Source organism: Schistocerca gregaria, unplaced genomic scaffold, assembly GCF_023897955.1.
Source record: "Schistocerca gregaria isolate iqSchGreg1 unplaced genomic scaffold, iqSchGreg1.2 ptg000361l, whole genome shotgun sequence".
Taxonomy (NCBI): domain Eukaryota; kingdom Metazoa; phylum Arthropoda; class Insecta; order Orthoptera; family Acrididae; genus Schistocerca; species Schistocerca gregaria.
Window position 1 is genome coordinate 163,438 of NW_026061818.1, and position 144,179 is coordinate 307,616.

Below are 144,179 nucleotides of genomic sequence, written 5' to 3' on the forward strand. Positions count from 1 at the left end.
GTGGTTTCGAGAGCACATCGGTTACGTGTCAGATGTGTAGCCAAGCAGTAATTTGTCGCCATAGCTGCAAATATTAGCCGATAATATGAATTGTTGTCAGCTAAAGTCTGATGATGCAGACGACCGTAAGGACGAAGTACCCAAGAGTACCGCTAGGCCGCGCCTCTTTAGCTCAGTGGTAGAGCACTGGTCTAATAAACCAGGGGTCGTAAGTTCCATCCTCACAGGAGAAAGATGAGTTTTGGAAATCAGTTGCGCGTCGTGGCCGTATAGCAAACAGTACCTGTGATGACGAACAATTAGCGACAGGCGTTTTTTTAAGATTTACTCTCAGATGTGATTAAGGCGAATGGCGCAGATAAAGCATTTGCCAAAGCGGTACAGCATAAGGTGGGACGAGGCAGTCTGAATTACATTTTATAGATGTATTTCTCACATATCTCAGAGCCTCTCGCGATCTTCGTCGTCGTCGTCGTCGTCGTCGTCGTCGTCGTCGCCGCCGCTTCTGCAGAAGTAGCAAATGGCCATCGTAGCAAATGCGGCGAGGGACGGCCTGCCTTCGATTCCGAATGCACAAAGTGTGTGGTCTTGTTTCTCAGTCTATATTTGGTCGGTCTCGTCAGAGGTTGAATGTAACGAATAAGTGGGAAAGAGCAAGGGGCAGCGGCTGTGTAGAACGAAAACACAAATCCTCAGGGGTGTGAGCGTTTCGAGATGAGTCGTATACATGTAAATGTTGGTCGTCAGTGACCGTGTGGCCTAATGGATAAGGCGTCGGACTTCGGCTCTGAAGATTACAGGTTCGAATGCTGTCACGCTTGTGTTTTTCCAGTTCTGAAAAAGAAACATACCGTTTTAATGTAGCAATTGAGCAGTACGAAACCGTCTGAATGTTGCTGTTGACCATTTTTTGCTTGGAGATGCTCTTGAGCTTGAAACACACACAGCAAGACCGGTGTTAACTAGCGAAATGTTCGGCAGAGTGCCGACACCGCGAGTTTTGACTGGCACTTGCACATCTAAAACAACGTCGGAAAGTAACTCGTTCGGCTTTTGAGTCACATAAAGTATGTGTGTTAATTTTGACGCCACTAGTTCTGCTTGTTGTCATGCAATTTCTTTGCCTCTCAGAAATGATTATGACATAAAAGTGAAGTGCGTGACGAGTGTGACGTTAGGAAAACATTAGGCAGCATGGAGAGATGCTGTATGGGACCACCCAACCCAAACGAGTACTGTGTGACGTGCTACCCGGCAAATATTCACCGAGGTAGCCGGCTATCTCAGTCGGTAGAGCGTCAGACACTTAATCCCAGGGTCGTGGGTTCGAGCCAGACGCTGGGCGAAACGGAATTTTGTTCCGCTGCAGGTGTAAATTACCGTTTTTCTGATTAACGAGATTTAATGGAAATAGCAACTTTAAACTTTGCCTACGTCTCTGTCAGTCGCAAGGAAACTGTATTTGAAGGTGAAGGTGATTTTGTAGACATGTGTAAAAGACATGTTCTGAAATGCAAGTGTTGTGGTTTCGAGAGCACATCGGTTACGTGTCAGATGTGTAGCCAAGCAGTAATTTGTCGCCATAGCTGCAAATATTAGCCGATAATATGAATTGTTGTCAGCTAAAGTCTGATGATGCAGACGACCGTAAGGACGAAGTACCCAAGAGTACCGCTAGGCCGCGCCTCTTTAGCTCAGTGGTAGAGCACTGGTCTAATAAACCAGGGGTCGTAAGTTCCATCCTCACAGGAGAAAGATGAGTTTTGGAAATCAGTTGCGCGTCGTGGCCCTATAGCAAACAGTACCTGTGATGACGAACAATTAGCGACAGGCGTTTTTTTAAGATTTACTCTCAGATGTGATTAAGGCGAATGGCGCAGATAAAGCATTTGCCAAAGCGGTACAGCATAAGGTGGGACGAGGCAGTCTGAATTACATTTTATAGATGTATTTCTCACATATCTCAGAGCCTCTCGCGATCTTCGTCGTCGTCGTCGTCGTCGTCGTCGTCGTCGTCGTCGTCGCCGCCGCCGCTTCTGCAGAAGTAGCAAATGGCCATCGTAGCAAATGCGGCGAGGGACGGCCTGCCTTCGATTCCGAATGCACAAAGTGTGTGGTCTTGTTTCTCAGTCTATATTTGGTCGGTCTCGTCAGAGGTTGAATGTAACGAATAAGTGGGAAAGAGCAAGGGGCAGCGGCTGTGTAGAACGAAAACACAAATCCTCAGGGGTGTGAGCGTTTCGAGATGAGTCGTATACATGTAAATGTTGGTCGTCAGTGACCGTGTGGCCTAATGGATAAGGCGTCGGACTTCGGCTCTGAAGATTACAGGTTCGAATGCTGTCACGCTTGTGTTTTTCCAGTTCTGAAAAAGAAACATACCGTTTTAATGTAGCAATTGAGCAGTACGAAACCGTCTGAATGTTGCTGTTGACCATTTTTTGCTTGGAGATGCTCTTGAGCTTGAAACACACACAGCAAGACCGGTGTTAACTAGCGAAATGGTCGGCAGAGTGCCGACACCGCGAGTTTTGACTGGCACTTGCACATCTAAAACAACGTCGGAAAGTAACTCGTTCGGCTTTTGAGTCACATAAAGTATGTGTGTTAATTTTGACGCCACTAGTTCTGCTTGTTGTCATGCAATTTCTTTGCCTCTCAGAAATGATTATGACATATAAGTGAAGTGCGTGACGAGTGTGACGTTAGGAAAACATTAGGCAGCATGGAGAGATGCTGTATGGGACCACCCAACCCAAACGAGTACTGTGTGACGTGCTACCCGGCAAATATTCACCGAGGTAGCCGGCTATCTCAGTCGGTAGAGCGTCAGACACTTAATCCCAGGGTCGTGGGTTCGAGCCAGACGCTGGGCGAAACGGAATTTTGTTCCGCTGCAGGTGTAAATTACCGTTTTTCTGATTAACGAGATTTAATGGAAATAGCAACTTTAAACTTTGCCTACGTCTCTGTCAGTCGCAAGGAAACTGTATTTGAAGGTGAAGGTGATTTTGTAGACATGTGTAAAAGACATGTTCTGAAATGCAAGTGTTGTGGTTTCGAGAGCACATCGGTTACGTGTCAGATGTGTAGCCAAGCAGTAATTTGTCGCCATAGCTGCAAATATTAGCCGATAATATGAATTGTTGTCAGCTAAAGTCTGATGATGCAGACGACCGTAAGGACGAAGTACCCAAGAGTACCGCTAGGCCGCGCCTCTTTAGCTCAGTGGTAGAGCACTGGTCTAATAAACCAGGGGTCGTAAGTTCCATCCTCACAGGAGAAAGATGAGTTTTGGAAATCAGTTGCGCGTCGTGGCCGTATAGCAAACAGTACCTGTGATGACGAACAATTAGCGACAGGCGTTTTTTTAAGATTTACTCTCAGATGTGATTAAGGCGAATGGCGCAGATAAAGCATTTGCCAAAGCGGTACAGCATAAGGTGGGACGAGGCAGTCTGAATTACATTTTATAGATGTATTTCTCACATATCTCAGAGCCTCTCGCGATCTTCGTCGTCGTCGTCGTCGTCGTCGTCGTCGCCGCCGCTTCTGCAGAAGTAGCAAATGGCCATCGTAGCAAATGCGGCGAGGGACGGCCTGCCTTCGATTCCGAATGCACAAAGTGTGTGGTCTTGTTTCTCAGTCTATATTTGGTCGGTCTCGTCAGAGGTTGAATGTAACGAATAAGTGGGAAAGAGCAAGGGGCAGCGGCTGTGTAGAACGAAAACACAAATCCTCAGGGGTGTGAGCGTTTCGAGATGAGTCGTATACATGTAAATGTTGGTCGTCAGTGACCGTGTGGCCTAATGGATAAGGCGTCGGACTTCGGCTCTGAAGATTACAGGTTCGAATGCTGTCACGCTTGTGTTTTTCCAGTTCTGAAAAAGAAACATACCGTTTTAATGTAGCAATTGAGCAGTACGAAACCGTCTGAATGTTGCTGTTGACCATTTTTTGCTTGGAGATGCTCTTGAGCTTGAAACACACACAGCAAGACCGGTGTTAACTAGCGAAATGTTCGGCAGAGTGCCGACACCGCGAGTTTTGACTGGCACTTGCACATCTAAAACAACGTCGGAAAGTAACTCGTTCGGCTTTTGAGTCACATAAAGTATGTGTGTTAATTTTGACGCCACTAGTTCTGCTTGTTGTCATGCAATTTCTTTGCCTCTCAGAAATGATTATGACATAAAAGTGAAGTGCGTGACGAGTGTGACGTTAGGAAAACATTAGGCAGCATGGAGAGATGCTGTATGGGACCACCCAACCCAAACGAGTACTGTGTGACGTGCTACCCGGCAAATATTCACCGAGGTAGCCGGCTATCTCAGTCGGTAGAGCGTCAGACACTTAATCCCAGGGTCGTGGGTTCGAGCCAGACGCTGGGCGAAACGGAATTTTGTTCCGCTGCAGGTGTAAATTACCGTTTTTCTGATTAACGAGATTTAATGGAAATAGCAACTTTAAACTTTGCCTACGTCTCTGTCAGTCGCAAGGAAACTGTATTTGAAGGTGAAGGTGATTTTGTAGACATGTGTAAAAGACATGTTCTGAAATGCAAGTGTTGTGGTTTCGAGAGCACATCGGTTACGTGTCAGATGTGTAGCCAAGCAGTAATTTGTCGCCATAGCTGCAAATATTAGCCGATAATATGAATTGTTGTCAGCTAAAGTCTGATGATGCAGACGACCGTAAGGACGAAGTACCCAAGAGTACCGCTAGGCCGCGCCTCTTTAGCTCAGTGGTAGAGCACTGGTCTAATAAACCAGGGGTCGTAAGTTCCATCCTCACAGGAGAAAGATGAGTTTTGGAAATCAGTTGCGCGTCGTGGCCCTATAGCAAACAGTACCTGTGATGACGAACAATTAGCGACAGGCGTTTTTTTAAGATTTACTCTCAGATGTGATTAAGGCGAATGGCGCAGATAAAGCATTTGCCAAAGCGGTACAGCATAAGGTGGGACGAGGCAGTCTGAATTACATTTTATAGATGTATTTCTCACATATCTCAGAGCCTCTCGCGATCTTCGTCGTCGTCGTCGTCGTCGTCGTCGTCGTCGTCGTCGTCGTCGTCGTCGTCGCTTCTGCAGAAGTAGCAAATGGCCATCGTAGCAAATGCGGCGAGGGACGGCCTGCCTTCGATTCCGAATGCACAAAGTGTGTGGTCTTGTTTCTCAGTCTATATTTGGTCGGTCTCGTCAGAGGTTGAATGTAACGAATAAGTGGGAAAGAGCAAGGGGCAGCGGCTGTGTAGAACGAAAACACAAATCCTCAGGGGTGTGAGCGTTTCGAGATGAGTCGTATACATGTAAATGTTGGTCGTCAGTGACCGTGTGGCCTAATGGATAAGGCGTCGGACTTCGGCTCTGAAGATTACAGGTTCGAATGCTGTCACGCTTGTGTTTTTCCAGTTCTGAAAAAGAAACATACCGTTTTAATGTAGCAATTGAGCAGTACGAAACCGTCTGAATGTTGCTGTTGACCATTTTTTGCTTGGAGATGCTCTTGAGCTTGAAACACACACAGCAAGACCGGTGTTAACTAGCGAAATGGTCGGCAGAGTGCCGACACCGCGAGTTTTGAGTGGCACTTGCACATCTAAAACAACGTCGGAAAGTAACTCGTTCGGCTTTTGAGTCACATAAAGTATGTGTGTTAATTTTGACGCCACTAGCTCTGCTTGTTGTCATGCAATTTCTTTGCCTCTCAGAAATGATTATGACATAAAAGTGAAGTGCGTGACGAGTGTGACGTTAGGAAAACATTAGGCAGCATGGAGAGATGCTGTATGGGACCACCCAACCCAAACGAGTACTGTGTGACGTGCTACCCGGCAAATATTCACCGAGGTAGCCGGCTATCTCAGTCGGTAGAGCGTCAGACACTTAATCCCAGGGTCGTGGGTTCGAGCCAGACGCTGGGCGAAACGGAATTTTGTTCCGCTGCAGGTGTAAATTACCGTTTTTCTGATTAACGAGATTTAATGGAAATAGCAACTTTAAACTTTGCCTACGTCTCTGTCAGTCGCAAGGAAACTGTATTTGAAGGCGAAGGTGATTTTGTAGATATGTGTAAAAGACATGTTCTGAAATGCAAGTGTTGTGGTTTCGAGAGCACATCGGTTACGTGTCAGATGTGTAGCCAAGCAGTAATTTGTCGCCATAGCTGCAAATATTAGCCGATAATATGAATTGTTGTCAGCTAAAGTCTGATGATGCAGACGACCGTAAGGACGAAGTAAGCAAGAGTACCGCTAGGCCGCGCCTCTTTAGCTCAGTGGTAGAGCACTGGTCTAATAAACCAGGGGTCGTAAGTTCCATTCTCACAGGAAAAAGATGAATTTTGGAAATCAGTTGCGCGTCGTGGCCGTATAGCAAACAGTACCTGTGATGACGAACAATTAGCGACAGGCGTTTTTTTAAGATTTACTCTCAGATGTGATTAAGGCGAATGGCGCAGATAAAGCATTTGCCAAAGCGGTACAGCATAAGGTGGGACGAGGCAGTCTGAATTACATTTTATAGATGTATTTCTCACATATCTCAGAGCCTCTCGCGATCTTCGTCGTCGTCGTCGTCGTCGTCGTCGTCGCCGCCGCCGCTTCTGCAGAAGTAGCAAATGGCCATCGTAGCAAATGCGGCGAGGGACGGCCTGCCTTCGATTCCGAATGCACAAAGTGTGTGGTCTTGTTTCTCAGTCTATATTTGGTCGGTCTCGTCAGAGGTTGAATGTAACGAATAAGTGGGAAAGAGCAAGGGGCAGCGGCTGTGTAGAACGAAAACACAAATCCTCAGGGGTGTGAGCGTTTCGAGATGAGTCGTATACATGTAAATGTTGGTCGTCAGTGACCGTGTGGCCTAATGGATAAGGCGTCGGACTTCGGCTCTGAAGATTACAGGTTCGAATGCTGTCACGCTTGTGTTTTTCCAGTTCTGAAAAAGAAACATACCGTTTTAATGTAGCAATTGAGCAGTACGAAACCGTCTGAATGTTGCTGTTGACCATTTTTTGCTTGGAGATGCTCTTGAGCTTGAAACACACACAGCAAGACCGGTGTTAACTAGCGAAATGGTCGGCAGAGTGCCGACACCGCGAGTTTTGACTGGCACTTGCACATCTAAAACAACGTCGGAAAGTAACTCGTTCGGCTTTTGAGTCACATAAAGTATGTGTGTTAATTTTGACGCCACTAGCTCTGCTTGTTGTCATGCAATTTCTTTGCCTCTCAGAAATGATTATGACATAAAAGTGAAGTGCGTGACGAGTGTGACGTTAGGAAAACATTAGGCAGCATGGAGAGATGCTGTATGGGACCACCCAACCCAAACGAGTACTGTGTGACGTGCTACCCGGCAAATATTCACCGAGGTAGCCGGCTATCTCAGTCGGTAGAGCGTCAGACACTTAATCCCAGGGTCGTGGGTTCGAGCCAGACGCTGGGCGAAACGGAATTTTGTTCCGCTGCAGGTGTAAATTACCGTTTTTCTGATTAACGAGATTTAATGGAAATAGCAACTTTAAACTTTGCCTACGTCTCTGTCAGTCGCAAGGAAACTGTATTTGAAGGTGAAGGTGATTTTGTAGACATGTGTAAAAGACATGTTCTGAAATGCAAGTGTTGTGGTTTCGAGAGCACATCGGTTACGTGTCAGATGTGTAGCCAAGCAGTAATTTGTCGCCATAGCTGCAAATATTAGCCGATAATATGAATTGTTGTCAGCTAAAGTCTGATGATGCAGACGACCGTAAGGACGAAGTACCCAAGAGTACCGCTAGGCCGCGCCTCTTTAGCTCAGTGGTAGAGCACTGGTCTAATAAACCAGGGGTCGTAAGTTCCATCCTCACAGGAGAAAGATGAGTTTTGGAAATCAGTTGCGCGTCGTGGCCCTATAGCAAACAGTACCTGTGATGACGAACAATTAGCGACAGGCGTTTTTTTAAGATTTACTCTCAGATGTGATTAAGGCGAATGGCGCAGATAAAGCATTTGCCAAAGCGGTACAGCATAAGGTGGGACGAGGCAGTCTGAATTACATTTTATAGATGTATTTCTCACATATCTCAGAGCCTCTCGCGATCTTCGTCGTCGTCGTCGTCGTCGTCGTCGTCGTCGTCGTCGTCGTCGTCGTCGTCGTCGTCGCCGCCGCTTCTGCAGAAGTAGCAAATGGCCATCGTAGCAAATGCGGCGAGGGACGGCCTGCCTTCGATTCCGAATGCACAAAGTGTGTGGTCTTGTTTCTCAGTCTATATTTGGTCGGTCTCGTCAGAGGTTGAATGTAACGAATAAGTGGGAAAGGGCAAGGGGCAGCGGCTGTGTAGAACGAAAACACAAATCCTCAGGGGTGTGAGCGTTTCGAGATGAGTCGTATACATGTAAATGTTGGTCGTCAGTGACCGTGTGGCCTAATGGATAAGGCGTCGGACTTCGGCTCTGAAGATTACAGGTTCGAATGCTGTCACGCTTGTGTTTTTCCAGTTCTGAAAAAGAAACATACCGTTTTAATGTAGCAATTGAGCAGTACGAAACCGTCTGAATGTTGCTGTTGACCATTTTTTGCTTGGAGATGCTCTTGAGCTTGAAACACACACAGCAAGACCGGTGTTAACTAGCGAAATGGTCGGCAGAGTGCCGACACCGCGAGTTTTGACTGGCACTTGCACATCTAAAACAACGTCGGAAAGTAACTCGTTCGGCTTTTGAGTCACATAAAGTATGTGTGTTAATTTTGACGCCACTAGTTCTGCTTGTTGTCATGCAATTTCTTTGCCTCTCAGAAATGATTATGACATATAAGTGAAGTGCGTGACGAGTGTGACGTTAGGAAAACATTAGGCAGCATGGAGAGATGCTGTATGGGACCACCCAACCCAAACGAGTACTGTGTGACGTGCTACCCGGCAAATATTCACCGAGGTAGCCGGCTATCTCAGTCGGTAGAGCGTCAGACACTTAATCCCAGGGTCGTGGGTTCGAGCCAGACGCTGGGCGAAACGGAATTTTGTTCCGCTGCAGGTGTAAATTACCGTTTTTCTGATTAACGAGATTTAATGGAAATAGCAACTTTAAACTTTGCCTACGTCTCTGTCAGTCGCAAGGAAACTGTATTTGAAGGTGAAGGTGATTTTGTAGACATGTGTAAAAGACATGTTCTGAAATGCAAGTGTTGTGGTTTCGAGAGCACATCGGTTACGTGTCAGATGTGTAGCCAAGCAGTAATTTGTCGCCATAGCTGCAAATATTAGCCGATAATATGAATTGTTGTCAGCTAAAGTCTGATGATGCAGACGACCGTAAGGACGAAGTACCCAAGAGTACCGCTAGGCCGCGCCTCTTTAGCTCAGTGGTAGAGCACTGGTCTAATAAACCAGGGGTCGTAAGTTCCATCCTCACAGGAGAAAGATGAGTTTTGGAAATCAGTTGCGCGTCGTGGCCGTATAGCAAACAGTACCTGTGATGACGAACAATTAGCGACAGGCGTTTTTTTAAGATTTACTCTCAGATGTGATTAAGGCGAATGGCGCAGATAAAGCATTTGCCAAAGCGGTACAGCATAAGGTGGGACGAGGCAGTCTGAATTACATTTTATAGATGTATTTCTCACATATCTCAGAGCCTCTCGCGATCTTCGTCGTCGTCGTCGTCGTCGTCGTCGTCGTCGCCGCCGCTTCTGCAGAAGTAGCAAATGGCCATCGTAGCAAATGCGGCGAGGGACGGCCTGCCTTCGATTCCGAATGCACAAAGTGTGTGGTCTTGTTTCTCAGTCTATATTTGGTCGGTCTCGTCAGAGGTTGAATGTAACGAATAAGTGGGAAAGAGCAAGGGGCAGCGGCTGTGTAGAACGAAAACACAAATCCTCAGGGGTGTGAGCGTTTCGAGATGAGTCGTATACATGTAAATGTTGGTCGTCAGTGACCGTGTGGCCTAATGGATAAGGCGTCGGACTTCGGCTCTGAAGATTACAGGTTCGAATGCTGTCACGCTTGTGTTTTTCCAGTTCTGAAAAAGAAACATACCGTTTTAATGTAGCAATTGAGCAGTACGAAACCGTCTGAATGTTGCTGTTGACCATTTTTTGCTTGGAGATGCTCTTGAGCTTGAAACACACACAGCAAGACCGGTGTTAACTAGCGAAATGGTCGGCAGAGTGCCGACACCGCGAGTTTTGACTGGCACTTGCACATCTAAAACAACGTCGGAAAGTAACTCGTTCGGCTTTTGAGTCACATAAAGTATGTGTGTTAATTTTGACGCCACTAGTTCTGCTTGTTGTCATGCAATTTCTTTGCCTCTCAGAAATGATTATGACATAAAAGTGAAGTGCGTGACGAGTGTGACGTTAGGAAAACATTAGGCAGCATGGAGAGATGCTGTATGGGACCACCCAACCCAAACGAGTACTGTGTGACGTGCTACCCGGCAAATATTCACCGAGGTAGCCGGCTATCTCAGTCGGTAGAGCGTCAGACACTTAATCCCAGGGTCGTGGGTTCGAGCCAGACGCTGGGCGAAACGGAATTTTGTTCCGCTGCAGGTGTAAATTACCGTTTTTCTGATTAACGAGATTTAATGGAAATAGCAACTTTAAACTTTGCCTACGTCTCTGTCAGTCGCAAGGAAACTGTATTTGAAGGTGAAGGTGATTTTGTAGACATGTGTAAAAGACATGTTCTGAAATGCAAGTGTTGTGGTTTCGAGAGCACATCGGTTACGTGTCAGATGTGTAGCCAAGCAGTAATTTGTCGCCATAGCTGCAAATATTAGCCGATAATATGAATTGTTGTCAGCTAAAGTCTGATGATGCAGACGACCGTAAGGACGAAGTACCCAAGAGTACCGCTAGGCCGCGCCTCTTTAGCTCAGTGGTAGAGCACTGGTCTAATAAACCAGGGGTCGTAAGTTCCATCCTCACAGGAGAAAGATGAGTTTTGGAAATCAGTTGCGCGTCGTGGCCCTATAGCAAACAGTACCTGTGATGACGAACAATTAGCGACAGGCGTTTTTTTAAGATTTACTCTCAGATGTGATTAAGGCGAATGGCGCAGATAAAGCATTTGCCAAAGCGGTACAGCATAAGGTGGGACGAGGCAGTCTGAATTACATTTTATAGATGTATTTCTCACATATCTCAGAGCCTCTCGCGATCTTCGTCGTCGTCGTCGTCGTCGTCGTCGTCGTCGTCGTCGTCGTCGTCGTCGTCGTCGTCGTCGTCGTCGTCGCCGCCGCCGCTTCTGCAGAAGTAGCAAATGGCCATCGTAGCAAATGCGGCGAGGGACGGCCTGCCTTCGATTCCGAATGCACAAAGTGTGTGGTCTTGTTTCTCAGTCTATATTTGGTCGGTCTCGTCAGAGGTTGAATGTAACGAATAAGTGGGAAAGAGCAAGGGGCAGCGGCTGTGTAGAACGAAAACACAAATCCTCAGGGGTGTGAGCGTTTCGAGATGAGTCGTATACATGTAAATGTTGGTCGTCAGTGACCGTGTGGCCTAATGGATAAGGCGTCGGACTTCGGCTCTGAAGATTACAGGTTCGAATGCTGTCACGCTTGTGTTTTTCCAGTTCTGAAAAAGAAACATACCGTTTTAATGTAGCAATTGAGCAGTACGAAACCGTCTGAATGTTGCTGTTGACCATTTTTTGCTTGGAGATGCTCTTGAGCTTGAAACACACACAGCAAGACCGGTGTTAACTAGCGAAATGGTCGGCAGAGTGCCGACACCGCGAGTTTTGACTGGCACTGACACATCTAAAACAACGTCGGAAAGTAACTCGTTCGGCTTTTGAGTCACATAAAGTATGTGTGTTAATTTTGACGCCACTAGTTCTGCTTGTTGTCATGCAATTTCTTTGCCTCTCAGAAATGATTATGACATAAAAGTGAAGTGCGTGACGAGTGTGACGTTAGGAAAACATTAGGCAGCATGGAGAGATGCTGTATGGGACCACCCAACCCAAACGAGTACTGTGTGACGTGCTACCCGGCAAATATTCACCGAGGTAGCCGGCTATCTCAGTCGGTAGAGCGTCAGACACTTAATCCCAGGGTCGTGGGTTCGAGCCAGACGCTGGGCGAAACGGAATTTTGTTCCGCTGCAGGTGTAAATTACCGTTTTTCTGATTAACGAGATTTAATGGAAATAGCAACTTTAAACTTTGCCTACGTCTCTGTCAGTCGCAAGGAAACTGTATTTGAAGGTGAAGGTGATTTTGTAGACATGTGTAAAAGACATGTTCTGAAATGCAAGTGTTGTGGTTTCGAGAGCACATCGGTTACGTGTCAGATGTGTAGCCAAGCAGTAATTTGTCGCCATAGCTGCAAATATTAGCCGATAATATGAATTGTTGTCAGCTAAAGTCTGATGATGCAGACGACCGTAAGGACGAAGTACCCAAGAGTACCGCTAGGCCGCGCCTCTTTAGCTCAGTGGTAGAGCACTGGTCTAATAAACCAGGGGTCGTAAGTTCCATCCTCACACGAGAAAGATGAGTTTTGGAAATCAGTTGCGCGTCGTGGCCCTATAGCAAACAGTACCTGTGATGACGAACAATTAGCGACAGGCGTTTTTTTAAGATTTACTCTCAGATGTGATTAAGGCGAATGGCGCAGATAAAGCATTTGCCAAAGCAGTACAGCATAAGGTGGGACGAGGCAGTCTGAATTACATTTTATAGATGTATTTCTCACATATCTCAGAGCCTCTCGCGATCTTCGTCGTCGTCGTCGTCGTCGTCGTCGTCGTCGTCGTCGTCGTCGTCGTCGTCGTCGTCGCCGCCGCCGCTTCTGCAGAAGTAGCAAATGGCCATCGTAGCAAATGCGGCGAGGGACGGCCTGCCTTCGATTCCGAATGCACAAAGTGTGTGGTCTTGTTTCTCAGTCTATATTTGGTCGGTCTCGTCAGAGGTTGAATGTAACGAATAAGTGGGAAAGAGCAAGGGGCAGCGGCTGTGTAGAACGAAAACACAAATCCTCAGGGGTGTGAGCGTTTCGAGATGAGTCGTATACATGTAAATGTTGGTCGTCAGTGACCGTGTGGCCTAATGGATAAGGCGTCGGACTTCGGCTCTGAAGATTACAGGTTCGAATGCTGTCACGCTTGTGTTTTTCCAGTTCTGAAAAAGAAACATACCGTTTTAATGTAGCAATTGAGCAGTACGAAACCGTCTGAATGTTGCTGTTGACCATTTTTTGCTTGGAGATGCTCTTGAGCTTGAAACACACACAGCAAGACCGGTGTTAACTAGCGAAGTGGTCGGCAGAGTGCCGACACCGCGAGTTTTGAGTGGCACTTGCACATCTAAAACAACGTCGGAAAGTAACTCGTTCGGCTTTTGAGTCACATAAAGTATGTGTGTTAATTTTGACGCCACTAGCTCTGCTTGTTGTCATGCAATTTCTTTGCCTCTCAGAAATGATTATGACATAAAAGTGAAGTGCGTGACGAGTGTGACGTTAGGAAAACATTAGGCAGCATGGAGAGATGCTGTATGGGACCACCCAACCCAAACGAGTACTGTGTGACGTGCTACCCGGCAAATATTCACCGAGGTAGCCGGCTATCTCAGTCGGTAGAGCGTCAGACACTTAATCCCAGGGTCGTGGGTTCGAGCCAGACGCTGGGCGAAACGGAATTTTGTTCCGCTGCAGGTGTAAATTACCGTTTTTCTGATTAACGAGATTTAATGGAAATAGCAACTTTAAACTTTGCCTACGTCTCTGTCAGTCGCAAGGAAACTGTATTTGAAGGCGAAGGTGATTTTGTAGATATGTGTAAAAGACATGTTCTGAAATGCAAGTGTTGTGGTTTCGAGAGCACATCGGTTACGTGTCAGATGTGTAGCCAAGCAGTAATTTGTCGCCATAGCTGCAAATATTAGCCGATAATATGAATTGTTGTCAGCTAAAGTCTGATGATGCAGACGACCGTAAGGACGAAGTAAGCAAGAGTACCGCTAGGCCGCGCCTCTTTAGCTCAGTGGTAGAGCACTGGTCTAATAAACCAGGGGTCGTAAGTTCCATTCTCACAGGAAAAAGATGAATTTTGGAAATCAGTTGCGCGTCGTGGCCGTATAGCAAACAGTACCTGTGATGACGAACAATTAGCGACAGGCGTTTTTTTAAGATTTACTCTCAGATGTGATTAAGGCGAATGGCGCAGATAAAGCATTTGCCAAAGCGGTACAGCATAAGGTGGGACGAGGCAGTCTGAATTACATTTTATAGATGTATTTCTCACATATCTCAGAGCCTCTCGCGATCTTCGTCGTCGTCGTCGTCGTCGTCGTCGTCGCCGCCGCCGCTTCTGCAGAAGTAGCAAATGGCCATCGTAGCAAATGCGGCGAGGGACGGCCTGCCTTCGATTCCGAATGCACAAAGTGTGTGGTCTTGTTTCTCAGTCTATATTTGGTCGGTCTCGTCAGAGGTTGAATGTAACGAATAAGTGGGAAAGAGCAAGGGGCAGCGGCTGTGTAGAACGAAAACACAAATCCTCAGGGGTGTGAGCGTTTCGAGATGAGTCGTATACATGTAAATGTTGGTCGTCAGTGACCGTGTGGCCTAATGGATAAGGCGTCGGACTTCGGCTCTGAAGATTACAGGTTCGAATGCTGTCACGCTTGTGTTTTTCCAGTTCTGAAAAAGAAACATACCGTTTTAATGTAGCAATTGAGCAGTACGAAACCGTCTGAATGTTGCTGTTGACCATTTTTTGCTTGGAGATGCTCTTGAGCTTGAAACACACACAGCAAGACCGGTGTTAACTAGCGAAATGGTCGGCAGAGTGCCGACACCGCGAGTTTTGACTGGCACTTGCACATCTAAAACAACGTCGGAAAGTAACTCGTTCGGCTTTTGAGTCACATAAAGTATGTGTGTTAATTTTGACGCCACTAGTTCTGCTTGTTGTCATGCAATTTCTTTGCCTCTCAGAAATGATTATGACATAAAAGTGAAGTGCGTGACGAGTGTGACGTTAGGAAAACATTAGGCAGCATGGAGAGATGCTGTATGGGACCACCCAACCCAAACGAGTACTGTGTGACGTGCTACCCGGCAAATATTCACCGAGGTAGCCGGCTATCTCAGTCGGTAGAGCGTCAGACACTTAATCCCAGGGTCGTGGGTTCGAGCCAGACGCTGGGCGAAACGGAATTTTGTTCCGCTGCAGGTGTAAATTACCGTTTTTCTGATTAACGAGATTTAATGGAAATAGCAACTTTAAACTTTGCCTACGTCTCTGTCAGTCGCAAGGAAACTGTATTTGAAGGTGAAGGTGATTTTGTAGACATGTGTAAAAGACATGTTCTGAAATGCAAGTGTTGTGGTTTCGAGAGCACATCGGTTACGTGTCAGATGTGTAGCCAAGCAGTAATTTGTCGCCATAGCTGCAAATATTAGCCGATAATATGAATTGTTGTCAGCTAAAGTCTGATGATGCAGACGACCGTAAGGACGAAGTACCCAAGAGTACCGCTAGGCCGCGCCTCTTTAGCTCAGTGGTAGAGCACTGGTCTAATAAACCAGGGGTCGTAAGTTCCATCCTCACAGGAGAAAGATGAGTTTTGGAAATCAGTTGCGCGTCGTGGCCGTATAGCAAACAGTACCTGTGATGACGAACAATTAGCGACAGGCGTTTTTTTAAGATTTACTCTCAGGTGTGATTAAGGCGAATGGCGCAGATAAAGCATTTGCCAAAGCGGTACAGCATAAGGTGGGACGAGGCAGTCTGAATTACATTTTATAGATGTATTTCTCACATATCTCAGAGCCTCTCGCGATCTTCGTCGTCGTCGTCGTCGTCGTCGTCGTCGCCGCCGCCGCTTCTGCAGAAGTAGCAAATGGCCATCGTAGCAAATGCGGCGAGGGACGGCCTGCCTTCGATTCCGAATGCACAAAGTGTGTGGTCTTGTTTCTCAGTCTATATTTGGTCGGTCTCGTCAGAGGTTGAATGTAACGAATAAGTGGGAAAGAGCAAGGGGCAGCGGCTGTGTAGAACGAAAACACAAATCCTCAGGGGTGTGAGCGTTTCGAGATGAGTCGTATACATGTAAATGTTGGTCGTCAGTGACCGTGTGGCCTAATGGATAAGGCGTCGGACTTCGGCTCTGAAGATTACAGGTTCGAATGCTGTCACGCTTGTGTTTTTCCAGTTCTGAAAAAGAAACATACCGTTTTAATGTAGCAATTGAGCAGTACGAAACCGTCTGAATGTTGCTGTTGACCATTTTTTGCTTGGAGATGCTCTTGAGCTTGAAACACACACAGCAAGACCGGTGTTAACTAGCGAAATGGTCGGCAGAGTGCCGACACCGCGAGTTTTGACTGGCACTTGCACATCTAAAACAACGTCGGAAAGTAACTCGTTCGGCTTTTGAGTCACATAAAGTATGTGTGTTAATTTTGACGCCACTAGTTCTGCTTGTTGTCATGCAATTTCTTTGCCTCTCAGAAATGATTATGACATAAAAGTGAAGTGCGTGACGAGTGTGACGTTAGGAAAACATTAGGCAGCATGGAGAGATGCTGTATGGGACCACCCAACCCAAACGAGTACTGTGTGACGTGCTACCCGGCAAATATTCACCGAGGTAGCCGGCTATCTCAGTCGGTAGAGCGTCAGACACTTAATCCCAGGGTCGTGGGTTCGAGCCAGACGCTGGGCGAAACGGAATTTTGTTCCGCTGCAGGTGTAAATTACCGTTTTTCTGATTAACGAGATTTAATGGAAATAGCAACTTTAAACTTTGCCTACGTCTCTGTCAGTCGCAAGGAAACTGTATTTGAAGGTGAAGGTGATTTTGTAGACATGTGTAAAAGACATGTTCTGAAATGCAAGTGTTGTGGTTTCGAGAGCACATCGGTTACGTGTCAGATGTGTAGCCAAGCAGTAATTTGTCGCCATAGCTGCAAATATTAGCCGATAATATGAATTGTTGTCAGCTAAAGTCTGATGATGCAGACGACCGTAAGGACGAAGTACCCAAGAGTACCGCTAGGCCGCGCCTCTTTAGCTCAGTGGTAGAGCACTGGTCTAATAAACCAGGGGTCGTAAGTTCCATCCTCACAGGAGAAAGATGAGTTTTGGAAATCAGTTGCGCGTCGTGGCCCTATAGCAAACAGTACCTGTGATGACGAACAATTAGCGACAGGCGTTTTTTTAAGATTTACTCTCAGATGTGATTAAGGCGAATGGCGCAGATAAAGCATTTGCCAAAGCGGTACAGCATAAGGTGGGACGAGGCAGTCTGAATTACATTTTATAGATGTATTTCTCACATATCTCAGAGCCTCTCGCGATCTTCGTCGTCGTCGTCGTCGTCGTCGTCGTCGTCGTCGTCGTCGTCGTCGTCGTCGTCGCCGCCGCCGCTTCTGCAGAAGTAGCAAATGGCCATCGTAGCAAATGCGGCGAGGGACGGCCTGCCTTCGATTCCGAATGCACAAAGTGTGTGGTCTTGTTTCTCAGTCTATATTTGGTCGGTCTCGTCAGAGGTTGAATGTAACGAATAAGTGGGAAAGAGCAAGGGGCAGCGGCTGTGTAGAACGAAAACACAAATCCTCAGGGGTGTGAGCGTTTCGAGATGAGTCGTATACATGTAAATGTTGGTCGTCAGTGACCGTGTGGCCTAATGGATAAGGCGTCGGACTTCGGCTCTGAAGATTACAGGTTCGAATGCTGTCACGCTTGTGTTTTTCCAGTTCTGAAAAAGAAACATACCGTTTTAATGTAGCAATTGAGCAGTACGAAACCGTCTGAATGTTGCTGTTGACCATTTTTTGCTTGGAGATGCTCTTGAGCTTGAAACACACACAGCAAGACCGGTGTTAACTAGCGAAATGGTCGGCAGAGTGCCGACACCGCGAGTTTTGACTGGCACTTGCACATCTAAAACAACGTCGGAAAGTAACTCGTTCGGCTTTTGAGTCACATAAAGTATGTGTGTTAATTTTGACGCCACTAGTTCTGCTTGTTGTCATGCAATTTCTTTGCCTCTCAGAAATGATTATGACATAAAAGTGAAGTGCGTGACGAGTGTGACGTTAGGAAAACATTAGGCAGCATGGAGAGATGCTGTATGGGACCACCCAACCCAAACGAGTACTGTGTGACGTGCTACCCGGCAAATATTCACCGAGGTAGCCGGCTATCTCAGTCGGTAGAGCGTCAGACACTTAATCCCAGGGTCGTGGGTTCGAGCCAGACGCTGGGCGAAACGGAATTTTGTTCCGCTGCAGGTGTAAATTACCGTTTTTCTGATTAACGAGATTTAATGGAAATAGCAACTTTAAACTTTGCCTACGTCTCTGTCAGTCGCAAGGAAACTGTATTTGAAGGTGAAGGTGATTTTGTAGACATGTGTAAAAGACATGTTCTGAAATGCAAGTGTTGTGGTTTCGAGAGCACATCGGTTACGTGTCAGATGTGTAGCCAAGCAGTAATTTGTCGCCATAGCTGCAAATATTAGCCGATAATATGAATTGTTGTCAGCTAAAGTCTGATGATGCAGACGACCGTAAGGACGAAGTACCCAAGAGTACCGCTAGGCCGCGCCTCTTTAGCTCAGTGGTAGAGCACTGGTCTAATAAACCAGGGGTCGTAAGTTCCATCCTCACAGGAGAAAGATGAGTTTTGGAAATCAGTTGCGCGTCGTGGCCGTATAGCAAACAGTACCTGTGATGACGAACAATTAGCGACAGGCGTTTTTTTAAGATTTACTCTCAGGTGTGATTAAGGCGAATGGCGCAGATAAAGCATTTGCCAAAGCAGTACAGCATAAGGTGGGACGAGGCAGTCTGAATTACATTTTATAGATGTATTTCTCACATATCTCAGAGCCTCTCGCGATCTTCGTCGTCGTCGTCGTCGTCGTCGTCGTCGTCGTCGTCGTCGTCGTCGTCGCCGCCGCCGCTTCTGCAGAAGTAGCAAATGGCCATCGTAGCAAATGCGGCGAGGGACGGCCTGCCTTCGATTCCGAATGCACAAAGTGTGTGGTCTTGTTTCTCAGTCTATATTTGGTCGGTCTCGTCAGAGGTTGAATGTAACGAATAAGTGGGAAAGAGCAAGGGGCAGCGGCTGTGTAGAACGAAAACACAAATCCTCAGGGGTGTGAGCGTTTCGAGATGAGTCGTATACATGTAAATGTTGGTCGTCAGTGACCGTGTGGCCTAATGGATAAGGCGTCGGACTTCGGCTCTGAAGATTACAGGTTCGAATGCTGTCACGCTTGTGTTTTTCCAGTTCTGAAAAAGAAACATACCGTTTTAATGTAGCAATTGAGCAGTACGAAACCGTCTGAATGTTGCTGTTGACCATTTTTTGCTTGGAGATGCTCTTGAGCTTGAAACACACACAGCAAGACCGGTGTTAACTAGCGAAGTGGTCGGCAGAGTGCCGACACCGCGAGTTTTGAGTGGCACTTGCACATCTAAAACAACGTCGGAAAGTAACTCGTTCGGCTTTTGAGTCACATAAAGTATGTGTGTTAATTTTGACGCCACTAGCTCTGCTTGTTGTCATGCAATTTCTTTGCCTCTCAGAAATGATTATGACATAAAAGTGAAGTGCGTGACGAGTGTGACGTTAGGAAAACATTAGGCAGCATGGAGAGATGCTGTATGGGACCACCCAACCCAAACGAGTACTGTGTGACGTGCTACCCGGCAAATATTCACCGAGGTAGCCGGCTATCTCAGTCGGTAGAGCGTCAGACACTTAATCCCAGGGTCGTGGGTTCGAGCCAGACGCTGGGCGAAACGGAATTTTGTTCCGCTGCAGGTGTAAATTACCGTTTTTCTGATTAACGAGATTTAATGGAAATAGCAACTTTAAACTTTGCCTACGTCTCTGTCAGTCGCAAGGAAACTGTATTTGAAGGCGAAGGTGATTTTGTAGATATGTGTAAAAGACATGTTCTGAAATGCAAGTGTTGTGGTTTCGAGAGCACATCGGTTACGTGTCAGATGTGTAGCCAAGCAGTAATTTGTCGCCATAGCTGCAAATATTAGCCGATAATATGAATTGTTGTCAGCTAAAGTCTGATGATGCAGACGACCGTAAGGACGAAGTAAGCAAGAGTACCGCTAGGCCGCGCCTCTTTAGCTCAGTGGTAGAGCACTGGTCTAATAAACCAGGGGTCGTAAGTTCCATTCTCACAGGAAAAAGATGAATTTTGGAAATCAGTTGCGCGTCGTGGCCGTATAGCAAACAGTACCTGTGATGACGAACAATTAGCGACAGGCGTTTTTTTAAGATTTACTCTCAGATGTGATTAAGGCGAATGGCGCAGATAAAGCATTTGCCAAAGCGGTACAGCATAAGGTGGGACGAGGCAGTCTGAATTACATTTTATAGATGTATTTCTCACATATCTCAGAGCCTCTCGCGATCTTCGTCGTCGTCGTCGTCGTCGTCGTCGCCGCCGCCGCTTCTGCAGAAGTAGCAAATGGCCATCGTAGCAAATGCGGCGAGGGACGGCCTGCCTTCGATTCCGAATGCACAAAGTGTGTGGTCTTGTTTCTCAGTCTATATTTGGTCGGTCTCGTCAGAGGTTGAATGTAACGAATAAGTGGGAAAGAGCAAGGGGCAGCGGCTGTGTAGAACGAAAACACAAATCCTCAGGGGTGTGAGCGTTTCGAGATGAGTCGTATACATGTAAATGTTGGTCGTCAGTGACCGTGTGGCCTAATGGATAAGGCGTCGGACTTCGGCTCTGAAGATTACAGGTTCGAATGCTGTCACGCTTGTGTTTTTCCAGTTCTGAAAAAGAAACATACCGTTTTAATGTAGCAATTGAGCAGTACGAAACCGTCTGAATGTTGCTGTTGACCATTTTTTGCTTGGAGATGCTCTTGAGCTTGAAACACACACAGCAAGACCGGTGTTAACTAGCGAAATGGTCGGCAGAGTGCCGACACCGCGAGTTTTGAGTGGCACTTGCACATCTAAAACAACGTCGAAAAGTAACTCGTTCGGCTTTTGAGTCACATAAAGTATGTGTGTTAATTTTGACGCCACTAGCTCTGCTTGTTGTCATGCAATTTCTTTGCCTCTCAGAAATGATTATGACATAAAAGTGAAGTGCGTGACGAGTGTGACGTTAGGAAAACATTAGGCAGCATGGAGAGATGCTGTATGGGACCACCCAACCCAAACGAGTACTGTGTGACGTGCTACCCGGCAAATATTCACCGAGGTAGCCGGCTATCTCAGTCGGTAGAGCGTCAGACACTTAATCCCAGGGTCGTGGGTTCGAGCCAGACGCTGGGCGAAACGGAATTTTGTTCCGCTGCAGGTGTAAATTACCGTTTTTCTGATTAACGAGATTTAATGGAAATAGCAACTTTAAACTTTGCCTACGTCTCTGTCAGTCGCAAGGAAACTGTATTTGAAGGCGAAGGTGATTTTGTAGATATGTGTAAAAGACATGTTCTGAAATGCAAGTGTTGTGGTTTCGAGAGCACATCGGTTACGTGTCAGATGTGTAGCCAAGCAGTAATTTGTCGCCATAGCTGCAAATATTAGCCGATAATATGAATTGTTGTCAGCTAAAGTCTGATGATGCAGACGACCGTAAGGACGAAGTAAGCAAGAGTACCGCTAGGCCGCGCCTCTTTAGCTCAGTGGTAGAGCACTGGTCTAATAAACCAGGGGTCGTAAGTTCCATTCTCACAGGAAAAAGATGAATTTTGGAAATCAGTTGCGCGTCGTGGCCGTATAGCAAACAGTACCTGTGATGACGAACAATTAGCGACAGGCGTTTTTTTAAGATTTACTCTCAGATGTGATTAAGGCGAATGGCGCAGATAAAGCATTTGCCAAAGCGGTACAGCATAAGGTGGGACGAGGCAGTCTGAATTACATTTTATAGATGTATTTCTCACATATCTCAGAGCCTCTCGCGATCTTCGTCGTCGTCGTCGTCGTCGTCGTCGTCGCCGCCGCCGCTTCTGCAGAAGTAGCAAATGGCCATCGTAGCAAATGCGGCGAGGGACGGCCTGCCTTCGATTCCGAATGCACAAAGTGTGTGGTCTTGTTTCTCAGTCTATATTTGGTCGGTCTCGTCAGAGGTTGAATGTAACGAATAAGTGGGAAAGAGCAAGGGGCAGCGGCTGTGTAGAACGAAAACACAAATCCTCAGGGGTGTGAGCGTTTCGAGATGAGTCGTATACATGTAAATGTTGGTCGTCAGTGACCGTGTGGCCTAATGGATAAGGCGTCGGACTTCGGCTCTGAAGATTACAGGTTCGAATGCTGTCACGCTTGTGTTTTTCCAGTTCTGAAAAAGAAACATACCGTTTTAATGTAGCAATTGAGCAGTACGAAACCGTCTGAATGTTGCTGTTGACCATTTTTTGCTTGGAGATGCTCTTGAGCTTGAAACACACACAGCAAGACCGGTGTTAACTAGCGAAATGGTCGGCAGAGTGCCGACACCGCGAGTTTTGACTGGCACTTGCACATCTAAAACAACGTCGGAAAGTAACTCGTTCGGCTTTTGAGTCACATAAAGTATGTGTGTTAATTTTGACGCCACTAGCTCTGCTTGTTGTCATGCAATTTCTTTGCCTCTCAGAAATGATTATGACATAAAAGTGAAGTGCGTGACGAGTGTGACGTTAGGAAAACATTAGGCAGCATGGAGAGATGCTGTATGGGACCACAAAACCCAAACGAGTACTGTGTGACGTGCTACCCCGCAAATATTCATCGAGGTAGCCGGCTATCTCAGTCGGTAGAGCGTCAGACACTTAATCCCAGGGTCGTGGGTTCGAGCCAGACGCTGGGCGAAACGGAATTTTGTTCCGCTGCAGGTGTAAATTACCGTTTTTCTGATTAACGAGATTTAATGGAAATAGCAACTTTAAACTTTGCCTACGTCTCTGTCAGTCGCAAGGAAACTGTATTTGAAGGTGAAGGTGATTTTGTAGACATGTGTAAAAGACATGTTCTGAAATGCAAGTGTTGTGGTTTGGAGAGCACATCGGTTACGTGTCAGATGTGTAGCCAAGCAGTAATTTGTCGCCATAGCTGCAAATATTAGCCGATAATATGAATTGTTGTCAGCTAAAGTCTGATGATGCAGACGACCGTAAGGACGAAGTACCCAAGAGTACCGCTAGGCCGCGCCTCTTTAGCTCAGTGGTAGAGCACTGGTCTAATAAACCAGGGGTCGTAAGTTCCATCCTCACAGGAGAAAGATGAATTTTGGAAATCAGTTGCGCGTCGTGGCCGTATAGCAAACAGTACCTGTGATGACGAACAATTAGCGACAGGCGTTTTTTTAAGATTTACTCTCAGATGTGATTAAGGCGAATGGCGCAGATAAAGCATTTGCCAAAGCGGTACAGCATAAGGTGGGACGAGGCAGTCTGAATTACATTTTATAGATGTATTTCTCACATATCTCAGAGCCTCTCGCGATCTTCGTCGTCGTCGTCGTCGTCGTCGTCGTCGCCGCCGCCGCTTCTGCAGAAGTAGCAAATGGCCATCGTAGCAAACGCGGCGAGGGACGGCCTGCCTTCGATTCCGAATGCACAAAGTGTGTGGTCTTGTTTCTCAGTCTATATTTGGTCGGTCTCGTCAGAGGTTGAATGTAACGAATAAGTGGGAAAGAGCAAGGGGCAGCGGCTGTGTAGAACGAAAACACAAATCCTCAGGGGTGTGAGCGTTTCGAGATGAGTCGTATACATGTAAATGTTGGTCGTCAGTGACCGTGTGGCCTAATGGATAAGGCGTCGGACTTCGGCTCTGAAGATTACAGGTTCGAATGCTGTCACGCTTGTGTTTTTCCAGTTCTGAAAAAGAAACATACCGTTTTAATGTAGCAATTGAGCAGTACGAAACCGTCTGAATGTTGCTGTTGACCATTTTTTGCTTGGAGATGCTCTTGAGCTTGAAACACACACAGCAAGACCGGTGTTAACTAGCGAAATGGTCGGCAGAGTGCCGACACCGCGAGTTTTGACTGGCACTTGCACATCTAAAACAACGTCGGAAAGTAACTCGTTCGGCTTTTGAGTCACATAAAGTATGTGTGTTAATTTTGACGCCACTAGTTCTGCTTGTTGTCATGCAATTTCTTTGCCTCTCAGAAATGATTATGACATAAAAGTGAAGTGCGTGACGAGTGTGACGTTAGGAAAACATTAGGCAGCATGGAGAGATGCTGTATGGGACCACCCAACCCAAACGAGTACTGTGTGACGTGCTACCCGGCAAATATTCACCGAGGTAGCCGGCTATCTCAGTCGGTAGAGCGTCAGACACTTAATCCCAGGGTCGTGGGTTCGAGCCAGACGCTGGGCGAAACGGAATTTTGTTCCGCTGCAGGTGTAAATTACCGTTTTTCTGATTAACGAGATTTAATGGAAATAGCAACTTTAAACTTTGCCTACGTCTCTGTCAGTCGCAAGGAAACTGTATTTGAAGGCGAAGGTGATTTTGTAGATATGTGTAAAAGACATGTTCTGAAATGCAAGTGTTGTGGTTTCGAGAGCACATCGGTTACGTGTCAGATGTGTAGCCAAGCAGTAATTTGTCGCCATAGCTGCAAATATTAGCCGATAATATGAATTGTTGTCAGCTAAAGTCTGATGATGCAGACGACCGTAAGGACGAAGTAAGCAAGAGTACCGCTAGGCCGCGCCTCTTTAGCTCAGTGGTAGAGCACTGGTCTAATAAACCAGGGGTCGTAAGTTCCATTCTCACAGGAAAAAGATGAATTTTGGAAATCAGTTGCGCGTCGTGGCCGTATAGCAAACAGTACCTGTGATGACGAACAATTAGCGACAGGCGTTTTTTTAAGATTTACTCTCAGATGTGATTAAGGCGAATGGCGCAGATAAAGCATTTGCCAAAGCGGTACAGCATAAGGTGGGACGAGGCAGTCTGAATTACATTTTATAGATGTATTTCTCACATATCTCAGAGCCTCTCGCGATCTTCGTCGTCGTCGTCGTCGTCGTCGTCGTCGCCGCCGCCGCTTCTGCAGAAGTAGCAAATGGCCATCGTAGCAAATGCGGCGAGGGACGGCCTGCCTTCGATTCCGAATGCACAAAGTGTGTGGTCTTGTTTCTCAGTCTATATTTGGTCGGTCTCGTCAGAGGTTGAATGTAACGAATAAGTGGGAAAGAGCAAGGGGCAGCGGCTGTGTAGAACGAAAACACAAATCCTCAGGGGTGTGAGCGTTTCGAGATGAGTCGTATACATGTAAATGTTGGTCGTCAGTGACCGTGTGGCCTAATGGATAAGGCGTCGGACTTCGGCTCTGAAGATTACAGGTTCGAATGCTGTCACGCTTGTGTTTTTCCAGTTCTGAAAAAGAAACATACCGTTTTAATGTAGCAATTGAGCAGTACGAAACCGTCTGAATGTTGCTGTTGACCATTTTTTGCTTGGAGATGCTCTTGAGCTTGAAACACACACAGCAAGACCGGTGTTAACTAGCGAAATGGTCGGCAGAGTGCCGACACCGCGAGTTTTGACTGGCACTTGCACATCTAAAACAACGTCGGAAAGTAACTCGTTCGGCTTTTGAGTCACATAAAGTATGTGTGTTAATTTTGACGCCACTAGCTCTGCTTGTTGTCATGCAATTTCTTTGCCTCTCAGAAATGATTATGACATAAAAGTGAAGTGCGTGACGAGTGTGACGTTAGGAAAACATTAGGCAGCATGGAGAGATGCTGTATGGGACCACAAAACCCAAACGAGTACTGTGTGACGTGCTACCCCGCAAATATTCATCGAGGTAGCCGGCTATCTCAGTCGGTAGAGCGTCAGACACTTAATCCCAGGGTCGTGGGTTCGAGCCAGACGCTGGGCGAAACGGAATTTTGTTCCGCTGCAGGTGTAAATTACCGTTTTTCTGATTAACGAGATTTAATGGAAATAGCAACTTTAAACTTTGCCTACGTCTCTGTCAGTCGCAAGGAAACTGTATTTGAAGGTGAAGGTGATTTTGTAGACATGTGTAAAAGACATGTTCTGAAATGCAAGTGTTGTGGTTTGGAGAGCACATCGGTTACGTGTCAGATGTGTAGCCAAGCAGTAATTTGTCGCCATAGCTGCAAATATTAGCCGATAATATGAATTGTTGTCAGCTAAAGTCTGATGATGCAGACGACCGTAAGGACGAAGTACCCAAGAGTACCGCTAGGCCGCGCCTCTTTAGCTCAGTGGTAGAGCACTGGTCTAATAAACCAGGGGTCGTAAGTTCCATCCTCACAGGAGAAAGATGAATTTTGGAAATCAGTTGCGCGTCGTGGCCGTATAGCAAACAGTACCTGTGATGACGAACAATTAGCGACAGGCGTTTTTTTAAGATTTACTCTCAGATGTGATTAAGGCGAATGGCGCAGATAAAGCATTTGCCAAAGCGGTACAGCATAAGGTGGGACGAGGCAGTCTGAATTACATTTTATAGATGTATTTCTCACATATCTCAGAGCCTCTCGCGATCTTCGTCGTCGTCGTCGTCGTCGTCGTCGTCGTCGCCGCCGCCGCTTCTGCAGAAGTAGCAAATGGCCATCGTAGCAAACGCGGCGAGGGACGGCCTGCCTTCGATTCCGAATGCACAAAGTGTGTGGTCTTGTTTCTCAGTCTATATTTGGTCGGTCTCGTCAGAGGTTGAATGTAACGAATAAGTGGGAAAGAGCAAGGGGCAGCGGCTGTGTAGAACGAAAACACAAATCCTCAGGGGTGTGAGCGTTTCGAGATGAGTCGTATACATGTAAATGTTGGTCGTCAGTGACCGTGTGGCCTAATGGATAAGGCGTCGGACTTCGGCTCTGAAGATTACAGGTTCGAATGCTGTCACGCTTGTGTTTTTCCAGTTCTGAAAAAGAAACATACCGTTTTAATGTAGCAATTGAGCAGTACGAAACCGTCTGAATGTTGCTGTTGACCATTTTTTGCTTGGAGATGCTCTTGAGCTTGAAACACACACAGCAAGACCGGTGTTAACTAGCGAAATGGTCGGCAGAGTGCCGACACCGCGAGTTTTGACTGGCACTTGCACATCTAAAACAACGTCGGAAAGTAACTCGTTCGGCTTTTGAGTCACATAAAGTATGTGTGTTAATTTTGACGCCACTAGTTCTGCTTGTTGTCATGCAATTTCTTTGCCTCTCAGAAATGATTATGACATAAAAGTGAAGTGCGTGACGAGTGTGACGTTAGGAAAACATTAGGCAGCATGGAGAGATGCTGTATGGGACCACCCAACCCAAACGAGTACTGTGTGACGTGCTACCCGGCAAATATTCACCGAGGTAGCCGGCTATCTCAGTCGGTAGAGCGTCAGACACTTAATCCCAGGGTCGTGGGTTCGAGCCAGACGCTGGGCGAAACGGAATTTTGTTCCGCTGCAGGTGTAAATTACCGTTTTTCTGATTAACGAGATTTAATGGAAATAGCAACTTTAAACTTTGCCTACGTCTCTGTCAGTCGCAAGGAAACTGTATTTGAAGGTGAAGGTGATTTTGTAGACATGTGTAAAAGACATGTTCTGAAATGCAAGTGTTGTGGTTTCGAGAGCACATCGGTTACGTGTCAGATGTGTAGCCAAGCAGTAATTTGTCGCCATAGCTGCAAATATTAGCCGATAATATGAATTGTTGTCAGCTAAAGTCTGATGATGCAGACGACCGTAAGGACGAAGTACCCAAGAGTACCGCTAGGCCGCGCCTCTTTAGCTCAGTGGTAGAGCACTGGTCTAATAAACCAGGGGTCGTAAGTTCCATCCTCACAGGAGAAAGATGAGTTTTGGAAATCAGTTGCGCGTCGTGGCCGTATAGCAAACAGTACCTGTGATGACGAACAATTAGCGACAGGCGTTTTTTTAAGATTTACTCTCAGATGTGATTAAGGCGAATGGCGCAGATAAAGCATTTGCCAAAGCAGTACAGCATAAGGTGGGACGAGGCAGTCTGAATTACATTTTATAGATGTATTTCTCACATATCTCAGAGCCTCTCGCGATCTTCGTCGTCGTCGTCGTCGTCGTCGTCGTCGTCGTCGTCGTCGTCGCCGCCGCCGCTTCTGCAGAAGTAGCAAATGGCCATCGTAGCAAATGCGGCGAGGGACGGCCTGCCTTCGATTCCGAATGCACAAAGTGTGTGGTCTTGTTTCTCAGTCTATATTTGGTCGGTCTCGTCAGAGGTTGAATGTAACGAATAAGTGGGAAAGAGCAAGGGGCAGCGGCTGTGTAGAACGAAAACACAAATCCTCAGGGGTGTGAGCGTTTCGAGATGAGTCGTATACATGTAAATGTTGGTCGTCAGTGACCGTGTGGCCTAATGGATAAGGCGTCGGACTTCGGCTCTGAAGATTACAGGTTCGAATGCTGTCACGCTTGTGTTTTTCCAGTTCTGAAAAAGAAACATACCGTTTTAATGTAGCAATTGAGCAGTACGAAACCGTCTGAATGTTGCTGTTGACCATTTTTTGCTTGGAGATGCTCTTGAGCTTGAAACACACACAGCAAGACCGGTGTTAACTAGCGAAGTGGTCGGCAGAGTGCCGACACCGCGAGTTTTGAGTGGCACTTGCACATCTAAAACAACGTCGGAAAGTAACTCGTTCGGCTTTTGAGTCACATAAAGTATGTGTGTTAATTTTGACGCCACTAGCTCTGCTTGTTGTCATGCAATTTCTTTGCCTCTCAGAAATGATTATGACATAAAAGTGAAGTGCGTGACGAGTGTGACGTTAGGAAAACATTAGGCAGCATGGAGAGATGCTGTATGGGACCACCCAACCCAAACGAGTACTGTGTGACGTGCTACCCGGCAAATATTCACCGAGGTAGCCGGCTATCTCAGTCGGTAGAGCGTCAGACACTTAATCCCAGGGTCGTGGGTTCGAGCCAGACGCTGGGCGAAACGGAATTTTGTTCCGCTGCAGGTGTAAATTACCGTTTTTCTGATTAACGAGATTTAATGGAAATAGCAACTTTAAACTTTGCCTACGTCTCTGTCAGTCGCAAGGAAACTGTATTTGAAGGCGAAGGTGATTTTGTAGATATGTGTAAAAGACATGTTCTGAAATGCAAGTGTTGTGGTTTCGAGAGCACATCGGTTACGTGTCAGATGTGTAGCCAAGCAGTAATTTGTCGCCATAGCTGCAAATATTAGCCGATAATATGAATTGTTGTCAGCTAAAGTCTGATGATGCAGACGACCGTAAGGACGAAGTAAGCAAGAGTACCGCTAGGCCGCGCCTCTTTAGCTCAGTGGTAGAGCACTGGTCTAATAAACCAGGGGTCGTAAGTTCCATTCTCACAGGAAAAAGATGAATTTTGGAAATCAGTTGCGCGTCGTGGCCGTATAGCAAACAGTACCTGTGATGACGAACAATTAGCGACAGGCGTTTTTTTAAGATTTACTCTCAGATGTGATTAAGGCGAATGGCGCAGATAAAGCATTTGCCAAAGCGGTACAGCATAAGGTGGGACGAGGCAGTCTGAATTACATTTTATAGATGTATTTCTCACATATCTCAGAGCCTCTCGCGATCTTCGTCGTCGTCGTCGTCGTCGTCGTCGCCGCCGCCGCTTCTGCAGAAGTAGCAAATGGCCATCGTAGCAAATGCGGCGAGGGACGGCCTGCCTTCGATTCCGAATGCACAAAGTGTGTGGTCTTGTTTCTCAGTCTATATTTGGTCGGTCTCGTCAGAGGTTGAATGTAACGAATAAGTGGGAAAGAGCAAGGGGCAGCGGCTGTGTAGAACGAAAACACAAATCCTCAGGGGTGTGAGCGTTTCGAGATGAGTCGTATACATGTAAATGTTGGTCGTCAGTGACCGTGTGGCCTAATGGATAAGGCGTCGGACTTCGGCTCTGAAGATTACAGGTTCGAATGCTGTCACGCTTGTGTTTTTCCAGTTCTGAAAAAGAAACATACCGTTTTAATGTAGCAATTGAGCAGTACGAAACCGTCTGAATGTTGCTGTTGACCATTTTTTGCTTGGAGATGCTCTTGAGCTTGAAACACACACAGCAAGACCGGTGTTAACTAGCGAAATGGTCGGCAGAGTGCCGACACCGCGAGTTTTGAGTGGCACTTGCACATCTAAAACAACGTCGGAAAGTAACTCGTTCGGCTTTTGAGTCACATAAAGTATGTGTGTTAATTTTGACGCCACTAGCTCTGCTTGTTGTCATGCAATTTCTTTGCCTCTCAGAAATGATTATGACATAAAAGTGAAGTGCGTGACGAGTGTGACGTTAGGAAAACATTAGGCAGCATGGAGAGATGCTGTATGGGACCACCCAACCCAAACGAGTACTGTGTGACGTGCTACCCGGCAAATATTCACCGAGGTAGCCGGCTATCTCAGTCGGTAGAGCGTCAGACACTTAATCCCAGGGTCGTGGGTTCGAGCCAGACGCTGGGCGAAACGGAATTTTGTTCCGCTGCAGGTGTAAATTACCGTTTTTCTGATTAACGAGATTTAATGGAAATAGCAACTTTAAACTTTGCCTACGTCTCTGTCAGTCGCAAGGAAACTGTATTTGAAGGCGAAGGTGATTTTGTAGATATGTGTAAAAGACATGTTCTGAAATGCAAGTGTTGTGGTTTCGAGAGCACATCGGTTACGTGTCAGATGTGTAGCCAAGCAGTAATTTGTCGCCATAGCTGCAAATATTAGCCGATAATATGAATTGTTGTCAGCTAAAGTCTGATGATGCAGACGACCGTAAGGACGAAGTAAGCAAGAGTACCGCTAGGCCGCGCCTCTTTAGCTCAGTGGTAGAGCACTGGTCTAATAAACCAGGGGTCGTAAGTTCCATTCTCACAGGAAAAAGATGAATTTTGGAAATCAGTTGCGCGTCGTGGCCGTATAGCAAACAGTACCTGTGATGACGAACAATTAGCGACAGGCGTTTTTTTAAGATTTACTCTCAGATGTGATTAAGGCGAATGGCGCAGATAAAGCATTTGCCAAAGCGGTACAGCATAAGGTGGGACGAGGCAGTCTGAATTACATTTTATAGATGTATTTCTCACATATCTCAGAGCCTCTCGCGATCTTCGTCGTCGTCGTCGTCGTCGTCGTCGTCGCCGCCGCCGCTTCTGCAGAAGTAGCAAATGGCCATCGTAGCAAATGCGGCGAGGGACGGCCTGCCTTCGATTCCGAATGCACAAAGTGTGTGGTCTTGTTTCTCAGTCTATATTTGGTCGGTCTCGTCAGAGGTTGAATGTAACGAATAAGTGGGAAAGAGCAAGGGGCAGCGGCTGTGTAGAACGAAAACACAAATCCTCAGGGGTGTGAGCGTTTCGAGATGAGTCGTATACATGTAAATGTTGGTCGTCAGTGACCGTGTGGCCTAATGGATAAGGCGTCGGACTTCGGCTCTGAAGATTACAGGTTCGAATGCTGTCACGCTTGTGTTTTTCCAGTTCTGAAAAAGAAACATACCGTTTTAATGTAGCAATTGAGCAGTACGAAACCGTCTGAATGTTGCTGTTGACCATTTTTTGCTTGGAGATGCTCTTGAGCTTGAAACACACACAGCAAGACCGGTGTTAACTAGCGAAATGGTCGGCAGAGTGCCGACACCGCGAGTTTTGACTGGCACTTGCACATCTAAAACAACGTCGGAAAGTAACTCGTTCGGCTTTTGAGTCACATAAAGTATGTGTGTTAATTTTGACGCCACTAGCTCTGCTTGTTGTCATGCAATTTCTTTGCCTCTCAGAAATGATTATGACATAAAAGTGAAGTGCGTGACGAGTGTGACGTTAGGAAAACATTAGGCAGCATGGAGAGATGCTGTATGGGACCACAAAACCCAAACGAGTACTGTGTGACGTGCTACCCCGCAAATATTCATCGAGGTAGCCGGCTATCTCAGTCGGTAGAGCGTCAGACACTTAATCCCAGGGTCGTGGGTTCGAGCCAGACGCTGGGCGAAACGGAATTTTGTTCCGCTGCAGGTGTAAATTACCGTTTTTCTGATTAACGAGATTTAATGGAAATAGCAACTTTAAACTTTGCCTACGTCTCTGTCAGTCGCAAGGAAACTGTATTTGAAGGTGAAGGTGATTTTGTAGACATGTGTAAAAGACATGTTCTGAAATGCAAGTGTTGTGGTTTGGAGAGCACATCGGTTACGTGTCAGATGTGTAGCCAAGCAGTAATTTGTCGCCATAGCTGCAAATATTAGCCGATAATATGAATTGTTGTCAGCTAAAGTCTGATGATGCAGACGACCGTAAGGACGAAGTACCCAAGAGTACCGCTAGGCCGCGCCTCTTTAGCTCAGTGGTAGAGCACTGGTCTAATAAACCAGGGGTCGTAAGTTCCATCCTCACAGGAGAAAGATGAATTTTGGAAATCAGTTGCGCGTCGTGGCCGTATAGCAAACAGTACCTGTGATGACGAACAATTAGCGACAGGCGTTTTTTTAAGATTTACTCTCAGATGTGATTAAGGCGAATGGCGCAGATAAAGCATTTGCCAAAGCGGTACAGCATAAGGTGGGACGAGGCAGTCTGAATTACATTTTATAGATGTATTTCTCACATATCTCAGAGCCTCTCGCGATCTTCGTCGTCGTCGTCGTCGTCGTCGCCGCCGCCGCTTCTGCAGAAGTAGCAAATGGCCATCGTAGCAAATGCGGCGAGGGACGGCCTGCCTTCGATTCCGAATGCACAAAGTGTGTGGTCTTGTTTCTCAGTCTATATTTGGTCGGTCTCGTCAGAGGTTGAATGTAACGAATAAGTGGGAAAGAGCAAGGGGCAGCGGCTGTGTAGAACGAAAACACAAATCCTCAGGGGTGTGAGCGTTTCGAGATGAGTCGTATACATGTAAATGTTGGTCGTCAGTGACCGTGTGGCCTAATGGATAAGGCGTCGGACTTCGGCTCTGAAGATTACAGGTTCGAATGCTGTCACGCTTGTGTTTTTCCAGTTCTGAAAAAGAAACATACCGTTTTAATGTAGCAATTGAGCAGTACGAAACCGTCTGAATGTTGCTGTTGACCATTTTTTGCTTGGAGATGCTCTTGAGCTTGAAACACACACAGCAAGACCGGTGTTAACTAGCGAAATGGTCGGCAGAGTGCCGACACCGCGAGTTTTGACTGGCACTTGCACATCTAAAACAACGTCGGAAAGTAACTCGTTCGGCTTTTGAGTCACATAAAGTATGTGTGTTAATTTTGACGCCACTAGTTCTGCTTGTTGTCATGCAATTTCTTTGCCTCTCAGAAATGATTATGACATAAAAGTGAAGTGCGTGACGAGTGTGACGTTAGGAAAACATTAGGCAGCATGGAGAGATGCTGTATGGGACCACCCAACCCAAACGAGTACTGTGTGACGTGCTACCCGGCAAATATTCACCGAGGTAGCCGGCTATCTCAGTCGGTAGAGCGTCAGACACTTAATCCCAGGGTCGTGGGTTCGAGCCAGACGCTGGGCGAAACGGAATTTTGTTCCGCTGCAGGTGTAAATTACCGTTTTTCTGATTAACGAGATTTAATGGAAATAGCAACTTTAAACTTTGCCTACGTCTCTGTCAGTCGCAAGGAAACTGTATTTGAAGGTGAAGGTGATTTTGTAGACATGTGTAAAAGACATGTTCTGAAATGCAAGTGTTGTGGTTTGGAGAGCACATCGGTTACGTGTCAGATGTGTAGCCAAGCAGTTATTTGTCGCCATAGCTGCAAATATTAGCCGATAATATGAATTGTTGTCAGCTAAAGTCTGATGATGCAGACGACCGTAAGGACGAAGTACCCAAGAGTACCGCTAGGCCGCGCCTCTTTAGCTCAGTGGTAGAGCACTGGTCTAATAAACCAGGGGTCGTAAGTTCCATCCTCACAGGAGAAAGATGAGTTTTGGAAATCAGTTGCGCGTCGTGGCCGTATAGCAAACAGTACCTGTGATGACGAACAATTAGCGACAGGCGTTTTTTTAAGATTTACTCTCAGATGTGATTAAGGCGAATGGCGCAGATAAAGCATTTGCCAAAGCGGTACAGCATAAGGTGGGACGAGGCAGTCTGAATTACATTTTATAGATGTATTTCTCACATATCTCAGAGCCTCTCGCGATCTTCGTCGTCGTCGTCGTCGTCGCCGCCGCCGCTTCTGCAGAAGTAGCAAATGGCCATCGTAGCAAATGCGGCGAGGGACGGCCTGCCTTCGATTCCGAATGCACAAAGTGTGTGGTCTTGTTTCTCAGTCTATATTTGGTCGGTCTCGTCAGAGGTTGAATGTAACGAATAAGTGGGAAAGAGCAAGGGGCAGCGGCTGTGTAGAACGAAAACACAAATCCTCAGGGGTGTGAGCGTTTCGAGATGAGTCGTATACATGTAAATGTTGGTCGTCAGTGACCGTGTGGCCTAATGGATAAGGCGTCGGACTTCGGCTCTGAAGATTACAGGTTCGAATGCTGTCACGCTTGTGTTTTTCCAGTTCTGAAAAAGAAACATACCGTTTTAATGTAGCAATTGAGCAGTACGAAACCGTCTGAATGTTGCTGTTGACCATTTTTTGCTTGGAGATGCTCTTGAGCTTGAAACACACACAGCAAGACCGGTGTTAACTAGCGAAATGGTCGGCAGAGTGCCGACACCGCGAGTTTTGACTGGCACTTGCACATCTAAAACAACGTCGGAAAGTAACTCGTTCGGCTTTTGAGTCACATAAAGTATGTGTGTTAATTTTGACGCCACTAGTTCTGCTTGTTGTCATGCAATTTCTTTGCCTCTCAGAAATGATTATGACATAAAAGTGAAGTGCGTGACGAGTGTGACGTTAGGAAAACATTAGGCAGCATGGAGAGATGCTGTATGGGACCACCCAACCCAAACGAGTACTGTGTGACGTGCTACCCGGCAAATATTCACCGAGGTAGCCGGCTATCTCAGTCGGTAGAGCGTCAGACACTTAATCCCAGGGTCGTGGGTTCGAGCCAGACGCTGGGCGAAACGGAATTTTGTTCCGCTGCAGGTGTAAATTACCGTTTTTCTGATTAACGAGATTTAATGGAAATAGCAACTTTAAACTTTGCCTACGTCTCTGTCAGTCGCAAGGAAACTGTATTTGAAGGTGAAGGTGATTTTGTAGACATGTGTAAAAGACATGTTCTGAAATGCAAGTGTTGTGGTTTCGAGAGCACATCGGTTACGTGTCAGATGTGTAGCCAAGCAGTAATTTGTCGCCATAGCTGCAAATATTAGCCGATAATATGAATTGTTGTCAGCTAAAGTCTGATGATGCAGACGACCGTAAGGACGAAGTACCCAAGAGTACCGCTAGGCCGCGCCTCTTTAGCTCAGTGGTAGAGCACTGGTCTAATAAACCAGGGGTCGTAAGTTCCATCCTCACAGGAGAAAGATGAGTTTTGGAAATCAGTTGCGCGTCGTGGCCGTATAGCAAACAGTACCTGTGATGACGAACAATTAGCGACAGGCGTTTTTTTAAGATTTACTCTCAGGTGTGATTAAGGCGAATGGCGCAGATAAAGCATTTGCCAAAGCGGTACAGCATAAGGTGGGACGAGGCAGTCTGAATTACATTTTATAGATGTATTTCTCACATATCTCAGAGCCTCTCGCGATCTTCGTCGTCGTCGTCGTCGTCGTCGTCGCCGCCGCCGCTTCTGCAGAAGTAGCAAATGGCCATCGTAGCAAATGCGGCGAGTGACGGCCTGCCTTCGATTCCGAATGCACAAAGTGTGTGGTCTTGTTTCTCAGTCTATATTTGGTCGGTCTCGTCAGAGGTTGAATGTAACGAATAAGTGGGAAAGAGCAAGGGGCAGCGGCTGTGTAGAACGAAAACACAAATCCTCAGGGGTGTGAGCGTTTCGAGATGAGTCGTATACATGTAAATGTTGGTCGTCAGTGACCGTGTGGCCTAATGGATAAGGCGTCGGACTTCGGCTCTGAAGATTACAGGTTCGAATGCTGTCACGCTTGTGTTTTTCCAGTTCTGAAAAAGAAACATACCGTTTTAATGTAGCAATTGAGCAGTACGAAACCGTCTGAATGTTGCTGTTGACCATTTTTTGCTTGGAGATGCTCTTGAGCTTGAAACACACACAGCAAGACCGGTGTTAACTAGCGAAATGGTCGGCAGAGTGCCGACACCGCGAGTTTTGACTGGCACTTGCACATCTAAAACAACGTCGGAAAGTAACTCGTTCGGCTTTTGAGTCACATAAAGTATGTGTGTTAATTTTGACGCCACTAGTTCTGCTTGTTGTCATGCAATTTCTTTGCCTCTCAGAAATGATTATGACATAAAAGTGAAGTGCGTGACGAGTGTGACGTTAGGAAAACATTAGGCAGCATGGAGAGATGCTGTATGGGACCACCCAACCCAAACGAGTACTGTGTGACGTGCTACCCGGCAAATATTCACCGAGGTAGCCGGCTATCTCAGTCGGTAGAGCGTCAGACACTTAATCCCAGGGTCGTGGGTTCGAGCCAGACGCTGGGCGAAACGGAATTTTGTTCCGCTGCAGGTGTAAATTACCGTTTTTCTGATTAACGAGATTTAATGGAAATAGCAACTTTAAACTTTGCCTACGTCTCTGTCAGTCGCAAGGAAACTGTATTTGAAGGTGAAGGTGATTTTGTAGACATGTGTAAAAGACATGTTCTGAAATGCAAGTGTTGTGGTTTCGAGAGCACATCGGTTACGTGTCAGATGTGTAGCCAAGCAGTAATTTGTCGCCATAGCTGCAAATATTAGCCGATAATATGAATTGTTGTCAGCTAAAGTCTGATGATGCAGACGACCGTAAGGACGAAGTACCCAAGAGTACCGCTAGGCCGCGCCTCTTTAGCTCAGTGGTAGAGCACTGGTCTAATAAACCAGGGGTCGTAAGTTCCATCCTCACAGGAGAAAGATGAGTTTTGGAAATCAGTTGCGCGTCGTGGCCCTATAGCAAACAGTACCTGTGATGACGAACAATTAGCGACAGGCGTTTTTTTAAGATTTACTCTCAGATGTGATTAAGGCGAATGGCGCAGATAAAGCATTTGCCAAAGCGGTACAGCATAAGGTGGGACGAGGCAGTCTGAATTACATTTTATAGATGTATTTCTCACATATCTCAGAGCCTCTCGCGATCTTCGTCGTCGTCGTCGTCGTCGTCGTCGTCGCCGCCGCTTCTGCAGAAGTAGCAAATGGCCATCGTAGCAAATGCGGCGAGGGACGGCCTGCCTTCGATTCCGAATGCACAAAGTGTGTGGTCTTGTTTCTCAGTCTATATTTGGTCGGTCTCGTCAGAGGTTGAATGTAACGAATAAGTGGGAAAGAGCAAGGGGCAGCGGCTGTGTAGAACGAAAACACAAATCCTCAGGGGTGTGAGCGTTTCGAGATGAGTCGTATACATGTAAATGTTGGTCGTCAGTGACCGTGTGGCCTAATGGATAAGGCGTCGAACTTCGGCTCTGAAGATTACAGGTTCGAATGCTGTCACGCTTGTGTTTTTCCAGTTCTGAAAAAGAAACATACCGTTTTAATGTAGCAATTGAGCAGTACGAAACCGTCTGAATGTTGCTGTTGACCATTTTTTGCTTGGAGATGCTCTTGAGCTTGAAACACACACAGCAAGACCGGTGTTAACTAGCGAAATGGTCGGCAGAGTGCCGACACCGCGAGTTTTGACTGGCACTTGCACATCTAAAACAACGTCGGAAAGTAACTCGTTCGGCTTTTGAGTCACATAAAGTATGTGTGTTAATTTTGACGCCACTAGCTCTGCTTGTTGTCATGCAATTTCTTTGCCTCTCAGAAATGATTATGACATAAAAGTGAAGTGCGTGACGAGTGTGACGTTAGGAAAACATTAGGCAGCATGGAGAGATGCTGTATGGGACCACCCAACCCAAACGAGTACTGTGTGACGTGCTACCCGGCAAATATTCACCGAGGTAGCCGGCTATCTCAGTCGGTAGAGCGTCAGACACTTAATCCCAGGGTCGTGGGTTCGAGCCAGACGCTGGGCGAAACGGAATTTTGTTCCGCTGCAGGTGTAAATTACCGTTTTTCTGATTAACGAGATTTAATGGAAATAGCAACTTTAAACTTTGCCTACGTCTCTGTCAGTCGCAAGGAAACTGTATTTGAAGGCGAAGGTGATTTTGTAGATATGTGTAAAAGACATGTTCTGAAATGCAAGTGTTGTGGTTTCGAGAGCACATCGGTTACGTGTCAGATGTGTAGCCAAGCAGTAATTTGTCGCCATAGCTGCAAATATTAGCCGATAATATGAATTGTTGTCAGCTAAAGTCTGATGATGCAGACGACCGTAAGGACGAAGTAAGCAAGAGTACCGCTAGGCCGCGCCTCTTTAGCTCAGTGGTAGAGCACTGGTCTAATAAACCAGGGGTCGTAAGTTCCATTCTCACAGGAAAAAGATGAATTTTGGAAATCAGTTGCGCGTCGTGGCCGTATAGCAAACAGTACCTGTGATGACGAACAATTAGCGACAGGCGTTTTTTTAAGATTTACTCTCAGATGTGATTAAGGCGAATGGCGCAGATAAAGCATTTGCCAAAGCGGTACAGCATAAGGTGGGACGAGGCAGTCTGAATTACATTTTATAGATGTATTTCTCACATATCTCAGAGCCTCTCGCGATCTTCGTCGTCGTCGTCGTCGTCGTCGTCGTCGTCGTCGTCGTCGTCGTCGTCGTCGTCGTCGTCGTCGTCGCCGCCGCCGCTTCTGCAGAAGTAGCAAATGGCCATCGTAGCAAATGCGGCGAGGGACGCCCTGCCTTCGATTCCGAATGCACAAAGTGTGTGGTCTTGTTTCTCAGTCTATATTTGGTCGGTCTCGTCAGAGGTTGAATGTAACGAATAAGTGGGAAAGAGCAAGGGGCAGCGGCTGTGTAGAACGAAAACACAAATCCTCAGGGGTGTGAGCGTTTCGAGATGAGTCGTATACATGTAAATCTTGGTCGTCAGTGACCGTGTGGCCTAATGGATAAGGCGTCGGACTTCGGCTCTGAAGATTACAGGTTCGAATGCTGTCACGCTTGTGTTTTTCCAGTTCTGAAAAAGAAACATACCGTTTTAATGTAGCAATTGAGCAGTACGAAACCGTCTGAATGTTGCTGTTGACCATTTTTTGCTTGGAGATGCTCTTGAGCTTGAAACACACACAGCAAGACCGGTGTTAACTAGCGAAATGGTCGGCAGAGTGCCGACACCGCGAGTTTTGACTGGCACTTGCACATCTAAAACAACGTCGGAAAGTAACTCGTTCGGCTTTTGAGTCACATAAAGTATGTGTGTTAATTTTGACGCCACTAGCTCTGCTTGTTGTCATGCAATTTCTTTGCCTCTCAGAAATGATTATGACATAAAAGTGAAGTGCGTGACGAGTGTGACGTTAGGAAAACATTAGGCAGCATGGAGAGATGCTGTATGGGACCACAAAACCCAAACGAGTACTGTGTGACGTGCTACCCCGCAAATATTCATCGAGGTAGCCGGCTATCTCAGTCGGTAGAGCGTCAGACACTTAATCCCAGGGTCGTGGGTTCGAGCCAGACGCTGGGCGAAACGGAATTTTGTTCCGCTGCAGGTGTAAATTACCGTTTTTCTGATTAACGAGATTTAATGGAAATAGCAACTTTAAACTTTGCCTACGTGTCTGTCAGTCGCAAGGAAACTGTATTTGAAGGTGAAGGTGATTTTGTAGACATGTGTAAAAGACATGTTCTGAAATGCAAGTGTTGTGGTTTCGAGAGCACATCGGTTACGTGTCAGATGTGTAGCCCAGCAGTAATTTGTCGCCATAGCTGCAAATATTAGCCGATAATATGAATTGTTGTCAGCTAAAGTCTGATGATGCAGACGACCGTAAGGACGAAGTACCCAAGAGTACCGCTAGGCCGCGCCTCTTTAGCTCAGTGGTAGAGCACTGGTGTAATAATCCAGGGGTCGTAAGTTCCATCCTCACAGGAGAAAGATGAATTTTGGAAATCAGTTGCGCGTCGTGGCCGTATAGCAAACAGTACCTGTGATGACGAACAATTAGCGACAGGCGTTTTTTTAAGATTTACTCTCAGATGTGATTAAGGCGAATGGCGCAGATAAAGCATTTGCCAAAGCGGTACAGCATAAGGTGGGACGAGGCAGTCTGAATTACATTTTATAGATGAATTTCTCACATATCTCAGAGTCTCTCGCGATCTTCGTCGTCGTCGTCGTCGTCGTCGTCGTCGTCGTCGTCGTCGCCGCCGCTTCTGCAGAAGTAGCAAATGGCCATCGTAGCAAATGCGGCGAGGGACGCCCTGCCTTCGATTCCGAATGCACAAAGTGTGTGGTCTTGTTTCTCATTCTATATTTGGTCGGTCTCGTCAGAGGTTGAATGTAACGAATAAGTGGGAAAGAGCAAGGGGCAGCGGCTGTGTAGAACGAAGACACAAATCCTCAGGGGTGTGAGCGTTTCGAGATGAGTCGTATACATGTAAATGTTGGTCGTCAGTGACCGTGTGGCCTAATGGATAAGGCGTCGGACTTCGGCTCTGGAGATTACAGGTTCGAATGCTGTCACGCTTGTGTTTTTCCAGTTCTGAAAAAGAAACATACCGTTTTAATGTAGCAATTGAGCAGTACGAAACCGTCTGAATGTTGCTGTTGACCATTTTTTGCTTGGAGATGCTCTTGAGCTTGAAACACACACAGCAAGACCGGTGTTAACTAGCGAAATGGTCGGCAGAGTGCCGACACCGCGAGTTTTGACTGGCACTTGCACATCTAAAACAACGTCGGAAAGTAACTCGTTCGGCTTTTGAGTCACATAAAGTATGTGTGTTAATTTTGACGCCACTAGCTCTGCTTGTTGTCATGCAATTTCTTTGCCTCTCAGAAATGATTATGACATAAAAGTGAAGTGCGTGACGAGTGTGACGTTAGGAAAACATTAGGCAGCATGGAGAGATGCTGTATGGGTCCACAAAACCCAAACGAGTACTGTGTGACGTGCTACCCGGCAAATATTCACCGAGGTAGCCGGCTATCTCAGTCGGTAGAGCGTCAGACACTTAATCCCAGGGTCGTGGGTTCGAGCCAGACGCTGGGCGAAACGGAATTTTGTTCCGCTGCAGGTGTAAATTACCGTTTTTCTGATTAACGAGATTTAATGGAAATAGCAACTTTAAATTTTGCCTACGTCTCTGTCAGTCGCAAGGAAACTGTATTTGAAGGTGAAGGTGATTTTGTAGACATGTGTAAAAGACATGTTCTGAAATGCAAGTGTTGTGGTTTGGAGAGCACATCGGTTACGTGTCAGATGTGTAGCCCAGCAGTAATTTGTCGCCATAGCTGCAAATATTAGACGATAATATGAATTGTTGTCAGCTAAAGTCTGATGATGCAGACGACCGTAAGGACGAAGTACCCAAGAGTACCGCTAGGCCGCGCCTCTTTAGCTCAGTGGTAGAGCACTGGTCTAATAAACCAGGGGTCGTAAGTTCCATCCTCACAGGAGAAAGATGAATTTTGGAAATCAGTTGCGCGTCGTGGCCGTATAGCAAACAGTACCTGTGATGACGAACAATTAGCGACAGGCGTTTTTTTAAGATTTACTCTCAGATGTGATTAAGGCGAATGGCGCAGATAAAGCATTTGCCAAAGCGGTACAGCATAAGGTGGGACGAGGCAGTCTGAATTACATTTTATAGATGTATTTCTCACATATCTCAGAGTCTCTCGCGATCTTCGTCGTCGTCGTCGTCGTCGTCGTCGTCGTCGCCGCCGCTTCTGCAGAAGTAGCAAATGGCCATCGTAGCAAATGCGGCGAGGGACGCCCTGCCTTCGATTCCGAATGCACAAAGTGTGTGGTCTTGTTTCTCAGTCCATATTTGGTCGGTCTCGTCAGAGGTTGAATGTAACGAATGGGTGGGAAAGAGCAAGGGGCAGCGGCTGTGTAGAACGAAAACACAAATCCTCAGGGGTGTGAGCGTTTCGAGATGAGTCGTATACATGTAAATGTTGGTCGTCAGTGACCGTGTGGCCTAATGGATAAGGCGTCGGACTTCGGCTCTGAAGATTACAGGTTCGAATGCTGTCACGCTTGTGTTTTTCCAGTTCTGAAAAAGAAACATACCGTTTTAATGTAGCAATTGAGCAGTACGAAACCGTCTGAATGTTGCTGTTGACCATTTTTTGCTTGGAGATGCTCTTGAGCTTGAAACACACACAGCAAGACCGGTGTTAACTAACGAAATGGTCGGCAGAGTGCCGACACCGCGAGTTTTGACTGGCACTTGCACATCTAAAACAACGTCGGAAAGTAACTCGTTCGGCTTTTGAGTCACATAAAGTATGTGTGTTAATTTTGACGCCACTAGCTCTGCTTGTTGTCATGCAATTTCTTTGCCTCTCAGAAATGATTATGACATAAAAGTGAAGTGCGTGACGAGTGTGACGTTAGGAAAACATTAGGCAGCATGGAGAGATGCTGTATGGGACCACCCAACCCAAACGAGTACTGTGTGACGTGCTACCCGGCAAATATTCACCGAGGTAGCCGGCTATCTCAGTCGGTAGAGCGTCAGACACTTAATCCCAGGGTCGTGGGTTCGAGCCAGACGCTGGGCGAAACGGAATTTTGTTCCGCTGCAGGTGTAAATTACCGTTTTTCTGATTAACGAGATTTAATGGAAATAGCAACTTTAAACTTTGCCTACGTCTCTGTCAGTCGCAAGGAAACTGTATTTGAAGGTGAAGGTGATTTTGTAGACATGTGTAAAAGACATGTTCTGAAATGCAAGTGTTGTGGTTTGGAGAGCACATCGGTTACGTGTCAGATGTGTAGCCCAGCAGTAATTTGTCGCCATAGCTGCAAATATTAGACGATAATATGAATTGTTGTCAGCTAAAGTCTGATGATGCAGACGACCGTAAGGACGAAGTACCCAAGAGTACCGCTAGGCCGCGCCTCTTTAGCTCAGTGGTAGAGCACTGGTCTAATAAACCAGGGGTCGTAAGTTCCATCCTCACAGGAGAAAGATGAATTTTGGAAATCAGTTGCGCGTCGTGGCCGTATAGCAAACAGTACCTGTGATGACGAACAATTAGCGACAGGCGTTTTTTTAAGATTTACTCTCAGATGTGATTAAGGCGAATGGCGCAGATAAAGCATTTGCCAAAGCGGTACAGCATAAGGTGGGACGAGGCAGTCTGAATTACATTTTATAGATGTATTTCTCACATATCTCAGAGTCTCTCGCGATCTTCGTCGTCGTCGTCGTCGTCGTCGTCGCCGTCGCCGCCGCTTCTGCAGAAGTAGCAAATGGCCATCGTAGCAAATGCGGCGAGGGACGCCCTGCCTTCGATTCCGAATGCACAAAGTGTGTGGTCTTGTTTCTCAGTCCATATTTGGTCGGTCTCGTCAGAGGTTGAATGTAACGAATGGGTGGGAAAGAGCATGGGGCAGCGGCTGTGTAGAACGAAAACACAAATCCTCAGGGGTGTGAGCGTTTCGAGATGAGTCGTATACATGTAAATGTTGGTCGTCAGTGACCGTGTGGCCTAATGGATAAGGCGTCGGACTTCGGCTCTGAAGATTACAGGTTCGAATGCTGTCACGCTTGTGTTTTTCCAGTTCTGAAAAAGAAACATACCGTTTTAATGTAGCAATTGAGCAGTACGAAACCGTCTGAATGTTGCTGTTGACCATTTTTTGCTTGGAGATGCTCTTGAGCTTGAAACACACACAGCAAGACCGGTGTTAACTAGCGAAATGGTCGGCAGAGTGCCGACACCGCGAGTTTTGACTGGCACTTGCACATCTAAAACAACGTCGGAAAGTAACTCGTTCGGCTTTTGAGTCACATAAAGTATGTGTGTTAATTTTGACGCCACTAGCTCTGCTTGTTGTCATGCAATTTCTTTGCCTCTCAGAAATGATTATGACATAAAAGTGAAGTGCGTGACGAGTGTGACGTTAGGAAAACATTAGGCAGCATGGAGAGATGCTGTATGGGACCACCCAACCCAAACGAGTACTGTGTGACGTGCTACCCGGCAAATATTCACCGAGGTAGCCGGCTATCTCAGTCGGTAGAGCGTCAGACACTTAATCCCAGGGTCGTGGGTTCGATCCAGACGCTGGGCGAAATGGAATTTTGTTCCGCTGCAGGTGTAAATTACCGTTTTTCTGATTAACGAGATTTAATGGAAATAGCAACTTTAAACTTTGCCTACGTCTCTGTCAGTCGCAAGGAAACTGTATTTGAAGGTGAAGGTGATTTTGTAGACATGTGTAAAAGACATGTTCTGAAATGCAAGTGTTGTGGTTTCGAGAGCACATCGGTTACGTGTCAGATGTGTAGCCAAGCAGTAATTTGTCGCCATAGCTGCAAATATTAGCCGATAATATGAATTGTTGTCAGCTAAAGTCTGATGATGCAGACGACCGTAAGGACGAAGTACCCAAGAGTACCGCTAGGCCGCGCCTCTTTAGCTCAGTGGTAGAGCACTGGTCTAATAAGCCAGGAGTCGTAAGTTCCGTCCTCACAGGAGAAAGATGAATTTTGGAAATCAGTTGCGCGTCGTGGCCGTATAGCAAACAGTACCTGTGATGACGGACAATTAGCGACAGGCGTTTTTTTAAGATTTACTCTCAGATGTGATTAAGGCGAATGGCGCAGATAAAGCATTTGCCAAAGCGGTACAGCATAAGGTGGGACGAGGCAGTCTGAATTACATTTTATAGATGAATTTCTCACATATCTCAGAGTCTCTCGCGATCTTCGTCGTCGTCGTCGTCGTCGTCGTCGTCGTCGTCGTCGCCGCCGCCGCTTCTGCAGAAGTAGCAAATGGCCATCGTAGCAAATGCGGCGAGGGACGCCCAGCCTTCGATTCCGAATGCACAAAGTGTGTGGTCTTGTTTCTCAGTCTATATTTGGTCGGTCTCGTCAGAGGTTGAATGTAACGAATAAGTGGGAAAGAGCAAGGGGCAGCGGCTGTGTAGAACGAAGACACAAATCCTCAGGGGTGTGAGCGTTTCGAGATGAGTCGTATACATGTAAATGTTGGTCGTCAGTGACCGTGTGGCCTAATGGATAAGGCGTCGGACTTCGGCTCTGGAGATTACAGGTTCGAATGCTGTCACGCTTGTGTTTTTCCAGTTCTGAAAAAGAAACATACCGTTTTAATGTAGCAATTGAGCAGTACGAAACCGTCTGAATGTTGCTGTTGACCATTTTTTGCTTGGAGATGCTCTTGAGCTTGAAACACACACAGCAAGACCGGTGTTAACTAGCGAAATGGTCGGCAGAGTGCCGACACCGCGAGTTTTGACTGGCACTTGCACATCTAAAACAACGTCGGAAAGTAACTCGTTCGGCTTTTGAGTCACATAAAGTATGTGTGTTAATTTTGACGCCACTAGCTCTGCTTGTTGTCATGCAATTTCTTTGCCTCTCAGAAATGATTATGACATAAAAGTGAAGTGCGTGACGAGTGTGACGTTAGGAAAACATTAGGCAGCATGGAGAGATGCTGTATGGGACCACAAAACCCAAACGAGTACTGTGTGACGTGCTACCCGGCAAATATTCACCGAGGTAGCCGGCTATCTCAGTCGGTAGAGCGTCAGACACTTAATCCCAGGGTCGTGGGTTCGAGCCAGACGCTGGGCGAAACGGAATTTTGTTCCGCTGCAGGTGTAAATTACCGTTTTTCTGATTAACGAGATTTAATGGAAATAGCAACTTTAAACTTTGCCTACGTCTCTGTCAGTCGCAAGGAAACTGTATTTGAAGGTGAAGGTGATTTTGTAGACATGTGTAAAAGACATGTTCTGAAATGCAAGTGTTGTGGTTTGGAGAGCACATCGGTTACGTGTCAGATGTGTAGCCCAGCAGTAATTTGTCGCCATAGCTGCAAATATTAGACGATAATATGAATTGTTGTCAGCTAAAGTCTGATGATGCAGACGACCGTAAGGACGAAGTACCCAAGAGTACCGCTAGGCCGCGCCTCTTTAGCTCAGTGGTAGAGCACTGGTCTAATAAACCAGGGGTCGTAAGTTCCATCCTCACAGGAGAAAGATGAATTTTGGAAATCAGTTGCGCGTCGTGGCCGTATAGCAAACAGTACCTGTGATGACGAACAATTAGCGACAGGCGTTTTTTTAAGATTTACTCTCAGATGTGATTAAGGCGAATGGCGCAGATAAAGCATTTGCCAAAGCGGTACAGCATAAGGTGGACGAGGCAGTCTGAATTACATTTTATAGATGTATTTCTCACATATCTCAGAGTCTCTCGCGATCTTCGTCGTCGTCGTCGTCGTCGTCGTCGTCGCCGCTTCTGCAGAAGTAGCAAATGGCCATCGTAGCAAATTCGGCGAGGGACGCCCTGCCTTCGATTCCGAATGCACAAAGTGTGTGGTCTTGTTTCTCAGTCCATATTTGGTCGGTCTCGTCAGAGGTTGAATGTAACGAATGGGTGGGAAAGAGCAAGGGGCAGCGGCTGTGTAGAACGAAAACACAAATCCTCAGGGGTGTGAGCGTTTCGAGATGAGTCGTATACATGTAAATGTTGGTCGTCAGTGACCGTGTGGCCTAATGGATAAGGCGTCGGACTTCGGCTCTGAAGATTACAGGTTCGAATGCTGTCACGCTTGTGTTTTTCCAGTTCTGAAAAAGAAACATACCGTTTTAATGTAGCAATTGAGCAGTACGAAACCGTCTGAATGTTGCTGTTGACCATTTTTTGCTTGGAGATGCTCTTGAGCTTGAAACACACACAGCAGGACCGGTGTTAACTAGCGAAATGGTCGGCAGAGTGCCGACACCGCGAGTTTTGACTGGCACTTGCACATCTAAAACAACGTCGGAAAGTAACTCGTTCGGCTTTTGAGTCACATAAAGTATGTGTGTTAATTTTGACGCCACTAGCTCTGCTTGTTGTCATGCAATTTCTTTGCCTCTCAGAAATGATTATGACATAAAAGTGAAGTGCGTGACGAGTGTGACGTTAGGAAAACATTAGGCAGCATGGAGAGATGCTGTATGGGACCACCCAACCCAAACGAGTACTGTGTGACGTGCTACCCGGCAAATATTCACCGAGGTAGCCGGCTATCTCAGTCGGTAGAGCGTCAGACACTTAATCCCAGGGTCGTGGGTTCGAGCCAGACGCTGGGCGAAACGGAATTTTGTTCCGCTGCAGGTGTAAATTACCGTTTTTCTGATTAACGAGATTTAATGGAAATAGCAACTTTAAACTTTGCCTACGTCTCTGTCAGTCGCAAGGAAACTGTATTTGAAGGTGAAGGTGATTTTGTAGACATGTGTAAAAGACATGTTCTGAAATGCAAGTGTTGTGGTTTCGAGAGCACATCGGTTACGTGTCAGATGTGTAGCCAAGCAGTAATTTGTCGCCATAGCTGCAAATATTAGCCGATAATATGAATTGTTGTCAGCTAAAGTCTGATGATGCAGACGACCGTAAGGACGAAGTACCCAAGAGTACCGCTAGGCCGCGCCTCTTTAGCTCAGTGGTAGAGCACTGGTCTAATAAACCAGGGGTCGTAAGTTCCATCCTCACAGAAGAAAGATGAATTTTGGAAATCAGTTGCGCGTCGTGGCCGTATAGCAAACAGTACCTGTGATGACGAACAATTAGCGACAGGCGTTTTTTTAAGATTTACTCTCAGATGTGATTAAGGCGAATGGCGCAGATAAAGCATTTGCCAAAGCGGTACAGCATAAGGTGGGACGAGGCAGTCTGAATTACATTTTATAGATGTATTTCTCACATATCTCAGAGTCTCTCGCGATCTTCGTCGTCGTCGTCGTCGTCGTCGTCGTCGTCGTCGCCGCCGCTTCTGCAGAAGTAGCAAATGGCCATCGTAGCAAATGCGGCGAGGGACGCCCTGCCTTCGATTCCGAATGCACAAAGTGTGTGGTCTTGTTTCTCAGTCCATATTTGGTCGGTCTCGTCAGAGGTTGAATGTAACGAATGGGTGGGAAAGAGCAAGGGGCAGCGGCTGTGTAGAACGAAAACACAAATCCTCAGGGGTGTGAGCGTTTCGAGATGAGTCGTATACATGTAAATGTTGGTCGTCAGTGACCGTGTGGCCTAATGGATAAGGCGTCGGACTTCGGCTCTGAAGATTACAGGTTCGAATGCTGTCACGCTTGTGTTTTTCCAGATCTGAAAAAGAAACATACCGTTTTAATGTAGCAATTGAGCAGTACGAAACCGTCTGAATGTTGCTGTTGACCATTTTTTGCTTGGAGATGCTCTTGAGCTTGAAACACACACAGCAAGACCGGTGTTAACTAGCGAAATGGTCGGCAGAGTGCCGACACCGCGAGTTTTGACTGGCACTTGCACATCTAAAACAACGTCGGAAAGTAACTCGTTCGGCTTTTGAGTCACATAAAGTATGTGTGTTAATTTTGACGCCACTAGCTCTGCTTGTTGTCATGCAATTTCTTTGCCTCTCAGAAATGATTATGACATAAAAGTGAAGTGCGTGACGAGTGTGACGTTAGGAAAACATTAGGCAGCATGGAGAGATGCTGTATGGGACCACCCAACCCAAACGAGTACTGTGTGACGTGCTACCCGGCAAATATTCACCGAGGTAGCCGGCTATCTCAGTCGGTAGAGCGTCAGACACTTAATCCCAGGGTCGTGGGTTCGAGCCAGACGCTGGGCGAAACGGAATTTTGTTCCGCTGCAGGTGTAAATTACCGTTTTTCTGATTAACGAGATTTAATGGAAATAGCAACTTTAAACTTTGCCTACGTCTCTGTCAGTCGCAAGGAAACTGTATTTGAAGGTGAAGGTGATTTTGTAGACATGTGTAAAAGACATGTTCTGAAATGCAAGTGTTGTGGTTTCGAGAGCACATCGGTTACGTGTCAGATGTGTAGCCAAGCAGTAATTTGTCGCCATAGCTGCAAATATTAGCCGATAATATGAATTGTTGTCAGCTAAAGTCTGATGATGCAGACGACCGTAAGGACGAAGTAAGCAAGAGTACCGCTAGGCCGCGCCTCTTTAGCTCAGTGGTAGAGCACTGGTCTAATAAACCAGGGGTCGAAAGTTCCGTCCTCACAGGAGAAAGATGAATTTTGGAAATCAGTTGCGCGTCGTGGCCGTATAGCAAACAGTACCTGTGATGACGAACAATTAGCGACAGGCGTTTTTTTAAGATTTACTCTCAGATGTGATTAAGGCGAATGGCGCAGATAAAGCATTTGCCAAAGCGGTACAGCATAAGGTGGGACGAGGCAGTCTGAATTACATTTTATAGATGAATTTCTCACATATCTCAGAGTCTCTCGCGATCTTCGTCGTCGTCGTCGTCGTCGTCGTCGTCGTCGCCGCCGCCGCTTCTGCAGAAGTAGCAAATGGCCATCGTAGCAAATGCGGCGAGGGACGCCCTGCCTTCGATTCCGAATGCACAAAGTGTGTGGTCTTGTTTCTCAGTCTATATTTGGTCGGTCTCGTCAGAGGTTGAATGTAACGAATAAGTGGGAAAGAGCAAGGGGCAGCGGCTGTGTAGAACGAAGACACAAATCCTCAGGGGTGTGAGCGTTTCGAGATGAGTCGTATACATGTAACTGTTGGTCGTCAGTGACCGTGTGGCCTAATGGATAAGGCGTCGGACTTCGGCTCTGAAGATTACAGGTTCGAATGCTGTCACGCTTGTGTTTTTCCAGTTCTGAAAAAGAAACATACCGTTTTAATGTAGCAATTGAGCAGTACGAAACCGTCTGAATGTTGCTGTTGACCATTTTTTGCTTGGAGATGCTCTTGAGCTTGAAACACAGACAGCAAGACCGGTGTTAACTAGCGAAATGGTCGGCAGAGTGCCGACACCGCGAGTTTTGACTGGCACTTGCACATCTAAAACAACGTCGGAAAGTAACTCGTTCGGCTTTTGAGTCACATAAAGTATGTGTGTTAATTTTGACGCCACTAGCTCTGCTTGTTGTCATGCAATTTCTTTGCCTCTCAGAAATGATTATGACATAAAAGTGAAGTGCGTGACGAGAGTGACGTTAGGAAAACATTAGGCAGCATGGAGAGATGCTGTATGGGACCACCCAACCCAAACGAGTACTGTGTGACGTGCTACCCGGCAAATATTCACCGAGGTAACCGGCTATCTCAGTCGGTAGAGCGTCAAACACTTAATCCCAGGGTCGTGGGTTCGAGCCAGACGCTGGGCGAAACGGAATTTTGTTCCGCTGCAGGTGTAAATTACCGTTTTTCTGATTAACGAGATTTAATGGAAATAGCAACTTTAAACTTTGCCTACGTCTCTGTCAGTCGCAAGGAAACTGTATTTGAAGGTGAAGGTGATTTTGTAGACATGTGTAAAAGACATGTTCTGAAATGCAAGTGTTGTGGTTTCGAGAGCACATCGGTTACGTGTCAGATGTGTAGCCAAGCAGTAATTTGTCGCCATAGCTGCAAATATTAGCCGATAATATGAATTGTTGTCAGCTAAAGTCTGATGATGCAGACGACCGTAAGGACGAAGTAAGCAAGAGTACCGCTAGGCCGCGCCTCTTTAGCTCAGTGGTAGAGCACTGGTCTAATAAACCAGGGGTCGTAAGTTCCATTCTCACAGGAGAAAGATGAATTTGGGAAATCAGTTGCGCGTCGTGGCCGTAAAGCAAACAGTACCTGTGATGACGAACAATTAGCGACAGGCGTTTTTTTAAGATTTACTCTCAGATGTGATTAAGGCGAATGGCGCAGATAAAGCATTTGCCAAAGCGGTACAGCATAAGGTGGGACGAGGCAGTCTGAATTACATTTTATAGATGAATTTCTCACATATCTCAGAGTCTCTCGCGATCTTCGTCGTCGTCGTCGTCGTCGTCGTCGTCGTCGTCGCCGCCGCCGCCGCTTCTGCAGAAGTAGCAAATGGCCATCGTAGCAAATGCGGCGAGGGACGCCCTGCCTTCGATTCCGAATGCACAAAGTGTGTGGTCTTGTTTCTCAGTCTATATTTGGTCGGTCTCGTCAGAGGTTGAATGTAACGAATAAGTGGGAAAGAGCAAGGGGCAGCGGCTGTGTAGAACGAAGACACAAATCCTCAGGGGTGTGAGCGTTTCGAGATGAGTCGTATACATGTAACTGTTGGTCGTCAGTGACCGTGTGGCCTAATGGATAAGGCGTCGGAAATTCGGCTCTGAAGATTACAGGTTCGAATGCTGTCACGCTTGTGTTTTTCCAGTTCTGAAAAAGAAACATACCGTTTTAATGTAGCAATTGAGCAGTACGAAACCGTCTGAATGTTGCTGTTGACCATTTTTTGCTTGGAGATGCTCTTGAGCTTGAAACACAGACAGCAAGACCGGTGTTAACTAGCGAAATGGTCGGCAGAGTGCCGACACCGCGAGTTTTGACTGGCACTTGCACATCTAAAACAACGTCGGAAAGTAACTCGTTCGGCTTTTGAGTCACATAAAGTATGTGTGTTAATTTTGACGCCACTAGCTCTGCTTGTTGTCATGCAATTTCTTTGCCTCTCAGAAATGATTATGACATAAAAGTGAAGTGCGTGACGAGAGTGACGTTAGGAAAACATTAGGCAGCATGGAGAGATGCTGTATGGGACCACCCAACCCAAACGAGTACTGTGTGACGTGCTACCCGGCAAATATTCACCGAGGTAACCGGCTATCTCAGTCGGTAGAGCGTCAAACACTTAATCCCAGGGTCGTGGGTTCGAGCCAGACGCTGGGCGAAACGGAATTTTGTTCCGCTGCAGGTGTAAATTACCGTTTTTCTGATTAACGAGATTTAATGGAAATAGCAACTTTAAACTTTGCCTACGTCTCTGTCAGTCGCAAGGAAACTGTATTTGAAGGTGAAGGTGATTTTGTAGACATGTGTAAAAGACATGTTCTGAAATGCAAGTGTTGTGGTTTCGAGAGCACATCGGTTACGTGTCAGATGTGTAGCCAAGCAGTAATTTGTCGCCATAGCTGCAAATATTAGCCGATAATATGAATTGTTGTCAGCTAAAGTCTGATGATGCAGACGACCGTAAGGACGAAGTAAGCAAGAGTACCGCTAGGCCGCGCCTCTTTAGCTCAGTGGTAGAGCACTGGTCTAATAAACCAGGGGTCGTAAGTTCCATTCTCACAGGAGAAAGATGAATTTGGGAAATCAGTTGCGCGTCGTGGCCGTATAGCAAACAGTACCTGTGATGACGAACAATTAGCGACAGGCGTTTTTTTAAGATTTACTCTCAGATGTGATTAAGGCGAATGGCGCAGATAAAGCATTTGCCAAAGCGGTACAGCATAAGGTGGGACGAGGCAGTCTGAATTACATTTTATAGATGTATTTCTCACATATCTCAGAGCCTCTCGCGATCTTCGTCGTCGTCGTCGTCGTCGTCGTCGTCGTCGTCGTCGTCGTCGTCGTCGCCGCCGCCGCCGCTTCTGCAGAAGTAGCAAATGGCCATCGTAGCAAATGCGGCGAGGGACGGCCTGCCTTCGATTCCGAATGCACAAAGTGTGTGGTCTTGTTTCTCAGTCCATATTTGGTCGGTCTCGTCAGAGGTTGAATGTAACGAATGGGTGGGAAAGAGCAAGGGGCAGCGGCTGTGTAGAACGAAAACACAAATCCTCAGGGGTGTGAGCGTTTCGAGATGAGTCGTATACATGTAAATGTTGGTCGTCAGTGACCGTGTGGCCTAATGGATTTCTGGCTTTAGCCGTCGCCGCGGTCGGACGTGCTTGTTGTTTACTCCGCGTACGTTAGCGCTATCGCCGGTGTTTGGTGTTTACGTGAAGTTCGCTGTACATTTTCGCTGTTATTTTTTGAGTGGTGTCTCTGATAAGTGTTTTTATAGTGCTTTCGTCCGTTCCACGTCTCGTGCTTCGCCGCAATTTCGGTTGTTGCCGGAATTTCGTCGGAACCGACGACCATGTCTGACACCGTCAGGAAGAATACTTTAGTCTTCTCGTTCGAGAAAGAAACACGGCCGGTCCAACCCACTGCGCTGGAAATCCACGATTGGCTGACTGAGGTAATCGGTATAAATTCTGACTCTGTTCATACCACGCAATTAGATGCTGAAAAATACTGTGTTTTTGTTAAATTTCTGAACTCAGTGACAGTCGATAAGTTGCTTGCAAAATGGGGTAATTCCGTCGAATTTGTTCATCGAGACGGTTCAAAAAGTAATGTCTCTGTACGAAAAGCTGATATCATGTACACCAATGTCAGGATTTTGAATGTTCCAATTGAAATTGATAATCAGTTGATCAAGGACGCTCTATCTAAATATGGCGAAGTTAAATCTATCTATAACGAAAGATGGTCGAAGCTATACAAGATACAGTGTTTTAATGGCATTAGATCCGTTGAAATGGAGGTGATAGCCAACATTCCGTCCCATATATCCGTTGCAGGCCATAAAGCACATGTTGTGTATTCTGGTCAGGAGCGCACGTGCAATATTTGCAATGAGACAGGTCATTTCCGACAAGATTGTCCGCGCCGTGTTTTTGTTCTTCGGAACAATCTAACACAGCGTCGAAAACTGACCCTCAGCGATGTCTTACCAAATAGCACTTCCCTTCTTTCGGTTAACGACAGTGGTGCATGTACTTCTGCAGTGCCCGCCATAACTACTACGGAGTTCCCTCCCCTGAGCGTCATTACATCACACCCTTCTGTTCCCGATTGCGATCTCCAGAATAAGAAGCGACCGTTGGAAATGACCGATGACGGCTCGGACGGCGAGTCCGCCCGTAATTCGCCTTCCACCCGCAAGCAGAAGCAGTGTAATGCGGATGTACTCGAGGAAACAAACAGTACATGTATTGACGTGACGACAGCCGCTAAGGCAACCCGGCCGCTGTCGGCGGCTGAACGGGTACAAACGGTCCACGGAGGGGACGCAGTAACGATTGTCGCGGAGACGGAAGAGGCGCACTCCGAAGCACAAGAGGTGACGGAGCGGAACCCAACTCAAGAATTTACAGACCCACAAACCGCCGACTCAGTCAGTGCTCTGGAGCTAGTGACGGAAGAACAAGGAAATGGCACTCGTAAAAAGGACGCTGTTGAGACAGCTTCGGTCACAACGGTGGTAAAGATAGACAATCCGAATGACGGCGCGTTGAACCAAGATGTCCGAAGACGCCGACTCAAACTGCAACCTAATCTCAAAGCTTCCCGTAACCAAAGCAAACAACAACCAGCACAAGAGGAAGCGACGGCCAAGAACGTCTTGTAAGAAATCATCACGGAAAGACCTAAGGAGGTACCTTCAAGTGACATTAGTGATGCAAAGCCCCTCGGTAAAACTAAAACCCGAGATGTTCGGAATCCTGCACCAAAATGAGGCTGTAAGATGAAAAAACAAAAGGATTTTGTTGAACCAGTTTCATTTCTAATTGTACTACTGTCTTAGTCATATTTCAGAGGAACCAGATGCAGTGTTTACCGAGCTTCAAATACTGACTATTCTTTTAGATGTTTGTTTAAGCAGAGTCGTTTCTCCCTTCTAGGAGCTGCACATCTCTTTTTTTTTTTTTATTAATATTTTGTTATCTTTTTAATCACTTATTTACTTTTTATGCAAACTAAATGTCCCAGGCATATACAATTACGACTATCAATATTAACAGGATTACATCCGTGACTAAAGTTACAGCGCTCAAGGATTATTTATATGAGTCAGGGACGGACATTGCTTTCCTACAGGAAGTAGTGCTGACTAATCTTACGGTGCCTGGATATTTGGCGATTTTAAATGTCTCACTTGACACCAACGTCGGTACAGCAATTTCAGTCAGGGAGGGGATTCCTGTCTCGGATATCGAGAGGTTGGACTCCGGCAGAGCGATAGGTATAAAAGTCTTTGGTTCTACCCTTATCAATCTGTATGCCCCTTCTGGCACATCTAATAGAATGGAAAGAGCACAGTTCTATAAAGAAGAAATCATTTATTTATTACGGAAAAACCCAAAAGATCTTATAATAGGCGGTGATTTTAATTGTGTGATAAATAAGAAAGACCAGGTTCCGAATTTTAATACCTGCAGTGAACTGAAGCGTTTCGTCACTGTTTTACAGCTTAAAGATGCTTGGGAAATAATGTATCCCACATTTGTGGCATTTACATTCCTAGGTCCTCACTCACGTAGCAGGATCGACAGACTCTACATATCGCAAAGTCTAGTTAGCTCCTTCATTAAAGCAGAGACGATTCCAGTTTACTTTTCTGATCATAGCTCCGTGCTAGCTTCCATCAACCTTACTGCGCAACCCACTCGCCGTTTTAGAAGTTCATGGCACCTTAATACGTCACTGATGCAGGACGACGGATTAGAAGAAAGTTTGACAGAAGCGTGGGCATTGTGCCTCCGCTCTGCAGATAGACACGTCTCAGTACTAGACTGGTGGTGCAACAGGGCAAAGCCTAAACTGAGAAAAGTTCTCATCCAGTATAGTGTACAACGATCGAAAGACTTGAAAAATTCCATAGAATTTTATTATACCATGCTGCGAAATTTATATGAGCAGGCAAACACTTCCAACGTCCGTCTGGCAGATATCAAGCAAACTAAGGCCAAATTGCTCAGTCTTAAAAGACAGCAGATGGAGGGTCTGAAATTAAAATCCAAGGCTAAGACAGTCGTGGAGGATGAACATGCTTCCTTGTACCATCTACTGAAGCACGAAAGAAACAGGAGACGCACCTTCATTGATGGACTTCAGTCTGAAACTGGCGAGACACTCACGACTCAGAGAGACATCGTCAATGCAGTGCACAAATATTACGAAGACCTATACACTGCCAACCCGGTATGTGAAGAGTCCTTCGATGAGTTCCTTAGTTACATAGCTCCACAGGTCTCGGACGAGGAAAACGAAGACCTTCTCGTTGAGTGTACTAACGAAGATATCCACAGAATCATCTGCAAATCTCCTCTGAGGAAATCGCCGGGACCGGATGGTTTGCCTGTTGAATTTTATAAACGATACTGGCCACTGATTGGTGACATGTTTACCCGAATGACGAACGAGGTGCTTCAGGGAAAGCATTTACCTGCTGTTTTTAAAGAGAGCACAATAGTACTAATCCAAAAAAATGCTGCAAAAAGAAACCTCAACAACTTTCGTCCTATCTCCCTGTTAAACTCCGATTATAAAATCATCGGCAGAATTTTAAACAACAGACTCTCACAGTTGGCCAAAAAGATAGTAAGTCCATACCAGTCCTGTGTGCCTACCAAGAGCATTTTCAAAAGCATAGCTGAATATAGAGATATAATTGCAATCACTGCTGTGACCACCATAAAATGTGCTATCATGTTTATTGACTTCCAGAAAGCATTTGATCGTGTGGATCATAGATTCCTTAGTGCCACACTGAACAAAATAGGTTTTAATGAGCGAGTCGTAAGTGTGATCAGAAATGTTGCAACAGGCATCAGCGCTTGTATATCAGTTAACTGCCAGAGGACAAAGCAGATTCAGATCAGGCGCGGCGTTCCTCAAGGAAGCCCCCTTTCCATGTTCCTATTCGTGCTTTCATTAGAACCTTTCCTCCGCAGTGTTCATGCCACTCTAACTGGCATCACATTATCTGGTCACCGAACAGTCATAAACGCCTATGCCGATGATGTCGGAGTCGTCCTGCGAAATCCCGACGACATTTTGAAATTGGAAACGCTAATTAAAAAGTACTGTAGAGTCTCCGGAGCAGGTGTCAACGCAAACAAAAGCAAACTCCTAAACCTGCGGGGTTTTCAACATACCACCTTAGCCTGGGCCACAATGGTCACCCAATGCAAAGCACTAGGAATAACACTGACACCTTGTCCGTTAAAAATGGCAGCTATCAATTGGAGAAATACGTCGGGACAACTTCTTGGAACAACAAGGGAAAACCTCCACCGTAACATGAACCAAGTTCAGAGGGTGCTTTTCATTAACCACTGCATTCTCTCCAGGAGTTACTTTATAGCACAGATCTTCCCACTACCGAAAATGATTGGAAAAAAGATAATGTCTACCATTGCCAGCTATCTTTGGAGAGGGGATATATTCAGAGTCGACGCAAAAACTGCGACCTTAGATCCCAGGAATGGAGGTTTGGGGTTAGTTGACATCAGAAATAAGGCGTCTGCGCTTTTTATAAACAGGACCGCCACTATCCTTAGCGACCACGCTGATAGCATTACAACTAAATTATTTGAAGTTGTCAGGCCTGCCAGTTTACAGGCGCCGGTGAATGTGCAAAAAATAAATAACCGGCTCCAGTACGTTCGTGTATATTTTGTGGAATTCAGCTATCTCGGCGGTGTCATCATCAACTCACGACGGATCACGGCCCGCGATATTCTGTGCCATCGAAAGAAAATGGAGGGGAGAAACAAATTGGAAAGTAAATACCCACACACTGATTGGGACGCCATATGGAAAAATATTAATATGCGTGGTCTACCATCGGACGTCAAGTCAGCGTGGTATAAAACAGTGAATGAGACCGTAAGCACCAATGAAAGGTTACATGCAATCGGCGTTAGCGACACGAACCTATGTCTCAAATGTAAATTGATCGACACGTTAGTGCACAGATTCACGTGCGGTGGCAATCTACAACTCTGTAATTGGATTAGGGAACAACTGGCTTTTCTTACGAGATCTTCGGTGGAAAATTTTCCCCCTGTTACTTTCCTCAGGCCTCAGACTTGTTATTTTCCAGCAGCAAAAAACAACTCGGTCCATTGGTTAATGGGACACTATGTGAATTACGTAATTAATCACCTGGGAAATGACAATTCCACTGATTTTTACATGTACTTGAAGTGTGCTTTTTATAACGCCCTGAAATATAAAGACCACAAGAAAAACTACGGCAATATGCTTAAAATTGTATTCGAGCGACTGGGCATTGGTTGACAAGCCAACGAGATAAACAAAAATCGTTTATTTAAGCGAAACGACGCTTAAACAAAAACAATTGGGGAGAAGTACAATTTTACAGTTTCATATTACAATCACTTATCCTCTGCTGGCAAAGAAGGCTATTTTGTTTATTGCACAGAAGAAGCCGAAGCCAAAAAAAAAAAGAAAAAAAAAATGGATAAGGCGTCGGACTTCGGCTCTGAAGATTACAGGTTCGAATGCTGTCACGCTTGTGTTTTTCCAGTTCTGAAAAAGAAACATACCGTTTTAATGTAGCAATTGAGCAGTACGAAACCGTCTGAATGTTGCTGTTGACCATTATTTGCTTGGAGATGCTCTTGAGCTTGAAACACACACAGCAAGACCGGTGTTAACTAGCGAAATGGTCGGCAGAGTGCCGACACCGCGAGTTTTGACTGGCACTTGCACATCTAAAACAACGTCGGAAAGTAACTCGTTCGGCTTTTGAGTCACATAAAGTATGTGTGTTAATTTTGACGCCACTAGCTCTGCTTGTTGTCATGCAATTTCTTTGCCTCTCAGAAATGATTATGACATAAAAGTGAAGTGCGTGACGAGTGTGACGTTAGGAAAACATTAGGCAGCATGGAGAGATTCTGTATGGGACCACCCAACCCAAACGAGTACTGTGTGACGTGCTACCCGGCAAATATTCACCGAGGTAGCCGGCTATCTCAGTCGGTAGAGCGTCAGACACTTAATCCCAGGGTCGTGGGTTCGAGCCAGACGCTGGGCGAAACGGAATTTTGTTCCGCTGCAGGTGTAAATTACCGTTTTTCTGATTAACGAGATTTAATGGAAATAGCAACTTTAAACTTTGCCTACGTCTCTGTCAGTCGCAAGGAAACTGTATTTGAAGGTGAAGGTGATTTTGTAGACATGTGTAAAAGACATGTTCTGAAATGCAAGTGTTGTGGTTTGGAGAGCACATCGGTTACGTGTCAGATGTGTAGCCAAGCAGTAATTTGTCGCCATAGCTGCAAATATTAGCCGATAATATGAATTGTTGTCAGCTAAAGTCTGATGATGCAGACGACCGTAAGGACGAAGTACCCAAGAGTACCGCTAGGCCGCACCTGTTTAGCTCAGTGGTAGAGCACTGGACTGATAAACCAGGGGTCGTAAGTTCCATCCTCACAGGAGAAAGATGAATTTTTGAAATCAGTTGCGCGTCGTGGCCGTATAGCAAACAGTACCTGTGATGACGAACAATTAGCGACAGGCGTTTTTTTAAGATTTACTCTCAGATGTGATTAAGGCGAATGGCGCAGATAAAGCATTTGCCAAAGCGGTACAGCATAAGGTGGGACGAGGCAGTCTGAATTACATTTTATAGATGTATTTCTCACATATCTCAGAGTCTCTCGCGATCTTCGTCGTCGTCGTCGTCGTCGTCGTCGCCGCCGCCGCTTCTGCAGAAGTAGCAAATGGCCATCGTAGCAAATGCGGCGAGGGACGCCCTGCCTTCGATTCCGAATGCACAAAGTGTGTGGTCTTAATTCTCAGTCTATATTTCGTCGGTCACGTCAGAGGTTGAATGTAACGAATGGGTGGGAAAGAAAAGGGGCAGCAGCTGTGTAGAACGAAAACACAAATCCTCAGGGGTGTGAGCGTTTCGAGATGAGTCGTATACATGTAAATGTTGGTCGTCAGTGACCATGTGGCCTAATGGATAAGGCGTCGGACTTCGGCTCTGAAGATTACAGGTTCGAATGCTGTCACGCTTGTGTTTTTCCAGTTCTGAAAAAGAAACATACCGTTTTAATGTAGCAATTGAGCAGTACGAAACCGTCTGAATGTTGCTGTTGACCATTTTTTGCTTGGAGATGCTCTTGAGCTTGAAACACACACAGCAAGACCGGTGTTAACTAACGAAATGGTCGGCAGAGTGCCGACACCGCGAGTTTTGACTGGCACTTGCACATCTAAAACAACGTCGGAAAGTAACTCGTTCGGCTTTTGAGTCACATAAAGTATGTGTGTTAATTTTGACGCCACTAGCTCTGCTTGTTGTCATGCAATTTCTTTGCCTCTCAGAAATGATTATGACATAAAAGTGAAGTGCGTGACGAGTGTGACGTTAGGAAAACATTAGGCAGCATGGAGAGATGCTGTATGGGACCACCCAACCCAAACGAGTACTGTGTGACGTGCTACCCGGCAAATATTCACCGAGGTAGCCGGCTATCTCAGTCGGTAGAGCGTCAGACACTTAATCCCAGGGTCGTGGGTTCGAGCCAGACGCTGGGCGAAACGGAATTTTGTTCCGCTGCAGGTGTAAATTACCGTTTTTCTGATTAACGAGATTTAATGGAAATAGCAACTTTAAACTTTGCCTACGTCTCTGTCAGTCGCAAGGAAACTGTATTTGAAGGTGAAGGTGATTTTGTAGACATGTGTAAAAGACATGTTCTGAAATGCAAGTGTTGTGGTTTGGAGAGCACATCGGTTACGTGTCAGATGTGTAGCCAAGCAGTAATTTGTCGCCATAGCTGCAAATATTAGCCGATAATATGAATTGTTGTCAGCTAAAGTCTGATGATGCAGACGACCGTAAGGACGAAGTACCCAAGAGTACTGCTAGGCCGCGCCTCTTTAGCTCAGTGGTAGAGCACTGGTCTAATAAACCAGGGGTCGTAAGTTCCATTGTCACAGAAGAAAGATGAATTTTGGAAATCAGTTGCGCGTCGTGGCCGTATAGCAAACAGTACCTGTGATGACGAACAATTAGCGACAGGCGTTTTTTTAAGATTTACTCTCAGATGTGATTAAGGCGAATGGCGCAGATAAAGCATTTGCCAAAGCGGTACAGCATAAGGTGGGACGAGGCAGTCTGAATTACATTTTATAGATGTATTTCTCACATATCTCAGAGTCTCTCGCGATCTTCGTCGTCGTCGTCGTCGTCGTCGTCGTCGCCGCCGCCGCTTCTGCAGAAGTAGCAAATGGCCATCGTAGCAAATGCGGCGAGGGACGGCCTGCCTTCGATTCCGAATGCACAAATTGTGTGGTCTTGTTTCTCAGTCTATATTTGTTCGGTCTCGTCAGAGGTTGAATGTAACGAATGGGTGGGAAAGAGCAAGGGGCAGCGGCTGTGTAGAACGAAAACACAAATCCTCAGGGGTGTGAGCGTTTCGAGATGAGTCGTATACATGTAAATGTTGATCGTCAGTGACCGTGTGGTCTAATGGATAAGGCGTCGGACTTCGTATCTGAAGATTACAGGTTCGAATGCTGTCACGCTTCTATTTTTCCAGTTCTGAAAAAGAAACATACCGTTTTAATGTAGCAATTGAGCAGTACGAAACCGTCTGAATGTTGCTGTTGACCATTTTTTGCTTGGAGATGCTCTTGAGCTTGAAGCACACACAGCAAGACCGGTGTTAACTAACGAAATGGTCGGCAGAGTGCCGACACCGCGAGTTTTGACTGGCACTTGCACATCTAAAACAACGTCGGAAAGTAACTCGTTCGGCTTTTGAGTCACATAAAGTATGTGTGTTAATTTTGACGCCACTAGCTCTGCTTGTTGTCATGCAATTTCTTTGCCTCTCAGAAATGATTATGACATAAAAGTGAAGTACGTGACGAGTGTGACGTTAGGAAAACATTAGGCAGCATGGAGAGATTCTGTATGGGACCACCCAACCCAAACGAGTACTGTGTGACGTGCTACACGGCAAGTATTCACCGAGGTAGCCGGCTATCTCAGTCGGTAGAGCGTCAGACTCTTAATCCCAGGGTCGTGGGTTCGAGCCAGACGCTGGGCGGAACGGAATTTTGTTCCGCTGCAGGTGTAAATTACCGTTTTTCTGATTAACGAGATTTAATGGAAATAGCAACTTTAAACTTTGCCTACGTCTCTGTCAGTCGCAAGGAAACTGTATTTGAAGGTGAAGGTGATTTTGTAGACATGTGTGAAAGACATGTTCTGAAATGCAAGTGTTGTGGTTTGGAGAGCACATCGGTTACGTGTCAGATGTGTAGCCAAGCAGTAATTTGTCGCCATAGCTGCAAATATTAGCCGGTAATATGAAGTGTTGTCAGCTAAAGTCTGATGGTGCAGACGACCGTAAGGACGAAGTACCCAAGAGTACCGCTAGGCCGCGCCTCTTTAGCTCAGTGGTAGAGCACTGGTCTAATAAACCAGGGGTTGTAAGTTCCATCCTCACAGGAGAAAGATGAATTTTGGAAATCAGTTGCGCGTCGTGGCCGTATAGCAAACAGTACCTGTGATGACGAACAATTAGCGACAGGCGTTTTTTTAAGATTTACTCTCAGATGTGATTAAGGCGAATGGCGCAGATAAAGCATTTGCCAAAGCGGTACAGCATAAGGTGGGACGAGGCAGTCTGAATTACATTTTATAGATGTATTTCTCACATATCTCAGAGTCTCTCGCGATCTTCGTCGTCGTCGTCGTCGTCGTCGTCGTCGTCTCCGCCGCTTCTGCAGAAGTAGCAAATGGCCATCGTAGCAAATGCGGCGAGGGACGGCCTGCCTTCGATTCCGAATGCACAAATTGTGTGGTCTTGTTTCTCAGTCTATATTTGGTCGGTCTCGTCAGAGGTTGAATGTAACGAATGGGTGGGAAAGAGCAAGGGGCAGCGGCTGTGTAGAACGAAAACACAAATCCTCAGGGGTGTGAGCGTTTCGAGATGAGTCGTATACATGTAAATGTTGATCGTCAGTGACCGTGTGGTCTAATGGATAAGGCGTCGGACTTCGTATCTGAAGATTACAGGTTCGAATGCTGTCACGCTTGTGTTTTTCCAGTTCTGAAAAAGAAACATACCGTTTTAATGTAGCAATTGAGCAGTACGAAACCGTCTGAATGTTGCTGTTGACCATTTTTTGCTTCGAGATGCTCTTGAGCTTGAAACACACACAGCAAGACCGGTGTTAACTAACGAAATGGTCGGAAGAGTGCCGACACCGCGAGTTTTGACTGGCACTTGCACATCTAAAACAACGTCGGAAAGTAACTCGTTCGGCTTTTGAGTCACATAAAGTATGTGTGTTAATTTTGACGCCACTAGCTCTGCTTGTTGTCATGCAATTTCTTTGCCTCTCAGAAATGATTATGACATAAAAGTGAAGTACGTGACGAGTGTGACGTTAGGAAAACATTAGGCAGCATGGAGAGATTCTGTATGGGACCACCCAACCCAAACGAGTACTGTGTGACGTGCTACCCGGCAAGTATTCACCGAGGTAGCCTGCTATCGCAGTCGGTAGAGCGTCAGACTCTTAATCCCAGGGTCGTGGGTTCGAGCCAGACGCTGGGCGGAACGGAATTTTGTTCCGCTGCAGGTGTAAATTACCGTTTTTCTGATTAACGAGATTTAATGGAAATAGCAACTTTAAACTTTGCCTACGTCTCTGTCAGTCGCAAGGAAACTGTATTTGAAGGTGAAGGTGATTTTGTAGACATGTGTGAAAGACATGTTCTGAAATGCAAGTGTTGTGGTTTGGAGAGCACATCGGTTACGTGTCAGATGTGTAGCCAAGCAGTAATTTGTCGCCATAGCTGCAAATATTAGCCGGTAATATGAAGTGTTGTCAGCTAAAGTCTGATGGTGCAGACGACCGTAAGGACGAAGTACCCAAGAGTACCGCTAGGCCGCGCCTCTTTAGCTCAGTGGTAGAGCACTGGTCTAATAAACCAGGGGTTGTAAGTTCCATCCTCACAGGAGAAAGATGAATTTTGGAAATCAGTTGCGCGTCGTGGCCGTATAGCAAACAGTACCTGTGATGACGAACAATTAGCGACAGGCGTTTTTTTAAGATTTACTCTCAGATGTGATTAAGGCGAATGGCGCAGATAAAGCATTTGCCAAAGCGGTACAGCATAAGGTGGGACGAGGCAGTCTGAATTACATTTTATAGATGTATTTCTCACATATCTCAGAGTCTCTCGCGATCTTCGTCGTCGTCGTCGTCGTCTCCGCCGCTTCTGCAGAAGTAGCAAATGGCCATCGTAGCAAATGCGGCGAGGGACGGCCTGCCTTCGATTCCGAATGCACAAATTGTGTGGTCTTGTTTCTCAGTCTATATTTGGTCGGTCACGTCAGAGGTTGAATGTAACGAATGGGTGGGAAAGAGCAAGGGGCAGCGGCTGTGTAGAACGAAAACACAAATCCTCAGGGGTGTGAGCGTTTCGAGATGAGTCGTATACATGTAAATGTTGATCGTCAGTGACCGTGTGGTCTAATGGATAAGGCGTCGGACTTCGTATCTGAAGATTACAGGTTCGAATGCTGTCACGCTTGTGTTTTTCCAGTTCTGAAAAAGAAACATACCGTTTTAATGTAGCAATTGAGCAGTACGAAACCGTCTGAATGTTGCTGTTGACCATTTTTTGCTTCGAGATGCTCTTGAGCTTGAAACACACACAGCAAGACCGGTGTTAACTAACGAAATGGTCGGCAGAGTGCCGACACCGCGAGTTTTGACTGGCACTTGCACATCTAAAACAACGTCGGAAAGTAACTCGTTCGGCTTTTGAGTCACATAAAGTATGTGTGTTAATTTTGACGCCACTAGCTCTGCTTGTTGTCATGCAATTTCTTTGCCTCTCAGAAATGATTATGACATAAAAGTGAAGTACGTGACGAGTGTGACGTTAGGAAAACATTAGGCAGCATGGAGAGATTCTGTATGGGACCACCCAAGCCAAACGAGTACTGTGTGACGTGCTACCCGGCAAGTATTCACCGAGGTAGCCGGCTAGCTCAGTCGGTAGAGCGTCAGACTCTTAATCCCAGGGTCGTGGGTTCGAGCCAGACGCTGGGCGGAACGGAATTTTGTTCCGCTGCAGGTGTAAATTACCGTTTTTCTGATTAACGAGATTTAATGGAAATAGCAACTTTAAACTTTGCCTACGTCTCTGTCAGTCGCAAGGAAACTGTATTTGAAGGTGAAGGTGATTTTGTAGACATGTGTGAAAGACATGTTCTGAAATGCAAGTGTTGTGGTTTGGAGAGCACATCGGTTACGTGTCAGATGTGTAGCCAAGCAGTAATTTGTCGCCATAGCTGCAAATATTAGCCGGTAAAATGAAGTGTTGTCAGCTAAAGTCTGATGGTGCAGACGACCGTAAGGACGAAGTACCCAAGAGTACCGCTAGGCCGCGCCTATTTAGCTCAGTGGTAGAGCACTGGTCTAATAAACCAGGGGTTGTAAGTTCCATCCTTACAGGAGAAAGATGAATTTTGGAAATCAGTTGCGCGTCGTGGCCGTATAGCAAACAGTACCTGTGATGACGAACAATTAGCGACAGGCGTTTTTTTAAGATTTACTCTCAGATGTGATTAAGGCGAATGGCGCAGATAAAGCATTTGCCAAAGCGGTACAGCATAAGGTGGGACGAGGCAGTCTGAATTACATTTTATAGATGTATTTCTCACATATCTCAGAGTCTCTCGCGATCTTCGTCGTCGTCGTCGTCGTCGTCGTCTCCGCCGCTTCTGCAGAAGTAGCAAATGGCCATCGTAGCAAATGCGGCGAGGGACGGCCTGCCTTCGATTCCGAATGCACAAATTGTGTGGTCTTGTTTCTCAGTCTATATTTGGTCGGTCTCGTCAGAGGTTGAATGTAACGAATGGGTGGGAAAGAGCAAGGGGCAGCGGCTGTGTAGAACGAAAACACAAATCCTCAGGGGTGTGAGCGTTTCGAGATGAGTCGTATACATGTAAATGTTGATCGTCAGTGACCGTGTGGTCTAATGGATAAGGCGTCGGACTTCGTATCTGAAGATTACAGGTTCGAATGCTGTCACGCTTGTGTTTTTCCAGTTCTGAAAAAGAAACATACCGTTTTAATGTAGCAATTGAGCAGTACGAAACCGTCTGAATGTTGCTGTTGACCATTTTTTGCTTCGAGATGCTCTTGAGCTTGAAACACACACAGCAAGACCGGTGTTAACTAACGAAATGGTCGGAAGAGTGCCGACACCGCGAGTTTTGACTGGCACTTGCACATCTAAAACAACGTCGGAAAGTAACTCGTTCGGCTTTTGAGTCACATAAAGTATGTGTGTTAATTTTGACGCCACTAGCTCTGCTTGTTGTCATGCAATTTCTTTGCCTCTCAGAAATGATTATGACATAAAAGTGAAGTACGTGACGAGTGTGACGTTAGGAAAACATTAGGCAGCATGGAGAGATTCTGTATGGGACCACCCAACCCAAACGAGTACTGTGTGACGTGCTACCCGGCAAGTATTCACCGAAGTAGCCGGCTATCTCAGTCGGTAGAGCGTCAGACTCTTAATCCCAGGGTCGTGGGTTCGAGCCAGACGCTGGGCGGAACGGAATTTTGTTCCGCTGCAGGTGTAAATTACCGTTTTTCTGATTAACGAGATTTAATGGAAATAGCAACTTTAAACTTTGCCTACGTCTCTGTCAGTCGCAAGGAAACTGTATTTGAAGGTGAAGGTGATTTTGTAGACATGTGTGAAAGACATGTTCTGAAATGCAAGTGTTGTGGTTTGGAGAGCACATCGGTTACGTGTCAGATGTGTAGCCAAGCAGTAATTTGTCGCCATAGCTGCAAATATTAGCCGGTAATATGAAGTGTTGTCAGCTAAAGTCTGATGGTGCAGACGACCGTAAGGACGAAGTACCCAAGAGTACCGCTAGGCCGCGCCTCTTTAGCTCAGTGGTAGAGCACTGGTCTAATAAACCAGGGGTTGTAAGTTCCATCCTCACAGGAGAAAGATGAATTTTGGAAATCAGTTGCGCGTCGTGGCCGTATAGCAAACAGTACCTGTGATGACGAACAATTAGCGACAGGCGTTTTTTTAAGATTTACTCTCAGATGTGATTAAGGCGAATGGCGCAGATAAAGCATTTGCCAAAGCGGTACAGCATAAGGTGGGACGAGGCAGTCTGAATTACATTTTATAGATGTATTTCTCACATATCTCAGAGTCTCTCGCGATCTTCGTCGTCGTCGTCGTCGTCTCCGCCGCTTCTGCAGAAGTAGCAAATGGCCATCGTAGCAAATGCGGCGAGGGACGGCCTGCCTTCGATTCCGAATGCACAAATTGTGTGGTCTTGTTTCTCAGTCTATATTTGGTCGGTCACGTCAGAGGTTGAATGTAACGAATGGGTGGGAAAGAGCAAGGGGCAGCGGCTGTGTAGAACGAAAACACAAATCCTCAGGGGTGTGAGCGTTTCGAGATGAGTCGTATACATGTAAATGTTGATCGTCAGTGACCGTGTGGTCTAATGGATAAGGCGTCGGACTTCGTATCTGAAGATTACAGGTTCGAATGCTGTCACGCTTGTGTTTTTCCAGTTCTGAAAAAGAAACATACCGTTTTAATGTAGCAATTGAGCAGTACGAAACCGTCTGAATGTTGCTGTTGACCATTTTTTGCTTCGAGATGCTCTTGAGCTTGAAACACACACAGCAAGACCGGTGTTAACTAACGAAATGGTCGGCAGAGTGCCGACACCGCGAGTTTTGACTGGCACTTGCACATCTAAAACAACGTCGGAAAGTAACTCGTTCGGCTTTTGAGTCACATAAAGTATGTGTGTTAATTTTGACGCCACTAGCTCTGCTTGTTGTCATGCAATTTCTTTGCCTCTCAGAAATGATTATGACATAAAAGTGAAGTACGTGACGAGTGTGACGTTAGGAAAACATTAGGCAGCATGGAGAGATTCTGTATGGGACCACCCAAGCCAAACGAGTACTGTGTGACGTGCTACCCGGCAAGTATTCACCGAGGTAGCCGGCTAGCTCAGTCGGTAGAGCGTCAGACTCTTAATCCCAGGGTCGTGGGTTCGAGCCAGACGCTGGGCGGAACGGAATTTTGTTCCGCTGCAGGTGTAAATTACCGTTTTTCTGATTAACGAGATTTAATGGAAATAGCAACTTTAAACTTTGCCTACGTCTCTGTCAGTCGCAAGGAAACTGTATTTGAAGGTGAAGGTGATTTTGTAGACATGTGTGAAAGACATGTTCTGAAATGCAAGTGTTGTGGTTTGGAGAGCACATCGGTTACGTGTCAGATGTGTAGCCAAGCAGTAATTTGTCGCCATAGCTGCAAATATTAGCCGGTAAAATGAAGTGTTGTCAGCTAAAGTCTGATGGTGCAGACGACCGTGAGGACGAAGTACCCAAGAGTACCGCTAGGCCGCGCCTATTTAGCTCAGTGGTAGAGCACTGGTCTAATAAACCAGGGGTTGTAAGTTCCATCCTCACAGGAGAAAGATGAATTTTGGAAATCAGTTGCGCGTCGTGGCCGTATAGCAAACAGTACCTGTGATGACGAACAATTAGCGACAGGCGTTTTTTTAAGATTTACTCTCAGATGTGATTAAGGCGAATGGCGCAGATAAAGCATTTGCCAAAGCGGTACAGCATAAGGTGGGACGAGGCAGTCTGAATTACATTTTATAGATGTATTTCTCACATATCTCAGAGTCTCTCGCGATCTTCGTCGTCGTCGTCGTCGTCTCCGCCGCTTCTGCAGAAGTAGCAAATGGCCATCGTAGCAAATGCGGCGAGGGACGGCCTGCCTTCGATTCCGAATGCACAAATTGTGTGGTCTTGTTTCTCAGTCTATATTTGGTCGGTCACGTCAGAGGTTGAATGTAACGAATGGGTGGGAAAGAGCAAGGGGCAGCGGCTGTGTAGAACGAAAACACAAATCCTCAGGGGTGTGAGCGTTTCGAGATGAGTCGTATACATGTAAATGTTGATCGTCAGTGACCGTGTGGTCTAATGGATAAGGCGTCGGACTTCGTATCTGAAGATTACAGGTTCGAATGCTGTCACGCTTGTGTTTTTCCAGTTCTGAAAAAGAAACATACCGTTTTAATGTAGCAATTGAGCAGTACGAAACCGTCTGAATGTTGCTGTTGACCATTTTTTGCTTCGAGATGCTCTTGAGCTTGAAACACACACAGCAAGACCGGTGTTAACTAACGAAATGGTCGGCAGAGTGCCGACACCGCGAGTTTTGACTGGCACTTGCACATCTAAAACAACGTCGGAAAGTAACTCGTTCGGCTTTTGAGTCACATAAAGTATGTGTGTTAATTTTGACGCCACTAGCTCTGCTTGTTGTCATGCAATTTCTTTGCCTCTCAGAAATGATTATGACATAAAAGTGAAGTACGTGACGAGTGTGACGTTAGGAAAACATTAGGCAGCATGGAGAGATTCTGTATGGGACCACCCAAGCCAAACGAGTACTGTGTGACGTGCTACCCGGCAAGTATTCACCGAGGTAGCCGGCTAGCTCAGTCGGTAGAGCGTCAGACTCTTAATCCCAGGGTCGTGGGTTCGAGCCAGACGCTGGGCGGAACGGAATTTTGTTCCGCTGCAGGTGTAAATTACCGTTTTTCTGATTAACGAGATTTAATGGAAATAGCAACTTTAAACTTTGCCTACGTCTCTGTCAGTCGCAAGGAAACTGTATTTGAAGGTGAAGGTGATTTTGTAGACATGTGTGAAAGACATGTTCTGAAATGCAAGTGTTGTGGTTTGGAGAGCACATCGGTTACGTGTCAGATGTGTAGCCAAGCAGTAATTTGTCGCCATAGCTGCAAATATTAGCCGGTAAAATGAAGTGTTGTCAGCTAAAGTCTGATGGTGCAGACGACCGTGAGGACGAAGTACCCAAGAGTACCGCTAGGCCGCGCCTATTTAGCTCAGTGGTAGAGCACTGGTCTAATAAACCAGGGGTTGTAAGTTCCATCCTCACAGGAGAAAGATGAATTTTGGAAATCAGTTGCGCGTCGTGGCCGTATAGCAAACAGTACCTGTGATGACGAACAATTAGCGACAGGCGTTTTTTTAAGATTTACTCTCAGATGTGATTAAGGCGAATGGCGCAGATAAAGCATTTGCCAAAGCGGTACAGCATAAGGTGGGACGAGGCAGTCTGAATTACATTTTATAGATGTATTTCTCACATATCTCAGAGTCTCTCGCGATCTTCGTCGTCGTCGTCGTCGTCGTCGTCGTCGTCGTCTCCGCCGCTTCTGCAGAAGTAGCAAATGGCCATCGTAGCAAATGCGGCGAGGGACGGCCTGCCTTCGATTCCGAATGCACAAATTGTGTGGTCTTGTTTCTCAGTCTATATTTGGTCGGTCTCGTCAGAGGTTGAATGTAACGAATGGGTGGGAAAGAGCAAGGGGCAGCGGCTGTGTAGAACGAAAACACAAATCCTCAGGGGTGTGAGCGTTTCGAGATGAGTCGTATACATGTAAATGTTGATCGTCAGTGACCGTGTGGTCTAATGGATAAGGCGTCGGACTTCGTATCTGAAGATTACAGGTTCGAATGCTGTCACGCTTGTGTTTTTCCAGTTCTGAAAAAGAAACATACCGTTTTAATGTAGCAATTGAGCAGTACGAAACCGTCTGAATGTTGCTGTTGACCATTTTTTGCTTCGAGATGCTCTTGAGCTTGAAACACACACAGCAAGACCGGTGTTAACTAACGAAATGGTCGGAAGAGTGCCGACACCGCGAGTTTTGACTGGCACTTGCACATCTAAAACAACGTCGGAAAGTAACTCGTTCGGCTTTTGAGTCACATAAAGTATGTGTGTTAATTTTGACGCCACTAGCTCTGCTTGTTGTCATGCAATTTCTTTGCCTCTCAGAAATGATTATGACATAAAAGTGAAGTACGTGACGAGTGTGACGTTAGGAAAACATTAGGCAGCATGGAGAGATTCTGTATGGGACCACCCAACCCAAACGAGTACTGTGTGACGTGCTACCCGGCAAGTATTCACCGAGGTAGCCGGCTATCTCAGTCGGTAGAGCGTCAGACTCTTAATCCCAGGGTCGTGGGTTCGAGCCAGACGCTGGGCGGAACGGAATTTTGTTCCGCTGCAGGTGTAAATTACCGTTTTTCTGATTAACGAGATTTAATGGAAATAGCAACTTTAAACTTTGCCTACGTCTCTGTCAGTCGCAAGGAAACTGTATTTGAAGGTGAAGGTGATTTTGTAGACATGAGTGAAAGACATGTTCTGAAATGCAAGTGTTGTGGTTTGGAGAGCACATCGGTTACGTGTCAGATGTGTAGCCAAGCAGTAATTTGTCGCCATAGCTGCAAATATTAGCCGGTAATATGAAGTGTTGTCAGCTAAAGTCTGATGGTGCAGACGACCGTAAGGACGAAGTACCCAAGAGTACCGCTAGGCCGCGCCTCTTTAGCTCAGTGGTAGAGCACTGGTCTAATAAACCAGGGGTTGTAAGTTCCATCCTCACAGGAGAAAGATGAATTTTGGAAATCAGTTGCGCGTCGTGGCCGTATAGCAAACAGTACCTGTGATGACGAACAATTAGCGACAGGCGTTTTTTTAAGATTTACTCTCAGATGTGATTAAGGCGAATGGCGCAGATAAAGCATTTGCCAAAGCGGTACAGCATAAGGTGGGACGAGGCAGTCTGAATTACATTTTATAGATGTATTTCTCACATATCTCAGAGTCTCTCGCGATCTTCGTCGTCGTCGTCGTCGTCTCCGCCGCTTCTGCAGAAGTAGCAAATGGCCATCGTAGCAAATGCGGCGAGGGACGGCCTGCCTTCGATTCCGAATGCACAAATTGTGTGGTCTTGTTTCTCAGTCTATATTTGGTCGGTCACGTCAGAGGTTGAATGTAACGAATGGGTGGGAAAGAGCAAGGGGCAGCGGCTGTGTAGAACGAAAACACAAATCCTCAGGGGTGTGAGCGTTTCGAGATGAGTCGTATACATGTAAATGTTGATCGTCAGTGACCGTGTGGTCTAATGGATAAGGCGTCGGACTTCGTATCTGAAGATTACAGGTTCGAATGCTGTCACGCTTGTGTTTTTCCAGTTCTGAAAAAGAAACATACCGTTTTAATGTAGCAATTGAGCAGTACGAAACCGTCTGAATGTTGCTGTTGACCATTTTTTGCTTGGAGATGCTCTTGAGCTTGAAACACACACAGCAAGACCGGTGTTAACTAACGAAATGGTCGGAAGAGTGCCGACACCGCGAGTTTTGACTGGCACTTGCACATCTAAAACAACGTCGGAAAGTAACTCGTTCGGCTTTTGAGTCACATAAAGTATGTGTGTTAATTTTGACGCCACTAGCTCTGCTTGTTGTCATGCAATTTCTTTGCCTCTCAGAAATGATTATGACATAAAAGTGAAGTACGTGACGAGTGTGACGTTAGGAAAACATTAGGCAGCATGGAGAGATTCTGTATGGGACCACCCAACCCAAACGAGTACTGTGTGACGTGCTACCCGGCAAGTATTCACCGAGGTAGCCGGCTAGCTCAGTCGGTAGAGCGTCAGACTCTTAATCCCAGGGTCGTGGGTTCGAGCCAGACGCTGGGCGGAACGGAATTTTGTTCCGCTGCAGGTGTAAATTACCGTTTTTCTGATTAACGAGATTTAATGGAAATAGCAACTTTAAACTTTGCCTACGTCTCTGTCAGTCGCAAGGAAACTGTATTTGAAGGTGAAGGTGATTTTGTAGACATGTGTGAAAGACATGTTCTGAAATGCAAGTGTTGTGGTTTGGAGAGCACATCGGTTACGTGTCAGATGTGTAGCCAAGCAGTAATTTGTCGCCATAGCTGCAGATATTAGCCGGTAATATGAAGTGTTGTCAGCTAAAGTCTGATGCTGCAGACGACCGTAAGGACGAAGTACCCAAGAGTACCGCTAGGCCGCGCCTCTTTAGCTCAGTGGTAGAGCACTGGTCTAATAAACCAGGGGTTGTAAGTTCCATCCTCACAGGAGAAAGATGAATTTTGGAAATCAGTTGCGCGTCGTGGCCGTATAGCAAACAGTACCTGTGATGACGAACAATTAGCGACAGGCGTTTTTTTAAGATTTACTCTCAGATGTGATTAAGGCGAATGGCGCAGATAAAGCATTTGCCAAAGCGGTACAGCATAAGGTGGGACGAGGCAGTCTGAATTACATTTTATAGATGTATTTCTCACATATCTCAGAGCCTCTCGCGATCTTCGTCGTCGTCGTCGTCGTCGTCGTCGTCGTCGTCGTCGCCGCCGCCGCCGCTTCTGCAGAAGTAGCAAATGGCCATCGTAGCAAATGCAGCGAGGGACGCCCTGCCTTCGATTCCGAATGCACAAAGTGTGTGGTCTTGTTTCTCAGTCTATATTTGGTCGGTCACGTCAGAGGTTGAATGTAACGAATGGGTGGGAAAGAGCAAGGGGCAGCGGCTGTGTAGAACGAAAACACAAATCCTCAGGGGTGTGAGCGTTTCGAGATGAGTCGTATACATGTAAATGTTGGTCGTCAGTGACCGTGTGGCCTAATGGATAAGGCGTCGGACTTCGGCTCTGAAGATTACAGGTTCGAATGCTGTCACGCTTGTGTTTTTCCAGTTCTGAAAAAGAAACATACCGTTTTAATGTAGCAATTGAGCAGTACGAAACCGTCTGAATGTTGCTGTTGACCATTTTTTGCTTGGAGATGCTCTTGAGCTTGAAACACACACAGCAAGACCGGTGTTAACTAACGAAATGGTCGGCAGAGTGCCGACACCGCGAGTTTTGACTGGCACTTGCACATCTAAAACAACGTCGGAAAGTAACTCGTTCGGCTTTTGAGTCACATAAAGTATGTGTGTTAATTTTGACGCCACTAGCTCTGCTTGTTGTCATGCAATTTCTTTGCCTCTCAGAAATGATTATGACATAAAAGTGAAGTGCGTGACGAGTGTGACGTTAGGAAAACATTAGGCAGCATGGAGAGATGCTGTATGGGACCACCCAACCCAAACGAGTACTGTGTGACGTGCTACCCGGCAAGTATTCACCGAGGTAGCCGGCTATCTCAGTCGGTAGAGCGTCAGACTCTTAATCCCAGGGTCGTGGGTTCGAGCCAGACTCTGGGCGGAACGGAATTTTGTTCCGCTGCAGGTGTAAATTACCGTTTTTCTGATTAACGAGATTTAATGGAAATAGCAACTTTAAACTTTGCCTACGTCTCTGTCAGTCGCAAGGAAACTGTATTTGAAGGTGAAGGTGATTTTGTAGACATGTGTGAAAGACATGTTCTGAAATGCAAGTGTTGTGGTTTGGAGAGCACATCGGTTACGTGTCAGATGTGTAGCCATAGCTGCAAATATTAGCCGGTAATATGAAGTGTTGTCAGCTAAAGTCTGATGGTGCAGACGACCGTAAGGACGAAGTACCCAAGAGTACCGCTAGGCCGCGCCTCTTTAGGTCAGTGGTAGAGCACTGGTCTAATAAACCAGGGGTTGTAAGTTCCATCCTCACAGGAGAAAGATGAATTTTGGAAATCAGTTGCGCGTCGTGGCCGTATAGCAAACAGTACCTGTGATGACGAACAATTAGCGACAGGCGTTTTTTTAAGATTTACTCTCAGATGTGATTAAGGCGAATGGCGCAGATAAAGCATTTGCCAAAGCGGTACAGCATAAGGTGGGACGAGGCAGTCTGAATTACATTTTATAGATGTATTTCTCACATATCTCAGAGCCTCTCGCGATCTTCGTCGTCGTCGTCGTCGTCGTCGCCGCCGCCGCCGCCGCTTCTGCAGAAGTAGCAAATGGCCATCGTAGCAAATGCAGCGAGGGACGCCCTGCCTTCGATTCCGAATGCACAAAGTGTGTGGTCTTGTTTCTCAGTCTATATTTGGTCGGTCACGTCAGAGGTTGAATGTAACGAATGGGTGGGAAAGAGCAAGGGGCAGCGGCTGTGTAGAACGAAAACACAAATCCTCAGGGGTGTGAGCGTTTCGAGATGAGTCGTATACATGTAAATGTTGGTCGTCAGTGACCGTGTGGCCTAATGGATAAGGCGTCGGACTTCGGCTCTGAAGATTACAGGTTCGAATGCTGTCACGCTTGTGTTTTTCCAGTTCTGAAAAAGAAACATACCGTTTTAATGTAGCAATTGAGCAGTACGAAACCGTCTGAATGTTGCTGTTGACCATTTTTTGCTTGGAGATGCTCTTGAGCTTGAAACACACACAGCAAGACCGGTGTTAACTAACGAAATGGTCGGCAGAGTGCCGACACCGCGAGTTTTGACTGGCACTTGCACATCTAAAACAACGTCGGAAAGTAACTCGTTCGGCTTTTGAGTCACATAAAGTATGTGTGTTAATTTTGACGCCACTAGCTCTGCTTGTTGTCATGCAATTTCTTTGCCTCTCAGAAATGATTATGACATAAAAGTGAAGTGCGTGACGAGTGTGACGTTAGGAAAACATTAGGCAGCATGGAGAGATGCTGTATGGGACCACCCAACCCAAACGAGTACTGTGTGACGTGCTACCCGGCAAGTATTCACCGAGGTAGCCGGCTATCTCAGTCGGTAGAGCGTCAGACTCTTAATCCCAGGGTCGTGGGTTCGAGCCAGACTCTGGGCGGAACGGAATTTTGTTCCGCTGCAGGTGTAAATTACCGTTTTTCTGATTAACGAGATTTAATGGAAATAGCAACTTTAAACTTTGCCTACGTCTCTGTCAGTCGCAAGGAAACTGTATTTGAAGGTGAAGGTGATTTTGTAGACATGTGTGAAAGACATGTTCTGAAATGCAAGTGTTGTGGTTTGGAGAGCACATCGGTTACGTGTCAGATGTGTAGCCATAGCTGCAAATATTAGCCGGTAATATGAAGTGTTGTCAGCTAAAGTCTGATGGTGCAGACGACCGTAAGGACGAAGTACCCAAGAGTACCGCTAGGCCGCGCCTCTTTAGGTCAGTGGTAGAGCACTGGTCTAATAAACCAGGGGTTGTAAGTTCCATCCTCACAGGAGAAAGATGAATTTTGGAAATCAGTTGCGCGTCGTGGCCGTATAGCAAACAGTACCTGTGATGACGAACAATTAGCGACAGGCGTTTTTTTAAGATTTACTCTCAGATGTGATTAAGGCGAATGGCGCAGATAAAGCATTTGCCAAAGCGGTACAGCATAAGGTGGGACGAGGCAGTCTGAATTACATTTTATAGATGTATTTCTCACATATCTCAGAGTCTCTCGCGATCTTCGTCGTCGTCGTCGTCGTCGTCGTCTCCGCCGCTTCTGCAGAAGTAGCAAATGGCCATCGTAGCAAATGCGGCGAGGGACGGCCTGCCTTCGATTCCGAATGCACAAATTGTGTGGTCTTGTTTCTCAGTCTATATTTGGTCGGTCTCGTCAGAGGTTGAATGTAACGAATGGGTGGGAAAGAGCAAGGGGCAGCGGCTGTGTAGAACGAAAACACAAATCCTCAGGGGTGTGAGCGTTTCGAGATGAGTCGTATACATGTAAATGTTGATCGTCAGTGACCGTGTGGTCTAATGGATAAGGCGTCGGACTTCGTATCTGAAGATTACAGGTTCGAATGCTGTCACGCTTGTGTTTTTCCAGTTCTGAAAAAGAAACATACCGTTTTAATGTAGCAATTGAGCAGTACGAAACCGTCTGAATGTTGCTGTTGACCATTTTTTGCTTCGAGATGCTCTTGAGCTTGAAACACACACAGCAAGACCGGTGTTAACTAACGAAATGGTCGGCAGAGTGCCGACACCGCGAGTTTTGACTGGCACTTGCACATCTAAAACAACGTCGGAAAGTAACTCGTTCGGCTTTTGAGTCACATAAAGTATGTGTGTTAATTTTGACGCCACTAGCTCTGCTTGTTGTCATGCAATTTCTTTGCCTCTCAGAAATGATTATGACATAAAAGTGAAGTACGTGACGAGTGTGACGTTAGGAAAACATTAGGCAGCATGGAGAGATTCTGTATGGGACCACCCAAGCCAAACGAGTACTGTGTGACGTGCTACCCGGCAAGTATTCACCGAGGTAGCCGGCTAGCTCAGTCGGTAGAGCGTCAGACTCTTAATCCCAGGGTCGTGGGTTCGAGCCAGACGCTGGGCGGAACGGAATTTTGTTCCGCTGCAGGTGTAAATTACCGTTTTTCTGATTAACGAGATTTAATGGAAATAGCAACTTTAAACTTTGCCTACGTCTCTGTCAGTCGCAAGGAAACTGTATTTGAAGGTAAAGGTGATTTTGTACACATGTGTGAAAGACATGTTCTGAAATGCAAGTGTTGTGGTTTGGAGAGCACATCGGTTACGTGTCAGATGTGTAGCCAAGCAGTAATTTGTCGCCATAGCTGCAAATATTAGCCGGTAATATGAAGTGTTGTCAGCTAAAGTCTGATGGTGCAGACGACCGTAAGGACGAAGTACCCAAGAGTACCGCTAGGCCGCGCCTATTTAGCTCAGTGGTAGAGCACTGGTCTAATAAACCAGGGGTTGTAAGTTCCATCCTCACAGGAGAAAGATGAATTTTGGAAATCAGTTGCGCGTCGTGGCCGTATAGCAAACAGTACCTGTGATGACGAACAATTAGCGACAGGCGTTTTTTTAAGATTTACTCTCAGATGTGATTAAGGCGAATGGCGCAGATAAAGCATTTGCCAAAGCGGTACAGCATAAGGTGGGACGAGGCAGTCTGAATTACATTTTATAGATGTATTTCTCACATATCTCAGAGTCTCTCGCGATCTTCGTCGTCGTCGTCGTCGTCGTCGTCGTCGTCGTCGTCTCCGCCGCTTCTGCAGAAGTAGCAAATGGCCATCGTAGCAAATGCGGCGAGGGACGGCCTGCCTTCGATTCCGAATGCACAAATTGTGTGGTCTTGTTTCTCAGTCTATATTTGGTCGGTCTCGTCAGAGGTTGAATGTAACGAATGGGTGGGAAAGAGCAAGGGGCAGCGGCTGTGTAGAACGAAAACACAAATCCTCAGGGGTGTGAGCGTTTCGAGATGAGTCGTATACATGTAAATGTTGATCGTCAGTGACCGTGTGGTCTAATGGATAAGGCGTCGGACTTCGTATCTGAAGATTACAGGTTCGAATGCTGTCACGCTTGTGTTTTTCCAGTTCTGAAAAAGAAACATACCGTTTTAATGTAGCAATTGAGCAGTACGAAACCGTCTGAATGTTGCTGTTGACCATTTTTTGCTTCGAGATGCTCTTGAGCTTGAAACACACACAGCAAGACCGGTGTTAACTAACGAAATGGTCGGAAGAGTGCCGACACCGCGAGTTTTGACTGGCACTTTCACATCTGAAACAACGTCGGAAAGTAACTCGTTCGGCTTTTGAGTCACATAAAGTATGTGTGTTAATTTTGACGCCACTAGCTCTGCTTGTTGTCATGCAATTTCTTTGCCTCTCAGAAATGATTATGACATAAAAGTGAAGTACGTGACGAGTGTGACGTTAGGAAAACATTAGGCAGCATGGAGAGATTCTGTATGGGACCACCCAACCCAAACGAGTACTGTGTGACGTGCTACCCGGCAAGTATTCACCGAGGTAGCCGGCTATCTCAGTCGGTAGAGCGTCAGACTCTTAATCCCAGGGTCGTGGGTTCGAGCCAGACGCTGGGCGGAACGGAATTTTGTTCCGCTGCAGGTGTAAATTACCGTTTTTCTGATTAACGAGATTTAATGGAAATAGCAACTTTAAACTTTGCCTACGTCTCTGTCAGTCGCAAGGAAACTGTATTTGAAGGTGAAGGTGATTTTGTAGACATGTGTGAAAGACATGTTCTGAAATGCAAGTGTTGTGGTTTGGAGAGCACATCGGTTACGTGTCAGATGTGTAGCCAAGCAGTAATTTGTCGCCATAGCTGCAAATATTAGCCGGTAATATGAAGTGTTGTCAGCTAAAGTCTGATGGTGCAGACGACCGTAAGGACGAAGTACCCAAGAGTACCGCTAGGCCGCGCCTCTTTAGCTCAGTGGTAGAGCAGTGGTCTAATAAACCAGGGGTTGTAAGTTCCATCCTCACAGGAGAAAGATGAATTTTGGAAATCAGTTGCGCGTCGTGGCCGTATAGCAAACAGTACCTGTGATGACGAACAATTAGCGACAGGCGTTTTTTTAAGATTTACTCTCAGATGTGATTAAGGCGAATGGCGCAGATAAAGCATTTGCCAAAGCGGTACAGCATAAGGTGGGACGAGGCAGTCTGAATTACATTTTATAGATGTATTTCTCACATATCTCAGAGTCTCTCGCGATCTTCGTCGTCGTCGTCGTCGTCGTCTCCGCCGCTTCTGCAGAAGTAGCAAATGGCCATCGTAGCAAATGCGGCGAGGGACGGCCTGCCTTCGATTCCGAATGCACAAATTGTGTGGTCTTGTTTCTCAGTCTATATTTGGTCGGTCTCGTCAGAGGTTGAATGTAACGAATGGGTGGGAAAGAGCAAGGGGCAGCGGCTGTGTAGAACGAAAACACAAATCCTCAGGGGTGTGAGCGTTTCGAGATGAGTCGTATACATGTAAATGTTGATCGTCAGTGACCGTGTGGTCTAATGGATAAGGCGTCGGACTTCGTATCTGAAGATTACAGGTTCGAATGCTGTCACGCTTGTGTTTTTCCAGTTCTGAAAAAGAAACATACCGTTTTAATGTAGCAATTGAGCAGTACGAAACCGTCTGAATGTTGCTGTTGACCATTTTTTGCTTCGAGATGCTCTTGAGCTTGAAACACACACAGCAAGACCGGTGTTAACTAACGAAATGGTCGGCAGAGTGCCGACACCGCGAGTTTTGACTGGCACTTGCACATCTAAAACAACGTCGGAAAGTAACTCGTTCGGCTTTTGAGTCACATAAAGTATGTGTGTTAATTTTGACGCCACTAGCTCTGCTTGTTGTCATGCAATTTCTTTGCCTCTCAGAAATGATTATGACATAAAAGTGAAGTACGTGACGAGTGTGACGTTAGGAAAACATTAGGCAGCATGGAGAGATTCTGTATGGGACCACCCAAGCCAAACGAGTACTGTGTGACGTGCTACCCGGCAAGTATTCACCGAGGTAGCCGGCTAGCTCAGTCGGTAGAGCGTCAGACTCTTAATCCCAGGGTCGTGGGTTCGAGCCAGACGCTGGGCGGAACGGAATTTTGTTCCGCTGCAGGTGTAAATTACCGTTTTTCTGATTAACGAGATTTAATGGAAATAGCAACTTTAAACTTTGCCTACGTCTCTGTCAGTCGCAAGGAAACTGTATTTGAAGGTAAAGGTGATTTTGTACACATGTGTGAAAGACATGTTCTGAAATGCAAGTGTTGTGGTTTGGAGAGCACATCGGTTACGTGTCAGATGTGTAGCCAAGCAGTAATTTGTCGCCATAGCTGCAAATATTAGCCGGTAATATGAAGTGTTGTCAGCTAAAGTCTGATGGTGCAGACGACCGTAAGGACGAAGTACCCAAGAGTACCGCTAGGCCGCGCCTATTTAGCTCAGTGGTAGAGCACTGGTCTAATAAACCAGGGGTTGTAAGTTCCATCCTCACAGGAGAAAGATGAATTTTGGAAATCAGTTGCGCGTCGTGGCCGTATAGCAAACAGTACCTGTGATGACGAACAATTAGCGACAGGCGTTTTTTTAAGATTTACTCTCAGATGTGATTAAGGCGAATGGCGCAGATAAAGCATTTGCCAAAGCGGTACAGCATAAGGTGGGACGAGGCAGTCTGAATTACATTTTATAGATGTATTTCTCACATATCTCAGAGTCTCTCGCGATCTTCGTCGTCGTCGTCGTCGTCGTCGTCGTCGTCGTCTCCGCCGCTTCTGCAGAAGTAGCAAATGGCCATCGTAGCAAATGCGGCGAGGGACGGCCTGCCTTCGATTCCGAATGCACAAATTGTGTGGTCTTGTTTCTCAGTCTATATTTGGTCGGTCTCGTCAGAGGTTGAATGTAACGAATGGGTGGGAAAGAGCAAGGGGCAGCGGCTGTGTAGAACGAAAACACAAATCCTCAGGGGTGTGAGCGTTTCGAGATGAGTCGTATACATGTAAATGTTGATCGTCAGTGACCGTGTGGTCTAATGGATAAGGCGTCGGACTTCGTATCTGAAGATTACAGGTTCGAATGCTGTCACGCTTGTGTTTTTCCAGTTCTGAAAAAGAAACATACCGTTTTAATGTAGCAATTGAGCAGTACGAAACCGTCTGAATGTTGCTGTTGACCATTTTTTGCTTCGAGATGCTCTTGAGCTTGAAACACACACAGCAAGACCGGTGTTAACTAACGAAATGGTCGGAAGAGTGCCGACACCGCGAGTTTTGACTGGCACTTTCACATCTGAAACAACGTCGGAAAGTAACTCGTTCGGCTTTTGAGTCACATAAAGTATGTGTGTTAATTTTGACGCCACTAGCTCTGCTTGTTGTCATGCAATTTCTTTGCCTCTCAGAAATGATTATGACATAAAAGTGAAGTACGTGACGAGTGTGACGTTAGGAAAACATTAGGCAGCATGGAGAGATTCTGTATGGGACCACCCAACCCAAACGAGTACTGTGTGACGTGCTACCCGGCAAGTATTCACCGAGGTAGCCGGCTATCTCAGTCGGTAGAGCGTCAGACTCTTAATCCCAGGGTCGTGGGTTCGAGCCAGACGCTGGGCGGAACGGAATTTTGTTCCGCTGCAGGTGTAAATTACCGTTTTTCTGATTAACGAGATTTAATGGAAATAGCAACTTTAAACTTTGCCTACGTCTCTGTCAGTCGCAAGGAAACTGTATTTGAAGGTGAAGGTGATTTTGTAGACATGTGTGAAAGACATGTTCTGAAATGCAAGTGTTGTGGTTTGGAGAGCACATCGGTTACGTGTCAGATGTGTAGCCAAGCAGTAATTTGTCGCCATAGCTGCAAATATTAGCCGGTAATATGAAGTGTTGTCAGCTAAAGTCTGATGGTGCAGACGACCGTAAGGACGAAGTACCCAAGAGTACCGCTAGGCCGCGCCTCTTTAGCTCAGTGGTAGAGCACTGGTCTAATAAACCAGGGGTTGTAAGTTCCATCCTCACAGGAGAAAGATGAATTTTGGAAATCAGTTGCGCGTCGTGGCCGTATAGCAAACAGTACCTGTGATGACGAACAATTAGCGACAGGCGTTTTTTTAAGATTTACTCTCAGATGTGATTAAGGCGAATGGCGCAGATAAAGCATTTGCCAAAGCGGTACAGCATAAGGTGGGACGAGGCAGTCTGAATTACATTTTATAGATGTATTTCTCACATATCTCAGAGTCTCTCGCGATCTTCGTCGTCGTCGTCGTCGTCGTCTCCGCCGCTTCTGCAGAAGTAGCAAATGGCCATCGTAGCAAATGCGGCGAGGGACGGCCTGCCTTCGATTCCGAATGCACAAATTGTGTGGTCTTGTTTCTCAGTCTATATTTGGTCGGTCACGTCAGAGGTTGAATGTAACGAATGGGTGGGAAAGAGCAAGGGGCAGCGGCTGTGTAGAACGAAAACACAAATCCTCAGGGGTGTGAGCGTTTCGAGATGAGTCGTATACATGTAAATGTTGATCGTCAGTGACCGTGTGGTCTAATGGATAAGGCGTCGGACTTCGTATCTGAAGATTACAGGTTCGAATGCTGTCACGCTTGTGTTTTTCCAGTTCTGAAAAAGAAACATACCGTTTTAATGTAGCAATTGAGCAGTACGAAACCGTCTGAATGTTGCTGTTGACCATTTTTTGCTTGGAGATGCTCTTGAGCTTGAAACACACACAGCAAGACCGGTGTTAACTAACGAAATGGTCGGAAGAGTGCCGACACCGCGAGTTTTGACTGGCACTTGCACATCTAAAACAACGTCGGAAAGTAACTCGTTCGGCTTTTGAGTCACATAAAGTATGTGTGTTAATTTTGACGCCACTAGCTCTGCTTGTTGTCATGCAATTTCTTTGCCTCTCAGAAATGATTATGACATAAAAGTGAAGTACGTGACGAGTGTGACGTTAGGAAAACATTAGGCAGCATGGAGAGATTCTGTATGGGACCACCCAACCCAAACGAGTACTGTGTGACGTGCTACCCGGCAAGTATTCACCGAGGTAGCCGGCTAGCTCAGTCGGTAGAGCGTCAGACTCTTAATCCCAGGGTCGTGGGTTCGAGCCAGACGCTGGGCGGAACGGAATTTTGTTCCGCTGCAGGTGTAAATTACCGTTTTTCTGATTAACGAGATTTAATGGAAATAGCAACTTTAAACTTTGCCTACGTCTCTGTCAGTCGCAAGGAAACTGTATTTGAAGGTGAAGGTGATTTTGTAGACATGTGTGAAAGACATGTTCTGAAATGCAAGTGTTGTGGTTTGGAGAGCACATCGGTTACGTGTCAGATGTGTATCCAAGCAGTAATTTGTCGCCATAGCTGCAAATATTAGCCGGTAATATGAAGTGTTGTCAGCTAAAGTCTGATGGTGCAGACGACCGTAAGGACGAAGTACCCAAGAGTACCGCTAGGCCGCGCCTCTTTAGCTCAGTGGTAGAGCACTGGTCTAATAAACCAGGGGTTGTAAGTTCCATCCTCACAGGAGAAAGATGAATTTTGGAAATCAGTTGCGCGTCGTGGCCGTATAGCAAACAGTACCTGTGATGACGAACAATTAGCGACAGGCGTTTTTTTAAGATTTACTCTCAGATGTGATTAAGGCGAATGGCGCAGATAAAGCATTTGCCAAAGCGGTACAGCATAAGGTGGGACGAGGCAGTCTGAATTACATTTTATAGATGTATTTCTCACATATCTCAGAGCCTCTCGCGATCTTCGTCGTCGTCGTCGTCGTCGTCGTCGTCGCCGCCGCCGCCGCTTCTGCAGAAGTAGCAAATGGCCATCGTAGCAAATGCAGCGAGGGACGCCCTGCCTTCGATTCCGAATGCACAAATTGTGTGGTCTTGTTTCTCAGTCTATATTTGGTCGGTCTCGTCAGAGGTTGAATGTAACGAATGGGTGGGAAAGAGCAAGGGGCAGCGGCTGTGTAGAACGAAAACACAAATGCTCAGGGGTGTGAGCGTTTCGAGATGAGTCGTATACATGTAAATGTTGATCGTCAGTGACCGTGTGGTCTAATGGATAAGGCGTCGGACTTCGTATCTGAAGATTACAGGTTCGAATGCTGTCACGCTTGTGTTTTTCCAGTTCTGAAAAAGAAACATACCGTTTTAATGTAGCAATTGAGCAGTACGAAACCGTCTGAATGTTGCTGTTGACCATTTTTTGCTTCGAGATGCTCTTGAGCTTGAAACACACACAGCAAGACCGGTGTTAACTAACGAAATGGTCGGCAGAGTGCCGACACCGCGAGTTTTGACTGGCACTTGCACATCTAAAACAACGTCGGAAAGTAACTCGTTCGGCTTTTGAGTCACATAAAGTATGTGTGTTAATTTTGACGCCACTAGCTCTGCTTGTTGTCATGCAATTTCTTTGCCTCTCAGAAATGATTATGACATAAAAGTGAAGTACGTGACGAGTGTGACGTTAGGAAAACATTAGGCAGCATGGAGAGATTCTGTATGGGACCACCCAAGCCAAACGAGTACTGTGTGACGTGCTACCCGGCAAGTATTCACCGAGGTAGCCGGCTAGCTCAGTCGGTAGAGCGTCAGACTCTTAATCCCAGGGTCGTGGGTTCGAGCCAGACGCTGGGCGGAACGGAATTTTGTTCCGCTGCAGGTGTAAATTACCGTTTTTCTGATTAACGAGATTTAATGGAAATAGCAACTTTAAACTTTGCCTACGTCTCTGTCAGTCGCAAGGAAACTGTATTTGAAGGTGAAGGTGATTTTGTAGACATGTGTGAAAGACATGTTCTGAAATGCAAGTGTTGTGGTTTGGAGAGCACATCGGTTACGTGTCAGATGTGTAGCCAAGCAGTAATTTGTCGCCATAGCTGCAAATATTAGCCGGTAATATGAAGTGTTGTCAGCTAAAGTCTGATGGTGCAGACGACCGTAAGGACGAAGTACCCAAGAGTACCGCTAGGCCGCGCTTCTTTAGCTCAGTGGTAGAGCACTGGTCTAATAAACCAGGGGTTGTAAGTTCCATCCTCACAGGAGAAAGATGAATTTTGGAAATCAGTTGCGCGTCGTGGCCGTATAGCAAACAGTACCTGTGATGACGAACAATTAGCGACAGGCGTTTTTTTAAGATTTACTCTCAGATGTGATTAAGGCGAATGGCGCAGATAAAGCATTTGCCAAAGCGGTACAGCATAAGGTGGGACGAGGCAGTCTGAATTACATTTTATAGATGTATTTCTCACATATCTCAGAGCCTCTCGCGATCTTCGTCGTCGTCGTCGTCGTCGTCGCCGCCGCCGCCGCCGCCGCCGCCGCCGCCGCTTCTGCAGAAGTAGCAAATGGCCATCGTAGCAAATGCGGCGAGGGACGCCCTGCCTTCGATTCCGAATGCACAAAGTGTGTGGTCTTGTTTCTCAGTCTATATTTGGTCGGTCACGTCAGAGGTTGAATGTAACGAATGGGTGGGAAAGAGCAAGGGGCAGCGGCTGTGTAGAACGAAAACACAAATCCTCAGGGGTGTGAGCGTTTCGAGATGAGTCGTATACATGTAAATGTTGGTCGTCAGTGACCGTGTGGCCTAATGGATAAGGCGTCGGACTTCGGCTCTGAAGATTACAGGTTCGAATGCTGTCACGCTTGTGTTTTTCCAGTTCTGAAAAAGAAACATACCGTTTTAATGTAGCAATTGAGCAGTACGAAACCGTCTGAATGTTGCTGTTGACCATTTTTTGCTTGGAGATGCTCTTGAGCTTGAAACACACACAGCAAGACCGGTGTTAACTAACGAAATGGTCGGCAGAGTGCCGACACCGCGAGTTTTGACTGGCACTTGCACATCTAAAACAACGTCGGAAAGTAACTCGTTCGGCTTTTGAGTCACATAAAGTATGTGTGTTAATTTTGACGCCACTAGCTCTGCTTGTTGTCATGCAATTTCTTTGCCTCTCAGAAATGATTATGACATAAAAGTGAAGTGCGTGACGAGTGTGACGTTAGGAAAACATTAGGCAGCATGGAGAGATGCTGTATGGGACCACCCAACCCAAACGAGTACTGTGTGACGTGCTACCCGGCAAATATTCACCGAGGTAGCCGGCTATCTCAGTCGGTAGAGCGTCAGACACTTAATCCCAGGGTCGTGGGTTCGAGCCAGACGCTGGGCGAAACGGAATTTTGTTCCGCTGCAGGTGTAAATTACCGTTTTTCTGATTAACGAGATTTAATGGAAATAGCAACTTTAAACTTTGCCTACGTCTCTGTCAGTCGCAAGGAAACTGTATTTGAAGGTGAAGGTGATTTTGTAGACATGTGTGAAAGACATGTTCTGAAATGCAAGTGTTGTGGTTTGGAGAGCACATCGGTTACGTGTCAGATGTGTAGCCAAGCAGTAATTTGTCGCCATAGCTGCAAATATTAGCCGGTAATATGAAGTGTTGTCAGCTAAAGTCTGATGGTGCAGACGACCGTAAGGACGAAGTACCCAAGAGTACCGCTAGGCCGCGCCTTTTTAGCTCAGTGGTAGAGCACTGGTCTAATATACCAGGGGTTGTAAGTTCCATCCTCACAGGAGAAAGATGAATTTTGGAAATCAGTTGCGCGTCGTGGCCGTATAGCAAACAGTACCTGTGATGACGAACAATTAGCGACAGGCGTTTTTTTAAGATTTACTCTCAGATGTGATTAAGGCGAATGGCGCAGATAAAGCATTTGCCAAAGCGGTACAGCATAAGGTGGGACGAGGCAGTCTGAATTACATTTTATAGATGTATTTCTCACATATCTCAGAGCCTCTCGCGATCTTCGTCGTCGTCGTCGTCGTCGTCGCCGCCGCCGCCGCCGCTTCTGCAGAAGTAGCAAATGGCCATCGTAGCAAATGCGGCGAGTTACGCCCTGCCTTCGATTCCGAATGCACAAAGTGTGTGGTCTTGTTTCTCAGTCTATATTTGGTCGGTCACGTCAGAGGTTGAATGTAACGAATGGGTGGGAAAGAGCAAGGGGCAGCGGCTGTGTAGAACGAAAACACAAATCCTCAGGGGTGTGAGCGTTTCGAGATGAGTCGTATACATGTAAATGTTGGTCGTCAGTGACCGTGTGGCCTAATGGATAAGGCGTCGGACTTCGGCTCTGAAGATTACAGGTTCGAATGCTGTCACGCTTGTGTTTTTCCAGTTCTGAAAAAGAAACATACCGTTTTAATGTAGCAATTGAGCAGTACGAAACCGTCTGAATGTTGCTGTTGACCATTTTTTGCTTGGAGATGCTCTTGAGCTTGAAACACACACAGCAAGACCGGTGTTAACTAACGAAATGGTCGGCAGAGTGCCGACACCGCGAGTTTTGACTGGCACTTGCACATCTAAAACAACGTCGGAAAGTAACTCGTTCGGCTTTTGAGTCACATAAAGTATGTGTGTTAATTTTGACGCCACTAGCTCTGCTTGTTGTCATGCAATTTCTTTGCCTCTCAGAAATGATTATGACATAAAAGTGAAGTGCGTGACGAGTGTGACGTTAGGAAAACATTAGGCAGCATGGAGAGATGCTGTATGGGACCACCCAACCCAAACGAGTACTGTGTGACGTGCTACCCGGCAAATATTCACCGAGGTAGCCGGCTATCTCAGTCGGTAGAGCGTCAGACACTTAATCCCAGGGTCGTGGGTTCGAGCCAGACGCTGGGCGAAACGGAATTTTGTTCCGCTGCAGGTGTAAATTACCGTTTTTCTGATTAACGAGATTTAATGGAAATAGCAACTTTAAACTTTGCCTACGTCTCTGTCAGTCGCAAGGAAACTGTATTTGAAGGTGAAGGTGATTTTGTAGACATGTGTGAAAGACATGTTCTGAAATGCAAGTGTTGTGGTTTGGAGAGCACATCGGTTACGTGTCAGATGTGTAGCCAAGCAGTAATTTGTCGCCATAGCTGCAAATATTAGCCGGTAATATGAAGTGTTGTCAGCTAAAGTCTGATGGTGCAGACGACCGTAAGGACGAAGTACCCAAGAGTACCGCTAGGCCGCGCCTTTTTAGCTCAGTGGTAGAGCACTGGTCTAATATACCAGGGGTTGTAAGTTCCATCCTCACAGGAGAAAGATGAATTTTGGAAATCAGTTGCGCGTCGTGGCCGTATAGCAAACAGTACCTGTGATGACGAACAATTAGCGACAGGCGTTTTTTTAAGATTTACTCTCAGATGTGATTAAGGCGAATGGCGCAGATAAAGCATTTGCCAAAGCGGTACAGCATAAGGTGGGACGAGGCAGTCTGAATTACATTTTATAGATGTATTTCTCACATATCTCAGAGCCTCTCGCGATCTTCGTCGTCGTCGTCGTCGTCGTCGCCGCCGCCGCCGCCGCTTCTGCAGAAGTAGCAAATGGCCATCGTAGCAAATGCGGCGAGGGACGCCCTGCCTTCGATTTCGAATGCACAAAGTGTGTGGTCTTGTTTCTCAGTCTATATTTGGTCGGTCACGTCAGAGGTTGAATGTAACGAATGGGTGGGAAAGAGCAAGGGGCAGCGGCTGTGTAGAACGAAAACACAAATCCTCAGGGGTGTGAGCGTTTCGAGATGAGTCGTATACATGTAAATGTTGGTCGTCAGTGACCGTGTGGCCTAATGGATAAGGCGTCGGACTTCGGCTCTGAAGATTACAGGTTCGAATGCTGTCACGCTTGTGTTTTTCCAGTTCTGAAAAAGAAACATACCGTTTTAATGTAGCAATTGAGCAGTACGAAACCGTCTGAATGTTGCTGTTGACCATTTTTTGCTTGGAGATGCTCTTGAGCTTGAAACACACACAGCAAGACCGGTGTTAACTAACGAAATGGTCGGCAGAGTGCCGACACCGCGAGTTTTGACTGGCACTTGCACATCTAAAACAACGTCGGAAAGTAACTCGTTCGGCTTTTGAGTCACATAAAGTATGTGTGTTAATTTTGACGCCACTAGCTCTGCTTGTTGTCATGCAATTTCTTTGCCTCTCAGAAATGATTATGACATAAAAGTGAAGTGCGTGACGAGTGTGACGTTAGGAAAACATTAGGCAGCATGGAGAGATGCTGTATGGGACCACCCAACCCAAACGAGTACTGTGTGACGTGCTACCCGGCAAATATTCACCGAGGTAGCCGGCTATCTCAGTCGGTAGAGCGTCAGACACTTAATCCCAGGGTCGTGGGTTCGAGCCAGACGCTGGGCGAAACGGAATTTTGTTCCGCTGCAGGTGTAAATTACCGTTTTTCTGATTAACGAGATTTAATGGAAATAGCAACTTTAAACTTTGCCTACGTCTCTGTCAGTCGCAAGGAAACTGTATTTGAAGGTGAAGGTGATTTTGTAGACATGTGTGAAAGACATGTTCTGAAATGCAAGTGTTGTGGTTTGGAGAGCACATCGGTTACGTGTCAGATGTGTAGCCAAGCAGTAATTTGTCGCCATAGCTGCAAATATTAGCCGGTAATATGAAGTGTTGTCAGCTAAAGTCTGATGGTGCAGACGACCGTAAGGACGAAGTACCCAAGAGTACCGCTAGGCCGCGCCTTTTTAGCTCAGTGGTAGAGCACTGGTCTAATATACCAGGGGTTGTAAGTTCCATCCTCACAGGAGAAAGATGAATTTTGGAAATCAGTTGCGCGTCGTGGCCGTATAGCAAACAGTACCTGTGATGACGAACAATTAGCGACAGGCGTTTTTTTAAGATTTACTCTCAGATGTGATTAAGGCGAATGGCGCAGATAAAGCATTTGCCAAAGCGGTACAGCATAAGGTGGGACGAGGCAGTCTGAATTACATTTTATAGATGTATTTCTCACATATCTCAGAGCCTCTCGCGATCTTCGTCGTCGTCGTCGTCGTCGTCGCCGCCGCCGCCGCCGCCGCCGCCGCCGCCGCTTCTGCAGAAGTAGCAAATGGCCATCGTAGCAAATGCGGCGAGGGACGCCCTGCCTTCGATTCCGAATGCACAAAGTGTGTGGTCTTGTTTCTCAGTCTATATTTGGTCGGTCACGTCAGAGGTTGAATGTAACGAATGGGTGGGAAAGAGCAAGGGGCAGCGGCTGTGTAGAACGAAAACACAAATCCTCAGGGGTGTGAGCGTTTCGAGATGAGTCGTATACATGTAAATGTTGGTCGTCAGTGACCGTGTGGCCTAATGGATAAGGCGTCGGACTTCGGCTCTGAAGATTACAGGTTCGAATGCTGTCACGCTTGTGTTTTTCCAGTTCTGAAAAAGAAACATACCGTTTTAATGTAGCAATTGAGCAGTACGAAACCGTCTGAATGTTGCTGTTGACCATTTTTTGCTTGGAGATGCTCTTGAGCTTGAAACACACACAGCAAGACCGGTGTTAACTAACGAAATGGTCGGCAGAGTGCCGACACCGCGAGTTTTGACTGGCACTTGCACATCTAAAACAACGTCGGAAAGTAACTCGTTCGGCTTTTGAGTCACATAAAGTATGTGTGTTAATTTTGACGCCACTAGCTCTGCTTGTTGTCATGCAATTTCTTTGCCTCTCAGAAATGATTATGACATAAAAGTGAAGTGCGTGACGAGTGTGACGTTAGGAAAACATTAGGCAGCATGGAGAGATGCTGTATGGGACCACCCAACCCAAACGAGTACTGTGTGACGTGCTACCCGGCAAATATTCACCGAGGTAGCCGGCTATCTCAGTCGGTAGAGCGTCAGACACTTAATCCCAGGGTCGTGGGTTCGAGCCAGACGCTGGGCGAAACGGAATTTTGTTCCGCTGCAGGTGTAAATTACCGTTTTTCTGATTAACGAGATTTAATGGAAATAGCAACTTTAAACTTTGCCTACGTCTCTGTCAGTCGCAAGGAAACTGTATTTGAAGGTGAAGGTGATTTTGTAGACATGTGTGAAAGACATGTTCTGAAATGCAAGTGTTGTGGTTTGGAGAGCACATCGGTTACGTGTCAGATGTGTAGCCAAGCAGTAATTTGTCGCCATAGCTGCAAATATTAGCCGGTAATATGAAGTGTTGTCAGCTAAAGTCTGATGGTGCAGACGACCGTAAGGACGAAGTACCCAAGAGTACCGCTAGGCCGCGCCTTTTTAGCTCAGTGGTAGAGCACTGGTCTAATATACCAGGGGTTGTAAGTTCCATCCTCACAGGAGAAAGATGAATTTTGGAAATCAGTTGCGCGTCGTGGCCGTATAGCAAACAGTACCTGTGATGACGAACAATTAGCGACAGGCGTTTTTTTAAGATTTACTCTCAGATGTGATTAAGGCGAATGGCGCAGATAAAGCATTTGCCAAAGCGGTACAGCATAAGGTGGGACGAGGCAGTCTGAATTACATTTTATAGATGTATTTCTCACATATCTCAGAGCCTCTCGCGATCTTCGTCGTCGTCGTCGTCGTCGTCGCCGCCGCCGCCGCCGCTTCTGCAGAAGTAGCAAATGGCCATCGTAGCAAATGCGGCGAGTTACGCCCTGCCTTCGATTCCGAATGCACAAAGTGTGTGGTCTTGTTTCTCAGTCTATATTTGGTCGGTCACGTCAGAGGTTGAATGTAACGAATGGGTGGGAAAGAGCAAGGGGCAGCGGCTGTGTAGAACGAAAACACAAATCCTCAGGGGTGTGAGCGTTTCGAGATGAGTCGTATACATGTAAATGTTGGTCGTCAGTGACCGTGTGGCCTAATGGATAAGGCGTCGGACTTCGGCTCTGAAGATTACAGGTTCGAATGCTGTCACGCTTGTGTTTTTCCAGTTCTGAAAAAGAAACATACCGTTTTAATGTAGCAATTGAGCAGTACGAAACCGTCTGAATGTTGCTGTTGACCATTTTTTGCTTGGAGATGCTCTTGAGCTTGAAACACACACAGCAAGACCGGTGTTAACTAACGAAATGGTCGGCAGAGTGCCGACACCGCGAGTTTTGACTGGCACTTGCACATCTAAAACAACGTCGGAAAGTAACTCGTTCGGCTTTTGAGTCACATAAAGTATGTGTGTTAATTTTGACGCCACTAGCTCTGCTTGTTGTCATGCAATTTCTTTGCCTCTCAGAAATGATTATGACATAAAAGTGAAGTGCGTGACGAGTGTGACGTTAGGAAAACATTAGGCAGCATGGAGAGATGCTGTATGGGACCACCCAACCCAAACGAGTACTGTGTGACGTGCTACCCGGCAAATATTCACCGAGGTAGCCGGCTATCTCAGTCGGTAGAGCGTCAGACACTTAATCCCAGGGTCGTGGGTTCGAGCCAGACGCTGGGCGAAACGGAATTTTGTTCCGCTGCAGGTGTAAATTACCGTTTTTCTGATTAACGAGATTTAATGGAAATAGCAACTTTAAACTTTGCCTACGTCTCTGTCAGTCGCAAGGAAACTGTATTTGAAGGTGAAGGTGATTTTGTAGACATGTGTGAAAGACATGTTCTGAAATGCAAGTGTTGTGGTTTGGAGAGCACATCGGTTACGTGTCAGATGTGTAGCCAAGCAGTAATTTGTCGCCATAGCTGCAAATATTAGCCGGTAATATGAAGTGTTGTCAGCTAAAGTCTGATGGTGCAGACGACCGTAAGGACGAAGTACCCAAGAGTACCGCTAGGCCGCGCCTTTTTAGCTCAGTGGTAGAGCACTGGTCTAATATACCAGGGGTTGTAAGTTCCATCCTCACAGGAGAAAGATGAATTTTGGAAATCAGTTGCGCGTCGTGGCCGTATAGCAAACAGTACCTGTGATGACGAACAATTAGCGACAGGCGTTTTTTTAAGATTTACTCTCAGATGTGATTAAGGCGAATGGCGCAGATAAAGCATTTGCCAAAGCGGTACAGCATAAGGTGGGACGAGGCAGTCTGAATTACATTTTATAGATGTATTTCTCACATATCTCAGAGCCTCTCGCGATCTTCGTCGTCGTCGTCGTCGTCGTCGCCGCCGCCGCCGCCGCTTCTGCAGAAGTAGCAAATGGCCATCGTAGCAAATGCGGCGAGGGACGCCCTGCCTTCGATTTCGAATGCACAAAGTGTGTGGTCTTGTTTCTCAGTCTATATTTGGTCGGTCACGTCAGAGGTTGAATGTAACGAATGGGTGGGAAAGAGCAAGGGGCAGCGGCTGTGTAGAACGAAAACACAAATCCTCAGGGGTGTGAGCGTTTCGAGATGAGTCGTATACATGTAAATGTTGGTCGTCAGTGACCGTGTGGCCTAATGGATAAGGCGTCGGACTTCGGCTCTGAAGAGTACAGGTTCGAATGCTGTCACGCTTGTGTTTTTCCAGTTCTGAAAAAGAAACATACCGTTTTAATGTAGCAATTGAGCAGTACGAAACCGTCTGAATGTTGCTGTTGACCATTTTTTGCTTGGAGATGCTCTTGAAATTGAAACACACACAGCAAGACCGGTGTTAACTAACGAAATGGTCGGCAGAGTGCCGACACCGCGAGTTTTGACTGGCACTTGCACATCTAAAACAACGTCGGAAAGTAACTCGTTCGGCTTTTGAGTCACATAAAGTATGTGTGTTAATTTTGACGCCACTAGCTCTGCTTGTTGTCATGCAATTTCTTTGCCTCTCAGAAATGATTATGACATAAAAGTGAAGTGCGTGACGAGTGTCACGTTAGGAAAACATTAGGCAGCATGGAGAGATGCTGTATGGGACCACCCAACCCAAACGAGTACTGTGTGACGTGCTACCCGGCAAATATTCACCGAGGTAGCCGGCTATCTCAGTCGGTAGAGCGTCAGACACTTAATCCCAGGGTCGTGGGTTCGAGCCAGACGCTGGGCGAAACGGAATTTTGTTCCGCTGCAGGTGTAAATTACCGTTTTTCTGATTAACGAGATTTAATGGAAATAGCAACTTTAAACTTTGCCTACGTCTCTGTCAGTCGCAAGGAAACTGTATTTGAAGGTGAAGGTGATTTTGTAGACATGTGTAAAAGACATGTTCTGAAATGCAAGTGTTGTGGTTTGGAGAGCACATCGGTTACGTGTCAGATGTGTAGCCAAGCAGTAATTTGTCGCCATAGCTGCAAATATTAGCCGGTAATATGAAGTGTTGTCAGCTAAAGTCTGATGGTGCAGACGACCGTAAGGACGAAGTACCCAAGAGTACCGCTAGGCCGCGCCTTTTTAGCTCAGTGGTAGAGCACTGGTCTAATATACCAGGGGTTGTAAGTTCCATCCTCACAGGAGAAAGATGAATTTTGGAAATCAGTTGCGCGTCGTGGCCGTATAGCAAACAGTACCTGTGATGACGAACAATTAGCGACAGGCGTTTTTTTAAGATTTACTCTCAGATGTGATTAAGGCGAATGGCGCAGATAAAGCATTTGCCAAAGCGGTACAGCATAAGGTGGGACGAGGCAGTCTGAATTACATTTTATAGATGTATTTCTCACATATCTCAGAGCCTCTCGCGATCTTCGTCGTCGTCGTCGTCGTCGTCGTCGTCGTCGTCGTCGTCGTCGTCGTCGCCGCCGCCGCCGCCGCTTCTGCAGAAGTAGCAAATGGCCATCGTAGCAAATGCGGCGAGGGACGCCCTGCCTTCGATTCCGAATGCACAAAGTGTGTGGTCTTGTTTCTCAGTCTATATTTGGTCGGTCACGTCAGAGGTTGAATGTAACGAATGGGTGGGAAAGAGCAAGGGGCAGCGGCTGTGTAGAACGAAAACACAAATCCTCAGGGGTGTGAGCGTTTCGAGATGAGTCGTATACATGTAAATGTTGGTCGTCAGTGACCGTGTGGCCTAATGGATAAGGCGTCGGACTTCGGCTCTGAAGATTACAGGTTCGAATGCTGTCACGCTTGTGTTTTTCCAGTTCTGAAAAAGAAACATACCGTTTTAATGTAGCAATTGAGCAGTACGAAACCGTCTGAATGTTGCTGTTGACCATTTTTTGCTTGGAGATGCTCTTGAGCTTGAAACACACACAGCAAGACCGGTGTTAACTAACGAAATGGTCGGCAGAGTGCCGACACCGCGAGTTTTGACTGGCACTTGCACATCTAAAACAACGTCGGAAAGTAACTCGTTCGGCTTTTGAGTCACATAAAGTATGTGTGTTAATTTTGACGCCACTAGCTCTGCTTGTTGTCATGCAATTTCTTTGCCTCTCAGAAATGATTATGACATAAAAGTGAAGTGCGTGACGAGTGTGACGTTAGGAAAACATTAGGCAGCATGGAGAGATGCTGTATGGGACCACCCAACCCAAACGAGTACTGTGTGACGTGCTACCCGGCAAATATTCACAGAGGTAGCCGGCTATCTCAGTCGGTAGAGCGTCAGACACTTAATCCCAGGGTCGTGGGTTCGAGCCAGACGCTGGGCGAGACGGAATTTTGTTCCGCTGCAGGTGTAAATTACCGTTTTTCTGATTAACGAGATTTAATGGAAATAGCAACTTTAAACTTTGCCTACGTCTCTGTCAGTCGCAAGGAAACTGTATTTGAAGGTGAAGGTGATTTTGTAGACATGTGTAAAAGACATGTACTGAAATGCAAGTGTTGTGGTTTGGAGAGCACATCGGTTACGTGTCAGATGTGTAGCCAAGCAGTAATTTGTCGCCATAGCTGCAAATATTAGCCGGTAATATGAAGTGTTGTCAGCTAAAGTCTGATGATGCAGACGACCGTAAGGACGAAGTACCCAAGAGTACCGCTAGGCCGCGCCTCTTTAGCTCAGTGGTAGAGCACTGGTCTAATAAACCAGGGGTCGTAAGTTCCATCCCCACAGGAGAAAGATGAATTTTGGAAATCAGTTGCGCGTCGTGGCCGTATAGCAAACAGTACCTGTGATGACGAACAATTAGCGACAGGCGTTTTTTTAAGATTTACTCTCAGATGTGATTAAGGCGAATGGCGCAGATAAAGCATTTGCCAAAGCGGTACAGCATAAGGTGGGACGAGGCAGTCTGAATTACATTTTATAGATGTATTTCTCACATATCTCAGAGTCTCTCGCGATCTTCGTCGTCGTCGTCGCCGCCGCCGCTTCTGCAGAAGTAGCAAATGGCCATCGTAGCAAATGCGGCGAGGGACGGCCTGCCTTCGATTCCGAATGCACAAATTGTGTGGTCTTGTTTCTCAGTCTATATTTATTCGGTCTCGTCAGAGGTTGAATGTAACGAATGGGTGGGAAAGAGCAAGGGGCAGCGGCTGTGTAGAACGAAAACACAAATCCTCAGGGGTGTGAGCGTTTCGAGATGAGTCGTATACATGTAAATGTTGATCGTCAGTGACCGTGTGGTCTACTGGATAAGGCGTCGGACTTCGTATCTGAAGATTACAGGTTCGAATGCTGTCACGCTTGTGTTTTTCCAGTTCTGAAAAAGAAACATATCGTTTTAATGTAGCAATTGAGCAGTACGAAACCGTCTGAATGTTGCTGTTGACCATTTTTTGCTTGGAGATGCTCTTGAGCTTGAAACACACACAGCAAGACCGGTGTTAACTAACGAAATGGTCGGCAGAGTGCCGACACCGCGAGTTTTGACTGGCACTTGCACATCTAAAACAACGTCGGAAAGTAACTCGTTCGGCTTTTGAGTCACATAAAGTATGTGTGTTAATTTTGACGCCACTAGCTCTGCTTGTTGTCATGCAATTTCTTTGCCTCTCAGAAATGATTATGACATAAAAGTGAAGTACGTGACGAGTGTGACGTTAGGAAAACATTAGGCAGCATGGAGAGATTCTGTATGGGACCACCCAACCCAAACGAGTACTGTGTGACGTGCTACCCGGCAAGTATTCACAGAGGTAGCCGGCTATCTCAGTCGGTAGAGCGTCAGACTCTTAATCCCAGGGTCGTGGGTTCGAGCCAGACGCTGGGCGGAACGGAATTTTGTTCCGCTGCAGATGTAAATTACCGTTTTTCTGATTAACGAGATTTAATGGAAATAGCAACTTTAAACTTTGCCTACGTCTCTGTCAGTCGCAAGGAAACTGTATTTGAAGGTGAAGGTGATTTTGTAGACATGTGTAAAAGACATGTTCTGAAATGCAAGTGTTGTGGTTTGGAGAGCACATCGGTTACGTGTCAGATGTGTAGCCAAGCAGTAATTTGTCGCCATAGCTGCAAATATTAGCCGGTAATATGAAGTGTTGTCAGCTAAAGTCTGATGGTGCAGACGACCGTAAGGACGAAGTACCCAAGAGTACTGCTAGGCCGCGCCTCTTTAGCTCAGTGGTAGAGCACTGGTCTAATATACCAGGGGTTGTAAGTTCCATCCTCACAGGAGAAAGATGAATTTTGGAAATCAGTTGCGCGTCGTGGCCGTATAGCAAACAGTACCTGTGATGACGAACAATTAGCGACAGGCGTTTTTTTAAGATTTACTCTCAGATGTGATTAAGGCGAATGGCGCAGATAAAGCATTTGCCAAAGCGGTACAGCATAAGGTGGGACGAGGCAGTCTGAATTACATTTTATAGATGTATTTCTCACATATCTCAGAGCCTCTCGCGATCTTCGTCGTCGTCGTCGTCGTCGTCGTCGTCGTCGTCGTCGTCGTCGTCGCCGCCGCCGCCGCTTCTGCAGAAGTAGCAAATGGCCATCGTAGCAAATGCGGCGAGGGACGCCCTGCCTTCGATTCCGAATGCACAAAGTGTGTGGTCTTGTTTCTCAGTCTATATTTGGTCGGTCACGTCAGAGGTTGAATGTAACGAATGGGTGGGAAAGAGCAAGGGACAGCGGCTGTGTAGAACGAAAACACAAATCCTCAGGGGTGTGAGCGTTTCGAGATGAGTCGTATACATGTAAATGTTGGTCGTCAGTGACCGTGTGGCCTAATGGATAAGGCGTCGGACTTCGGCTCTGAAGATTACAGGTTCGAATGCTGTCACGCTTGTGTTTTTCCAGTTCTGAAAAAGAAACATACCGTTTTAATGTAGCAATTGAGCAGTACGAAACCGTCTGAATGTTGCTGTTGACCATTTTTTGCTTGGAGATGCTCTTGAGCTTGAAACACACACAGCAAGACCGGTGTTAACTAACGAAATGGACGGCAGAGTGCCGACACCGCGAGTTTTGACTGGCACTTGCACATCTAAAACAACGTCGGAAAGTAACTCGTTCGGCTTTTGAGTCACATAAAGTATGTGTGTTAATTTTGACGCCACTAGCTCTGCTTGTTGTCATGCAATTTCTTTGCCTCTCAGAAATGATTATGACATAAAAGTGAAGTGCGTGACGAGTGTGACGTTAGGAAAACATTAGGCAGCATGGAGAGATGCTGTATGGGACCACCCAACCCAAACGAGTACTGTGTGACGTGCTACCCGGCAAATATTCACCGAGGTAGCCGGTTATCTCAGTCGGTAGAGCGTCAGACACTTAATCCCAGGGTCGTGGGTTCGAGCCAGACGCTGGGCGAAACGGAATTTTGTTCCGCTGCAGGTGTAAATTACCGTTTTTCTGATTAACGAGATTTAATGGAAATAGCAACTTTAAACTTTGCCTACGTCTCTGTCAGTCGCAAGGAAACTGTATTTGAAGGTGAAGGTGATTTTGTAGACATGTGTAAAAGACATGTTCTGAAATGCAAGTGTTGTGGTTTGGAGAGCACATCGGTTACGTGTCAGATGTGTAGCCAAGCAGTAATTTGTCGCCATAGCTGCAAATATTAGCCGGTAATATGAAGTGTTGTCAGCTAAAGTCTGATGATGCAGACGACCGTAAGGACGAAGTACCCAAGAGTACCGCTAGGCCGCGCCTCTTTAGCTCAGTGGTAGAGCACTGGTCTAATAAACCAGGGGTCGTAAGTTCCATCCTCACAGGAGAAAGATGAATTTTGGAAATCAGTTGCGCGTCGTGGCCGTATAGCAAACAGTACCTGTGATGACGAACAATTAGCGACAGGCGTTTTTTTAAGATTTACTCTCAGATGTGATTAAGGCGAATGGCGCAGATAAAGCATTTGCCAAAGCGGTACAGCATAAGGTGGGACGAGGCAGTCTGAATTACATTTTATAGATGTATTTCTCACATATCTCAGAGTCTCTCGCGATCTTCGTCGTCGTCGTCGTCGTCGTCGTCGTCGCCGCCGCCGCTTCTGCAGAAGTAGCAAATGGCCATCGTAGCAAATGCGGCGAGGGACGGCCTGCCTTCGATTCCGAATGCACAAATTGTGTGGTCTTGTTTCTCAGTCTATATTTATTCGGTCTCGTCAGAGGTTGAATGTAACGAATGGGTGGGAAAGAGCAAGGGGCAGCGGCTGTGTAGAACGAAAACACAAATCCTCAGGGGTGTGAGCGTTTCGAGATGAGTCGTATACATGTAAATGTTGATCGTCAGTGACCGTGTGGTCTACTGGATAAGGCGTCGGACTTCGTATCTGAAGATTACAGGTTCGAATGCTGTCACGCTTGTGTTTTTCCAGTTCTGAAAAAGAAACATATCGTTTTAATGTAGCAATTGAGCAGTACGAAACCGTCTGAATGTTGCTGTTGACCATTTTTTGCTTGGAGATGCTCTTGAGCTTGAAACACACACAGCAAGACCGGTGTTAACTAACGAAATGGTCGGCAGAGTGCCGACACCGCGAGTTTTGACTGGCACTTGCACATCTAAAACAACGTCGGAAAGTAACTCGTTCGGCTTTTGAGTCACATAAAGTATGTGTGTTAATTTTGACGCCACTAGCTCTGCTTGTTGTCATGCAATTTCTTTGCCTCTCAGAAATGATTATGACATAAAAGTGAAGTACGTGACGAGTGTGACGTTAGGAAAACATTAGGCAGCATGGAGAGATTCTGTATGGGACCACCCAACCCAAACGAGTACTGTGTGACGTGCTACCCGGCAAGTATTCACAGAGGTAGCCGGCTATCTCAGTCGGTAGAGCGTCAGACTCTTAATCCCAGGGTCGTGGGTTCGAGCCAGACGCTGGGCGAAACGGAATTTTGTTCCGCTGCAGGTGTAAATTACCGTTTTTCTGATTAACGAGATTTAATGGAAATAGCAACTTTAAACTTTGCCTACGTCTCTGTCAGTCGCAAGGAAACTGTATTTGAAGGTGAAGGTGATTTTGTAGACATGTGTAAAAGACATGTTCTGAAATGCAAGTGTTGTGGTTTGGAGAGCACATCGGTTACGTGTCAGATGTGTAGCCAAGCAGTAATTTGTCGCCATAGCTGCAAATATTAGCCGGTAATATGAAGTGTTGTCAGCTAAAGTCTGATGGTGCAGACGACCGTAAGGACGAAGTACCCAAGAGTACCGCTAGGCCGCGCCTCTTTAGCTCAGTGGTAGAGCACTGGTCTAATATACCAGGGGTTGTAAGTTCCATCCTCACAGGAGAAAGATGAATTTTGGAAATCAGTTGCGCGTCGTGGCCGTATAGCAAACAGTACCTGTGATGACGAACAATTAGCGACAGGCGTTTTTTTAAGATTTACTCTCAGATGTGATTAAGGCGAATGGCGCAGATAAAGCATTTGCCAAAGCGGTACAGCATAAGGTGGGACGAGGCAGTCTGAATTACATTTTATAGATGTATTTCTCACATATCTCAGAGTCTCTCGCGATCTTCGTCGTCGTCGTCGTCGTCGTCGTCGTCGCCGCCGCCGCTTCTGCAGAAGTAGCAAATGGCCATCGTAGCAAATGCGGCGAGGGACGGCCTGCCTTCGATTCCGAATGCACAAATTGTGTGGTCTTGTTTCTCAGTCTATATTTATTCGGTCTCGTCAGAGGTTGAATGTAACGAATGGGTGGGAAAGAGCAAGGGGCAGCGGCTGTGTAGAACGAAAACACAAATCCTCAGGGGTGTGAGCGTTTCGAGATGAGTCGTATACATGTAAATGTTGATCGTCAGTGACCGTGTGGTCTACTGGATAAGGCGTCGGACTTCGTATCTGAAGATTACAGGTTTGAATGCTGTCACGCTTGTGTTTTTCCAGTTCTGAAAAAGAAACATATCGTTTTAATGTAGCAATTGAGCAGTACGAAACCGTCTGAATGTTGCTGTTGACCATTTTTTGCTTGGAGATGCTCTTGAGCTTGAAACACACACAGCAAGACCGGTGTTAACTAACGAAATGGTCGGCAGAGTGCGGACACCGCGAGTTTTGACTGGCACTTGCACATCTAAAACAACGTCGGAAAGTAACTCGTTCGGCTTTTGAGTCACATAAAGTATGTGTGTTAATTTTGACGCCACTAGCTCTGCTTGTTGTCATGCAATTTCTTTGCCTCTCAGAAATGATTATGACATAAAAGTGAAGTACGTGACGAGTGTGACGTTAGGAAAACATTAGGCAGCATGGAGAGATTCTGTATGGGACCACCCAACCCAAACGAGTACTGTGTGACGTGCTACCCGGCAAATATTCACCGAGGTAGCCGGCTATCTCAGTCGGTAGAGCGTCAGACACTTAATCCCAGGGTCGTGGGTTCGAGCCAGACGCTGGGCGAAACGGAATTTTGTTCCGCTGCAGGTGTAAATTACCGTTTTTCTGATTAACGAGATTTAATGGAAATAGCAACTTTAAACTTTGCCTACGTCTCTGTCAGTCGCAAGGAAACTGTATTTGAAGGTGAAGGTGATTTTGTAGACATGTGTAAAAGACATGTTCTGAAATGCAAGTGTTGTGGTTTGGAGAGCACATCGGTTACGTGTCAGATGTGTAGCCAAGCAGTAATTTGTCGCCATAGCTGCAAATATTAGCCGGTAATATGAAGTGTTGTCAGCTAAAGTCTGATGGTGCAGACGACCGTAAGGACGAAGTACCCAAGAGTACCGCTAGGCCGCGCCTCTTTAGCTCAGTGGTAGAGCACTGGTCTAATATACCAGGGGTTGTAAGTTCCATCCTCACAGGAGAAAGATGAATTTTGGAAATCAGTTGCGCGTCGTGGCCGTATAGCAAACAGTACCTGTGATGACGAACAATTAGCGACAGGCGTTTTTTTAAGATTTACTCTCAGATGTGATTAAGGCGAATGGCGCAGATAAAGCATTTGCCAAAGCGGTACAGCATAAGGTGGGACGAGGCAGTCTGAATTACATTTTATAGATGTATTTCTCACATATCTCAGAGTCTCTCGCGATCTTCGTCGTCGTCGTCGTCGTCGCCGCCGCCGCTTCTGCAGAAGTAGCAAATGGCCATCGTAGCAAATGCGGCGAGGGACGGCCTGCCTTCGATTCCGAATGCACAAATTGTGTGGTCTTGTTTCTCAGTCTATATTTGGTCGGTCTCGTCAGAGGTTGAATGTAACGAATGGGTGGGAAAGAGCAAGGGGCAGCGGCTGTGTAGAACGAAAACACAAATCCTCAGGGGTGTGAGCGTTTCGAGATGAGTCGTATACATGTAAATGTTGATCGTCAGTGACCGTGTGGTCTACTGGATAAGGCGTCGGACTTCGTATCTGAAGATTACAGGTTCGAATGCTGTCACGCTTGTGTTTTTCCAGTTCTGAAAAAGAAACATATCGTTTTAATGTAGCAATTGAGCACTACGAAACCGTCTGAATGTTGCTGTTGACCATTTTTTGCTTGGAGATGCTCTTGAGCTTGAAACACACACAGCAAGACCGGTGTTAACTAACGAAATGGTCGGCAGAGTGCCGACACCGCGAGTTTTGACTGGCACTTGCACATCTAAAACAACGTCGGAAAGTAACTCGTTCGGCTTTTGAGTCACATAAAGTATGTGTGTTAATTTTGACGCCACTAGCTCTGCTTGTTGTCATGCAATTTCTTTGCCTCTCAGAAATGATTATGACATAAAAGTGAAGTGCGTGACGAGTGTGACGTTAGGAAAACATTAGGCAGCATGGAGAGATGCTGTATGGGACCACCCAACCCAAACGAGTACTGTGTGACGTGCTACCCGGCAAATATTCACCGAGGTAGCCGGCTATCTCAGTCGGTAGAGCGTCAGACACTTAATCCCAGGGTCGTGGGTTCGAGCCAGACGCTGGGCGAAACGGAATTTTGTTCCGCTGCAGGTGTAAATTACCGTTTTTCTGATTAACGAGATTTAATGGAAATAGCAACTTTAAACTTTGCCTACGTCTCTGTCAGTCGCAAGGAAACTGTATTTGAAGGTGAAGGTGATTTTGTAGACATGTGTAAAAGACATGTTCTGAAATGCAAGTGTTGTGGTTTGGAGAGCACATCGGTTACGTGTCAGATGTGTAGCCAAGCAGTAATTTGTCGCCATAGCTGCAAATATTAGCCGGTAATATGAAGTGTTGTCAGCTAAAGTCTGATGGTGCAGACGACCGTAAGGACGAAGTACCCAAGAGTACCGCTAGGCCGCGCCTCTTTAGCTCAGTGGTAGAGCACTGGTCTAATATACCAGGGGTTGTAAGTTCCATCCTCACAGGAGAAAGATGAATTTTGGAAATCAGTTGCGCGTCGTGGCCGTATAGCAAACAGTACCTGTGATGACGAACAATTAGCGACAGGCGTTTTTTTAAGATTTACTCTCAGATGTGATTAAGGCGAATGGCGCAGATAAAGCATTTGCCAAAGCGGTACAGCATAAGGTGGGACGAGGCAGTCTGAATTACATTTTATAGATGTATTTCTCACATATCTCAGAGTCTCTCGCGATCTTCGTCGTCGTCGTCGTCGTCGTCGTCGTCGCCGCCGCCGCTTCTGCAGAAGTAGCAAATGGCCATCGTAGCAAATGCGGCGAGGGACGGCCTGCCTTCGATTCCGAATGCACAAATTGTGTGGTCTTGTTTCTCAGTCTATATTTGGTCGGTCTCGTCAGAGGTTGAATGTAACGAATGGGTGGGAAAGAGCAAGGGGCAGCGGCTGTGTAGAACGAAAACACAAATCCTCAGGGGTGTGAGCGTTTCGAGATGAGTCGTATACATGTAAATGTTGATCGTCAGTGACCGTGTGGTCTACTGGATAAGGCGTCGGACTTCGTATCTGAAGATTACAGGTTCGAATGCTGTCACGCTTGTGTTTTTCCAGTTCTGAAAAAGAAACATATCGTTTTAATGTAGCAATTGAGCAGTACGAAACCGTCTGAATGTTGCTGTTGACCATTTTTTGCTTGGAGATGCTCTTGAGCTTGAAACACACACAGCAAGACCGGTGTTAACTAACGAAATGGTCGGCAGAGTGCCGACACCGCGAGTTTTGACTGGCACTTGCACATCTAAAACAACGTCGGAAAGTAACTCGTTCGGCTTTTGAGTCACATAAAGTATGTGTGTTAATTTTGACGCCACTAGCTCTGCTTGTTGTCATGCAATTTCTTTGCCTCTCAGAAATGATTATGACATAAAAGTGAAGTACGTGACGAGTGTGACGTTAGGAAAACATTAGGCAGCATGGAGAGATTCTGTATGGGACCACCCAACCCAAACGAGTACTGTGTGACGTGCTACCCGGCAAGTATTCACCGAGGTAGCCGGCTATCTCAGTAGGTAGAGCGTCAGACTCTTAATCCCAGGGTCGTGGGTTCGAGCCAGACGCTGGGCGGAACGGAATTTTGTTCCGCTGCAGGTGTAAATTACCGTTTTTCTGATTAACGAGATTTAATGGAAATAGCAACTTTAAACTTTGCCTACGTCTCTGTCAGTCGCAAGGAAACTGTATTTGAAGGTGAAGGTGATTTTGTAGACATGTGTGAAAGACATGTTCTGAAATGCAAGTGTTGTGGTTTGGAGAGCACATCGGTTACGTGTCAGATGTGTAGCCAAGCAGTAATTTGTCGCCATAGCTGCAAATATTAGCCGGTAATATGAACTGTTGTCAGCTAAAGTCTGATGGTGCAGACGACCGTAAGGACGAAGTACCCAAGAGTACCGCTAGGCCGCGCCTCTTTAGCTCAGTGGTAGAGCACTGGTCTAATATACCAGGGGTTGTAAGTTCCATCCTCACAGGAGAAAGATGAATTTTGGAAATCAGTTGCGCGTCGTGGCCGTATAGCAAACAGTACCTGTGATGACGAACAATTAGCGACAGGCGTTTTTTTAAGATTTACTCTCAGATGTGATTAAGGCGAATGGCGCAGATAAAGCATTTGCCAAAGCGGTACAGCATAAGGTGGGACGAGGCAGTCTGAATTACATTTTATAGATGTATTTCTCACATATCTCAGAGTCTCTCGCGATCTTCGTCGTCGTCGTCGTCGTCGTCGTCGTCGTCGTCGTCCTCGTCGTCGTCGCCGCCGCCGCTTCTGCAGAAGTAGCAAATGGCCATCGTAGCAAATGCGGCGAGGGACGCCCTGCCTTCGATTCCGAATGCACAAAGTGTGTGGTCTTGTTTCTCAGTCTATATTTGGTCGGTCACGTCAGAGGTTGAATGTAACGAATGGGTGGGAAAGAGCAAGGGACAGCGGCTGTGTAGAACGAAAACACAAATCCTCAGGGGTGTGAGCGTTTCGAGATGAGTCGTATACATGTAAATGTTGGTCGTCAGTGACCGTGTGGCCTAATGGATAAGGCGTCGGACTTCGGCTCTGAAGATTACAGGTTCGAATGCTGTCACGCTTGTGTTTTTCCAGTTCTGAAAAAGAAACATACCGTTTTAATGTAGCAATTGAGCAGTACGAAACCGTCTGAATGTTGCTGTTGACCATTTTTTGCTTGGAGATGCTCTTGAGCTTGAAACACACACAGCAAGACCGGTGTTAACTAACGAAATGGTCGGCAGAGTGCCGACACCGCGAGTTTTGACTGGCACTTGCACATCTAAAACAACGTCGGAAAGTAACTCGTTCGGCTTTTGAGTCACATAAAGTATGTGTGTTAATTTTGACGCCACTAGCTCTGCTTGTTGTCATGCAATTTCTTTGCCTCTCAGAAATGATTATGACATAAAAGTGAAGTGCGTGACGAGTGTGACGTTAGGAAAACATTAGGCAGCATGGAGAGATGCTGTATGGGACCACCCAACCCAAACGAGTACTGTGTGACGTGCTACCCGGCAAATATTCACCGAGGTAGCCGGCTATCTCAGTCGGTAGAGCGTCAGACACTTAATCCCAGGGTCGTGGGTTCGAGCCAGACGCTGGGCGAAACGGAATTTTGTTCCGCTGCAGGTGTAAATTACCGTTTTTCTGATTAACGAGATTTAATGGAAATAGCAACTTTAAACTTTGCCTACGTCTCTGTCAGTCGCAAGGAAACTGTATTTGAAGGTGAAGGTGATTTTGTAGACATGTGTAAAAGACATGTACTGAAATGCAAGTGTTGTGGTTTGGAGAGCACATCGGTTACGTGTCAGATGTGTAGCCAAGCAGTAATTTGTCGCCATAGCTGCAAATATTAGCCGGTAATATGAAGTGTTGTCAGCTAAAGTCTGATGATGCAGACGACCGTAAGGACGAAGTACCCAAGAGTACCGCTAGGCCGCGCCTCTTTAGCTCAGTGGTAGAGCACTGGTCTAATAAACCAGGGGTCGTAAGTTCCATCCCCACAGGAGAAAGATGAATTTTGGAAATCAGTTGCGCGTCGTGGCCGTATAGCAAACAGTACCTGTGATGACGAACAATTAGCGACAGGCGTTTTTTTAAGATTTACTCTCAGATGTGATTAAGGCGAATGGCGCAGATAAAGCATTTGCCAAAGCGGTACAGCATAAGGTGGGACGAGGCAGTCTGAATTACATTTTATAGATGTATTTCTCACATATCTCAGAGTCTCTCGCGATCTTCGTCGTCGTCGTCGCCGCCGCCGCTTCTGCAGAAGTAGCAAATGGCCATCGTAGCAAATGCGGCGAGGGACGGCCTGCCTTCGATTCCGAATGCACAAATTGTGTGGTCTTGTTTCTCAGTCTATATTTGGTCGGTCTCGTCAGAGGTTGAATGTAACGAATGGGTGGGAAAGAGCAAGGGGCAGCGGCTGTGTAGAACGAAAACACAAATCCTCAGGGGTGTGAGCGTTTCGAGATGAGTCGTATACATGTAAATGTTGATCGTCAGTGACCGTGTGGTCTACTGGATAAGGCGTCAGACTTCGTATCTGAAGATTACAGGTTCGAATGCTGTCACGCTTGTGTTTTTCCAGTTCTGAAAAAGAAACATATCGTTTTAATGTAGCAATTGAGCAGTACGAAACCGTCTGAATGTTGCTGTTGACCATTTTTTGCTTGGAGATGCTCTTGAGCTTGAAACACACACAGCAAGACCGGTGTTAACTAACGAAATGGTCGGCAGAGTGCCGACACCGCGAGTTTTGACTGGCACTTGCACATCTAAAACAACGTCGGAAAGTAAGTCGTTCGGCTTTTGAGTCACATAAAGTATGTGTGTTAATTTTGACGCCACTAGCTCTGCTTGTTGTCATGCAATTTCTTTGCCTCTCAGAAATGATTATGACATAAAAGTGAAGTACGTGACGAGTGTGACGTTAGGAAAACATTAGGCAGCATGGAGAGATTCTGTATGGGACCACCCAACCCAAACGAGTACTGTGTGACGTGCTACCCGGCAAGTATTCACCGAGGTAGCCGGCTATCTCAGTCGGTAGAGCGTCAGACACTTAATCCCAAGGTCGTGGGTTCGAGCCAGACGCTGGGCGAAACGGAATTTTGTTCCGCTGCAGGTGTAAATTACCGTTTTTCTGATTAACGAGATTTAATGGAAATAGCAACTTTAAACTTTGCCTACGTCTCTGTCAGTCGCAAGGAAACTGTATTTGAAGGTGAAGGTGATTTTGTAGACATGTGTGAAAGACATGTTCTGAAATGCAAGTGTTGTGGTTTGGAGAGCACATCGGTTACGTGTCAGATGTGTAGCCAAGCAGTAATTTGTCGCCATAGCTGCAAATATTAGCCGGTAATATGAAGTGTTGTCAGCTAAAGTCTGATGATGCAGACGACCGTAAGGACGAAGTACCCAAGAGTACCGCTAGGCCGCGCCTCTTTAGCTCAGTGGTAGAGCACTGGTCTAATAAACCAGGGGTCGTAAGTTCCATCCTCACAGGAGAAAGATGAATTTTGGAAATCAGTTGCGCGTCGTGGCCGTATAGCAAACAGTACCTGTGATGACGAACAATTAGCGACAGGCGTTTTTTTAAGATTTACTCTCAGATGTGATTAAGGCGAATGGCGCAGATAAAGCATTTGCCAAAGCGGTACAGCATAAGGTGGGACGAGGCAGTCTGAATTACATTTTATAGATGTATTTCTCACATATCTCAGAGTCTCTCGCGATCTTCGTCGTCGTCGTCGCCGCCGCCGCTTCTGCAGAAGTAGCAAATGGCCATCGTAGCAAATGCGGCGAGGGACGGCCTGCCTTCGATTCCGAATGCACAAATTGTGTGGTCTTGTTTCTCAGTCTATATTTGGTCGGTCTCGTCAGAGGTTGAATGTAACGAATGGGTGGGAAAGAGCAAGGGGCAGCGGCTGTGTAGAACGAAAACACAAATCCTCAGGGGTGTGAGCGTTTCGAGATGAGTCGTATACATGTAAATGTTGATCGTCAGTGACCGTGTGGTCTACTGGATAAGGCGTCAGACTTCGTATCTGAAGATTACAGGTTCGAATGCTGTCACGCTTGTGTTTTTCCAGTTCTGAAAAAGAAACATATCGTTTTAATGTAGCAATTGAGCAGTACGAAACCGTCTGAATGTTGCTGTTGACCATTTTTTGCTTGGAGATGCTCTTGAGCTTGAAACACACACAGCAAGACCGGTGTTAACTAACGAAATGGTCGGCAGAGTGCCGACACCGCGAGTTTTGACTGGCACTTGCACATCTAAAACAACGTCGGAAAGTAAGTCGTTCGGCTTTTGAGTCACATAAAGTATGTGTGTTAATTTTGACGCCACTAGCTCTGCTTGTTGTCATGCAATTTCTTTGCCTCTCAGAAATGATTATGACATAAAAGTGAAGTACGTGACGAGTGTGACGTTAGGAAAACATTAGGCAGCATGGAGAGATGCTGTATGGGACCACCCAACCCAAACGAGTACTGTGTGACGTGCTACCCGGCAAGTATTCACAGAGGTAGCCGGCTATCTCAGTCGGTAGAGCGTCAGACTCTTAATCCCAGGGTCGTGGGTTCGAGCCAGACGCTGGGCGGAACGGAATTTTGTTCCGCTGCAGGTGTAAATTACCGTTTTTCTGATTAACGAGATTTAATGGAAATAGCAACTTTAAACTTTGCCTACGTCTCTGTCAGTCGCAAGGAAACTGTATTTGAAGGTGAAGGTGATTTTGTAGACATGTGTAAAAGACATGTTCTGAAATGCAAGTGTTGTGGTTTGGAGAGCACATCGGTTACGTGTCAGATGTGTAGCCAAGCAGTAATTTGTCGCCATAGCTGCAAATATTAGCCGGTAATATGAAGTGTTGTCAGCTAAAGTCTGATGGTGCAGACGACCGTAAGGACGAAGTACCCAAGAGTACCGCTAGGCCGCGCCTCTTTAGCTCAGTGGTAGAGCACTGGTCTAATATACCAGGGGTTGTAAGTTCCATCCTCACAGGAGAAATATGAATTTTGGAAATCAGTTGCGCGTCGTGGCCGTATAGCAAACAGTACCTGTGATGACGAACAATTAGCGACAGGCGTTTTTTTAAGATTTACTCTCAGATGTGATTAAGGCGAATGGCGCAGATAAAGCATTTGCCAAAGCGGTACAGCATAAGGTGGGACGAGGCAGTCTGAATTACATTTTATAGATGTATTTCTCACATATCTCAGAGCCTCTCGCGATCTTCGTCGTCGTCGTCGTCGTCGTCGTCGTCGTCGTCGCCGCCGCCGCTTCTGCAGAAGTAGCAAATGGCCATCGTAGCAAATGCGGCGAGGGACGGCCTGCCTTCGATTCCGAATGCACAAAGTGTGTGGTCTTGTTTCTCAGTCTATATTTGGTCGGTCACGTCAGAGGTTGAATGTAACGAATGGGTGGGAAAGAGCAAGGGGCAGCGGCTGTGTAGAACGAAAACACAAATCCTCAGGGGTGTGAGCGTTTCGAGATGAGTCGTATACATGTAAATGTTGGTCGTCAGTGACCGTGTGGCCTAATGGATAAGGCGTCGGACTTCGGCTCTGAAGATTACAGGTTCGAATGCTGTCACGCTTGTGTTTTTCCAGTTCTGAAAAAGAAACATACCGTTTTAATGTAGCAATTGAGCAGTACGAAACCGTCTGAATGTTGCTGTTGACCATTTTTTGCTTGGAGATGCTCTTGAGCTTGAAACACACACAGCAAGACCGGTGTTAACTAACGAAATGGTCGGCAGAGTGCCGACACCGCGAGTTTTGACTGGCACTTGCACATCTAAAACAACGTCGGAAAGTAACTCGTTCGGCTTTTGAGTCACATAAAGTATGTGTGTTAATTTTGACGCCACTAGCTCTGCTTGTTGTCATGCAATTTCTTTGCCTCTCAGAAATGATTATGACATAAAAGTGAAGTGCGTGACGAGTGTGACGTTAGGAAAACATTAGGCAGCATGGAGAGATGCTGTATGGGACCACCCAACCCAAACGAGTACTGTGTGACGTGCTACCCGGCAAATATTCACCGAGGTAGCCGGCTATCTCAGTCGGTAGAGCGTCAGACACTTAATCCCAGGGTCGTGGGTTCGAGCCAGACGCTGGGCGAAACGGAATTTTGTTCCGCTGCAGGTGTAAATTACCGTTTTTCTGATTAACGAGATTTAATGGAAATAGCAACTTTAAACTTTGCCTACGTCTCTGTCAGTCGCAAGGAAACTGTATTTGAAGGTGAAGGTGATTTTGTAGACATGTGTAAAAGACATGTTCTGAAATGCAAGTGTTGTGGTTTGGAGAGCACATCGGTTACGTGTCAGATGTGTAGCCAAGCAGTAATTTGTCGCCATAGCTGCAAATATTAGCCGGTAATATGAAGTGTTGTCAGCTAAAGTCTGATGATGCAGACGACCGTAAGGACGAAGTACCCAAGAGTACCGCTAGGCCGCGCCTCTTTAGCTCAGTGGTAGAGCACTGGTCTAATAAACCAGGGGTCGTAAGTTCCATCCTCACAGGAGAAAGATGAATTTTGGAAATCAGTTGCGCGTCGTGGCCGTATAGCAAACAGTACCTGTGATGACGAACAATTAGCGACAGGCGTTTTTTTAAGATTTACTCTCAGATGTGATTAAGGCGAATGGCGCAGATAAAGCATTTGCCAAAGCGGTACAGCATAAGGTGGGACGAGGCAGTCTGAATTACATTTTATAGATGTATTTCTCACATATCTCAGAGTCTCTCGCGATCTTCGTCGTCGTCGTCGTCGTCGTCGTCGCCGCCGCCGCTTCTGCAGAAGTAGCAAATGGCCATCGTAGCAAATGCGGCGAGGGACGGCCTGCCTTCGATTCCGAATGCACAAATTGTGTGGTCTTGTTTCTCAGTCTATATTTGGTCGGTCTCGTCAGAGGTTGAATGTAACGAATGGGTGGGAAAGAGCAAGGGGCAGCGGCTGTGTAGAACGAAAACACAAATCCTCAGGGGTGTGAGCGTTTCGAGATGAGTCGTATACATGTAAATGTTGATCGTCAGTGACCGTGTGGTCTAATGGATAAGGCGTCGGACTTCGTATCTGAAGATTACAGGTTCGAATGCTGTCACGCTTGTGTTTTTCCAGTTCTGAAAAAGAAACATATCGTTTTAATGTAGCAATTGAGCAGTACGAAACCGTCTGAATGTTGCTGTTGACCATTTTTTGCTTGGAGATGCTCTTGAGCTTGAAACACACACAGCAAGACCGGTGTTAACTAACGAAATGGTCGGCAGAGTGCCGACACCGCGAGTTTTGACTGGCACTTGCACATCTAAAACAACGTCGGAAAGTAACTCGTTCGGCTTTTGAGTCACATAAAGTATGTGTGTTAATTTTGACGCCACTAGCTCTGCTTGTTGTCATGCAATTTCTTTGCCTCTCAGAAATGATTATGACATAAAAGTGAAGTACGTGACGAGTGTGACGTTAGGAAAACATTAGGCAGCATGGAGAGATTCTGTATGGGACCACCCAACCCAAACGAGTACTGTGTGACGTGCTACCCGGCAAGTATTCACCGAGGTAGCCGGCTATCTCAGTCGGTAGAGCGTCAGACTCTTAATCCCAGGGTCGTGGGTTCGAGCCAGACGCTGGGCGGAACGGAATTTTGTTCCGCTGCAGGTGTAAATTACCGTTTTTCTGATTAACGAGATTTAATGGAAATAGCAACTTTAAACTTTGCCTACGTCTCTGTCAGTCGCAAGGAAACTGTATTTGAAGGTGAAGGTGATTTTGTAGACATGTGTGAAAGACATGTTCTGAAATGCAAGTGTTGTGGTTTGGAGAGCATATCGGTTACGTGTCAGATGTGTAGCCAAGCAGTAATTTGTCGCCATAGCTGCAAATATTAGCCGGTAATATGAAGTGTTGTCAGCTAAAGTCTGATGGTGCAGACGACCGTAAGGACGAAGTACCCAAGAGTACCGCTAGGCCGCGCCTCTTTAGCTCAGTGGTAGAGCACTGGTCTAATAAACCAGGGGTTGTAAGTTCCATCCTCACAGGAGAAAGATGAATTTTGGAAATCAGTTGCGCGTCGTGGCCGTATAGCAAACAGTACCTGTGATGACGAACAATTAGCGACAGGCGTTTTTTTAAGATTTACTCTCAAATGTGATTAAGGCGAATGGCGCAGATAAAGCATTTGCCAAAGCGGTACAGCATAAGGTGGGACGAGGCAGTCTGAATTACATTTTATAGATGTATTTCTCACATATCTCAGAGTCTCTCGCGATCTTCGTCGTCGTCGTCGTCGTCGTCGTCGTCGTCGTCGTCGTCGTCGTCGTCGCCGCCGCCGCTTCTGCAGAAGTAGCAAATGGCCATCGTAGCAAATGCGGCGAGGGACGGCCTGCCTTCGATTCCGAATGCACAAATTGTGTGGTCTTGTTTCTCAGTCTATATTTGGTCGGTCTCGTCAGAGGTTGAATGTAACGAATGGGTGGGAAAGAGCAAGGGGCAGCGGCTGTGTAGAACGAAAACACAAATCCTCAGGGGTGTGAGCGTTTCGAGATGAGTCGTATACATGTAATTGTTGATCGTCAGTGACCGTGTGGTCTAATGGATAAGGCGTCGGACTTCGTATCTGAAGATTACAGGTTCGAATGCTGTCACGCTTGTGTTTTTCCAGTTCTGAAAAAGAAACATATCGTTTTAATGTAGCAATTGAGCAGTACGAAACCGTCTGAATGTTGCTGTTGACCATTTTTTGCTTGGAGATGCTCTTGAGCTTGAAACACACACAGCAAGACCGGTGTTAACTAACGAAATGGTCGGCAGAGTGCCGACACCGCGAGTTTTGACTGGCACTTGCACATCTAAAACAACGTCGGAAAGTAACTCGTTCGGCTTTTGAGTCACATAAAGTATGTGTGTTAATTTTGACGCCACTAGCTCTGCTTGTTGTCATGCAATTTCTTTGCCTCTCAGAAATGATTATGACATAAAAGTGAAGTACGTGACGAGTGTGACGTTAGGAAAACATTAGGCAGCATGGAGAGATTCTGTATGGGACCACCCAACCCAAACGAGTACTGTGTGACGTGCTACCCGGCAAGTATTCACCGAGGTAGCCGGCTATCTCAGTCGGTAGAGCGTCAGACACTTAATCCCAAGGTCGTGGGTTCGAGCCAGACGCTGGGCGAAACGGAATTTTGTTCCGCTGCAGGTGTAAATTACCGTTTTTCTGATTAACGAGATTTAATGGAAATAGCAACTTTAAACTTTGCCTACGTCTCTGTCAGTCGCAAGGAAACTGTATTTGAAGGTGAAGGTGATTTTGTAGACATGTGTAAAAGACATGTTCTGAAATGCAAGTGTTGTGGTTTGGAGAGCACATCGGTTACGTGTCAGATGTGTAGCCAAGCAGTAATTTGTCGCCATAGCTGCAAATATTAGCCGGTAATATGAAGTGTTGTCAGCTAAAGTCTGATGATGCAGACGACCGTAAGGACGAAGTACCCAAGAGTACCGCTAGGCCGCGCCTCTTTAGCTCAGTGGTAGAGCACTGGTCTAATAAACCAGGGGTCGTAAGTTCCATCCTCACAGGAGAAAGATGAATTTTGGAAATCAGTTGCGCGTCGTGGCCGTATAGCAAACAGTACCTGTGATGACGAACAATTAGCGACAGGCGTTTTTTTAAGATTTACTCTCAGATGTGATTAAGGCGAATGGCGCAGATAAAGCATTTGCCAAAGCGGTACAGCATAAGGTGGGACGAGGCAGTCTGAATTACATTTTATAGATGTATTTCTCACATATCTCAGAGTCTCTCGCGATCTTCGTCGTCGTCGTCGCCGCCGCCGCTTCTGCAGAAGTAGCAAATGGCCATCGTAGCAAATGCGGCGAGGGACGGCCTGCCTTCGATTCCGAATGCACAAATTGTGTGGTCTTGTTTCTCAGTCTATATTTGGTCGGTCTCGTCAGAGGTTGAATGTAACGAATGGGTGGGAAAGAGCAAGGGGCAGCGGCTGTGTAGAACGAAAACACAAATCCTCAGGGGTGTGAGCGTTTCGAGATGAGTCGTATACATGTAAATGTTGATCGTCAGTGACCGTGTGGTCTACTGGATAAGGCGTCAGACTTCGTATCTGAAGATTACAGGTTCGAATGCTGTCACGCTTGTGTTTTTCCAGTTCTGAAAAAGAAACATATCGTTTTAATGTAGCAATTGAGCAGTACGAAACCGTCTGAATGTTGCTGTTGACCATTTTTTGCTTGGAGATGCTCTTGAGCTTGAAACACACACAGCAAGACCGGTGTTAACTAACGAAATGGTCGGCAGAGTGCCGACACCGCGAGTTTTGACTGGCACTTGCACATCTAAAACAACGTCGGAAAGTAAGTCGTTCGGCTTTTGAGTCACATAAAGTATGTGTGTTAATTTTGACGCCACTAGCTCTGCTTGTTGTCATGCAATTTCTTTGCCTCTCAGAAATGATTATGACATAAAAGTGAAGTACGTGACGAGTGTGACGTTAGGAAAACATTAGGCAGCATGGAGAGATTCTGTATGGGACCACCCAACCCAAACGAGTACTGTGTGACGTGCTACCCGGCAAGTATTCACAGAGGTAGCCGGCTATCTCAGTCGGTAGAGCGTCAGACTCTTAATCCCAGGGTCGTGGGTTCGAGCCAGACGCTGGGCGGAACGGAATTTTGTTCCGCTGCAGGTGTAAATTACCGTTTTTCTGATTAACGAGATTTAATGGAAATAGCAACTTTAAACTTTGCCTACGTCTCTGTCAGTCGCAAGGAAACTGTATTTGAAGGTGAAGGTGATTTTGTAGACATGTGTAAAAGACATGTTCTGAAATGCAAGTGTTGTGGTTTGGAGAGCACATCGGTTACGTGTCAGATGTGTAGCCAAGCAGTAATTTGTCGCCATAGCTGCAAATATTAGCCGGTAATATGAAGTGTTGTCAGCTAAAGTCTGATGATGCAGACGACCGTAAGGACGAAGTACCCAAGAGTACCGCTAGGCCGCGCCTCTTTAGCTCAGTGGTAGAGCACTGGTCTAATAAACCAGGGGTCGTAAGTTCCATCCTCACAGGAGAAAGATGAATTTTGGAAATCAGTTGCGCGTCGTGGCCGTATAGCAAACAGTACCTGTGATGACGAACAATTAGCGACAGGCGTTTTTTTAAGATTTACTCTCAGATGTGATTAAGGCGAATGGCGCAGATAAAGCATTTGCCAAAGCGGTACAGCATAAGGTGGGACGAGGCAGTCTGAATTACATTTTATAGATGTATTTCTCACATATCTCAGAGTCTCTCGCGATCTTCGTCGTCGTCGTCGCCGCCGCCGCTTCTGCAGAAGTAGCAAATGGCCATCGTAGCAAATGCGGCGAGGGACGGCCTGCCTTCGATTCCGAATGCACAAATTGTGTGGTCTTGTTTCTCAGTCTATATTTGGTCGGTCTCGTCAGAGGTTGAATGTAACGAATGGGTGGGAAAGAGCAAGGGGCAGCGGCTGTGTAGAACGAAAACACAAATCCTCAGGGGTGTGAGCGTTTCGAGATGAGTCGTATACATGTAAATGTTGATCGTCAGTGACCGTGTGGTCTACTGGATAAGGCGTCAGACTTCGTATCTGAAGATTACAGGTTCGAATGCTGTCACGCTTGTGTTTTTCCAGTTCTGAAAAAGAAACATATCGTTTTAATGTAGCAATTGAGCAGTACGAAACCGTCTGAATGTTGCTGTTGACCATTTTTTGCTTGGAGATGCTCTTGAGCTTGAAACACACACAGCAAGACCGGTGTTAACTAACGAAATGGTCGGCAGAGTGCCGACACCGCGAGTTTTGACTGGCACTTGCACATCTAAAACAACGTCGGAAAGTAAGTCGTTCGGCTTTTGAGTCACATAAAGTATGTGTGTTAATTTTGACGCCACTAGCTCTGCTTGTTGTCATGCAATTTCTTTGCCTCTCAGAAATGATTATGACATAAAAGTGAAGTACGTGACGAGTGTGACGTTAGGAAAACATTAGGCAGCATGGAGAGATTCTGTATGGGACCACCCAACCCAAACGAGTACTGTGTGACGTGCTACCCGGCAAGTATTCACAGAGGTAGCCGGCTATCTCAGTCGGTAGAGCGTCAGACTCTTAATCCCAGGGTCGTGGGTTCGAGCCAGACGCTGGGCGGAACGGAATTTTGTTCCGCTGCAGGTGTAAATTACCGTTTTTCTGATTAACGAGATTTAATGGAAATAGCAACTTTAAACTTTGCCTACGTCTCTGTCAGTCGCAAGGAAACTGTATTTGAAGGTGAAGGTGATTTTGTAGACATGTGTAAAAGACATGTTCTGAAATGCAAGTGTTGTGGTTTGGAGAGCACATCGGTTACGTGTCAGATGTGTAGCCAAGCAGTAATTTGTCGCCATAGCTGCAAATATTAGCCGGTAATATGAAGTGTTGTCAGCTAAAGTCTGATGGTGCAGACGACCGTAAGGACGAAGTACCCAAGAGTACCGCTAGGCCGCGCCTCTTTAGCTCAGTGGTAGAGCACTGGTCTAATATACCAGGGGTTGTAAGTTCCATCCTCACAGGAGAAAGATGAATTTTGGAAATCAGTTGCGCGTCGTGGCCGTATAGCAAACAGTACCTGTGATGACGAACAATTAGCGACAGGCGTTTTTTTAAGATTTACTCTCAGATGTGATTAAGGCGAATGGCGCAGATAAAGCATTTGCCAAAGCGGTACAGCATAAGGTGGACGAGGCAGTCTGAATTACATTTTATAGATGTATTTCTCACATATCTCAGAGCCTCTCGCGATCTTCGTCGTCGTCGTCGTCGTCGTCGTCGTCGTCGCCGCCGCCGCTTCTGCAGAAGTAGCAAATGGCCATCGTAGCAAATGCGGCGAGGGACGGCCTGCCTTCGATTCCGAATGCACAAAGTGTGTGGTCTTGTTTCTCAGTCTATATTTGGTCGGTCACGTCAGAGGTTGAATGTAACGAATGGGTGGGAAAGAGCAAGGGGCAGCGGCTGTGTAGAACGAAAACACAAATCCTCAGGGGTGTGAGCGTTTCGAGATGAGTCGTATACATGTAAATGTTGGTCGTCAGTGACCGTGTGGCCTAATGGATAAGGCGTCGGACTTCGGCTCTGAAGATTACAGGTTCGAATGCTGTCACGCTTGTGTTTTTCCAGTTCTGAAAAAGAAACATACCGTTTTAATGTAGCAATTGAGCAGTACGAAACCGTCTGAATGTTGCTGTTGACCATTTTTTGCTTGGAGATGCTCTTGAGCTTGAAACACACACAGCAAGACCGGTGTTAACTAACGAAATGGTCGGCAGAGTGCCGACACCGCGAGTTTTGACTGGCACTTGCACATCTAAAACAACGTCGGAAAGTAACTCGTTCGGCTTTTGAGTCACATAAAGTATGTGTGTTAATTTTGACGCCACTAGCTCTGCTTGTTGTCATGCAATTTCTTTGCCTCTCAGAAATGATTATGACATAAAAGTGAAGTGCGTGACGAGTGTGACGTTAGGAAAACATTAGGCAGCATGGAGAGATGCTGTATGGGACCACCCAACCCAAACGAGTACTGTGTGACGTGCTACCCGGCAAATATTCACCGAGGTAGCCGGCTATCTCAGTCGGTAGAGCGTCAGACACTTAATCCCAGGGTCGTGGGTTCGAGCCAGACGCTGGGCGAAACGGAATTTTGTTCCGCTGCAGGTGTAAATTACCGTTTTTCTGATTAACGAGATTTAATGGAAATAGCAACTTTAAACTTTGCCTACGTCTCTGTCAGTCGCAAGGAAACTGTATTTGAAGGTGAAGGTGATTTTGTAGACATGTGTAAAAGACATGTTCTGAAATGCAAGTGTTGTGGTTTGGAGAGCACATCGGTTACGTGTCAGATGTGTAGCCAAGCAGTAATTTGTCGCCATAGCTGCAAATATTAGCCGGTAATATGAAGTGTTGTCAGCTAAAGTCTGATGATGCAGACGACCGTAAGGACGAAGTACCCAAGAGTACCGCTAGGCCGCGCCTCTTTAGCTCAGTGGTAGAGCACTGGTCTAATAAACCAGGGGTCGTAAGTTCCATCCTCACAGGAGAAAGATGAATTTTGGAAATCAGTTGCGCGTCGTGGCCGTATAGCAAACAGTACCTGTGATGACGAAAAATTAGCGACAGGCGTTTTTTTAAGATTTACTCTCAGATGTGATTAAGGCGAATGGCGCAGATAAAGCATTTGCCAAAGCGGTACAGCATAAGGTGGGACGAGGCAGTCTGAATTACATTTTATAGATGTATTTCTCACATATCTCAGAGTCTCTCGCGATCTTCGTCGTCGTCGTCGTCGTCGTCGTCGTCGTCGTCGTCGCCGCCGCCGCTTCTGCAGAAGTAGCAAATGGCCATCGTAGCAAATGCGGCGAGGGACGGCCTGCCTTCGATTCCGAATGCACAAATTGTGTGGTCTTGTTTCTCAGTCTATATTTGGTCGGTCTCGTCAGAGGTTGAATGTAACGAATGGGTGGGAAAGAACAAGGGGCAGCGGCTGTGTAGAACGAAAACACAAATCCTCAGGGGTGTGAGCGTTTCGAGATGAGTCGTATGCATGTAAATGTTGATCGTCAGTGACCGTGTGGTCTAATGGATAAGGCGTCGGACTTCGTATCTGAAGATTACAGGTTCGAATGCTGTCACGCTTGTGTTTTTCCAGTTCTGAAAAAGAAACATATCGTTTTAATGTAGCAATTGAGCAGTACGAAACCGTCTGAATGTTGCTGTTGACCATTTTTTGCTTGGAGATGCTCTTGAGCTTGAAACACACACAGCAAGACCGGTGTTAACTAACGAAATGGTCGGCAGAGTGACACTAGATCGCGTGTTGACTGGCACTTGCACATCTAAAACAACGTCGGAAAGTAACTCGTTCGGCTTTTGAGTCACATAAAGTATGTGTGTTAATTTTGACGCCACTAGCTCTGCTTGTTGTCATGCAATTTCTTTGCCTCTCAGAAATGATTATGACATAAAAGTGAAGTACGTGACGAGTGTGACGTTAGGAAAACATTAGGCAGCATGGAGAGATTCTGTATGGGACCACCCAACCCAAACGAGTACTGTGTGACGTGCTACCCGGCAAGTATTCACCGAGGTAGCCGGCTATCTCAGTCGGTAGAGCGTCAGACTCTTAATCCCAGGGTCGTGGGTTCGAGCCAGACGCTGGGCGGAACGGAATTTTGTTCCGCTGCAGGTGTAAATTACCGTTTTTCTGATTAACGAGATTTAATGGAAATAGCAACTTTAAACTTTGCCTACGTCTCTGTCAGTCGCAAGGAAACTGTATTTGAAGGTGAAGGTGATTTTGTAGACATGTGTGAAAGACATGTTCTGAAATGCAAGTGTTGTGGTTTGGAGAGCATATCGGTTACGTGTCAGATGTGTAGCCAAGCAGTAATTTGTCGCCATAGCTGCAAATATTAGCCGGTAATATGAAGTGTTGTCAGCTAAAGTCTGATGGTGCAGACGACCGTAAGGACGAAGTACCCAAGAGTACCGCTAGGCCGCGCCTCTTTAGCTCAGTGGTAGAGCACTGGTCTAATAAACCAGGGGTTGTAAGTTCCATCCTCACAGGAGAAAGATGAATTTTGGAAATCAGTTGCGCGTCGTGGCCGTATAGCAAACAGTACCTGTGATGACGAACAATTAGCGACAGGCGTTTTTTTAAGATTTACTCTCAAATGTGATTAAGGCGAATGGCGCAGATAAAGCATTTGCCAAAGCGGTACAGCATAAGGTGGGACGAGGCAGTCTGAATTACATTTTATAGATGTATTTCTCACATATCTCAGAGTCTCTCGCGATCTTCGTCGTCGTCGTCGTCGTCGTCGTCGTCGTCGCCGCCGCCGCTTCTGCAGAAGTAGCAAATGGCCATCGTAGCAAATGCGGCGAGGGACGGCCTGCCTTCGATTCCGAATGCACAAATTGTGTGGTCTTGTTTCTCAGTCTATATTTGGTCGGTCTCGTCAGAGGTTGAATGTAACGAATGGGTGGGAAAGAGCAAGGGGCAGCGGCTGTGTAGAACGAAAACACAAATCCTCAGGGGTGTGAGCGTTTCGAGATGAGTCGTATACATGTAATTGTTGATCGTCAGTGACCGTGTGGTCTAATGGATAAGGCGTCGGACTTCGTATCTGAAGATTACAGGTTCGAATGCTGTCACGCTTGTGTTTTTCCAGTTCTGAAAAAGAAACATATCGTTTTAATGTAGCAATTGAGCAGTACGAAACCGTCTGAATGTTGCTGTTGACCATTTTTTGCTTGGAGATGCTCTTGAGCTTGAAACACACACAGCAAGACCGGTGTTAACTAACGAAATGGTCGGCAGAGTGCCGACACCGCGAGTTTTGACTGGCACTTGCACATCTAAAACAACGTCGGAAAGTAACTCGTTCGGCTTTTGAGTCACATAAAGTATGTGTGTTAATTTTGACGCCACTAGCTCTGCTTGTTGTCATGCAATTTCTTTGCCTCTCAGAAATGATTATGACATAAAAGTGAAGTACGTGACGAGTGTGACGTTAGGAAAACATTAGGCAGCATGGAGAGATTCTGTATGGGACCACCCAACCCAAACGAGTACTGTGTGACGTGCTACCCGGCAAGTATTCACCGAGGTAGCCGGCTATCTCAGTCGGTAGAGCGTCAGACTCTTAATCCCAGGGTCGTGGGTTCGAGCCAGACGCTGGGCGGAACGGAATTTTGTTCCGCTGCAGGTGTAAATTACCGTTTTTCTGATTAACGAGATTTAATGGAAATAGCAACTTTAAACTTTGCCTACGTCTCTGTCAGTCGCAAGGAAACTGTATTTGAAGGTGAAGGTGATTTTGTAGACATGTGTGAAAGACATGTTCTGAAATGCAAGTGTTGTGGTTTGGAGAGCATATCGGTTACGTGTCAGATGTGTAGCCAAGCAGTAATTTGTCGCCATAGCTGCAAATATTAGCCGGTAATATGAAGTGTTGTCAGCTAAAGTCTGATGGTGCAGACGACCGTAAGGACGAAGTACCCAAGAGTACCGCTAGGCCGCGCCTCTTTAGCTCAGTGGTAGAGCACTGGTCTAATAAACCAGGGGTTGTAAGTTCCATCCTCACAGGAGAAAGATGAATTTTGGAAATCAGTTGCGCGTCGTGGCCGTATAGCAAACAGTACCTGTGATGACGAACAATTAGCGACAGGCGTTTTTTTAAGATTTACTCTCAAATGTGATTAAGGCGAATGGCGCAGATAAAGCATTTGCCAAAGCGGTACAGCATAAGGTGGGACGAGGCAGTCTGAATTACATTTTATAGATGTATTTCTCACATATCTCAGAGTCTCTCGCGATCTTCGTCGTCGTCGTCGTCGTCGTCGTCGTCGTCGTCGCCGCCGCCGCTTCTGCAGAAGTAGCAAATGGCCATCGTAGCAAATGCGGCGAGGGACGGCCTGCCTTCGATTCCGAATGCACAAATTGTGTGGTCTTGTTTCTCAGTCTATATTTGGTCGGTCTCGTCAGAGGTTGAATGTAACGAATGGGTGGGAAGGAGCAAGGGGCAGCGGCTGTGTAGAACGAAAACACAAATCCTCAGGGGTGTGAGCGTTTCGAGATGAGTCGTATACATGTAATTGTTGATCGTCAGTGACCGTGTGGTCTAATGGATAAGGCGTCGGACTTCGTATCTGAAGATTACAGGTTCGAATGCTGTCACGCTTGTGTTTTTCCAGTTCTGAAAAAGAAACATATCGTTTTAATGTAGCAATTGAGCAGTACGAAACCGTCTGAATGTTGCTGTTGACCATTTTTTGCTTGGAGATGCTCTTGAGCTTGAAACACACACAGCAAGACCGGTGTTAACTAACGAAATGGTCGGCAGAGTGCCGACACCGCGAGTTTTGACTGGCACTTGCACATCTAAAACAACGTCGGAAAGTAACTCGTTCGGCTTTTGAGTCACATAAAGTATGTGTGTTAATTTTGACGCCACTAGCTCTGCTTGTTGTCATGCAATTTCTTTGCCTCTCAGAAATGATTATGACATAAAAGTGAAGTACGTGACGAGTGTGACGTTAGGAAAACATTAGGCAGCATGGAGAGATTCTGTATGGGACCACCCAACCCAAACGAGTACTGTGTGACGTGCTACCCGGCAAGTATTCACCGAGGTAGCCGGCTATCTCAGTCGGTAGAGCGTCAGACTCTTAATCCCAGGGTCGTGGGTTCGAGCCAGACGCTGGGCGAAACGGAATTTTGTTCCGCTGCAGGTGTAAATTACCGTTTTTCTGATTAACGAGATTTAATGGAAATAGCAACTTTAAACTTTGCCTACGTCTCTGTCAGTCGCAAGGAAACTGTATTTGAAGGTGAAGGTGATTTTGTAGACATGTGTGAAAGACATGTTCTGAAATGCAAGTGTTGTGGTTTGGAGAGCACATCGGTTACGTGTCAGATGTGTAGCCAAGCAGTAATTTGTCGCCATAGCTGCAAATATTAGCCGGTAATATGAAGTGTTGTCAGCTAAAGTCTGATGGTGCAGACGACCGTAAGGACGAAGTACCCAAGAGTACCGCTAGGCCGCGCCTCTTTAGCTCAGTGGTAGAGCACTGGTCTAATAAACCAGGGGTTGTAAGTTCCATCCTCACAGGAGAAAGATGAATTTTGGAAATCAGTTGCGCGTCGTGGCCATATAGCAAACAGTACCTGTGATGACGAACAATTAGCGACAGGCGTTTTTTTAAGATTTACTCTCAGATGTGATTAAGGCGAATGGCGCAGATAAAGCATTTGCCAAAGCGGTACTGCATAAGGTGGGACGAGGCAGTCTGAATTACATTTTATAGATGTATTTCTCACATATCTCAGAGTCTCTCGCGATCTTCGTCGTCGTCGTCGTCGTCGTCGTCGTCGTCGTCGTCGTCGTCGCCGCCGCTGCTTCTGCAGAAGTAGCAAATGGCCATCGTAGCAAATGCGGCGAGGGACGGCCTGCCTTCGATTCCGAATGCACAAATTGTGTGGTCTTGTTTCTCAGTCTATATTTGGTCGGTCTCGTCAGAGGTTGAATGTAACGAATGGGTGGGAAAGAGCAAGGGGCAGCGGCTCTGCAGAACGAAAACACAAATCCTCAGGGGTGTGAGCGTTTCGAGATGAGTCGTATACATGTAAATGTTGATCGTCAGTGACCGTGTGGTCTAATGGATAAGGCGTCGGACTTCGTATCTGAAGATTACACGTTCGAATGCTGTCACGCTTGTGTTTTTCCAGTTCTGAAAAAGAAACATATCGTTTTAATGTAGCAATTGAGCAGTACGAAACCGTCTGAATGTTGCTGTTGACCATTTTTTGCTTGGAGATGCTCTTGAGCTTGAAACACACACAGCAAGACCGGTGTTAACTAACGAAATGGTCGGCAGAGTGCCGACAACGCGAGTTTTGACTGGCACTTGCACATCTAAAACAACGTCGGAAAGTAACTCGTTCGGCTTTTGAGTCACATAAAGTATGTGTGTTAATTTTGACGCCACTAGCTCTGCTTGTTGTCATGCAATTTCTTTGCCTCTCAGAAATGATTATGACATAAAAGTGAAGTGCGTGACGAGTGTGACGTTAGGAAAACATTAGGCAGCATGGAGAGATTCTGTATGGGACCACCCAACCCAAACGAGTACTGTGTGACGTGCTACCCGGCAAGTATTCACCGAGGTAGCCGGCTATCTCAGTCGGTAGAGCGTCAGACTCTTAATCCCAGGGTCGTGGGTTCGAGCCAGACGCTGGGCGGAACGGAATTTTGTTCCGCTGCAGGTGTAAATTACCGTTTTTCTGATTAACGAGATTTAATGGAAATAGCAACTTTAAACTTTGCCTACGTCTCTGTCAGTCGCAAGGAAACTGTATTTGAAGGTGAAGGTGATTTTGTAGACATGTGTGAAAGACATGTTCTGAAATGCAAGTGTTGTGGTTTGGAGAGCACATCGGTTACGTGTCAGATGTGTAGCCAAGCAGTAATTTGTCGCCATAGCTGCAAATATTAGCCGGTAATATGAAGTGTTGTCAGCTAAAGTCTGATGGTGCAGACGACCGTAAGGACGAAGTACCCAAGAGTACCGCTAGGCCGCGCCTCTTTAGCTCAGTGGTAGAGCACTGGTCTAATAAACCAGGGGTTGTAAGTTCCATCCTCACAGGAGAAAGATGAATTTTGGAAATCAGTTGCGCGTCGTGGCCGTATAGCAAACAGTACCTGTGATGACGAACAATTAGCGACAGGCGTTTTTTTAAGATTTACTCTCAGATGTGATTAAGGCGAATGGCGCAGATAAAGCATTTGCCAAAGCGGTACTGCATAAGGTGGGACGAGGCAGTCTGAATTACATTTTATAGATGTATTTCTCACATATCTCAGAGTCTCTCGCGATCTTCGTCGTCGTCGTCGTCGTCGTCGTCGTCGTCGTCGCCGCTTCTGCAGAAGTAGCAAATGGCCATCGTAGCAAATGCGGCGAGGGACGGCCTGCCTTCGATTCCGAATGCACAAATTGTGTGGTCTTGTTTCTCAGTCTATATTTGGTCGGTCTCGTCAGAGGTTGAATGTAACGAATGGGTGGGAAAGAGCAAGGGGCAGCGGCTGTGTAGAACGAAAACACAAATCCTCAGGGGTGTGAGCGTTTCGAGATGAGTCGTATACATGTAAATGTTGATCGTCAGTGACCGTGTGGTCTAATGGATAAGGCGTCGGACTTCGTATCTGAAGATTACAGGTTCGAATGCTGTCACGCTTGTGTTTTTCCAGTTCTGAAAAAGAAACATATCGTTTTAATGTAGCAATTGAGCGGTACGAAACCGTCTGAATGTTGCTGTTGACCATTTTTTGCTTGGAGATGCTCTTGAGCTTGAAACACACACAGCAAGACCGGTGTTAACTAACGAAATGGTCGGCAGAGTGCCGACAACGCGAGTTTTGACTGGCACTTGCACATCTAAAACAACGTCGGAAAGTAACTCGTTCGGCTTTTGAGTCACATAAAGTATGTGTGTTAATTTTGACGCCACTAGCTCTGCTTGTTGTCATGCAATTTCTTTGCCTCTCAGAAATGATTATGACATAAAAGTGAAGTGCGTGACGAGTGTGACGTTAGGAAAACATTAGGCAGCATGGAGAGATTCTGTATGGGACCACCCAACCCAAACGAGTACTGTGTGACGTGCTACCCGGCAAGTATTCACCGAGGTAGCCGGCTATCTCAGTCGGTAGAGCGTCAGACTCTTAATCCCAGGGTCGTGGGTTCGAGCCAGACGCTGGGCGGAACGGAATTTTGTTCCGCTGCAGGTGTAAATTACCGTTTTTCTGATTAACGAGATTTAATGGAAATAGCAACTTTAAACTTTGCCTACGTCTCTGTCAGTCGCAAGGAAACTGTATTTGAAGGTGAAGGTGATTTTGTAGACATGTGTGAAAGACATGTTCTGAAATGCAAGTGTTGTGGTTTGGAGAGCACATCGGTTACGTGTCAGATGTGTAGCCAAGCAGTAATTTGTCGCCATAGCTGCAAATATTAGCCGGTAATATGAAGTGTTGTCAGCTAAAGTCTGATGGTGCAGACGACCGTAAGGACGAAGTACCCAAGAGTACCGCTAGGCCGCGCCTCTTTAGCTCAGTGGTAGAGCACTGGTCTAATAAACCAGGGGTTGTAAGTTCCATCCTCACAGGAGAAAGATGAATTTTGGAAATCAGTTGCGCGTCGTGGCCGTATAGCAAACAGTACCTGTGATGACGAACAATTAGCGACAGGCGTTTTTTTAAGATTTACTCTCAGATGTGATTAAGGCGAATGGCGCAGATAAAGCATTTGCCAAAGCGGTACTGCATAAGGTGGGACGAGGCAGTCTGAATTACATTTTATAGATGTATTTCTCACATATCTCAGAGCCTCTCGCGATCTTCGTCGTCGTCGTCGTCGTCGTCGTCGTCGTCGTCGTCGTCGTCGTCGCCGCCGCCGCTTCTGCAGAAGTAGCAAATGGCCATCGTAGCAAATGCGGCGAGGGACGGCCTGCCTTCGATTCCGAATGCACAAATTGTGTGGTCTTGTTTCTCAGTCTATATTTGGTCGGTCTCGTCAGAGGTTGAATGTAACGAATGGGTGGGAAAGAGCAAGGGGCAGCGGCTGTGTAGAACGAAAACACAAATCCTCAGGGGTGTGAGCGTTTCGAGATGAGTCGTATACATGTAAATGTTGATCGTCAGTGACCGTGTGGTCTAATGGATAAGGCGTCGGACTTCGTATCTGAAGATTACAGGTTCGAATGCTGTCACGCTTGTGTTTTTCCAGTTCTGAAAAAGAAACATATCGTTTTAATGTAGCAATTGAGACACTAGATCGCGTGTTAATGTTGCTGTTGACCATTTTTTGCTTGGAGATGCTCTTGAGCTTGAAACACACACAGCAAGACCGGTGTTAACTAACGAAATGGTCGGCAGAGTGCCGACAACGCGAGTTTTGACTGGCACTTGCACATCTAAAACAACGTCGGAAAGTAACTCGTTCGGCTTTTGAGTCACATAAAGTATGTGTGTTAATTTTGACGCCACTAGCTCTGCTTGTTGTCATGCAATTTCTTTGCCTCTCAGAAATGATTATGACATAAAAGTGAAGTACGTGACGAGTGTGACGTTAGGAAAACATTAGGCAGCATGGAGAGATTCTGTATGGGACCACCCAACCCAAACGAGTACTGTGTGACGTGCTACCCGGCAAGTATTCACCGAGGTAGCCGGCTATCTCAGTCGGTAGAGCGTCAGACTCTTAATCCCAGGGTCGTGGGTTCGAGCCAGACGCTGGGCGGAACGAAATTTTGTTCCGCTGCAGGTGTAAATTACCGTTTTTCTGATTAACGAGATTTAATGGAAATAGCAACTTTAAACTTTGCCTACGTCTCTGTCAGTCGCAAGGAAACTGTATTTGAAGGTGAAGGTGATTTTGTAGACATGTGTGAAAGACATGTTCTGAAATGCAAGTGTTGTGTGTTGGAGAGCACATCGGTTACGTGTCAGATGTGTAGCCAAGCAGTAATTTGTCGCCATAGCTGCAAATATTAGCCGGTAATATGAAGTGTTGTCAGCTAAAGTCTGATGGTGCAGACGACCGTAAGGACGAAGTACCCAAGAGTACCGCTAGGCCGCGCCTCTTTAGCTCAGTGGTAGAGCACTGGTCTAATAAACCAGGGGTTGTAAGTTCCATCCTCACAGGAGAAAGATGAATTTTGGAAATCAGTTGCGCGTCGTGGCCGTATAGCAAACAGTACCTGTGATGACGAACAATTAGCGACAGGCGTTTTTTTAAGATTTACTCTCAGATGTGATTAAGGCGAATGGCGCAGATAAAGCATTTGCCAAAGCGGTACAGCATAAGGTGGGACGAGGCAGTCTGAATAACATTTTATAGATGTATTTCTCACGTATCTCAGAGTCTCTCACGATCTTCGTCGTCGTCGTCGTCGTCGTCGTCGTCGTCGTCGTCGCCGCCGCCGCTTCTGCAGAAGTAGCAAATGGCCATCGTAGCAAATGCGGCGAGGGACGGCCTGCCTTCGATTCCGAATGCACAAATTGTGTGGTCTTGTTTCTCAGTCTATATTTGGTCGGTCTCGTCAGAGGTTGAATGTAACGAATGGGTGGGAAAGAGCAAGGGGCAGCGGCTGTGTAGAACGAAAACACAAATCCTCAGGGGTGTGAGCGTTTCGAGATGAGTCGTATACATGTAAATGTTGATCGTCAGTGACCGTGTGGTCTAATGGATAAGGCGTCGGACTTCGTATCTGAAGATTACAGGTTCGAATGCTGTCACGCTTGTGTTTTTCCAGTTATGAAAAAGAAACATATCGTTTTAATGTAGCAATTGAGCAGTACGAAACCGTCTGAATGTTGCTGTTGACCATTTTTTGCTTGGAGATGCTCTTGAGCTTGAAACACACACAGCAAGACCGGTGTTAACTAACGAAATGGTCGGCAGAGTGCCGACAACGCGAGTTTTGACTGGCACTTGCACATCTAAAACAACGTCGGAAAGTAACTCGTTCGGCTTTTGAGTCACATAAAGTATGTGTGTTAATTTTGACGCCACTAGCTCTGCTTGTTGTCATGCAATTTCTTTGCCTCTCAGAAATGATTATGACATAAAAGTGAAGTGCGTGACGAGTGTGACGTTAGGAAAACATTAGGCAGCATGGAGAGATTCTGTATGGGACCACCCAACCCAAACGAGTACTGTGTGACGTGCTACCCGGCAAGTATTCACCGAGGTAGCCGGCTATCTCAGTCGGTAGAGCGTCAGACTCTTAATCCCAGGGTCGTGGGTTCGAGCCAGACGCTGGGCGGAACGGAATTTTGTTCCGCTGCAGGTGTAAATTACCGTTTTTCTGATTAACGAGATTTAATGGAAATAGCAACTTTAAACTTTGCCTACGTCTCTGTCAGTCGCAAGGAAACTGTATTTGAAGGTGAAGGTGATTTTGTAGACATGTGTGAAAGACATGTTCTGAAATGCAAGTGTTGTGGTTTGGAGAGCACATCGGTTACGTGTCAGATGTGTAGCCAAGCAGTAATTTGTCGCCATAGCTGCAAATATTAGCCGGTAATATGAAGTGTTGTCAGCTAAAGTCTGATGGTGCAGACGACCGTAAGGACGAAGTACCCAAGAGTACCGCTAGGCCGCGCCTCTTTAGCTCAGTGGTAGAGCACTGGTCTAATAAACCAGGGGTTGTAAGTTCCATCCTCACAGGAGAAAGATGAATTTTGGAAATCAGTTGCGCGTCGTGGCCGTATAGCAAACAGTACCTGTGATGACGAACAATTAGCGACAGGCGTTTTTTTAAGATTTACTCTCAGATGTGATTAAGGCGAATGGCGCAGATAAAGCATTTGCCAAAGCGGTACAGCATAAGGTGGGACGAGGCAGTCTGAATAACATTTTATAGATGTATTTCTCACGTATCTCAGAGTCTCTCACGATCTTCGTCGTCGTCGTCGTCGTCGTCGTCGTCGTCGTCGTCGCCGCCGCCGCTTCTGCAGAAGTAGCAAATGGCCATCGTAGCAAATGCGGCGAGGGACGGCCTGCCTTCGATTCCGAATGCACAAATTGTGTGGTCTTGTTTCTCAGTCTATATTTGGTCGGTCTCGTCAGAGGTTGAATGTAACGAATGGGTGGGAAAGAGCAAGGGGCAGCGGCTGTGTAGAACGAAAACACAAATCCTCAGGGGTGTGAGCGTTTCGAGATGAGTCGTATACATGTAAATGTTGATCGTCAGTGACCGTGTGGTCTAATGGATAAGGCGTCGGACTTCGTATCTGAAGATTACAGGTTCGAATGCTGTCACGCTTGTGTTTTTCCAGTTCTGAAAAAGAAACATATCGTTTTAATGTAGCAATTGAGCAGTACGAAACCGTCTGAATGTTGCTGTTGACCATTTTTTGCTTGGAGATGCTCTTGAGCTTGAAACACACACAGCAAGACCGGTGTTAACTAACGAAATGGTCGGCAGAGTGCCGACAACGCGAGTTTTGACTGGCACTTGCACATCTAAAACAACGTCGGAAAGTAACTCGTTCGGCTTTTGAGTCACATAAAGTATGTGTGTTAATTTTGACGCCACTAGCTCTGCTTGTTGTCATGCAATTTCTTTGCCTCTCAGAAATGATTATGACATAAAAGTGAAGTACGTGACGAGTGTGACGTTAGGAAAACATTAGGCAGCATGGAGAGATTCTGTATGGGACCACCCAACCCAAACGAGTACTGTGTGACGTGCTACCCGGCAAGTATTCACCGAGGTAGCCGGCTATCTCAGTCGGTAGAGCGTCAGACTCTTAATCCCAGGGTCGTGGGTTCGAGCCAGACGCTGGGCGGAACGAAATTTTGTTCCGCTGCAGGTGTAAATTACCGTTTTTCTGATTAACGAGATTTAATGGAAATAGCAACTTTAAACTTTGCCTACGTCTCTGTCAGTCGCAAGGAAACTGTATTTGAAGGTGAAGGTGATTTTGTAGACATGTGTGAAAGACATGTTCTGAAATGCAAGTGTTGTGTGTTGGAGAGCACATCGGTTACGTGTCAGATGTGTAGCCAAGCAGTAATTTGTCGCCATAGCTGCAAATATTAGCCGGTAATATGAAGTGTTGTCAGCTAAAGTCTGATGGTGCAGACGACCGTAAGGACGAAGTACCCAAGAGTACCGCTAGGCCGCGCCTCTTTAGCTCAGTGGTAGAGCACTGGTCTAATAAACCAGGGGTTGTAAGTTCCATCCTCACAGGAGAAAGATGAATTTTGGAAATCAGTTGCGCGTCGTGGCCGTATAGCAAACAGTACCTGTGATGACGAACAATTAGCGACAGGCGTTTTTTTAAGATTTACTCTCAGATGTGATTAAGGCGAATGGCGCAGATAAAGCATTTGCCAAAGCGGTACAGCATAAGGTGGGACGAGGCAGTCTGAATAACATTTTATAGATGTATTTCTCACGTATCTCAGAGTCTCTCACGATCTTCGTCGTCGTCGTCGTCGTCGTCGTCGTCGTCGTCGTCGCCGCCGCCGCTTCTGCAGAAGTAGCAAATGGCCATCGTAGCAAATGCGGCGAGGGACGGCCTGCCTTCGATTCCGAATGCACAAATTGTGTGGTCTTGTTTCTCAGTCTATATTTGGTCGGTCTCGTCAGAGGTTGAATGTAACGAATGGGTGGGAAAGAGCAAGGGGCAGCGGCTGTGTAGAACGAAAACACAAATCCTCAGGGGTGTGAGCGTTTCGAGATGAGTCGTATACATGTAAATGTTGATCGTCAGTGACCGTGTGGTCTAATGGATAAGGCGTCGGACTTCGTATCTGAAGATTACAGGTTCGAATGCTGTCACGCTTGTGTTTTTCCAGTTATGAAAAAGAAACATATCGTTTTAATGTAGCAATTGAGCAGTACGAAACCGTCTGAATGTTGCTGTTGACCATTTTTTGCTTGGAGATGCTCTTGAGCTTGAAACACACACAGCAAGACCGGTGTTAACTAACGAAATGGTCGGCAGAGTGCCGACAACGCGAGTTTTGACTGGCACTTGCACATCTAAAACAACGTCGGAAAGTAACTCGTTCGGCTTTTGAGTCACATAAAGTATGTGTGTTAATTTTGACGCCACTAGCTCTGCTTGTTGTCATGCAATTTCTTTGCCTCTCAGAAATGATTATGACATAAAAGTGAAGTGCGTGACGAGTGTGACGTTAGGAAAACATTAGGCAGCATGGAGAGATTCTGTATGGGACCACCCAACCCAAACGAGTACTGTGTGACGTGCTACCCGGCAAGTATTCACCGAGGTAGCCGGCTATCTCAGTCGGTAGAGCGTCAGACTCTTAATCCCAGGGTCGTGGGTTCGAGCCAGACGCTGGGCGGAACGGAATTTTGTTCCGCTGCAGGTGTAAATTACCGTTTTTCTGATTAACGAGATTTAATGGAAATAGCAACTTTAAACTTTGCCTACGTCTCTGTCAGTCGCAAGGAAACTGTATTTGAAGGTGAAGGTGATTTTGTAGACATGTGTGAAAGACATGTTCTGAAATGCAAGTGTTGTGGTTTGGAGAGCACATCGGTTACGTGTCAGATGTGTAGCCAAGCAGTAATTTGTCGCCATAGCTGCAAATATTAGCCGGTAATATGAAGTGTTGTCAGCTAAAGTCTGATGGTGCAGACGACCGTAAGGACGAAGTACCCAAGAGTACCGCTAGGCCGCGCCTCTTTAGCTCAGTGGTAGAGCACTGGTCTAATAAACCAGGGGTTGTAAGTTCCATCCTCACAGGAGAAAGATGAATTTTGGAAATCAGTTGCGCGTCGTGGCCGTATAGCAAACAGTACCTGTGATGACGAACAATTAGCGACAGGCGTTTTTTTAAGATTTACTCTCAGATGTGATTAAGGCGAATGGCGCAGATAAAGCATTTGCCAAAGCGGTACAGCATAAGGTGGGACGAGGCAGTCTGAATAACATTTTATAGATGTATTTCTCACGTATCTCAGAGTCTCTCACGATCTTCGTCGTCGTCGTCGTCGTCGTCGTCGTCGTCGTCGTCGCCGCCGCCGCTTCTGCAGAAGTAGCAAATGGCCATCGTAGCAAATGCGGCGAGGGACGGCCTGCCTTCGATTCCGAATGCACAAATTGTGTGGTCTTGTTTCTCAGTCTATATTTGGTCGGTCTCGTCAGAGGTTGAATGTAACGAATGGGTGGGAAAGAGCAAGGGGCAGCGGCTGTGTAGAACGAAAACACAAATCCTCAGGGGTGTGAGCGTTTCGAGATGAGTCGTATACATGTAAATGTTGATCGTCAGTGACCGTGTGGTCTAATGGATAAGGCGTCGGACTTCGTATCTGAAGATTACAGGTTCGAATGCTGTCACGCTTGTGTTTTTCCAGTTCTGAAAAAGAAACATACCGTTTTAATGTAGCAATTGAGCAGTACGAAACCGTCTGAATGTTGCTGTTGACCATTTTTTGCTTGGAGATGCTCTTGAGCTTGAAACACACACAGCAAGACCGGTGTTAACTAACGAAATGGTCGGCAGAGTGCCGACACCGCGAGTTTTGACTGGCACTTGCACATCTAAAACAACGTCGGAAAGTAACTCGTTCGGCTTTTGAGTCACATAAAGTATGTGTGTTAATTTTGACGCCACTAGCTCTGCTTGTTGTCATGCAATTTCTTTGCCTCTCAGAAATGATTATGACATAAAAGTGAAGTACGTGACGAGTGTGACGTTAGGAAAACATTAGGCAGCATGGAGAGATTCTGTAAGGGACAACTCAACCCAAACGAGTGCTGTGTGACGTGCTACCCGGCAAGTATTCACCGAGGTAGCCGGCTATCTCAGTCGGTAGAGCGTCAGACTCTTAATCCCAGGGTTGTGGGTTCTAGCCAGACGCTGGGCGGAACGGAATTTTGTTCCGCTGCAGGTGTGAATTACCGTTTTTCTGATTAACGAGATTTAATGGAAATAGCAACTTTAAACTTTGCCTACGTCTCTGTCAGTCGCAAGGAAACTGTATTTGAAGGTGAAGGTGATTTTGTAGACATGTGTGAAAGACATGTTCTGAAAAGCAAGTGTTGTGGTTTGGAGAGCACATCGGTTACGTGTCAGATGTGTAGCCAAGCAGTAATTTGTCGCCTTAGCTGCAAATATTAGCCGGTAATATGAAGTGTTGTCAGCTAAAGTCTGATGGTGCAGACGACCGTAAGGACGAAGTACCCAAGAGTACCGCTAGGCCGCGCCTCTTTAGCTCAGTGGTAGAGCACTGGTCTAATAAACCAGGGGTTGTAAGTTCCATCCTCACAGGAGAAAGATGAATTTTGGAAATCAGTTGCGCGTCGTGGCCGTATAGCAAACAGTACCTGTGATGACGAACAATTAGCGACAGGCGTTTTTTTAAGATTTACTCTCAGATGTGATTAAGGCGAATGGCGCAGATAAAGCATTTGCCAAAGCGGTACAGCATAAGGTGGGACGAGGCAGTCTGAATTACATTTTATAGATGTATTTCTCACGTATCTCAGAGTCTCTCGCGATCTTCGTCGTCGTCGTCGTCGTCGTCGTCGTCGTCGTCGTCGTCGTCGCCGCCGCCGCTTCTGCAGAAGTAGCAAATGGCCATCGTAGCAAATGCGGCGAGGGACGGCCTGCCTTCGATTCCGAATGCACAATTGTGTGGTCTTGTTTCTCAGTCTATATTTGGTCGGTCTCGTCAGAGGTTGAATGTAACGAACGGGTGGGAAAGAGCAAGGGGCAGCGGCTGTGTAGAACGAAAACACAAATCCTCAGGGGTGTGAGCGTTTCGAGATGAGTCGTATACATGTAAATGTTGGTCGTCAGTGACTGTGTGGCCTAATGGATAAGGCGTCGGACTTCGGCTCTGAAGATTACAGGTTCGAATGCTGTCACGCTTGTGTTTTTCCAGTTCTGAAAAAGAAACATACCGTTTTAATGTAGCAATTGAGCAGTACGAAACCGTCTGAATGTTGCTGTTGACCATTTTTTGCTTGGAGATGCTCTTGAGCTTGAAACACACACAGCAAGACCGGTGTTAACTAACGAAATGGTCGGCAGAGTGCCGACACCGCGAGTTTTGACTGGCACTTGCACATCTAAAACAACGTCGGAAAGTAACTCGTTCGGCTTTTGAGTCACATAAAGTATGTGTGTTAATTTTGACGCCACTAGCTCTGCTTGTTGTCATGCAATTTCTTTGCCTCTCAGAAATGATTATGACATAAAAGTGAAGTGCGTGACGAGTGTGACGTTAGGAAAACATTAGGCAGCATGGAGAGATGCTGTATGGGACCACCCAACCCAAACGAGTACTGTGTGACGTGCTACCCGGCAAATATTCACCGAGGTAGCCGGCTATCTCAGTCGGTAGAGCGTCAGACACTTAATCCCAGGGTCGTGGGTTCGAGCCCGACGCTGGGCGAAACGGAATTTTGTTCCGCTGCAGGTGTAAATTACCGTTTTTCTGATTAACGAGATTTAATGGAAATAGCAACTTTAAACTTTGCCTACGTCTCTGTCAGTCGCAAGGAAACTGTATTTGAAGGTGAAGGTGATTTTGTAGACATGTGTAAAAGACATGTTCTGAAATGCAAGTGTTGTGGTTTGGAGAGCACATCGGTTACGTGTCAGATGTGTAGCCAAGCAGTAATTTGTCGCCATAGCTGCAAATATTAGCCGATAATATGAATTGTTGTACACTAGATCGCGTGTTGCAGACGACCGTAAGGACGAAGTACCCAAGAGTACCGCTAGGGCCGCGCCTCTTTAGCTCAGTGGTAGAGCACTGGTCTAATAAACCAGGGGTTGTAAGTTCCATCCTCACAGGAGAAAGATGAATTTTGGAAATCAGTTGCGCGTCGTGGCCGTATAGCAAACAGTACCTGTGATGACGAACAATTAGCGACAGGCGTTTTTTTAAGATTTACTCTCAGATGTGACTAAGGCGAATGGCGCTGATAAAGCATTTGCCAAAGCGGTACAGCATAAGGTGGGACGAGGCAGTCTGAATTACATTTTATAGATGTATTTCTCACATATCTCAGAGCCTCTCGCGATCTTCGTCGTCGTCGTCGTCGTCGTCGTCGTCGTCGTCGTCGCCGCCGCTTCTGCAGAAGTAGCAAATGGCCATCGTAGCAAATGCGGCGAGGGACGCCCTGCCTTCGATTCCGAATGCACAAAGTGTGTGGTCTTGTTTCTCAGTCTATATTTGGTCGGTCACGTCAGAGGTTGAATGTAACGAATGGGTGGGAAAGAGCAAGGGGCAGCGGCTGTGTAGAACGAAAACACAAATCCTCAGGGGTGTGAGCGTTTCGAGATGAGTCGTATACATGTAAATGTTGGTCGTCAGTGACCGTGTGGCCTAGTGGATAAGGCGTCGGACTTCGGCTCTGAAGATTACAGGTTCGAATGCTGTCACGCTTGTGTTTTTCCAGTTCTGAAAAAGAAACATACCGTTTTAATGTAGCAATTGAGCAGTACGAAACCGTCTGAATGTTGCTGTTGACCATTTTTTGCTTGGAGATGCTCTTGAGCTTGAAACACACACAGCAAGACCGGTGTTAACTAACGAAATGGTCGGCAGAGTGCCGACACCGCGAGTTTTGACTGGCACTTGCACATCTAAAACAACGTCGGAAAGTAACTCGTTCGGCTTTTGAGTCACATAAAGTATGTGTGTTAATTTTGACGCCACTAGCTCTGCTTGTTGTCATGCAATTTCTTTGCCTCTCAGAAATGATTATGACATAAAAGTGAAGTGCGTGACGAGTGTGACGTTAGGAAAACATTAGGCAGCATGGAGAGATGCTGTATGGGACCACCCAACCCAAACGAGTACTGTGTGACGTGCTACCCGGCAAATATTCACCGAGGTAGCCGGCTATCTCAGTCGGTAGAGCGTCAGACACTTAATCCCAGGGTCGTGGGTTCGAGCCAGACGCTGGGCGAAACGGAATTTTGTTCCGCTGCAGGTGTAAATTACCGTTTTTCTGATTAACGAGATTTAATGGAAATAGCAACTTTAAACTTTGCCTACGTCTCTGTCAGTCGCAAGGAAACTGTATTTGAAGGTGAAGGTGATTTTGTAGACATGTGTAAAAGACATGTTCTGAAATGCAAGTGTTGTGGTTTGGAGAGCACATCGGTTACGTGTCAGATGTGTAGCCAAGCAGTAATTTGTCGCCATAGCTGCAAATATTAGCCGATAATATGAATTGTTGTCAGCTAAAGACTGATGATGCAGACGACCGTAAGGACGAAGTACCCAAGAGTACCGCTAGGCCGCGCCTCTTTAGCTCAGTGGTAGAGCACTGGTCTAATAAACCAGGGGTCGTAAGTTCCATCCTCACAGGAGAAAGATGAATTTTGGAAATCAGTTGCGCGTCGTGGCCGTATAGCAAACAGTACCTGTGATGACGAACAATTAGCGACAGGCGTTTTTTTAAGATTTACTCTCAGATGTGATTAAGGCGAATGGCGCAGATAAAGCATTTGCCAAAGCGGTACAGCATAAGGTGGGACGAGGCAGTCTGAATTACATTTTATAGATGTATTTCTCACATATCTCAGAGTCTCTCGCGATCTTCGTCGTCGTCGTCGTCGTCGTCGTCGTCGTCGTCGCCGCCGCTTCTGCAGAAGTAGCAAAGGGCCATCGTAGCAAATGCGGCGAGGGACGGCCTGCCTTCGATTCCGAATGCACAAATTGTGTTGTCTTGTTTCTCAGTCTATATTTGGTCGGTTACGTCAGAGGTTGAATGTAACGAATGGGTGGGAAAGAGCAAGGGGCAGCGGCTGTGTAGAACGAAAACACAAATCCTCAGGGGTGTGAGCGTTTCGAGATGAGTCGTATACATGTAAATGTTGGTCGTCAGTGACCGTGTGGCCTAATGGATAAGGCGTCGGACTTCGGCTCTGAAGATTACAGGTTCGAATGCTGTCACGCTTGTGCTTTTCCAGTTCTGAAAAAGAAACATACCGTTTTAATGTAGCAATTGAGCAGTACGAAACCGTCTGAATGTTGCTGTTGACCATTTTTTGCTTGGAGATGCTCTTGAGCTTGAAACACACACAGCAAGACCGGTGTTAACTAACGAAATGGTCGGCAGAGTGCCGACACCGCGAGTTTTGACTGGCACTTGCACATCTAAAACAACGTCGGAAAGTAACTCGTTCGGCTTTTGAGTCACATAAAGTATGTGTGTTAATTTTGACGCCACTAGCTCTGCTTGTTGTCATGCAATTTCTTTGCCTCTCAGAAATGATTATGACATAAAAGTGAAGTGCGTGACGAGTGTGACGTTAGGAAAACATTAGGCAGCATGGAGAGATGCTGTATGGGACCACCCAACCCAAACGAGTACTGTGTGACGTGCTACCCGGCAAATATTCACCGAGGTAACCGGCTAACTCAGTCGGTAGAGCGTCAGACACTTAATCCCAGGGTCGTGGGTTCGAGCCAGACGCTGGGCGAAACGGAATTTTGTTCCGCTGCAGGTGTAAATTACCGTTTTTCTGATTAACGAGATTTAATGGAAATAGCAACTTTAAACTTTGCCTACGTCTCTGTCAGTCGCAAGGAAACTGTATTTGAAGGTGAAGGTGATTTTGTAGACATGTGTAAAAGACATGTTCTGAAATGCAAGTGTTGTGGTTTGGAGAGCACATCGGTTACGTGTCAGATGTGTAGCCAAGCAGTAATTTGTCGCCATAGCTGCAAATATTAGCCGGTAATATGAAGTGTTGTCAGCTAAAGTCTGATGGTGCAGACGACCGTAAGGACGAAGTACCCAAGAGTACCGCTAGGCCGCGCCTCTTTAGCTCAGTGGTAGAGCACTGGTCTAATAAACCAGGGGTTGTAAGTTCCATCCTCACAGGAGAAAGATGAATTTTGGAAATCAGTTGCGCGTCGTGGCCGTATAGCAAACAGTACCTGTGATGACGAACAATTAGCGACAGGCGTTTTTTTAAGATTTACTCTCAGATGTGATTAAGGCGAATGGCGCAGATAAAGCATTTGCCAAAGCGGTACAGCATAAGGTGGGACGAGGCAGTCTGAATAACATTTTATAGATGTATTTCTCACGTATCTCAGAGTCTCTCGCGATCTTCGTCGTCGTCGTCGTCGTCGTCGCCGCCGCCGCTTCTGCAGAAGTAGCAAATGGCCATCGTAGCAAATGCGGCGAGGGACGGCCTGCCTTCGATTCCGAATGCACAAATTGTGTGGTCTTGTTTCTCAGTCTATATTTGGTCGGTCTCGTCAGAGGTTGAATGTAACGAATGGGTGGGAAAGAGCAAGGGGCAGCGGCTGTGTAGAACGAAAACACAAATCCTCAGGGGTGTGAGCGTTTCGAGATGAGTCGTATACATGTAAATGTTGATCGTCAGTGACCGTGTGGTCTAATGGATAAGGCGTCGGACTTCGTATCTGAAGATTACAGGTTCGAATGCTGTCACGCTTGTGTTTTTCCAGTTCTGAAAAAGAAACAAACCGTTTTAATGTAGCAATTGAGCAGTACGAAACCGTCTGAATGTTGCTGTTGACCATTTTTTGCTTGGAGATGCTCTTGAGCTTGAAACACACACAGCAAGACCGGTGTTAACTAACGAAATGGTCGGCAGAGTGCCGACACCGCGAGTTTTGACTGGCACTTGCACATCTAAAACAACGTCGGAAAGTAACTCGTTCGGCTTTTGAGTCACATAAAGTATGTGTGTTAATTTTGACGCCACTAGCTCTGCTTGTTGTCATGCAATTTCTTTGCCTCTCAGAAATGATTATGACATAAAAGTGAAGTACGTGACGAGTGTGACGTTAGGAAAACATTAGGCAGCATGGAGAGATTCTGTAAGGGACAACTCAACCCAAACGAGTGCTGTGTGACGTGCTACCCGGCAAGTATTCACCGAGGTAGCCGGCTATCTCAGTCGGTAGAGCGTCAGACTCTTAATCCCAGGGTCGTGGGTTCGAGCCAGACGCTGGGCGGAACGGAATTTTGTTCCGCTGCAGGTGTGAATTACCGTTTTTCTGATTAACGAGATTTAATGGAAATAGCAACTTTAAACTTTGCCTACGTCTCTGTCAGTCGCAAGGAAACTGTATTTGAAGGTGAAGGTGATTTTGTAGACATGTGTGAAAGACATGTTCTGAAAAGCAAGTGTTGTGGTTTGGAGAGCACATCGGTTACGTGTCAGATGTGTAGCCAAGCAGTAATTTGTCGCCATAGCTGCAAATATTAGCCGGTAATATGAAGTGTTGTCAGCTAAAGTCTGATGGTGCAGACGACCGTAAGGACGAAGTACCCAAGAGTACCGCTAGGCCGCGCCTCTTTAGCTCAGTGGTAGAGCACTGGTCTAATAAACCAGGGGTTGTAAGTTCCATCCTCACAGGAGAAAGATGAATTTTGGAAATCAGTTGCGCGTCGTGGCCGTATAGCAAACAGTACCTGTGATGACGAACAATTAGCGACAGGCGTTTTTTTAAGATTTACTCTCAGATGTGATTAAGGCGAATGGCGCAGATAAAGCATTTGCCAAAGCGGTACAGCATAAGGTGGGACGAGGCAGTCTGAATTACATTTTATAGATGTATTTCTCACGTATCTCAGAGTCTCTCGCGATCTTCGTCGTCGTCGTCGTCGTCGTCGTCGTCGTCGTCGCAGCCGCCGCTTCTGCAGAAGTAGCAAATGGCCATCGTAGCAAATGCGGCGAGGGACGGCCTGCCTTCGATTCCGAATGCACAATTGTGTGGTCTTGTTTCTCAGTCTATATTTGGTCGGTCTTGTCAGAGGTTGAATGTAACGAATGGGTGGGAAAGAGCAAGGGGCAGCGGCTGTGTAGAACGAAAACACAAATCCTCAGGGGTGTGAGCGTTTCGAGATGAGTCGTATACATGTAAATGTTGGTCGTCAGTGACCGTGTGGCCTAATGGATAAGGCGTCGGACTTCGGCTCTGAAGATTACAGGTTCGAATGCTGTCACGCTTGTGTTTTTCCAGTTCTGAAAAAGAAACATACCGTTTTAATGTAGCAATTGAGCAGTACGAAACCGTCTGAATGTTGCTGTTGACCATTTTTTGCTTGGAGATGCTCTTGAGCTTGAAACACACACAGCAAGACCGGTGTTAACTAACGAAATGGTCGGCAGAGTGCCGACACCGCGAGTTTTGACTGGCACTTGCACATCTAAAACAACGTCGGAAAGTAACTCGTTCGGCTTTTGAGTCACATAAAGTATGTGTGTTAATTTTGACGCCACTAGCTCTGCTTGTTGTCATGCAATTTCTTTGCCTCTCAGAAATGATTATGACATAAAAGTGAAGTGCGTGACGAGTGTGACGTTAGGAAAACATTAGGCAGCATGGAGAGATGCTGTATGGGACCACCCAACCCAAACGAGTACTGTGTGACGTGCTACCCGGCAAATATTCACCGAGGTAGCCGGCTATCTCAGTCGGTAGAGCGTCAGACACTTAATCCCAGGGTCGTGGGTTCGAGCCAGACGCTGGGCGAAACGGAATTTTGTTCCGCTGCAGGTGTAAATTACCGTTTTTCTGATTAACGAGATTTAATGGAAATAGCAACTTTAAACTTTGCCTACGTCTCTGTCAGTCGCAAGGAAACTGTATTTGAAGGTGAAGGTGATTTTGTAGACATGTGTAAAAGACATGTTCTGAAATGCAAGTGTTGTGGTTTGGAGAGCACATCGGTTACGTGTCAGATGTGTAGCCAAGCAGTAATTTGTCGCCATAGCTGCAAATATTAGCCGATAATATGAATTGTTGTCAGCTAAAGTCTGATGATGCAGACGACCGTAAGGACGAAGTACCCAAGAGTACCGCTAGGCCGCGCCTCTTTAGCTCAGTGGTAGAGCACTGGTCTAATAAACCAGGGGTCGTAAGTTCCATCCTCACAGGAGAAAGATGAATTTTGGAAATCAGTTGCGCGTCGTGGCCGTATAGCAAACAGTACCTGTGATGACGAACAATTAGCGACAGGCGTTTTTTTAAGATTTACTCTCAGATGTGATTAAGGCGAATGGCGCAGATAAAGCATTTGCCAAAGCGGTACAGCATAAGGTGGGACGAGGCAGTCTGAATTACATTTTATAGATGTATTTCTCACATATCTCAGAGTCTCTCGCGATCTTCGTCGTCGTCGTCGTCGTCGTCGTCGTCGTCGTCGCCGCCGCTTCTGCAGAAGTAGCAAATGGCCATCGTAGCAAATGCGGCGAGGGACGGCCTGCCTTCGATTCCGAATGCACAAATTGTGTGGTCTTGTTTCTCAGTCTATATTTGGTCGGTCACGTCAGAGGTTGAATGTAACGAATGGGTGGGAAAGAGCAAGGGGCAGCGGCTGTGTAGAACGAAAACACAAATCCTCAGGGGTGTGAGCGTTTCGAGATGAGTCGTATACATATAAATGTTGGTCGTCAGTGACCGTGTGGCCTAATGGATAAGGCGTCGGACTTCGGCTCTGAAGATTACAGGTTCGAATGCTGTCACGCTTGTGTTTTTCCAGTTCTGAAAAAGAAACATACCGTTTTAATGTAGCAATTGAGCAGTACGAAACCGTCTGAATGTTGCTGTTGACCATTTTTTGCTTGGAGATGCTCTTGAGCTTGAAACACACACAGCAAGACCGGTGTTAACTAACGAAATGGTCGGCAGAGTGCCGACACCGCGAGTTTTGACTGGCACTTGCACATCTAAAAGAACGTCGGAAAGTAACTTGTTCGGCTTTTGAGTCACATAAAGTATGTGTGTTAATTTTGACGCCACTAGCTCTGCTTGTTGTCATGCAATTTCTTTGCCTCTCAGAAATGATTATGACATAAAAGTGAAGTGCGTGACGAGTGTGACGTTAGGAAAACATTAGGCAGCATGGAGAGATGCTGTATGGGACCACCCAACCCAAACGAGTACTGTGTGACGTGCTACCCGGCAAATATTCACCGAGGTAACCGGCTATCTCAGTCGGTAGAGCGTCAGACACTTAATCCCAGGGTCGTGGGTTCGAGCCAGACGCTGGGCGAAACGGAATTTTGTTCCGCTGCAGGTGTAAATTACCGTTTTTCTGATTAACGAGATTTAATGGAAATAGCAACTTTAAACTTTGCCTACGTCTCTGTCAGTCGCAAGGAAACTGTATTTGAAGGTGAAGGTGATTTTGTAGACATGTGTAAAAGACATGTTCTGAAATGCAAGTGTTGTGGTTTGGAGAGCACATCGGTTACGTGTCAGATGTGTAGCCAAGCAGTAATTTGTCGCCATAGCTGCAAATATTAGCCGGTAATATGAAGTGTTGTCAGCTAAAGTCTGATGGTGCAGACGACCGTAAGGACGAAGTACCCAAGAGTACCGCTAGGCCGCGCCTCTTTAGCTCAGTGGTAGAGCACTGGTCTAATAAACCAGGGGTTGTAAGTTCCATCCTCACAGGAGAAAGATGAATTTTGGAAATCAGTTGCGCGTCGTGGCCGTATAGCAAACAGTACCTGTGATGACGAACAATTAGCGACAGGCGTTTTTTTAAGATTTACTCTCAGATGTGATTAAGGCGAATGGCGCAGATAAAGCATTTGCCAAAGCGGTACAGCATAAGGTGGGACGAGGCAGTCTGAATAACATTTTATAGATGTATTTCTCACGTATCTCAGAGTCTCTCGCGATCTTCGTCGTCGTCGTCGTCGTCGTCGCCGCCGCCGCTTCTGCAGAAGTAGCAAATGGCCATCGTAGCAAATGCGGCGAGGGACGGCCTGCCTTCGATACCGAATGCACAAATTGTGTGGTCTTGTTTCTCAGTCTATATTTGGTCGGTCTCGTCAGAGGTTGAATGTAACGAATGGGTGGGAAAGAGCAAGGGGCAGCGGCTGTGTAGAACGAAAACACAAATCCTCAGAGGTGTGACCGTTTCGAGATGAGTCGTATACATGTAAATGTTGATCGTCAGTGACCGTGTGGTCTAATGGATAAGGCGTCGGACTTCGTATCTGAAGATTACAGGTTCGAATGCTGTCACGCTTGTGTTTTTCCAGTTCTGAAAAAGAAACATACCGTTTTAATGTAGCAATTGAGCAGTACGAAACCGTCTGAATGTTGCTGTTGACCATTTTTTGCTTGGAGATGCTCTTGAGCTTGAAACACACACAGCAAGACCGGTGTTAACTAACGAAATGGTCGGCAGAGTGCCGACACCGCGAGTTTTGACTGGCACTTGCACATCTAAAACAACGTCGGAAAGTAACTCGTTCGGCTTTTGAGTCACATAAAGTATGTGTGTTAATTTTGACGCCACTACCTCTGCTTGTTGTCATGCAATTTCTTTGCCTCTCAGAAATGATTATGACATAAAAGTGAAGTACGTGACGAGTGTGACGTTAGGAAAACATTAGGCAGCATGGAGAGATTCTGTAAGGGACAACTCAACCCAAACGAGTGCTGTGTGACGTGCTACCCGGCAAGTATTCACCGAGGTAGCCGGCTATCTCAGTCGGTAGAGCGTCAGACTCTTAATCCCAGGGTCGTGGGTTCGAGCCAGACGCTGGGCGGAACGGAATTTTGTTCCGCTGCAGGTGTAAATTACCGTTTTTCTGATTAACGAGATTTAATGGAAATAGCAACTTTAAACTTTGCCTACGTCTCTGTCAGTCGCAAGGAAACTGTATTTGAAGGTGAAGGTGATTTTGCAGAAATGTGTGAAAGACATGTTCTGAAAAGCAAGTGTTGTGGTTTGGAGAGCACATCGGTTACGTGTCAGATGTGTAGCCAAGCAGTAATTTGTCGCCATAGCTGCAAATATTAGCCGGTAATATGAAGTGTTGTCAGCTAAAGTCTGATGGTGCAGACGACCGTAAGGACGAAGTACCCAAGAGTACCGCTAGGCCGCGCCTCTTTAGCTCAGTGGACAGTCTGCCTGCGGCAGCGGTGGTGAGCGGACCTCCAGGGCCAGCGCGCTGCGG